The 114,348-nt window shown below is 41.5% G+C and overlaps 7 protein-coding genes and 1 long non-coding RNA gene across 12 annotated transcripts; 4 read left to right on the forward strand and 4 right to left on the reverse strand.

Annotated features, from left to right (window-relative positions):
- Positions 1 to 453: 453 nt before the first annotated feature.
- On the forward strand, positions 454 to 6,511 carry LOC147046948 (profilin-1-like). Its single transcript, XM_085928695.1, has 3 exons — positions 454 to 780; positions 3,224 to 3,416; positions 5,056 to 6,511. Exons 1-3 carry the CDS (start codon positions 652 to 654, stop codon positions 5,151 to 5,153), a joined length of 420 nt encoding a protein of 139 aa, XP_085784821.1. The 5' UTR covers positions 454 to 651; the 3' UTR covers positions 5,154 to 6,511.
- On the reverse strand, positions 5,989 to 24,826 carry rnf13 (ring finger protein 13). Of its 2 annotated transcripts, XM_085928692.1 has the most exons (10): positions 24,573 to 24,826; positions 23,605 to 23,792; positions 23,423 to 23,503; positions 20,945 to 21,067; positions 12,642 to 12,729; positions 11,855 to 11,945; positions 11,668 to 11,773; positions 11,469 to 11,562; positions 7,771 to 7,851; positions 5,989 to 7,562 (listed from the first exon to the last, which is right to left on the reverse strand). In XM_085928692.1, the coding sequence occupies exons 2-10, from the start codon at positions 23,716 to 23,718 to the stop codon at positions 7,207 to 7,209; spliced, it is 1,134 nt and encodes a 377-aa protein (XP_085784818.1). In that variant the 5' UTR covers positions 23,719 to 23,792; positions 24,573 to 24,826; the 3' UTR covers positions 5,989 to 7,206. The 2 variants fall into 2 exon arrangements, with proteins under 2 accessions (XP_085784818.1, XP_085784819.1); XM_085928693.1 differs by lacking the exons at positions 23,423 to 23,503; positions 23,605 to 23,792; positions 24,573 to 24,826 and adding an exon at positions 22,436 to 22,549.
- A 547-nt stretch (positions 24,827 to 25,373) lies between these two features.
- Positions 25,374 to 30,847, forward strand: ppp1r2 (protein phosphatase 1, regulatory (inhibitor) subunit 2). The gene is made up of 6 exons (XM_085928694.1): positions 25,374 to 26,076; positions 27,819 to 27,926; positions 28,105 to 28,188; positions 28,952 to 29,061; positions 29,302 to 29,469; positions 29,711 to 30,847. The coding sequence occupies exons 1-6, from the start codon at positions 25,946 to 25,948 to the stop codon at positions 29,728 to 29,730; spliced, it is 621 nt and encodes a 206-aa protein (XP_085784820.1). The 5' UTR covers positions 25,374 to 25,945; the 3' UTR covers positions 29,731 to 30,847.
- Positions 30,848 to 31,703: 856 nt separating this feature from the next.
- On the forward strand, positions 31,704 to 56,033 carry LOC147046951 (arf-GAP with coiled-coil, ANK repeat and PH domain-containing protein 2-like). Of its 3 annotated transcripts, XM_085928690.1 has the most exons (26): positions 31,704 to 32,127; positions 36,699 to 36,756; positions 37,791 to 37,910; positions 38,134 to 38,187; positions 38,928 to 38,986; positions 39,630 to 39,813; positions 41,130 to 41,174; positions 41,260 to 41,355; positions 43,708 to 43,782; positions 44,517 to 44,528; positions 45,614 to 45,670; positions 46,632 to 46,744; positions 47,025 to 47,076; positions 47,252 to 47,352; positions 47,463 to 47,568; positions 47,655 to 47,866; positions 48,078 to 48,147; positions 48,312 to 48,406; positions 48,566 to 48,768; positions 49,305 to 49,406; positions 50,013 to 50,105; positions 50,402 to 50,643; positions 50,712 to 50,821; positions 50,888 to 50,998; positions 51,220 to 51,281; positions 54,314 to 56,033. In XM_085928690.1, the coding sequence occupies exons 1-26, from the start codon at positions 32,075 to 32,077 to the stop codon at positions 54,415 to 54,417; spliced, it is 2,589 nt and encodes an 862-aa protein (XP_085784816.1). In that variant the 5' UTR covers positions 31,704 to 32,074; the 3' UTR covers positions 54,418 to 56,033. The 3 variants fall into 3 exon arrangements, with proteins under 3 accessions (XP_085784816.1, XP_085784815.1, XP_085784814.1); XM_085928689.1 differs by lacking the exons at positions 44,517 to 44,528; positions 45,614 to 45,670 and having other exon boundaries at positions 31,706 to 32,127; positions 54,314 to 56,032; XM_085928688.1 differs by lacking the exons at positions 44,517 to 44,528; positions 45,614 to 45,670; positions 49,305 to 49,406 and having other exon boundaries at positions 31,707 to 32,127; positions 54,314 to 56,030.
- A 5,567-nt stretch (positions 56,034 to 61,600) lies between these two features.
- Positions 61,601 to 79,316, reverse strand: psmd1 (proteasome 26S subunit, non-ATPase 1). The gene is made up of 25 exons (XM_085927727.1): positions 79,125 to 79,316; positions 78,680 to 78,723; positions 78,519 to 78,592; positions 78,252 to 78,421; positions 77,919 to 78,127; positions 77,685 to 77,828; positions 77,347 to 77,570; positions 77,157 to 77,217; positions 76,939 to 77,067; positions 76,777 to 76,865; positions 76,620 to 76,698; positions 76,327 to 76,500; positions 76,118 to 76,229; positions 75,796 to 75,992; positions 75,605 to 75,700; positions 75,160 to 75,224; positions 68,449 to 68,563; positions 67,329 to 67,445; positions 66,727 to 66,829; positions 63,888 to 64,057; positions 63,362 to 63,454; positions 63,189 to 63,275; positions 62,577 to 62,768; positions 61,850 to 62,001; positions 61,601 to 61,750 (listed from the first exon to the last, which is right to left on the reverse strand). The coding sequence occupies exons 1-24, from the start codon at positions 79,138 to 79,140 to the stop codon at positions 61,855 to 61,857; spliced, it is 2,907 nt and encodes a 968-aa protein (XP_085783853.1). The 5' UTR covers positions 79,141 to 79,316; the 3' UTR covers positions 61,601 to 61,750; positions 61,850 to 61,854.
- htr2b (5-hydroxytryptamine (serotonin) receptor 2B, G protein-coupled) lies at positions 68,381 to 74,434 on the forward strand. 2 transcript variants are annotated; one of them, XM_085927729.1, is made up of 6 exons: positions 68,381 to 68,576; positions 70,126 to 70,261; positions 70,377 to 70,436; positions 70,733 to 71,287; positions 72,309 to 72,509; positions 72,968 to 74,434. In XM_085927729.1, exons 4-6 carry the CDS (start codon positions 71,029 to 71,031, stop codon positions 73,897 to 73,899), a joined length of 1,392 nt encoding a protein of 463 aa, XP_085783855.1. In that variant the 5' UTR covers positions 68,381 to 68,576; positions 70,126 to 70,261; positions 70,377 to 70,436; positions 70,733 to 71,028; the 3' UTR covers positions 73,900 to 74,434. The 2 variants fall into 2 exon arrangements, with proteins under 2 accessions (XP_085783855.1, XP_085783854.1); XM_085927728.1 differs by lacking the exon at positions 68,381 to 68,576 and adding an exon at positions 68,605 to 69,506 and having other exon boundaries at positions 70,126 to 70,436.
- Positions 79,317 to 80,073: 757 nt separating the features above from the next.
- On the reverse strand, positions 80,074 to 82,686 carry LOC147046954 (uncharacterized protein C2orf72 homolog). Its single transcript, XM_085929124.1, has 3 exons — positions 81,622 to 82,686; positions 81,084 to 81,188; positions 80,074 to 80,657 (listed from the first exon to the last, which is right to left on the reverse strand). The coding sequence occupies exons 1-3, from the start codon at positions 82,253 to 82,255 to the stop codon at positions 80,566 to 80,568; spliced, it is 831 nt and encodes a 276-aa protein (XP_085785250.1). The 5' UTR covers positions 82,256 to 82,686; the 3' UTR covers positions 80,074 to 80,565.
- Positions 82,687 to 84,017: 1,331 nt separating this feature from the next.
- On the reverse strand, positions 84,018 to 96,903 carry LOC147046955 (uncharacterized). Its single transcript, XR_015067846.1, has 3 exons — positions 96,778 to 96,903; positions 94,584 to 94,651; positions 84,018 to 84,092 (listed from the first exon to the last, which is right to left on the reverse strand). It is a non-coding gene; the product is annotated as an uncharacterized LOC147046955 (long non-coding RNA).
- Positions 96,904 to 114,348: the final 17,445 nt, after the last annotated feature.

A 114,348-nucleotide genomic window follows, 5' to 3' on the forward strand; every position in this document is an offset into this window, starting at 1 on the left:
TGCACATTGGTGACAACCTAACCACACTGCTTTGCCACGTAAATTATCTTCCACGCGACGTACATCGATAGAATTTCTACGCTATTTCGTGTTTATGAAGATATGACGTTCAAAAAGTTGAAGATATGTCGTTCAAAAAGTCGACTGTAGTGTTGTTCACTTGCACTTTTCACCGTGGACTAGGGGGTAGCTGTCGCCTGTTTCTGACTTGTGAATTCTGGAAAATTTGACATTTGCATACTCTTAAACCAGTCACATATAGTGGTTTGGAAGTTCAAAGTGTTTTGAATTCGAACGTAGACTTGATTGATTTTTATTCCAGAAAACTCGCAGGACGTTATTAAGTATGCGCCGTATGAGAGAGCTACACGGTAAAAGTAGGTCGTGTATCCATCCGCCGCATGCTATATTACGCAATGACGCAGCGGGCCAATCACCACCCTCGCGGAGTGATTTAATGAGGACTACGCCCAAGCCCTTGTCTCGCCACTAAGGCTTCTCTTAGGTGGTGACTGGTGAGAGCGGAAGAAAGCTGGGGGACCGGAACGTGCAACTGCAGCTCAACTCTCCCTTCCTTTGTCGCTCCAGAGGCGTCTGTGCAAAGTTTCTTGACCCAGCTTCTCTTTTATCTTCCACCAATTATCAGAAACCATGTCCTGGGACGGCTACGTGACAACCTTAATGGATTCTCAAAAGCTCCTGGATGTGGCCATTGTTGGATTCGATAAAAACAAATACGTCTGGGCATCAGTACCGGGCGGTAACTTTTCCAAGATTACGGTTAGTTTGTTCAATCGCACCTTTTCGCAGTTACGGTTTGGGTTCATGTGAATGGGAAAACATGCACAGTCGCACATGTGCTTCCCTTCTGAGCAGGCCTTGTCGGTCGGGGTAGTAACACATGGTGTCCAGTGCTTGGTGTTACCGTTTAAAAACCTGGCTTTGATATAATCTCTGACGAAAATTACTCATGAACCAGGTTAACTGTAACAAGTGGTAACGTGACTAACGCGATTCTCGAGGCGATTGCGGCGAGGCTAGCGAGCTAGCGGAGGCGTCAGCTATTTAGCGTTCGGTACCGCGCACACAAGCCGGAAGCCCACAGGCGTGACTGGATTCCAGAATGTATCGAATTGTGATGACTTTCAACCTGATTTTTGTTGGTCAACAATGTTTGGATAGTTTGGTATCGGAACTCGAAGTGAAAGCACAGATAGGGTAAACGTTTACGCATAGTTGTCGAATGAGCGTCTGCTTGCCTTCCTTCCTTCAGTCTTGTCGAACCGCTTCGGACGGCGCTTCTCCCGTTTATTCATTTGGAGTGGTGGGGGAACTGAAATAGTTTTTACCTATGACAGTTTTTGTGTGTGTGTGTGGCAAAGTTTAAGTGACTAGCCTTCAATTTATCAATTGTTAGACGGATCAATGATGGTCAAAAAAATCTACGTAATGTGGATTAGTTTTGCATTCCTATTTAACGCAAGTAATATTTCTCCCGTTTTTATCATGCGTGTAGTCAATATTGGGATCAGGGCATGCATTCGTGCCTTTTTTTCAATGGCGTATAAAATCGAAATGGCAGATTTGCACTGGCAGCTGTGAAGCACCCTGGTGTTAGTCGAAGCAACAGGGCCCCCACCTCGAAGCTTGTTGCGAGGTTTGAACGTTGCGTTTCCGCTTCCTCAATGCACAAAGCATGTGCTGATCGGTGCTGCTCGATGACTCTGCACTTCTGCAGATAAACTCGACCCGTATCATGCTTTTCTCACAAGGGTCGCGATGCTAAATAACCAGAAATGGGACCAAGTCACACATGTGCAAATCTCATGTAAGTCTTAACTTTAAAGTCTCAAGTAAGTCCCAAGTCATTTTTTCCCCCTTGGTCAAGTCACAGATTATGTCAAGTCCTTAAATAGGTCAAGTCGCCTTATTATTGCAATTTTACCCGCAGAATCTGATTTTTAGTAACGTGAAAAGACAAGATATCAGTAATTTAAAGTAACCATCATTGTCCAATGTGTCTAACCTGTTTAAAAAATGACAATAATTTGGATTTGCACTGTAATTACTGATATTCAGTAAAATACAGCATGGAATCAAACAAAAAACGAATTACCTCATACAATGATTTATTGACGGCTCAATTTAAACAAATTAACGTCTGCCGACAGTGTCTGACACATTTGAGTTGCAAATATGAAAAAAGAATTTGAAAAACATTTGAAAGAAGAAACCCATTAAAGAGCATTAGAAACATTTATGATTCATGTGTAACATCTGGAGACACCAGTGCTCTATAAACTTCAAACGGACAAAGTTTGAAGTTGTCGTCTGGCTGTCTCAAATGTTTATTGCATATCTTGCACTGTGCTGTCCGTCTTTTGCCGTCATAAAGGTAATTACGATAGCCGAAGGTGATGACTCGCGGTACTTCTCCCGCTGACATGTTTGTGCATGTCTGATATAAAGAGACGTGATTCTCCAATAAACACGTTATGTACGTAGAGAGGGCACGACTGATCGATCGACAGGGTAGTGGATCCAATCGTGACAACGCCATTCTCAACCTGTTATCGATATTATTTTTTTAAAATGTATTATTAATTTTATATTCAAACTGAAAACATCAACTAAATAACACCGAAGTCATTCAAGTCATCGTGTCTCAAGTCAAGTCCAGAGTCTTTAACTTTCAAGTCGAGTCTTAAGTTTTTTCTTTTTTTTTTTTGTCAAGTCACAAGTCATCAAAACGCCGACTCGAGTCCCCCATCTCTGACAATAACTATAGGTCATATACTTATTGGGCAGTAATGAGGTAAACTAATGACATCACAGCCATTGGTATCAACAAAAATGGACTGATAAAGAAATATGCACTAACATTGGTCTGGTTCCTGTCACTTTAAGAGCATCTTGAGCCAAGCCTCTGATGCATGGTGTAGCACATCAACATGGCTCACCCTTCACCAGGGTGGACTTTTTAAACTTCAAAACTGCAATTTGTTTTGAAGACTCAATTATTGTGATTACAGTTGTGTTGGGATAAATGTGTTCTCAAAATGTGGGTGTCTAGATTGAGAAATTGATTCCTGTGCTGTTTGTAAACCAAAAATCTTGGTACGATCCTAAAATGAGAGCATCTCTAGTTCCCAATTTTGAACCCACTAATCTGCATCCTAGCCCCCCAGTTTTACAGAGTTGTAATTTTGGATTTCTTTTGCAGCCTGCCGAAATTGATGTACTCACATCGGGGGCGGACCGTAAATCCTTCTTCATCAATGGTCTGACCTTAGGAAATGAAAAATGCTCTGTGATCAGAGACAACTTCGAGTTAGAGGGCGAATGGGGAATGGACATCCGGACAAAGTGCCCTGGAGGCACCACTTTCAACATTGCTGTACACGGAGCTAAGACAGGTACGTACTTTGACTGTGTACTGCCCACGGTTTAGGTAACAAGCAATCGCAGCCCACTTCTTTTCTGAAACTAGGCAGCAATTGACCGTTGCCTCAGCCCTGAGCAACTGTGATGTCATTTTCAGTCGACAGCATGTGGCAAAATGCCCGCCCCTGAGATGGTTCGAAATAGAAGGACTTTTGCTGCCAAACATAGATTTTGCAAATGAAATATCAATCAGAACACAATGGTTGGAGACTTTCATGAACTTTACTGTACTTAAAGCATTCTATTGAACACCCATTGCACTAGCATTTGTCTCTGGAAAATATGACCGACAAAAGTCGCCTGTCTAATCCGAGCTCTCTGAAAATGACATTTTGTTTATAATCTAATCTTAATATTTGCTGTCAGTTTGCATTTGTCTTGACTCAGTAATTCTTGCCAAAATGGTGCATTTGGCTTAGTGCATCGAATGTAAAATCCCGCTTTGTGTTGTACTTTTTGAGGTGTCCTTCCGAAAGATGCAAGACAAAGTAGCAAGAAAGGCTTCATTGGCTGTAATCTCTGCAAGCTTGTGGGCACATGGCTAAAAGAACACAATGGGGTCTGCCGTGTTGGTTGGATTTTGGGGTTCCCCCCACAAGGTCAAGGACCGGTGTGGCCATAAAAGCAAGGATTCATTTGAAGCTGTTGTCATGTCTGCAGTAACAGCAACACGCTCAGTGCCCCTTGGTTTTGTTCGATGATTGGAACTTATTAGTCAGGGTGGTAGATGAAATTGTAATTGTAACTTTAATTGCTTTGTCACTATTTAATTAAAATGGACATTTACAGAGCTAGTCTAAAACAGCAAACACAGCCGTGTTCATTCTTTTGGCTTTTAATCACAGAAAGACAATTAAAAAATAGATTGATTTATTTTTTATTGAATTCAACTGGCTCTCGCCATATAGTACTTTATTTGCATATATAGCATATTCACGTCTTTCATCATAATATAATTCATTTTCATATAGAACCTGGTGTAACACTTTTGTAACATGATTCTTGGCAGGGGTGTGCCTCAACATTTTTATTTATTTATTTATTTATTTCAATGAAAAGACGTGCCATAGATGAAAAAAGGTTGGGAAACACTGGTGTAGTTAGTATGAAGTAGTAGTGTCACTTGCATCTCTGATTTTAATTTTAGCATCACCTTAGTCCTAGGTGTGTGCATATTTGAATGAGGAAGTGTCTGTGTCACTGATTATCTTGCAAACACACTTGTGGGAAGGGACGGCGGAGACGCGCTGGCAACCGATCATGAGCGCCGGCTCACGGGCGTGTTCCCGTCGGGACGAGTTTCATTTCTGTGGCTCGCTCTGGGGCGCTCGGGTCCCCGCGACAGTGCCAACGGGCCACTTATTATTGATGTTTATGACTCAATGCTTTGGGCCGGTTTAAATTTCCACGTGGGCCAATATCGGCCCGCGGGCTGGACTTTGGACATGGGCTAGGTTAGACTATGCCAAGTGACTTTTGAACTAGCTGATGTGATGAATACCCAACTTGAAAGAAATCCCAAGAGTTGAGTCATAATAGAGTAAAAGCTCAACCTGTTGAATTGCTCTCTGTGTTTCTGATTTCATGTCTTTGTCCTTTTGTGTGTTCCAGTATTCATTATAGTCAAGGGCAAGGAAGGCATCCACGGAGGAGTCCTCAACGCTTTGATATTTAAAACGGTGCAGCACCTGGCAGAAACAGGATACTAAAGCATCCTGTAGCAGGCCACCCACCCACCCAACCAGCTACCTGTCCATCTACCACCCTGTTGCATTTCACACTTCCTGTCCTTGTTGCTCCTTACTTTCTTCTGCTCCTCCTCCTCCCCAAACCGTCTCAGCCCTTACAGTTGATCCATAGCCAAGATGAGCGTGTGACTAAGGATGTCACTTGATTAAGACCAGCAGAATGAAAGCCAATCACTTGATGCGTCTTTGGTGCCCATTGACACGACAAGTTCCACAACATAAGCGCTCCCCGAGAGTGGCCCTTACCTTCTTCTTCTTCTTTTTTTTTTTTTTTTTTTTTTATTGATTGATTGGAACACTGAAAGCAGTAGCTCGTCCTGGTCTTCCTCCTCCCCTAACAATTTCTTTGAGGATAGACGGTGTGATCATCATATGTCCCTCCCTTCCTGACAATGAAATGCTTGACACACACACACACACACACACACACACACACACACACACGCGCATCCTTGTCAAGGTGTCGTCGTTTGGCTCTGTTAATTGTCATCAAGCAGAGTGTTACTGTTCCTGTACACACACACACACACACACACACACCAAAAAAATCAACGGACATTCCACAGTTACTAGCTCAGGCACTTGTTACTGTCTTTCTTTTGCCAGTACCTGTAATTTGTTTTATGAAAGGCTGTCATTTTGGACAGTAGATATCTCTCGCTTTCTCACCATCTGGAGATTCCTTTTTTTTTTTTTTTTTTTTTTTTGCCCCCCCAGATAGGACCAAGTGTAGTGAAAGCTCAGGTGTTGCAACAAAACACCAAACAGGTTAAGTGACCGGGGAGGTGAGCATGGATTTAGTCTTTTTTTTTTTTTTTTTTTTGTCACCCCTATCAGAAGCTACACTGAATTTGAAAAAGAAAAAAAAAAAACTCCTCATTATGCTGTGTTGACAAGTTAAACTGTGGAATTAATTGCCTTTTGCCATCCATTGAGCACAGACCCTACAACTGTAATGTCTGTACACTCTTTGGGAGATGGGTTAGATGAAACCAACGTGTACCGTTCATCACAACCCGTGTGTCCTGTGCCATAATGTCGAGAGGTCTGTTGCTCACTCTTCCAAGATAAATTTTTCCTACCCATAACTTGTCCTTCATTTTCTTTTCTGTAGCTTCATTGCCACTGTTAAGCCCTTGTATAATCATCAAAATCAGTTTCCAAGATCTCCTTGCTGATTTGTTCTCACTTTAGTTTTCTTGTATCTGGGATAGTCTGTCAATGCATTGAACTCCATATGCATGCAACCAAGAATGCCATATATTGATTTATCACCTTGTTTACAGACAGATCAAAATAAATTTATTCCAACCAGAGAAGCGTTTCCTGTTCGAGTTTATTTCACAAACTCGTCACGTGGTGCTCGAGGTGAAGCCGCTAGCCGTAACAGGTGCCGTGTGTTTGCCGGTTTTAACCGATAAACAATTGACAACACCCTGGACGTTTTAACTCAATATTACTTCTCTCCGATTGGCAAATTGTTATTTTGATATGATGGCATTTACAAATTGAATTTTTTTTGTATTGCACGCTTGTCTGCATTAAGGTTGTGGATGCATACCCCGGACTGGTTGCCAGAAACATTTATTGGAACCAGGTACTACAAAATGACAACTTTCCTTTATGATTTAAAACTTTATTCTCAATAATGATTTCCCAACATAACATTCTCTTTACAATGAGAGGCTAAACTGCTGTGTATGCTTTTTTTAAATATACGCCCCTTCCAAAAAGGCTGCATAGCAGTTGAAGGTGCATCAGTGTGTATATACAATAAAAAAAAAAAAACGACTGACTGTGAACCAGTTTAAGTACGGTGATGGGTGTATTCACGCGGTCATCTGGATATCGTCTCATTCCTTAGGGAGTGCGTCTTGTTTTTGTGACTCTTACAGTCCACAGGTGCACAGCAGACTTCCTTCAACGCTTCATTTGCCAGCTTGCAATCAATGTACGTATGAATCTGTAAAGGGCGATGATATCAAGGTAAGCGGTAAAATCCTTGAAGACAAAATCAAGCTTCAAGCATGTTATCGTTTCCTTCCGGGTTTGACTGCGGCATCTGGACAAACACTACGCTCTCCACGGTGACCTCCTCCTCAGTGTCACTGCTTTCATACAGCGAGTCAGAGCCCGAGGACGACTCCTGATCCCGATTGGCCTGAGACGCAGCAGATATGGTGCCAAAGGAGTGGGCGCTGGTGGAGGCTAGTGAACGCAGCAGCGGGGTGCTTTCGGACGCCTCGTCGTCGTCACCGCCGCCCTCCTCAGAGTCGGAGTCGTCCTGCGAGGGGACCACTTTCTGCTTGCACACGGGACATGTCTTCTTGGTTTTGGTCAGCCATGGGTCCACGCACTTGCTGTGGTAGGCTGTGGGGACAACAGTGTGGTTCTTAACTAGAGTATGGCACCGTGGAACCTTGATTTTCCTATCTGTTTTTTTGTTGGCACCCCAAGGATCTCCGTTTTTCTATGTGAATTTTTTCTATTTTTGGGCCAGATCAGTCCGGGGGTCCACTAGTTGGTGCTAAAAGTGTTGAACCCGTTTCACTTGCGTGTCCATGCAAACCGGACTCACCATGAGAACATGGCAGGACCCGCAGTTTGTCTCCTTCTTCGTACTCATCCAGGCAAATGGCACACACGTCATAGATGTCTCCTGAGAAACAAATTTGTTTTTGATTGACTTCTTGGCTTCAATTAACACTTTTATTTCTCAACATCAAATTTGCCAGGAAGAGTTTTCTTTTGGTCTTTCATAGCAATCTTTCTTAACGCAGCTTCCGGACTAACAAAATTATTTGAAAACCGGTGCTCCAGAAAATTGAGGAAATAGAAATGAATGAAACATTTTTAAATGTATTTACGTGTTTTGACATTACTGACAAAAAAAAAAATCTAAAATTCTGCCACTGACTCCATACCCTTCATCCATGTTTAACGTTCTCCTCACAATCTTGGCATGACTTTTTCAAACAAGTCCTGCCAAAGAGGTCACTTGAGGAATTTACCAACGCACTCCTTTTTCAAATTCCACAGTTCCCCCCCCCCCCTTCCTTCCAAGCGTGTGTTTGAGGGAGGGTGGACACTTGTGAGCTGCTGTGTTTACGTAAGCTCAGAGTGAGCATGTTTTCTTCTGATGTCTACGCCAGAGCTGCATATGACCTTATAAGGACGCTCAGTCACATCTACCACTGCCCTTCTCATCCGCCTCCTGCCTTCCTCCTTCTCTCACTGTCAGCAACTGAAACTTAAAGGCAAACTTTTCACTTCATCTTTTATCAAATATTCAAGACCAAGTTTGGGTAACGTTAAGAGATGCTTCAATACAATTACAGACAGAATCTGGATCGTGGCTGGAAGTTAATGGATTTGTTTGTTTGCCACGTTTCAGTTTCATTTCCTCATGTCAAACAAAAACGAGCGCAACTACATTGACACGTTCACTTCCTTTGTGGACCAACGGATTATGAACACAACCTGAATTCCTCATGTGATCAGTTATTTCCTAAAGTTATACGCATACTTGTACTTTATTAACTATCACGACACATTTGCCCATCACAAATGGGTTCAAATTTACCCGAGAGATGGTTTAAGTGCTTCCGTAGGGGCTGCTGTTTTGCTTAGCAACAATTTCCCCCTGAACTCAAGTCCTTAATGTTTTCATACGAACAATATAATCCATAAACACAAATTCTCAAAATGGATGCCAGGTCTCATTTAATCTCTTGTTACGTCATACGCTCGAAATAGGCACATTTATCCCTAAAGGACATAAACAGGTGGTAACTGTTATCTCATTCACAAGTACTTTTGTTCGTACACATCCATTGAAGAGTTAGCTGAGGAGCCCATTTGAAGCATGTTGCTAACCAGAAGAGAAGCACTTAAACAAGTCTATCAGATCAAATACAGAGAGGTAGTCTGATTTGAATTAATGCTATAATTTGTATTTTACTTTACAAAAGTAATCATGGTGATTTATTGAACGATAGGCTAATTGCCTATATTCTATACTTGTACTATATTAACTATACTAATACTTTAATCCAAGTGGTGAAAAAAATGAATGGTAATTTTTTTGTGTATAAAATTGTGGATTTAATTGCCAATACATGTCTTGTGCAAGTATTGCTTTTTGCCATCTGTAAACAAAATCACCCAAAGACAAATACAGCAAGTGGACAGTCATGAAACCTGCCTAGGCTTTCTTAAGACTTGACAAACTGGTCCAGTGCCTTTTTTTTTTTTTTTTTAGATAGGTAAGGAATTATAAGATGTGTGTAAGGACACCCGTGCACGCCTCACAATCCTTGCATTCTACAATTTTCGCTCCTTGATAGCAAGGTTGGGTGAATTAGAAAATATTTGCTCTCAAGTGGGAAAAAGTTTATGTAGTATTCTATTGGATGATCAATTTTTCCCATGTGTTTTAATGACAAAAAAGTTGTTCTTCACTTTCTGTACACTCTCAAAAAGCATCTTAAATTCCTGTCATCCTTGAAAACAGACAAGTAAAAACCCAACACGTTCCCTCCCATTTTCTTTCATGAATAAGCTAGCCTTGCGAGCAGGACGGCTCGCTTCTCGGAGGAGCCACGTTGTCCCGCTGAACTTGATGAGCAACGTGAAGTGTGAGCAAGAAGACTCAATGGAAATAGTGTGTGGTGAGTCGCTAAATTACAACGCTTCTCTGTGCCCAGTCCCCGAAACACTGCAGCTGTTCTGTTCCCTGTGTGTCAGCATCAAGTTAGATATCCGCCAAATATGTGCCACAAGCTCGATGATGATTGTGTCCGCCAAGCGGGCCGACGCTAAAGGTGAACCAGGATGATGCAAGACTCTGCAATCACACTGGAAGCGAAGATATTAAAATGGCAGCACGACGCTGACAGGCGCTGCAGCTGTCGTTACATAATCCTGTGTATTGACACAGATCCCATATCTCACGCCTCTATTGTGTACCAATTACATGGGCACTGTAGATTTCACTGTCCACCAGCTTTGGAAATGTGACATGTCCATTTTGCCGACTTCATGCAAGCACAGCATGCAAATCATATTCTTTTGTCGCGTTATACACTGGAAGGTCCGAATTCTTACTAATGTGGGGTCTTCGCCGGGCATAAAAAGACGAACTGAGTTTGCACTTTCTTGTGGCATTTTTTTACGACACTTGTTTTACACACGGTGGTTAAGATAATTACCTCACAGTTCCGAGGTTCCGGGTTTCAATCGTAACTTCTTCTTACAACAAATGAGCACAGTTCTGGCACTTTCACTAGGGGCTAACAGTATGTTTATTTTTGGTGCTTTTTTGTTTGCATGTCAGCTAGCTCATTAAAATGTCATATCAATAATCAATTGACTGACTTAATTACATTGCCTAATCCCAAACAGTCAAGGACCCTCCACTGAATATTTATGGCTGTTTTATACTACCTGGCTCCTTTAGCAGTCTTCTTCAAATCAGCAGTAACACTTGTGCTCGCCCTACATACTCTTAAGTCATCATTTGGTTTTCTTCCGAGCTATAAATGTGATTAGACACACATTTGGTGCCTCCCTGTCACCCAATAGTATAACTCAGCTGGCAGGACTACAAAGAAAGAAAGAAAAAAAAAAATTCCCATCACCCGGCAGTCTTGTTGGACCAGTGCAGGATAGTCCCTGAGGACAAGTGATGTGCCATAACATCAAGCTAATACATTTGGTTTGCACGGGAAGGAGCCATGGCAATTTGCAGATTCCTTAAAATGAGTCTCGCTTTTTAAAGATCCCCCTGCAGGGATTATTGTGTTTTGTATTGCAAAACAATATCTTGATCACGGGAGTTTCTCAAACCTGTTGGGTGGAGTTCAGTCACCTTGTTTGCACTTAGCGCTCCAGGTCGCTACACATTTTCTGGCTCGTGTCTGATTTTTAAAAAAAAAATCAAAAACAAAACAAATGCAAGACTTTTAAAGACCACTAAGGCCACAGCTTGGCTTAACTATCATCAAACAACTTGACTGTTCATCCATCTGCTCAACAGCAAGAAACCTCTTTCCTCCTTGACAACAAATTCTTAACCATCACGTGTCCACTCTCCACTCAGAATACCTCTGATCATCCAGGGAGAGGTTGAAAAGAAAAAAACAACAACATTTGCGACGATAATAATCCGATTAGCGCCAACGTGGAAGAATGATATGTCAGACGCTCATCTGGATCAAATCGGGAGAAAACCAATGCTGGATAGCGACCGACTTGACAATACACGAAGATACTGACCTTTTTTGTACTTGTGGATCGGAAGTTTCTTTAACTGATCTTTACGGAGGCGGCTTCTCCGAGCCCTGTGGCGATCTTGGACAAACTTTGTGATCTAGGAACAATCAAAGTTTTCATGACTTCATCATTGTAACAGTACTCCAGTCATGATCTATTCACTGAGCTTTATTCCAACTCGGACTCTGGATAAGACACCTACCATAAAGACAACAATGAGGATGAGGCAGATTCCAACTATGATGAGGAAGGGGATCAAGTAGTACTCTAGCGGAAGGCTGAAGTCTGGCATGAGGAGCACACGACCCCTGAAACATCAGTTATAAATTCAAGGAGTGTGATCCACAATCATTTTTCTGTACATTCTAATTAACTTCAACTTTACTTACCCTTTGTCAAACAAGTAGTCTTCTTTCAGAGATTTGGCCGTTTTTTCACTCACAAACACGGAAGGAATGTCAATCTGCTTCATTATGTCCACTAGAAAGCAAAAGAATGGAAATCCGAAGGGAAAATAATCAAGACTTATCGATTTCTCTTCATGATTGCTAAGTTTGGGCTATGCGAGTGGAGCTGAGGATAGCCGAGTTGAGTTATGCGGTGCCAAAGTGGCTAAAATTTAATATTATTAAATACAATTCATGTTTGATTCAAATGTTAGTATTACATTATACATATTATTATTAATGTTAGGTTAGTGTCATAGCTGTCCTAAATGCATGTTTAATTGTTAAATATTACAAAGGTTGAACATAACTGAAATGAAAGTCAAGCAGACTGCAAGAGTGCTTTCAAGAAAAGTCAACGTGTTAGCCAAGGGGATGAGCTGTGAGCAGCTGTAATTGAGCTTCCATTCTTAGCTGACCAGCTATCAAGTGTAATTTTACAGCTATTACAGGAGCTTCACCATGGAAACATATCAGGAGCTGAGCTTGTCAGGCAGGTGTGAAAAGGAGAGATGGTTAAATGGGGCACGTCTCAACAAGAAGAAACACCGCCCGGCAGGTCTGCGACAGAGCGTGCGAGGAATTTGCACCTCGTGGATGATTTATCATGCTGCTCATGGTGACTAAAGTCGCCGTAGGGCATCGCAACATTCCGGGAAACATCTTGGGACTTGATAGGGATTCCTCAACTCGACTGCTCTCGGGCTTTGTAACTGTTGAGGAAACTTACGATCGTTGGAGCCCATGCTGATCAAGTCATCGGAGTCCACATTGTGAACAATGGCTGCCTTGTATCCAGCTTTCTGTGCATTGAGGACCTGGGAGAAGACAACATTTGGATCCTGGTTAGCATACATTCATCTGGAGTGCATCTAAAAAGCCATTCCCTCATTTTTGTTACGTTCCAGCTGGAACCATCCAAAATGTTATTATCACATGTTGCAGAGAATGAAGTAGACTGGCGACATGGTGGTGCAAGTAACCCATTCCCCAAGAGTCTTTACAAGAAACAACATGCTTGCTTTACACACCCAAGGCCCACAGCATTCCCTCTGATATGATAAACACACAACTTGCCCATGCAGGTTCATCTAAAACCCCAAGGAGACTTTCATTCAAAAACGACCACGGGTATTTCATACTGCAAGAAAAACAGGGACTTCAATATGTGTTGGTGGGTGGAGCTTGAAATACTAACATTATCTATGATCTCCTTACATATAAATTATATTTGAAGTCATTTTATGATTATTTCCTTTTATGACTATGTTCTGTCATAAAGTGAGGCTTTGGACTGTGTTCTGTCATAAAATAACGGTATTTTAATTCAATTTTGGAACTCCTCCAACGCCATCCGGTCAAACTGGCCGAGGTGAAGAGTAAAGGACACGGAGTCAGGACTTTGTCATCTCATCTAAGAGTCCACCACGGAAATGATAGTGGACTTCAGAAATCCAAGACCTTATCTGGAGACACATGTACCTTAGTGTATCCTATTGAATTACTACAGTGGTATGCGGTTAAAAAAAAAATGCATTTCATAAAGGATGTGTGTGCATCTTTGCTGCCCATGTTTGCCCCATCATGGATGTGCAGGAAACGTAATGAATGAATGGGCTCCCATTCAGGACAGAAGCTGTGGTATCCTGTTTATAGCTATTGTTATAATGGACCTGCTGACAGCAGATGTTGAGAAGGAAATAGGATGTGACAAAATAATCTTGTAATAATACATTTGTGTTCTCGCCTTGATAGACTTATGTACAGTGAAACAACTGATGATTCACTTGTATTTATTTTTCCACACCTCCTCCATTGACTGTAATGAAGATGAACAAAATGAAGCAAGGGCTATCGCTTTGTCGGAATGAACTCAATGTTGACAACTTTTGTTTATTATTATGACAGATGAAAGTAGAGACACATGTATCTTCTCTTGACTTACATGGTGTGGATATATATTTCATAGAATGACCAAGTGTATCATTTCGAATCTTCAGATTCTGATTCTAGGAAAGAAAAAAAAAAAAAAAACGCAATGCTTTAACACTATAGCTGTCCACTGTAGCTCAAACCAGCATCTCATCGTAAAATAACTCTTGCCACGATGCTGAGACAATCCATTTTGATCTGTGACGAGCCAACTGTGCATGTGTGACGCTTCGGGCAGAACAGTCTTGTCTTTTGTCTGTCGTGTCATTGTGATTCTATGAGCGTGCCTGCATATGTGCATGGCAGCCATGTGTTTGGCTAGGAAGGTGTATTGTTTGGCTGTATCAATAGCCACTGTGTGGAGGAGGGACAAATCTTGGATTTTTCTGATAAGGAGAGCTGACTCCAGCACCTTAAGCATTGTATCAATCATAAAGATTAGATTAGCGATGAAACAGTGACAATGTTCATTTGCGTACCATTATTGTCTTTTCCTCTTTCGTTCGATTACAAAAACACAGTTTGTGCGCTCTGTCTGTGCAAGAGGAATTCAGCCATTGCAGAAATATAGACATTTGATACATTCCTGAGACTAAAAAGGGGGAGGGCTTAAAAAGGAGAGCAGAAGTGAGAGAATAAGAAAAAGAGAAGTGGAAGTTCACAAAGGATGGGGAAAAATAATGCATGTGAGACTAGAAACTGTCACGCATTTCTGCATTGCTCTTCCACTCATATAGTCGCTACATATCTTTAGCGTAAAGTTAGTAAACAATGTTTCTGGGAACCCGCAGCTATGAAGACGTGGAATCATTTCCATGTCTAAACTCTGTCAAACCAGGACATACCTTGCTTGACAGACTAACCGGTTTTCCTAGCTTGGTTATTCATTGCCACATTTGGGCTTGTGCTTCTACTTTCATCTACATTGGAGACAAGCTAACACAAATGTTGCACTTTTCACCATTAATGAATGAATTACACTGCTTTTAATGTAAAACACTTTGATGACATTTTGTCATAACATGCACTTTTACTTCAAAGAATTTTTTGTGGACTACTTATATAAGCTTTTATGAAAGTTATTTACATTAAGAAAAAAAAATCTTCTGCTGAACTCTATAGGACATTTATAAAACAGTTTGGAGAGGCAGAACCACAAAAAAAACCAAATCACACAAAAAAAAAATTAGACTGGAATACAACCTGCTGAACAGAACACAATACATATAGAAAAAAATAGCACGTTTTCTCTCCCAATATCAACAATTACGTGCCCTACCAGAGAAGTACTGACAGGCCACTGCCTCGTCGTAGACTTTTATTATTATGAAATTAATTTCACTTTTATCACATTCTTTGAACTACAAAAAAAAAAATCTCAAGTCACTCAAGTATTTAAGTGCGCATGCTTGGGTACATTTAAGTTCTTCAGGTTCTTCAAGTTTACAATATGCAAAGTGGCAATTATCCTCATTAACTGCTGGGAGAAACAATCATTCATTATTCTACAAATTATGAGTGAGAGATTACTCATACTCAAGGCCCAACTCTTCCATTTGTGTTTGAGTTCTGAAAGTGATCGGGATAGACTTTTTATCAAAGTGCTCGCACGAGTGAAACAAGCATGCAATACAAGTTGCGCAATAAATGGGCCCTACGTGATACGAACAATTCTTCGGTCCCCTCCCACAGGTCGATATAAAAGCTCTTTTCAAACGACACCGTTTCCCACAAAAAACTAAGTAGTGCTTGCAGATGTGATTAGACTTGACCCAGATCTGATCCGCTGCATATTTTGCATTTGATGCACATTTTTCCAGTCAGTCGTAATTTGCTGACATCACTGAAAACCTTACAGCTGCAGGGCTGAAGCTCAAATAAAATCTGTATTGATAAGATTTTAACACGCTGATGAATGACCAACTAAACGAGACAATTTTGGGAATCGGAGGAAAACTACACCATCTGCAGAGTAACTGCCGTTCCAATGTTTTATAGCAACACCTGTGTGGAAATAGATGGCCTCATCGATCATTGCTACATCAGCACTTTGTGTGTGTGTGTCAATAACCGCAGATTCCTCCACTCAACAAGATCTCTTTCTTCCCTGATGCATCACTGCAGCTAAAGCAGTTTGCCACATGTCCCGTTTTGTGAAGCTATACTATCAAATCCCTCCCCTTATTCTCATTCCACTCACATTCTCTCAATTCACCTTCGCTTTGTATTTCTTACCGTGATTGCACCGTTTTGCTTGCATCAAAAAATAATTTGTCGATAGGTTTGTAAAGTTGGTACGTTTTTTTTTTTTTTTCCCAAGAAGAAAAAAATATAAGGCATTTCTCTCTGACTAGTTTCAAGAATGCAAACAGAAGGGGAGTGACTGAAAGAGGATATAATAATAAATATCCACTCATCCTTTCTTACTACATCCTTACATCTGCCCAGCCACAACATCACACTCAAGCCTTTCTTCCTTGCCTCCCATCTAACCCCCCGCTTTTTTTTTTTTGCCATGTCCTCACTTGTCTTCCTCGGAAAACACCCAACCCCCATTCCCCACCCTCTCCTTGGGTTTCAGAGGAATCTCACAAAAGGCTCCTAGCACCAAGGTCCGGACGGCTGATTAGATAAAGCGTTCAATAAACTTGCACACTGCAGGGGAGGAGTCCAGCTCAATGATAATTCTGCTGCTGAACAGCTGCAAAGTTATTTTATTGTTTGCGAAATGATCATTTTGTTTGCTGTGTAACCACAGAGAGCTGTAACAGATTTGAATGAACCTGGCAAGTTATCTTTCTTTCAAACTTGTCTTAAGGGAGAGAAACTATTGTGTTCATTATCATATCGAGTGCCCAAATAGATCATTGGCTTATCAGATTTGGCACGACACGTTAAACTCAATACATAAGACAAAAGCTAACTCATTTTAAGTCCAAGGACCGTATGTCTTATGAGAAGAAAATAAATAAATAAATTGATATTTAGAGAAACGCTGTACCCGTGACAGTGTGTGTTCTCATATGTGGAGCAGTCTGTACTGTTTATTGCCACAACACATTGCAAGACAAATGGACAACTTGGAGAATCAGCACCCACAAACATTCAGCAGTCATACATTCAGTCAGCCGTAGTCATGAGACTGTGTACGGAAAGCAAGCTCATCAAGTTAATAAAGCTAGCTCTGTACGTGGAGTGTTTGTTATTTTGCATAGCTCCAGGGCTGTGAGGTCAGTGCGGCACAAACAAAATTTGCCTTCCAACCAGCAAGTTTTTTTTTTCAAGATAAGAAATAGTTAACTTAGATTGTTAATAGCAGAGTCAAATGGTGATAAAACTGGTGCTGAAAAATTACCTCTGAAAGCCACACCTAAGTCAGCCACTATTTCAAAAATGTTTTATCTGCTGGTTAAAAAAAAAACAGAGGAAGTAACACCGCCACGCCCAAAGCACAGCTATGCCTAAGTACTCTTTTTTTTTTTTTTGGCCTGCAAACAACATCTCGATAGGCTAGATGGTCATGTCGAAACGTGCTGTGATGATTTCATTTGATAAAAACTGCTCTGATATTCAGAATAAAGAACTTTACAGCGAGCAGTGTGATTGATTCGTTTATTACTTCACTGGGTGGGGCCCCTTTAGGGGTAAGCGAGAATGAGAGAGGAAGACAGCGAGCGCCACCTTGAGAGTTATTTAAAAGAATCTTTCACTGCATTAACTATTTATGTTCCCATAATTAATCACATTTTGTTAACCACAGTAAGCTGAAAAAAAAGGCATTCCCAGGCAAGCCATGGTTAAATCCTCTAATAATTGGCTCATCAAAAAAATGTAACCCCAGCAAGAGAAGTGCAAGTCTCCAAAGTGTCAGGTGATTCAGTTGCAAGATTGCAGCCACTGGAAATGCAGAACTTGTTCAGAAATGTCAGCAGGCAGTTGCGAGTGCATCTGCGCCCACCCAAAGTGACGACACCACTTCAAGGGTGGGCCTGCTGTCAAGAAGAGTAACAAAGATACTATTTCTCACAGCGACAAACTGCTATTCAGGTTAAGGGACTGGACGAAGTCACTTTTGGAAAAATAAGTTTGTCCGGAGAAGACAAGGGATGTTATTTGGTCATCAATCAAGGCTTGGCCTTTGGAACCAATCTTTTTTAGTGTGTGGTGTGATTAAGACAACAGCAAGGTTAGAGTACCAAAAGTGATTTGTGACAGGCAAATATCAGGACTACTGAGGAATACAAAGGAAACAGTGAGAGAAGAACAGAAGTTAGTTAAAAAAAATTCGAGTTACTTCCTCCTAATTGACTAAAGTTTCATTTTACATGACAATTGCTGCGTCTGCAAGTATTTACCACACACAATCAGAAATCCAATCAGGTTTAATATTCACAATTGCAGGCTGTGACCATTTTCTGAATAGATCATGTCGGGAAAAAAAAAAAAAAAAACTAAACACAGCCCATACCACAAGAGAAAAATCGTTCAGGATAGACTCTGAGACATCTGACGACTCGAGCTAGATTGTCAGTCCAGTGCGTGTCAAAACTTTTGGACTCGGATCTATATGTTGCGTAACTAGAACATTATGTCTCAATGTGTATAGATTTGAAAATGCATGCAGGGGCAACAAACAGAGTGTCAGTCTGCAAAGACTCTGACAATGAACGAAGGGAGAAAGGACGCTATGGGAAGGGAGGCGGTGGGGTATCCAGTTTCCTGCCCCCCCCCCAGCTGCATAGAGGTCAATGATGCCATGAGCTGCCCCGCCTCTTGCAAATACATCCAAAAATCTCAGCAGACAGGAAGTGTGAGCCCTCTTTCTCTGGAGATTTGTTTTCTAAAAAAGAATCAGGAGGAATGCCATCGGCTTTTTTCGCTCTCTCTCTCTCACTCGCACACACACACACGAACACAAAGGGTAAAAAGTGTCACCCCCTCACTTGATCCAATTCTACCCTCCCCAACTCAAATGCTTTCTCTTGACATTCGACCTCTTCTCTCTGATAGCGCCACGCACACACACACGGACGCTTATGTGTGAGTGCTCACACTTCATAGAAGGTTAAATCTCTTTTATTGTCCATTAAAGCAACAAATATATGATGGATGCTAACAGCTTATGTATTAGGGGGAGGTTCTCTGGAAATAACATGGGTGTGGCATGTTGAATGCTGACACATGCACAATAGGTGTGACAAAATATAGATATTGCATGCTGTGTCTTTTGCCACATAGCAAGCAGCAAAAAAATGTACGCTCGCTTCCAAGTTTACTGTCAAACTAAACACAAAGGAAAATACACACGTATTAACACAAATATAAACGCAGCTGCAAACTTAAAGCTCACACACAAGATGCACCAAGGAGGCTAAGAAATAGCATGGCGGTAGCAGAGCAAACTTTTAAACTATTATTTTACAACAAACGATGCAGCAACATAGAAAAAAAAAAGATGAAAAATATGTACATTGTATATAGAGGCGTACTATAAATAGAAGCAAAAGCATTGATCTTAGTAAAGAGCTGAGGAGTTTAAATGACAACGATCAAGGCGTGTGTGCGTGTGTGATGTTTCTGTGCACATGAGATGTGTGTGGTGGAATCTTGTTATATTACAACCAGTGTGAGTTTGAGTTTCAGGTAGTTCTTGGTCTTGGAAAGATTTCTAGGAATGTGAGGCCATTTTGTGTGTGTGCAGGAGTAGTCTAGTGGGGATGGGGGGTGGGGGCCTGGAGTAAATGGTTTGGAACAATAAATGTCCTCACAGGCAAAAGACACGTAAAAAAGCGTGGCTGTGTACTGTGGTAGGGCCTTATAAGGCTGGATGGTGGGTTCTGTCACAAAAGACAAAAAAAAGAGTGAAATGGCCAAACAGACTGAGTGTTATAAAAAAAAAAAAAAAAAAAAAAAAAAAAAAAAAAAAAAAAAAAAAGAAATAACAGAACAATGTGGTTAAGAGGTTGGATGAAGGTCATCCAAGTGAGAAGGTGCAATTGAAGAGTGGACGCAACCCAGATGCGACAGCGATGGATGGAGAGATGCTGCCAAAAAGCATCCTGGTCTGTTCGGCTCTCAACAATTATTCACACCTCCTCTTCCAGGCAGTTTTTCACCCGCACCCTTTCTCCCACTCCTTTAAAATCACATCTCCTGCCTTTCTGTCCCTCTTATATCACTTTTGACAGAGCATGATAAAGACAAAGCAAGTAAAAGTGGAACAAAGGGAACAGTCGATTATGGAAAATTAACTTTTTAATTGCTTGTATGGAAGTATTCATCTAAACTTAACTAATTTTAGCATCGGTGGGGGTCTATGATGAACTTGGTGACCTTTTGGGGTATATAACATTTTTACTAGTGTTTAAAAATGCCTTGTGTTTAAAATGTTCAGAATATATTTATTTGATCAAAATAATTCAAATTAGTATCCTTTTGATTTCCTGAATTAATACCAAAAAAGAAAGAATTTAAAGTTATTCAGCAGTCTCTTATCTTATACGTTAGTCACGAACAAAAAAAAAAAAATGTATGGCATATGTCATTTTGACAGAGAAGCCCACTTCCTGTTTTTGTGCTATCGTCTTAGACAAGCCATACGTCAAACGCCGTGCCAAGTGGAACATCACGGCTGTTGAAATAACGTTGTTTTTTTTTCTTTAAACACGTAGGCATTTGCTTTTCAGTAACAACACGTTAAAGCTTTGAAATTTGTGCGCAGTTGCTTTAAGGATCTACTGAGTGATAAAAATAAAAACTCATAATTCAGTCAAAGTAGCAGTAAATATATTGTGCAGTGGTATATTGACTAAGAAGTTTCATTCGTTCCATAACAAAACTCATACCTTATTTTCCTCATATTAAATCAGTTTTTCCCACTAATTGAATAAGGGACTATAATATATACAATTACAATAAAATATATATTCAATATAATGTTTTTTGAAGCACAAAAATTGTATGTTGTACAACTGTGTTACTCAATATTGGGCGATAATAGAAAATCATCTTTTGCCATATCGGCCAGCATCTACTCATAAGTCAAGACACAGCTGCATTTCACGTAGGCACATTCTGTCCAAGCAGCGACAAAAAGCAAACCTTAATATCGAAGTTGCAGTCAAAGCGCTTGATAAGGACAACGAAGGCGCCCGTCGAGTTGTCCCTGGGCGGGGGCTCGATGGGCTGGCATGCATTTGCTGGCTGTGCGCCAATCAGGAAACCCTGTGGAAATGACATTATTAATATCTGTGACATTATCACATCAGTAATGCTGGCTTCAAGATGATCACAAAATATAGCAGCGGACAGTGGTTCATTTCAAATGCTTGTAATTTGGATGTAGGTCAAGATCAGGTGAATTTAGTGGTTACCATTTGTGTCACACACTTATGAGATACACAATCTTTCTGTTCATGTTCTTTATCTATCCATCCACCATTTGGTTATCAAATCTCTCATCATTTCCTCCTCTCTAGCTGTCTAACTCCATGTCTCAGTGTTGTTTTCAACAGATTGTGAAGTTTCATGAGTGATAGCAAGAGACAGAGAGAACGAGCGAAAGAGAAACAAAAACACAGAGGAAGACAGAAACGGACAGTGATGAGGTGAAAATGGAACCAGACCAGACAAACAAATATGGGGGTGAAGATGATCCCAAAGAAAGAGAGTGAAAAATAAGGACTAGACTGGATTTTGAAAAGGTCAAATAATGAAGAAAGGATCTATCTGCTTATAAGGCTGCATAATAAGTGTAGATACTGTTTCAACAGGAAGTGTGCAGGAAGTGTGGTGAAGTCAAGTACCCTTCAAGATAACGGCTAAAAAAAAAAAACACCATCTCAATCAGCACTTCCCTTCTCTCACATCACACACGTGCACACACACAGAACATTTCATCTAGCCACATTAAGTTAGTTTTTCATGCATAAATTCACTAAACTGCACATCAAGCACAGGATGTGAGTAATTACCAAACACTCTGCCCCCCTCACCACTATTGCCTGAACTGCTGGGGCTCCATGACGTCACTGTGGTACTGCCTTATTGCCCTACTGACTGTGGAATCTATGGCAAGCACCCCATCTGTAGGCCAAATAAGGATCTACAGTTGGTAGAGACGATATGCCAAAAGGGCTCTTGGTTGGCCAAATAAGGACATACAGGATGTGGTAAGGAAATGACGAGGCTGTAGGAAAGTGTTGCATTATAGAGAAAAAACCACTGCGTGGAAAAAAACAAAAACAAAAAAAACCACACAACCATTTTCCTGGTTTGGTAAAAACTAAATATGCCACATTTGGGTGGATAACTCAGAATAGAAGTGTGAATGTACTAAACATTCATCTGACAAGTGATCTGAAAATGTGACTTTAAATGACAAAGTCAAGATGACTAAAATACATTTCATCTAAAATCCTTGGGTCTTTGCTTTTAGTGACGTCAGAATGCGCCACATTAACATTGTAGCGTATGAAGTGCTGCTTTTACAAATGAAAATAATTCGATTGTCTTTATGGCAGCCCTTTTTTTTGTACATCGAAATAAAAATAAAAGAAAAACTCCTACAAGGACAAGTACTTTGACACTCACTTCTCCCGCCATTGTTGCATTGAAAGCAATGTCCCAACTTGATGTGTATTTGATTCTTCACATTAAACACCATATAAAATTACATGCGGTCGCGGCCAATACTGTTCCTTTGCAAACTTGTGTGTGACACATGTAGTTCCTCTTAACTATGGACCTTCTGCCGCAACTCTGATGCGTCTCTGATGTGAGGTCTCTGTATGAAAGAGGCTGGGAGCATGATACAAAGAGTTCATGTAGCTGCACTGGACAATCATGTTAAGGCACTTTGTTTTCACAGAGGACGGAACGGGGATGGCAGCCCAGTCCAAACGTTAGTGCTGGTTGCTAAGCAACTGAGCAGGAGCTAGATTGATGCCTTTTTTAGCTGATTAGGATGCGGAAATAAGCTAGAGGTCGGCAATATGTATTTGTCACTGTTACTAGGGAAAGCCCAGGCAGCTTGGGGGGAAAAAAATCGATTCGATGCGGTGAGATGTCACCAGAGTCATCAGTTTTCAATGCATACAGCATTAAACTGCAAAAATAACCAAATACCACAAAGGTTGGGAATTGCGTTCTGTGGGTTGACACTCGTGGTGTTGTTTTGGAAATGTGTAGCAAGCATACACAGCAACAGCAGCATTTGTGTAAGTGAAAACAGGGATAGCTTTGTTAGACCCGCCTTTTGCCCTGAGGGGAATCCTCAGTCTTGTGTTGTCTTGTGATGCATGATGCAGTGCTGCGGGTATATTTCTAATTTCCCAAAAAGTAAAAATATTGCAAAACTGGCTTTTCTTTGAAGGGAGTTAGGACCACTTGTCGCTTTGGGATTTCACAGCCAATGAAGCAGTTTCCTGCAAATTTAATCAAGATTTCTGGATGACACCAGTTTGACTGACCATTGAACAGATTTTTTTTTTTTTGTGCTTTCATTATTTTGTATTGGATTTTTTTTTTTCCCAGATTGGGTGTTTAATGTGTATATACCTCAGATCCTTTCAAACTCACCTTCAATCCATCGCTAGGAAGTCGGTATCCAAACCTCGACGGGAGGTCATCAAAAGTCTTTGAATTGTTGTCAAATGAGTACTGAAAGAAAGTTATTTTGTATTTACCAAGACATATTATAAAAAGGCTAGAAATCACCAACTGTAGTCCTACGTAAGACATTCGCATTGCGAGTTACTCACAGCTGCGATATCAGCTTCCACAGGCAGCAGGTTGAGGAAAGCAAAGAGCTGGACAGTGAAGATGGTGTAGATCTGCGTGGCCGACAGCATCAGCATTCCCAGGGACAGCAGCATCTTGGCATCACGTTGCAACTTTCAAATGCTGCACCTCACGTTCATAAACACACTAATGCAGCGTGTTGTTGCAACTACAAAAAAAAAAAAACATACCTTTTTTTTTTTTTTGAAAAGTAAATACACAAGGGCAAGATAATTGCCAATTTGTCATTTTATTGCTTCGGTGGTGATGAATTGGTTAATCAATTCCATATTAAAGAAATTTAAGCAAGTGTAAATGCATTAATTGAATATAATTTAGTTTGTGGTGATATGCCAGAGGAAATTATCTTTATTATCTATGCCAGTGTCATAATGACAGGACAAACACACACACACACGCACACACAATACCTTAAGCTACGCACCTTAAGTTATTGCAGACGAGTAATGCAGAAATCAACGTGCAGACATCATCCTTCAAAATGAATTAATTTTGTGCCACAACGTGCAAATACGGAAAAAAAATAAGGGAAGCGAAAGCAACACTTCACATGACAGCTGAGAGCAGATGACTAAAAATCAAGTGACTTTCAATTCTAAAATACAGTAGATGTAACTGATTTCTTGAAGATGGCAAAACGTGCAAACAGTCCAAAATCAGAATCGGATGCATATTATGGGTGCGAATACGGTAAACAAATCTCAGTCGCCCATTACCAACACAATTGCACGTGTAAATACGGAATGACAAGCAGTGTAAACCAGATATGACGAAACCTGATTGCATATTCTCTGATTGTGCACACAAAAAAACGACTTGATGCGTTCATAAATATGAATTATTATTATAAAAAAGGCTTCCCGAGCTCGGAACGCGCTAACGCTGGTTAGCTGTAGCGGAGAATGGGGGAGGGAGGGAGGGGTGTTACCTCGATTTCGCCACGATGCTTTTTTTCTTGTCCTAAGGAGGTTCCGAACAGGGACATAACTATACGACTCTACAAGTCATGTGAAAAACTGAGTGCAACGACATCGATCGTGAATGCACGTCATCCCTTTGGAACGCTGGGGCCGATCCGCTAATCCACTCCAGTTTGCTATCCTCTTGCTTCAAGTGGTCGTACAAGTTTCCACCATACGAGCGCTCCACTGTCCAAGCTCTGATTGGACAAAATTACTGTCAATCAGGTTTCTTTCCGGAAATGATTCCAGATGTAAACACTTCACACGTGACACCCCCAAAACAACACTGAGCTGCGTGCACCTCCAAACTGATTCAACAGCATACAGTATATTCATTCGTTTATTTTGTTTATTGTCCGGTAAGGTGTGAAAAAAATATTTTACCTTAGGACAGAATTAATTTTTTTGTCCAGATTTTTCTCTCCGGCATTCCAATGAAGTCCGTACGCTTTATCCCGGGGCGAAACACCACAGAAGCATCAACTGACATGAGCAGCTTAAATTGTGTAAGTGTCAAAATGCGTACTTCACCAAAGTAAGACATGAAACAAAAATACTGGATTTTTTTCGTGTTTTATTTAATTGAACAATGCAGTAATGTGGCCACCTATATGTGCAGGTTTGTTTTCTAAAATTAGATACATCATCCAGTGCGTTCAAAAGATGTAATGTCCCAATAAGATGTCCTGAGTGGATTGACCCGGAAGACATTCTTCTTTTGCTGTACTTCTTTTACCGCTGCTGCAACGGCATCTTGCTGCTTCCAATAGTTTATTTCAAAGCCTGTGTTGGAACCAATTCTTCGGGACATAGAAATATGGCTTTAGCTACAGAAGCTAAGTCAATTTGAAATTTGTGAAAAAGCCTAAACTAGCATTCCTAAATCAGCCTAAATCATTTTATTTGATCGTATTTTATTTTATTTAACAATGGACTACTGTGACCACGTATACGTGCAGGTTTGTGTTCTAAAAAAGATAAACAACACGATCGGATGACTCGGATGAATTTCAAAAGATGAAATGTAACAATGTTGTCCGAGGGTTACAAACGTTACACGGCAGACGCGTTTTCAAACTATCGCGATAAGTTGTCTCAAGTACACCAGCTCTCAGCACAGTTACCACGCCAGTCGTGAGCCAACTGAGCAGAAATGTGCTCTCCCTCTGTCGATCATACCCAGGATTTACCTGAACGCATTGAAGACCGTTGAATAATCAAAGCGAGCATGTTTGATCCACTCTTTGACTACTGAAAGGAAGAAATCGACTAAGGAAAAGCGATCGGCGATCAACACCTGCGCGAGCAGCCCGTTTTGACAGCTAGTGTGTGGGAAGGAATGGCAGCTCCGCGGCCGATAAAAGGCATCCTGAAAAACAAGAATAACGCCGCCAGCATTAAACCTGCGCCTGGCGAGTATGTGGTGGACAAACCTGAACAACCCCCTGGACTTTCCGATGAAGATGCGCAGTGAGTGTCCCTTGTAGCCGTCTGTTGGGTGTGTGTATATGAACGGGTTTACGACAGCTAGCTTAACAAGCACGCTTGTTGACGCAAACTAGCGCAACTTTTACAACCGCGGAAGTCGCAACACGAAGTTATTCCGTATCAGCATTGTCTTGGATGGAATGCGCTTGTTTACAGATGTTTTGTAAATCATCTGCGTGTGTTATAACTATATTCTTCGTAAGCCTTTCTTACTGCCTGGTTACATTCACGTATTGCAATAATTCTAAAGGCATGTGTCATGCAAGTCATCAAATCACGCATAGCACATGTTGAATGAATGACAAATGCATACAATCAATTCAAAGTTGATATTGTCATCAAAGGTATCACGCGTCACTTTAATGGCCCACTATTTTATTTTATTTGAGCCCACATATTGTCTCATTGACTTTACTTACTGCCAGGGTGTTATCATGTTACACCCTCCTTTCTTGTCTTGGTTAACTGAGTTACTAATGGATACTGAATCTATTATTTAACATTGTTATTTTGAAACCTAAATCGCATTTGCGATTTTATTCAAAATACTAATTTAATTATATTCATATTATGGGCATGTCCATGAAATGTATTAAACATTAAATGTATTTAAGGCAAGGCACCAAATTGGTGAGACAAAATAAAGACTACCAGGAATGGACTTCAACAAAGGGTCTTATTGCGCTATCAATAATTTTGTGATTAGTGAGTATCAGCCATTGTCCCTCTGCTAACCTAGCCAGCAGCTCTAGATATAAGCCAGTAATGTTAGAGCAAGACTCTGTAAAATTAGGCCAGAGATGACAGCTATTAGTGAATTCCATTTGCAGCAAGTGAATCGGGCTTTTTCTGTGTTGATCCAAAAATAGCCTCTGCAAGAGAGTGAAGATGTAAAAGGGGGAACAAAAAACAGAGGGTACCTGCAATGAAGTGGAGCCTTGCATCAAAAAGTGAGACATGGGACAGTTTTTCCATAAAAATGATTTAAAAAAAACTTACACCTGCCTCAACAATGACAATTTCGGATGCTCATTTAGTTTTCCAGCAGCTAAAACACATTTACCCGCTTATGTGTCAGTCATGGAGCAAATCCCTCTTCGGTTTTCATTGTACAAGCAAAGGAAATCCTGGCTAAGCCACCCAGCGTCTCTTCAGCTGTCGACCGTTTAAACAATACCGCTTTGCTGTGTACAGTTTAAACAAGGACGTAAAACTTGTCCTCCCCAAAGAGCGCAATAAATTGATGGCACTGTGCATGATCATTCTTGAGGAGCAGACTTGAAATTGCTCAAATGTTACAAACTAGTGCACACTGCTTTTGTTGCTGGGTCACAGAAGTCGGTAGGGGAGCACCTTTCGACTCTGTCACCCGATAGCGCTGCTCAGCTCTCTCTCTCATGACTCACTTTATTTAATGAGTTATCTCCAAGTGAAATGTTGCCAGTTGTGGAAGACCTCCGGGTAAAGTCATCAGTGTAAGACCCTATATTTATCTGTAGCTTTGCCTGGTTGGGCCAACCCGACCAGATATTTTTCATGCATTTGATCCTGAGTGTTCCCAAAAGAATGCAGTCAAAAATAAGAATTAGGACATGTTCAGCCCTAGTTTAAATGTGATTGCTTTTGGGATTAAGGATAATTGTTTGCGGTGTGTCGTGGTCGCAATGCGCTCGTCTGTTATTTCCTGCTCACTGTTTTTTTATGCTATTTTGTTTTTTTTACAGAAAGAAAAGCCAGAAGTGGGATGAGATGAATATCCTGGCCACATACCATCCAGCAGACAAAGATTACGGCATGATGAAGATAGACGAGCCCAGCACACCTTACAATAGGTCCGCCTTCTAATTTTCCCAGTCGTATATTAATTGAAATAAGTCAACTGAATATTTGCAACTAATCAATTACAGTGTAGAAAGTTTTTGGGAATGTTTATCAAAAATGATTAAGGCTTTAACTTTTCACCAAGTTTTTGTTTTAAGTAATTTATGTATCTTTTTTTTTTTTTTTAAGGATGGTTGGCGATGACGAGGACGAGGGGTCCTTGAGTGATTCAGAAGGGCGGGGTGCAATCCCAGCGGATGACCTGACATCAAAGTAAGCATTTAATGAGCATGCAAATGGGTTGAAATTGTGACAAGGTCAAAGTTGGAGGATTACAAAACAAAAGGTTAGTTATACACACGGGCAAAATTGTCGGTACCCCTCTGTTGGAGTGCTCATAGAAATAAGTTGAATCTGACTAAAGTAATAAATGAAAGGCTATCACGTCAATTAGCCTCCTTTGTCTGTTTTATCTTGAGGCCTGCAATTATCAGTTGCTTTTTTGTTTTCCTCCTTCAATCCCTGATTACCATGTCCACCTGATCATTGAACAAATGTAAAAAAAAAAAATAATTTAAGTTGATGAGCCTAATCTTTAAAAACATTAGTCTATCGTCTTGTCTTCATCCACATCTTGTGTGAAGATCAGATTTTAGCTGGCAGTCTGAATCAGGCCAGTTCTTTTGGAGTAGTAGCACAGTAAATGGACTCTCCCCCCCAGCCATTCACCACCATCCACTCAGCCATGAACCATTCATTTTGTCCTCTGCTGCTTTGTGAGACATAGCAGTGGGAAATCTTTTTTTTTTTTTGCTTCATGCTCGAGTACTCGCATGCGCGCTGCTTCTCTCTCTCCCTCTCAGTGCTTGCTCTGTCCTCCCTCTGCTCTCATCCTCAACTTCCCCCCCCCCCAATCTGCTCTCACTCCAAATACGGCCTGTTTGAAAGATATTTATAACCGAACTACAGCGAAATTGAGGTTCAATGGAATGTCAAAAAGTATTAAACTGACAAATGTTCTACTCTTTTTGTCAAGGCTGATAGCAGCAGAAGGCTCAGAACCTCGATTTATGAAAGACGAAGAAGAGGAGGAGGAAGAGGAAAGTAGTGAGGAAGAAGAAGAGGAGCTGTCCCCCGAGGAACAAGGTGAGCCAGACATCTGCTCGACCGCGACCTCATTATTGAATATACAGAAGCTGTTGTCATTGAGATGGTCATACTTTTTTAGATTCTGCTGCTCAAGCAGAACTCAGCAATTGGGTCACAATTTCATGAATGTTGTGTGCCACGTTTTGTTTCATCATGGCATCTATTGTTTCTTTTTCGATTAAAAAAAAAAAAAAAAAAAAGTCATTTTTACGCTGATGTTTCCGCTTTGCTCCACAGCCAAAAAGAAAAACTTTCAAATGATGAGGAAGAAGCATTATAACGAGGGCCTCAACATCAAGCTGGCTCGGCAGCTCATCGCTAGCGAGCTCGACGAGGACGAAGATGAGGAGATGAGGGATGAAACGGAGGAGGCTGAGGAGATCAGCGTTGACCCGCCACAGGAAGGTAAAAAAATATTTTGGGTTGGTTTCAAGGTTCTTTGACCCGCTTCTCCTCACAATAATCGGTCTCTTTTTATGAATGACTACAAAAATTGGATTTGGACAATTTTAAGTTTCAACAAATGGCTCTAAACAATTACTCGATTATTAAAGTAGTTGCCCATTAATTTGATCATCAATTAGTTGTCAATTAATCAATAGTGTGACAGCTCTCATTTACTTATGCCTCATTTTGTTCCCTCTAGCTGATTCTTTGGACTCGTAGATGAGGCGACACCTCCCACTCGAGTACGTGTGTCAACTCACCTTACTGACAGACGACATCACTGCACCGCGTGTTTTCAATGTCGCGCCAAACACCAGCGCCCCCCCCCCCCGCTTGATCCATTTAACTCCCCTAAACAGACAGTAACCTTCAATTCATCTGTCTGCACTGTTCCAAAAAATGCAATTGAACCTCAAACCTAGTTGCAATGTCCTTCCCTGACACCATGAAGGTCTCCATCTCCCCCTCCTCGCTGAGCTGGTGCGCTCTGAATACAATATGAGTGTAAAAAGATTTGAAGGCCATTGAGGAAAAGAAGGTCAAGCAAGGGGAACCCCCGCCCTCTCATGACTGTGCTTGTACCAGTTGCAGTTCAGGTGGACTTTGAAACTGTGACACACTTTTTGGGTTTGTTTTGACATGATTGACAATTTTAGTTGGATGTCCATAATTGCTAGACATTGTGGATGCTGCAGTATCACACAAGTCAAAAGCGGATTTTTCTTTCAAAAAAGAAAAAAAAATCTATCATTGATTTTCTTTTTTTTTCTTTTTCACTTTATTCCTGGCTTTTTACAAAGCACAAAACCTCACTTATCATTTTAAGAATATCTCTAACCTCCTGAATGACCTTTTTTTGAACACTGAAGATCATGGTTATCGTTTAAAAAAAAAAAAAAAAAAAAGCACTTTTTCATGTACAGTTTGTTTCCCCCCCCTGCGCCTCACAATAACGAGTGTAAAAGGCAAGACTGATTTAGGCTCCACCTCCCTGTTGTTCTTGGGTGGAGGAATGTTATCTAACGTTCAAGGACGAAACAGTATTAAGTCATACAAACAGTGCACTAAGTGCATGTCCATAGGAAGTCCGATTTTGGAGGAAATTCTGTGTGCGTTTTCTTTCATAATGGTCCTTTATCAACTTGAATACAACCAATGTTCACTGCGCTTGCTTAATTTTGACTTTCCATAACATCTTAGCTTTATCATACAGAATTTGACTGTAAATTCTTATGTGGGACATGCATTGAATGGCCTAGTTCATTTTGTGCTTAGCTAATGTTCAAGCAGGAGGAAAAAATGCTACTGATGAATAAAGTAATGAATATTGGCGTTATTATGGGTTCCTAATCCTGTATAACGTTATTTCAAATATTGAGGTGAAGGTTGACGGTGTTGTATTACTTTTTTTGTTGACACATTCAATTCTTGATGTGACTGGTGATGTGCTGAGCATTGTTATGGAAATACAATAGAGAACATCCTGAACAGGTGAAGTATGAACAGATGTTATTTTATTTTTGGTTTCATTTTCTACACTGTTTTGTTTATTTGTACTTATTGTGGGTATGCAGTGAAAAAATGACATATGTAATCTTTCAACCCGACAGTTGATGGCAGTGTTCCACAGCAGATTGGATTTGTCCCCTTGGACTAGCACTTTACAATAGGATAAAAACCACGATCGAGGTCATGCTCGAATTATTTACAATTCTTCCGTGGTCGCGCTTGAATCTGTCATTTAAAAACTCACGTTACACACAATGCATAAACAAGTCTCATCCGTCATCAGATTGCATTGCTTGAAGACAAGCGACCGGTGGAGATATCTATTTCATCTAGTAGTACAGCAAGGAAAGAGCTTGTTTATCCCGGGGACTCATCAACAGTAATTCCAACGGATCAGGAAGCCTGTGACTGGGTGCAAAGATAATAAATACTGAGATAACTCACTCGTAATGCATGTGTGTTTGGAGAGTTCACTACAGTTATTGAAAAATATTCGATTGGTATTACAGGGCTGTTAACGCAACTTCGGTTTCGGGTCATTATTCGGTTATAACCAACCTTTAGTGGAAAAAAAAATATTTGGCCTGATCGTGCAGATTGTTAATTTGTTATTTTGTTATATTGTGAATGGCGGTCCGATCATTACTGTGTAGTAGTTGAGTCGGTCGGTTGCGTCGCATCACGTTTTACGTGTATAGACGATCTACGTAATAGTCCGTAGTAAGTGCGTGGAAGAAAAGCTTCTCCCACTGGCTGCCATGAGCGAGATACTCGGCGACACTTTCTGTTCCCGTGACCGATTGCCGTGTCCGGAATAGTCGAGGATTCGGCGTCATCGCAACCCGCTTGCTCTCGTTTATGGTTACATTTGTGCCCCTTGTGAAACGTAGCTGCTGGCCTTTTGAGGCTAGCTGGCTAGTTGACTGACGGACGCGGCGGCCAGCTGCTCGGACAGCGCGGCGGTACACTAACGTTAGCAAACAAGCTAATTAGGATTACCGTCTTGACGGTCAAATAGCGCTCGGGTGTTTAACGATCACGCTTACGCGGCAACATGAAGATAACTGTGGATTTCGAGGAATGTTTGAAGGACTCCCCTCGGTTCAGGTGAGCGATGACAACTGTGTGAGTGTGCGTGCGTGAATTTCCATTTCTCCTTCAATGTTTATTTGACAAACGTATCATGCTAGTTTTATGGAGAGCAGTATTATACTGCAAGCGGCCGCATTACTATTTTGGTCTCTCAAGAAAGCTGATGCCAGCCGAGGAAAAAAAAAAAACTCACGAAGTAATATCGTCGGAAGTGGGGGTCTCTTTAATGCCGATCAATTATGTCGAGGACCTGCAGTTTTTAATGTGGATTATTATAATACTCTTTCGGGACTTGAATGCCTTGTATTGATATCCTCACAGGATATCATAGTCACAATTGAATAGACGCCACCCTGTGCATTATTACCACTTCTTTTGTATTTCCATTCGACTATCGGATTCCCACAAGTCGCCATTCAAGTCTTTATGGCATTGATTGTGTATGACGTCATCCGATTTGATCAGGGTGTAATCGTTGCATGATGACTGGACACATTTCACAGCCCCAATGAGTTTCGGAGTGTGTGAAAGGCAACCATAAGTCTCTTTCAAATGTTGATCTTCTGCTCTAAACGTCCACATTTACTCTCGTTTTCCATTTTCCCAGACATCTGAGAAAACGCCTCTTGCGTTCCTTTCTCGACCTTATTTTGTGATGCACCAACATCCTCTCTTCTCATACAAATGAGGAACAGATGTTAAAGAGTCATTTGTTGAGCACAAGAGTGTCTTGAGCTGTTGGAATTGTTTGAGTTGCTGGTCAAAACTAGTGTGATCGGTGCAGCATGTCTTAATTCTTCAATTCCCTTTTAAAGCAACTTTTTCAACACTTAAGAACATAAAATGCAGAATGGATCATATCAGTTAGTTTAATCTTGTCATTAGTGACCATTGATTTGATAAGTCAAAGCTACTAGACTTAGGTCCGCTGGGTCATTGTTTATCACAAACTGACAGAGTAATGAACTCAAACCTGTAAACGTACACCACTGAACATCAGATACTTCTCTGTTCTTAATGTGTGAAAGTGTAATTGTAAGTAAAGTTGAATCAAAAGTTGCGTACAATCCATTGCTGGATGCAGGTTCATGGACTTGTTTTTTTTGCGGATTCAAAAATAGAAATTAAAAACAAAAGAAGTTTTGTTTCGATTGAGGCCTTGGTATTTTAACAACACCATCGTCTGAGATGCCTGACATGCTTGTAGGCTGACTCATCGTTTTTCCTAGGTACAGATTATTGATTGAGTGTTGTGGTGTTTGGATTAAAGAAATAATTAAAAAGATTAGAGAAATAATTGAGCTTTTAAGCATCTTTAATGGCTTTAATAAAAATAATGTTTTTTAAATTTGCCATCAACTGTCATTACAGCTCATTAATTGTTGACATAAATGTGCTGTTGTCGACACTCTCCAATCTGTAGCTTCAATGTCATGCTAATGTATTTCCCAGAATGCTGTGCAGTCATTACCACATTCATCCAGGGCTTGTGACCTTTTGGCCATGTAGTAAAGTCATCACTGCAGGTCTATCACGTGTGGATGAATCACAGATTATTTCCAAACCGTTTCCACTCTTTTTCCACCGTCCCCCAACCCCAACGTCTTTTGCCCAGAGAAGAGGATAAAGCAGGAGAGAATGGATGAAAACTTGATCCATACACCCGTATAGTGGAGCAGCGTTTATTCACACAACTGTTTTCCATTTTAGTGTTTGCTTTCAACATTGCGCCAGAGAATATGGACCCCCCCCCCAAAGCGAGAGGCTTTTTTTTCCAAGTGGTAATTTGGCACAAACGTCTTCTTTTTTTTTTGCACATACCCTCATTTTCCATATCCATCATTGGAGCTGTCTATGTGCATAAACCATGTGTCATTTTTCTCAACTTAACTTGACAAATTTATAAGATGCATGAAGTAGGTTACATGCTTTGCTGTCTTGATTACAATGAGTATGGAAATGTATAGTTTGGTTTCAATTTTTACACTCGCGTGATGGTGCATATTACAACGACAGCTGTCGAGTCAGCAGGTGACAAGCACTGAACCTGTACGCGGTGAGCAGTACGCAAATTGCCATAGATGAGCGTCACTTGGGAGGCAAGCAGTGCGCTTGTTAGCATGCTCGCCCTATTGCTTTCTGATTTAATTAAGCTGCGGGCCATTTCCTTTTAATTAGCATTTGTTATGGCCATTAAAAGTGGGGGACTGACAGGTTTCTTGCTGGTGTCATCTTACAACTTTGAGGGAAAACGTGGCGACAATGTCACCAGGCTGCTCTAAATGTTCACCCCTTTTAAGAAAATGTTGTTGATGTTGCGTAAGCCTCCATTGGTGTGTTCTACAACAGCGGGACACCTCGCCAAAGAACCGCTGCTCCACTTTCAAACAATTACAGGATCTCCGTCATAGCATTGCGCTCAACCCATTCTCTGCATTTCTATCGACAATAACCAAGTTATACTGTTGATTGTTTTTTTTTTTTTTTCTATTTATTTTTGCTACAGACTCTGTCACTATAATGTAGTGGACTTCCTGTCACCAATGTACAGCGAACCCCTGCTAATCTCAGGGGTGAAAGAATGAACCCTGCTTCAAATAGTCTAAAAACACAAATATGTTGTTGTTGTTTTTTTCAAATATTTTTTATTTTTGATAGCATCACATACATTACCTAGCAACACCTACCTCCAAATGTTCTCATTTTTGCTCTCCAATTACAACAACATATAGTAGGGCTACCCAATGGTAGTTTATTAAAAAAATACAATGTACTGCTTTAAGAGGCATCAAATTTGTGTTTTACGCAATTAGTCTGGGGCCCTGTGAGTGCACATGGTAGGTAGGCTGCAATTCTGACATGAATTTAATACTAGAAGCAGGGGATGACTCAGTTTTACTCGCTGCCCTACAAACCTTTGCGCGGAAAACTTGGCAGCACAAAAGCAAGTACAGTAATTTTTTTATAGGTAGCTTATTTTTGTTATGGATTTAATACAACTGACTAGTGGGGCTGTTTGTTTTAAATTGCGTAACGATTTTAAGAAGGAAGGCCCATCCTTACTGTGGAGAAATACCTTTTCAGTGAGAACAGGGATCTAAACATTCCTTGAGTGCTGATTTGGCCTTTTCTTTGCTCATGCGGTTTTGCATTTTCCTTTCGATGGGATAGTGACTACAACAAACCACACCTCAGTCTTTATCTAGCCCTAGCGTCAACCTCACTACCCAACTTTTTAACCACAATGTCTTGCTTCTCACTTTTGTTTTGTCTTGGACAAAAATGTTCGAGTAGAAGACAGAAGACATTTCTGAAATGGAAATTTAACCTCACATACATCCCAAAGTTTAATGTTGAGTTTATTGTAATGAAATTAAAACAAAGTGATTGTGTGCCTCGTGGCAACTTCCATGACTTTTTTTCTTAGTTTTTGTTTTGCCAGAACCAGACGTCAGATGATTTGCCAAAAGTGCTTTTCACTTGAAGCAAAATACCTGCATCTCTCGCCTTTCTTCACAGCAGCATGTGGGCTCTCCGCGGATGGCTGCTTATTGATGCCACTTTGAAAAGATGTGATAAGCTTGTGTGTGCACAACTATTTTGAGAATATATATATATAAAAACATCTTTAATGTTGACATATATTTGAAGACACAATCCACTTATGTTTTCTTGTCAAAGGTTAAAAAAATGTTAATTACATCTGTTCTATCAGCAACGCAATCTGAGCGCCCCAACTTCCATCCCAGTGTCGTTTGCAGTTTACTTTGGTACAATATTAATATCACCGAGTCCATTATAGGCTACTATACACCACTTGACCACTAGTCAATTTGACTCGAGTCTCCGATAGGAATGGGCCTATCTGATCATCTAGAATCATGATTATGAGGCGGTTCGGATTATGAATGAATACGTATATTAATATTTCCAAGTAGCAACTAAACGTAGTTGGCCAAATTAATTGATTTGCAAGTTTCTACTAGTTCGATGGGTATTGTTTGGAATGTCTACTGACAGACTACAGCTTTACTTGCTGCATGTTTTTCACATTAAATACACATAATAGCTGTTTTGCCTACATTCCTGGGCAGCAGTACATTCACAAGCTTTGAGGTAATTGTCATGTTGTCCTTGGTTGAACAATGGCCGCAGTATGTTTGTGGTCTCAAACTGTTCACATTTAACATGCAGAAAAATTCTCGTAGACGGTAGTATTTTTACGGTTTCTGCAGTAAAAGCAGAGCGCTACCCGAGATGTCCTCTCGTACTTTGTTTGACGTGATGCCAGATGATGTTGTTGGCGGCTATTGATGTGACTCAAGGGACAAACAACAAACATCTGTCCCATTGCTGTTAGAGTAGGGTGTTGCTTTTAATCCTTCTGCCCAATTTCACGGAAACACCCTTTGCGTTTCTGTCAAGCACCGTCGCTGACATCATGCATTTATTTCTTCAACAATCCCATGCCTTGAGGAGGACAAATGATACATAAAAGATAGAAAATTCAACAAATCAAATGTATCACAACTGAGCAATAAGTAAATCAATGATTTATTTATTTATTTTTTATATTTCTTCTGCAGAGCCACCATAGAGGAGGTGGAGGGGGATGTGTGCGAGTTGGAATCGAAGCTCGACAAAGTGAGTACCATGTTTATCGATCATATTTTGTTTATTATTGTTCATTTAAGCATTGTACTCACCAATATTTTTGAAACCGAGCACTACTTCTTGGGTACTGATGAATGCAAAGGGCAATGAGTTTCACATGCACTCCTGAGGTTAAAGGTCATACATGTCAATGACAGGCTGTTTGCTGACTGCAAATCATTTTTAATAGTGTTTGTCTAATACAATAAATGCTGTTGTCATAACTAAACAATAGCACTTTTTTCCTCCCCTCATCATTTTATTTATTTTTTCTTTTTCACTGTAATACTTCTGTAATATTTTTGTCTCCTCCCCATATATAAGAGAATTATATTTACCAAGAGATCTTGGGCCCAAACTATTCATGGTCATTGTTGCTGGATTTATGAGAGTGTTCCCACTCCCACCCCTGGTCTTCTCAAAATCCCACCTCTGTGACAGCCCAGACAGCCCAGCCTTTACTTCCTTTCTTGCTATAAAGAGGAAGGATCTACTGGAGAGTGGGAGTGTCTCTTACAAGTTGTGTGTGTTTGGGTGTGTGAGTGTGTTGATGGGTGGAGTTTTTAAAAAGCCACACATCCATGTAGCAACACACTTAAAACAAGACAATACAAAAGGATTACATTCCCATAATTGTTTGTGAATTCTCCCGAGTCACTTTAATTTTCTCCCTGGTCACTACTCTGTTCATTCTTTATCCCTGTGAGTGTCTTGATGCAGTACGTTGCAAACCATTTATTTGTACAAAAAATGGATGGATGAATGTTGAGTTGTTGTTTTTTAATTTGGGCTCAGACATCTCCGTGGGAGGGAACAGTGTATAGCCAGGCCCGGTTTATGTTTACATAACCTAAAACTAGCTGTGTTTTAGGTTATGTAAACCTAGAAGGTTTAAAAGGAAAGTGACTCAGAAGGTCAACAAGTTCCTTTTTTTATTTGAAGAGGCTAACGGTGCCTTCGATTCCTACTTGACACCACGTTACCTCGTCTTCATAGCATGCTTTTTTGATGTTATCTTTCTTTAGCTGGTGAAGTTGTGCATTGGGATGATAGATGCTGGGAAAGCTTACAATGCTGCCAACAAACAGTTTGTCAACGGGATCCGGGAGCTCGCTTTGCAATCTACCAAAGATGAAGTCATCGAGGTAAATACATAGTCTGACTCACACCTCTTTTGTGTGCTTTCAAAATAAAGCTCTATTCCAAGGTGGAGTTGCTTGACTTGATTCAGCAACAAACATTCAAACCCATGTTAAGTTCACAAAAATCCCAAATTAATGTGGAGTTAAAAAAAAAAAAAGGTTAAGATGTTAGGCCATGATTGTATGTCATCTTAACAGATTTTTTTTTAACCTTTTGTCTCCACAGTCCAGTCTTTCAAAGTTTGCAGAAAGCCTTCAAGAAATGATCAACTATCACACGGTAGGTTCCTCCATGTGAAACGGGATGTGCTCTCAGTGTTTGAATCCCCTTGTTGACAGCTGGCTGATGACAAAACCCATCTGGTATGGCAGTCTGTGGCTTCGACGCTGGCCACGTCAGCTGATTCTCAAACGTGGTTGTTACCACTTAGCGATCTTTTCGCACATGATCTGAAACAGTACTTTGTTTGATAGTGCTAGGCTATCCTAACCACACTGCTCAGATTGTCCTCTCTGCTTTCCAAATGACATAGAATTCATAATAAGGGTGAAGTGCCTGTGAGAAATCGCTGCCTATTAGCATTTGACTAAATACAAAGCGTCACAATGGCCAAAAATCTTGTTTGGCAAGTCACAAAGTAGCTTTCCAATAGGAGTGTTCTAATCAGTGTTTTATGCTAATTGCTCAATACAGATTACGACGACATGGAAAAACTACATTTAAAAAAATAATTTTAGAGCTGCACATAATGATTATTTGAATAAATCATTATTTTTAATTGATTGATGGATGAGCTTGAAAAAATCCTGTTATTATTAATAATCGCCACACTGCATTCGCTATTTTGAAGCTTTTGCATATCTCTCCAAGCTGTAAGTGATCTTTTTTTTGGGTGATTGGCAATATAAGGCATTGATTGACTTATGCCATCAACTTGTGACTTTCTTCAAGAACTGTTTATCTTGTTTCATACATACAACCATTGTTCATCTAATTGGCAATGATCTTTTACCGCACAGATACTGTTCGATCAGGCCCAGAGATCAATCAAGACCCAGCTTCAAACATTTGTTAAAGAGTGAGTATTAAAACAATAATGATTTATGTAAGAAATGGAGATGAGTTACTTTGCATTCTGAAGCCAAATCACATACATTATATGAGAGGGAAGAGAGAAAGTATACAATAAGAGTGGATGGAGGATGCCAAATTATTTACCATAAACATATATATTTTTGAAACAGAGACTTACTTCCAAATATAGCATTCAGGTGGGCTTGTTTTTTGAAGAAGCAGTGAGGCATTAACCCTAGTTAATTAGATTTTGTGGGAATTAGCCTGTTTTTGCCCCCGGCTCACCAAGGCTTAACACCCACATCAGTAGTCACAGTGCTTCTGAGATCGAGCAAGAAAATACGTTTCTCCACAATTACCCACTGCCTTACAGTATTCGAATATGACTTCATCTCTCTAAGCCAAGAGACGAGAGAACAGAGGTGATACACAAGAATTTTTCGTGGGTGCACCGCAGACACTCTGAACCACACGGCCTCGTTTGCATAATGAAAGATGCAAAATATTTCATTTTGTGTAATCAATCCTTGCTGTGGATCAAAATGAATGACAACTTGGCTTCTTTTGAAGATTCACTTACATCCACCAAGACACTTTGGCAAAACTACTTCACACTCTGTCTGTTTGTGCACCTTATCAATTGCCAGTGACCTGCGCAAGTTTAAAGAAGCCAAGAAGCAATTTGACAAAGTGAGTGAAGAAAAGGATGCAGCGCTGATCAAAAATGCTCAGGCTCCCCGCAACAAGCAACACGAAGTGGAAGAGGCGACCAACATCCTCACTGCCACGCGCAAATGCTTCCGACACATTGTGCTCGACTATGTTTTACAGGTAGGTCAAATGTATTCATCAATATATTTGTTTGAAGCTTTCATTTGAGGAAATTAGATTTTTTTTTTTTTTTTTTTAACGGACAAAAGTGGAGGCAAACATGTTTCTTTCACGACGAATTGTAAAATGCTGCACCAGCGGTCATAAATTTGAACTGAAAGCCTAATTTGCTGAGTCAGGGTTTAACATGCTGATGTGGTACAAGGAAGAATGAACCGCAGATGTGTTTGAACCCACTAAATACAAAGTAATACACGCTAGCTACCACGTGATAAGGATTCAGCTAAAGTTGTAGCAGTACTATTATTAGAGATGAATCGTGCGACAGATGTAGTGTGGAGATGTATACATGGAGTTATTGATCAATTTCAATAAAATAGGCGAACAACATGTAAAAGAGGAAGTGAAGAATAGAACGTGCATGAATCGCCTCACAGCTAAGAAGCCCCTGAGGCAAGAATCAGAAGCAAAAAAAAAAAAAAAGCCAATAGGTTTGGTAGTATGCTCCTTTGGATCTCTGCATGCTTGCTCTTTGAAGACAAAGCTTAGCTCTGACAGTTTTTCTTGCCTTTTTGTCTGCGTATTGGAAATCTATGTGGCAAGTTGCTGGCACAGCAGAAAGAAATGTTCCGTTTATGGGTCTTGTAGGAAACATTAAAGACTTGGAATTTAGCTTTCCTGCTGTTTTTGTGACATTTAATGTCATTATACATTGCACAGTCTTCAGTGACATCCAACAGAGAGAGAGAAGTTGTAAGCCTGGCACGTTTAGGAATGACATTTGTCTTTTGTGCAGTATAAATTTCTCTCCATGAAGCGACCCCATTTAATTATTGACAACTGTTAAATTAATCATGGTACTGTTAGGAACAAATATAACCTCATAAAACATGTTTACTGGGTTAGTGTACCAATCTCTATTCTAAACTTCATCACCCTGAAATGAAGACTAAGTTGCATTTATTTAATCTATTACAATAAATTCATCAAGAATGTTTAAATCTGGTGAAGTTGCAGTCCATTTGCAGCTGTTAATTGGAGATCAAGATGAGTTTGGAAAAGACTTGCAACGCTATGAAAAAATAATTGTACAATAAAAATTCTAAAATAAAAATAAAAAAGCCAGGTTGGGGCACATGAGGATAGGAGCTATACAGTGAAACCAAGACAAGGCTTAGAAGAATTAGAAGCTACTGGTGACAACTGCCATCATACAGAGCTCCCCCTTGTGTCAGTCCAAGGAACCTTTGGTCGTGTTCATGTTTAGTACTTTGTGGCCTCCTTCACAACTTTTATTTATCGAATTCGTTTTGCAGATTAATGTGCTGCAGTCCAAGCGAAGATCGGAAATCCTAAAATCTGTAAGTACGGTCTCCTACACTGTTTGATGATTCAGAGTGACTCAGCTGGTTTTGCTCAATGTATCATGACTGTCCTCGCCCATAGATGCTGTCCTTCATGTATGCCCACCTGACCTTTTTTCACCAAGGCTATGACCTCTTCAGTGAGTTACAGCCACTAATGAAACAGCTCGGAGGACAGGTACCGCATATGTGCATACACTACATACCAGATTATGAAACCTTTACGTTGCTCTTACAATGATTATAAAATTAGGTACAGGTAATATTTCCTGCAGAGATAGCGGAATCCCCCTCTCAACCTTTCCTGTACAGTTTATTAAATAGTTGGCATAGCAATGGATGAAAACTGCAACATGAAAAAAAAACAATATTCTTGTCAGTTAAATGTAATACTTCAAGTGTGTACCACGTATCACATGCAAACCTTGAGCTATCCGTAGTGAAGCAGCAGACTCACTATAAAAAATGTTTACCTTGTGGTGTATAAACATTCATTATTATGTTTGGAGGGGAATTTGTAGTTTCATTATAAGAGCATTTCAGTTTGCGGACTCATTAACATTTTGTCTTAGGCAGAGACTGCTTTATGGTTCTTAAAAATGTGAGGTCCATTATTTGAAGGAATTATTCTCTATGAAGTGAATCTGTGTGTTCTATTATAAACAACCCCTCCCCCTTAGCCCATGTGTGACTCTGAGATGGTGATCAGAATGAGGAAGAAGGCAGCCAGAAATCCCGAGATGCATTTTTCCCACCGTCAGTCTCACTTGAGTTTCGAGTCAGCTGAGAGAATGCGGTGGAGAAACCCAAGAATCTTCTTGAAGCCTTGTGGTTTGTTAGTGGGTGGTTCTGAGGCTATGTCAGGGATTGAAAAATCCAAATGAGATGTAATTTTTCTGAAAGTGTGGAGGGGGCAATTTACAGAAGAAGAAGAATGTAGTGGAGTGCGTTTGTTAAAAGAAGCACGGAGCAAATAGAGAAGACTTATGAGTGAATTCTGAACGGTGCAAACAACATTCCTTTAAACTGGAGTGGTGAGACAATGTTGTTGTTTTTTTTTTTATCATGTGCTGAAATTGCAACCGTCCTTCTCAAGAGTATCAAGAAAATAGAAACTTTTGTTGACACATCTAGGACAGGATGAGAGGCGGAGTTTAATCTCTCATAGTGATCGACGCAGAAGGAACAGGCACATATGGAAACACGTGGCTTCAACAGTCAAAGGACAGAAGAGGAAAATTAGGAGAGGAAAAAAAAATTCAACCATGAAGCGTAACCCTGCTGAGTGAATCTGGAAGGCTGCATACACACTTAGATCTGTATTAAAGTGACAAGGGATAGAGAATCCACATCCAAACAGCGGGAAGCAAGGACAAGAGGATTAACTCTTTTTCTATCATGAAACTGAAGAAGGTTGAGCGGCTGTGCAGGGAGGTGTGGAGGAGCTGTCAACAGGTTTGTTGTCAATGGATAAACAAGAGCAGGAAAATGATACTACAAACTTGAAATATTACTCCTAATTCTATTTATGGGTTATTGTGGATGGGTGAGGAAACGAGTCAAGTAAATAAATATACCTGTGAATTTTTATGAATTACTTCTTTGTAAGATATCTTTTAAATTCAGCGTGGTTATTATGAGAATGCTTTGTAAACATAAAATGTAAGTCACTTTCTGAAAGGTTTGTGGGGAGCTTTACGTGTTGTTGAATGAAATGTATGGAGATAGACAATCGGGACTGGACTGGACTTGTTGTTATGGTTGTGACAGCCGGAAAATATTTCCCATCTGATGCTATCATACTGCTCCTCTGCCGTCCACCCATTTCCTGCCCAAAACAAAGAAAAAGGCTCAGCTCCCCCAGAAACAAAGCATCTTTTTCAACCAAATATATTTTTTAAACACCAGATAGCTGCATATTCTTCGTATCTTCCTCCACATTAACATTATATGACATTAAAGTACCCTTCTCCCCCTAAAATAAAAATGCTTCTTCCTTCTATTTTTTTTGTGAAGGGGATTCTCTGCCAAAACAAGCAATTTTCATTCTCACATAATATTTCAAAATAATTCACACAAATGTTGATTAAAATAAATTTAAAAGTCTCTTCCCACCTTCTGTTCATTCTGCTCTCTTTGCCCATCGACTTATAGCCGGGGAATATTTTTTTTTCTCTTGTCCTCATTTTTAAGTTTTTTCTTTGCACCAAATTATGAATAGACTCAAACCTCAACGCCTTGAAGCTAACTGGCACATTTGTGGCATCCCTTATGAAAGCAGGCATTTGTTGCTTTCGTCTCCAATCAGAGGATCATTTGTTTTTTTTCCCATGAATATAATGTTGACTTGGAAAGTTGAAGAGAATCATTCATTTTCCACCTGATCTCACACAAGATGACCCCTTCTACAGATGGGTTAGTTTTGTTTGCTGGAATCAAAAGGGAATATCAATTTTCTATTGCAATGCAATGCAATGTTGAATATGGCCAGGTGGTTTAGCATGTCTGACTAATCTGTTGTCCTCGGCAGTTGGACCAGCTGGTTGTGGATGCTGCCAAAGAGAAGCGGGACATGGAGCAAAAACACTCCACCATCCAGCAAAAGGTACAGATTGGTCTAAAAAGATGGCCCTGACGTAATCAAAACAATTCAAAGCCTAGACTTTGTATTGACTTGACACCTAAATTATGTAAAACCATATTATTTTTTTCTGAGTATATACTACATTTACCAATAAGATCTTTTAAATGCAAAATCTAAAGGAAATAAGTTGTCTAAAGCTGAAAGTAGTGATACGAGACAAGATGTCAGCCACTCACCGTACTGTACACCGAGGTCACGGAGGTCGTACTGCACTCTCAGGTGTGTGTAATGTGATACCACTAGATGAGCTCAACCACACACCAATGCATTATTAAATGTTGACAGTAAATAGCATAACATTTAAGTGGGTCACATACTAATGCTCTACTGTGATAGGCCTTCTAGTTATATTCTGTACATATCCTCATTACTCTACAAAAAGTACACACACGTAGCGATCTGTCTGGTTGTGTATGGTTGTTTGTGAGACGAGGTATATATTTTCATGTATTGTCATTTTCATCCTGTGCTTGTCGTCTTGGCTCATTAGTTGTGTTGTTTGCATATCCACTCTTTTTTTTTTTTAATGCAAGGTCGTGTTTGTACCTTAACATCCTCTCTCCTCCTCTTTCAAATACTATCTGCCTGCTTGTCTGTCTGGCTGCCAACTAGCACTTCGTCGTCTCTATCTACTCTACCATCCTAACTAAATGTCTGATCCTCTTTTTCCCAATTTCTTCTTCTACTTACCTCAGGCTGCTTTACAGGTAAGCACTGTTTGCTTACCTTTTTGCTACCTTTGGCTTCCATTCTGTGGACTACGATTTGTTTCTTGGACAAAAAAAATAGAAATTCTTAAAGACAGGGACTTTAGTAGACCACAAGCATCAACAGAAGATTTTTGTATTTCATAATTTTATCATATGATCATCAAAACTGATTTATAAGTGATAACATTTTATTCATAGATTTAATGCCTTTCAATCAATTAACAGTTTAATTTGGCATTATTATTGGAACCCATTTTCAAACAACTTTGATGATACACATTCAGTTAGAGATTACTTGTCTATAACTGTGATTTTTTTCCTTCACGTCTACACATTTCTCTACTCACAGCCATTGTTTTCTGAATCATTCTCACTGTGTGCACTACTCACCTATGACACTACGGCCACAAGGGAAAAGAGCATGACTGCTTTCACAACAGATTTCCACAGCTTGTCGTGAGGAAAGGCTGAGTGTGTAGCTGCTAAGCTCAGTGGCACATAAATGTTTGATGACTTAGCACAGCTCCCTTTAATATCGGATCTCCAACACACACACACACACACACACACACACACACACACACACACACACACACACACACACACACACACACACACACACACACACACACACACACGGAAAAGACAAAAATGGGCACACAGGTGACCTTCTGAGCGTAAGGCCTCGATAGGAAAAGCAGGAGCCGCTGTGACAGATACAAACACACAGCCAAAGGAGGATTTATATTTGTTTAGGAAATGGATATGCTGCTTGGAAATACCTCACTCAAGCTTTAGATTCAGACGCTTTTATGACCCCATAAGGATATTGAAAAATAAGCTTTCGCCCACTTGAGTGGATTGTTGATAATGAAGATTTTCAGTCGTTTCCACTATGTTTGGTATCTGGTGAGTGAGCCTGTTCTGTGCATTTGTGTGCATCTCTGTAGATATTTGATTTTGAGCTGTTGATATATTTGTTTCTGGCTTACATTCAGCTTTATTTTTTTTTCTATTAGCAGCAAATCTTTGTTAGGGCCAAGAAGTCCATGTTTCTTTTCTTTTTGCTGTGTGATGTTTAGGAGGTGACGGCGTTCAACTCAGACCACCGAACCTTTTGTGCTTGGAGGTCATCCTCCGTACGTAGTATCACTGCATTGATTTCTGTTTGGTTTCCGTTTTCTAACCCAACATTTCGCCATCTCGCCTTTGTCATACTAACCAACCAAGACCGCATTGCAATTTGTGTGTGTCTGATTTTGCCCTTTCTTTTTAAAGCGTGCTACACATAATACACACGTGTAGATGTTTTCATTTTGTGGTGTGTTTTGTTGTGATGCCCCATCGTTGATGCCCTTCAACTGTGAAGCCCTGTCATCGTATTGAAGTCAACAACAGTGTGGCATAGTGCACATCATGCATTTTTTTTTTTGGGGTCTCAATAATGCTCGAGTTACAATTGTCATCAAGATGCGAATGGGAGAAGGACTTTAACTCTTGCCTTCTTCTTCGGTATCTTTGTTGTGCGCCCAAAAATAAACCCCAGTTGTTCTTGTGTGTTTCACGTGGACCGACCGTGGTATTCATTCATCCATCCATGTGCATGTTATGAAATGGTGGTTTGACTGGGCTGTCAGAGTTGCAACATATTTTATATCTCTTTCTTGGAGTGAACTTTTCAGATGAGAAACCTACTCCAAGTGTCAATTCTGATGATGTCACAGCCAGCGATACATTTGTCCCTGAAGTGTAGCTTACCTTAGCTGTAATTGCTCGACAGATCACTTGTCCTTGATGTAAAGTGAGTCCGCAAGGATATACGTAACTCACACACACGTCGCAGTCGTCCCAGTGTTCAGTGTAATTTGAAGCGGATAAGCTTGAGGGGTTTTATCACAGTGTAACAATAGATCACTGAGGTAGTTGAAGTTAAGTCCCATGACAACACATCGGATTGTTTGACAGCAAAAGTTGCTTAGCAATAACATTTGAAAATAGTGGATTTTGGATTGTGTCTTATTGTTTAGTTCTCCTCATTTTTTGTCTTATTTAGTTTTCCTAATTTGTGCTATTCATCACTTCCTTTTCCTCCCTCTGTAGGACTTCTCAACGGACGACACCAAGTTGGAATACAATGTGGATGCAGAAAATGGCATCGCCATGGAAGGTTATCTTTTTAAGAGGGCTAGCAATGCCTTCAAGACCTGGAATAGGTATGACAGGACCCGCTTCAGATAACATGAATTTCAGAGTAGGGAGGGGAGACGAGGCTTGATTTGGATCTCCATGAATGAAGAGATATATAAATAATTGATAACTGATATTTTAGTTGGTTTACAGTAGAGTGAACATGATCATGGGACCACAGCATTCATTAAAAAAAAAAAAAAAACCAAATAATATCAAAATCAATTTGCAATTGTCTCTAAAAACAGAGTGAATCCAACAAAGGTATAGATTTTCCCTGCTCACAATCATGTGATCTCTTTTCAGACGGTGGTTTTCCATTCAAAACAATCAGCTGGTTTACCAGAAGAAATTCAAGGTATGCCCAGTGGCTCCCATAGCACCAACCTCAACCAGTAGACTTTCATATCTGTTGCTTATTAGGTTTCTTGTGAAAGAGAATAATTCTGATAATTTTGTAGAAAAAAAAACATGGATACATATTATAAAAATGAATATATTTAAAGTATGGTCTGCTTTGGATGTCGCCCCAGGACAACCCGACGGTGGTGGTGGAAGACCTGAGGCTATGCACAGTCAAACACTGTGAAGACTTAGAGCGACGCTTCTGTTTCGAGGTGGTCTCACCCACCAAGTAAGTACACACACACAAATGCCCTGTACACACATAAATCAGTCTATGGAACAGCCACGCCCACGCACATTATGCAGGCAGCAGTTGTATGACCTTGCGTTTCCCAACAGGAGCTGCATGATGCAAGCAGACTCTGAGAAGCTGCGACAGGCGTGGATCAAAGCGGTCCACAACAGCATCGCCACTGCCTTTCGTGACAAGGGAGATGACAATGAGGTAAAAAAATAAAATAAAATAATCAAGGCTTAAGTTTCAGTAAGGAGCATTGAGTGTTTTTTTTGGGGGGGGGTTTAACATCACAGAAGCCGGACAGCAAGACTTCCACGCCAATGGGGAGCAGCTTAGATTCTGGTGGGGAGCCCAAGGAGAAATCGCTAAAAGGGGAAAGTGCCCTGCAGAAAGTCATCGCCATCCCGGGCAACGCTTGTTGCTGTGACTGCGGCCAGCCAGATCCACGCTGGGCCAGCATCAATCTAGGCATCACTCTTTGTATCCAGTGCTCTGGAATTCACAGGTAAAAACTATTGTGATTTTCACACTTCTAATCATGATGTGATTTGAAGTTTTGTGGTGACAAAATGTTCATCTCAAGGGGTTTCTGAGATCATCTTACACGCTTTGAGTTGATAACACGAAATATGGAAAAATGGATCTTCCTGTCCTTCAAGAACAGTAACAAAGGACCAATTCTAATCAACCTTGTGTCAATATTTCTTCATCTGCAGGAGTCTGGGAGTTCATTTCTCAAAGGTCCGGTCACTAACTTTGGATTCATGGGAGCCGGAACTGCTTAAGGTAAACGTGGTTGATGTTCTTAAACTAATGCACGCTTCCATAACATCAAATACTTTCAATTCATTTGCAATTAAGCTTTCTTTCGTTCTTATTTTATGATGTTTAACAAGTGCTTGCAGGTCAAGCCAAAAATGTTTCTCTCTCTTTTCACCCATCTTTCACAGCTAATGTGCGAACTTGGAAATGGAGTTATTAACCAGATATATGAGGCACGGCGAGAGGAACTGGGATCAAGAAAACCACAGCCAGGAGACCCAAGGTATACTTTTATTTGAGTCTAAGTTTTATATTCTTTTGTTATGAAGAGTCATCCAATATAATTATTTCAATCTATATCTAGCCAATATCGGTAAACAACTTTTGAGAGAGTCAAAACCTCTGAGTTATTTATTTGCTCTCCCCCTTTTCATTTGAGCAGACATGAAGTCGAGGCCTACATCAAGGCCAAGTATGTGGATCGCAGGTTTGTACGCAAGCCATCTGACGAGGAACTTCGCTGCAAGGTGGTGTCCCTCAGCAAACAGGAGAAAAGACTTAGCAGCAGCTCCGAGCACCTGCCCCCGAGACCGCCGCCACCCACCCCCAAACTCCGACCTAGTTCGAACACTTCAGGACAATCAGGTGAGTGAATGAAACCACGCATCCTTGGGTAGGCAAGAATGAAACATTTTGGGCATGTCTTCAACCTTATTTGAGTGTAGCGAGGGTAGCGGGTGACAGAAATGATGACACAAGCACAACATCTTAAGAGTCACTCTTCCTTCCCTCATCGCAGCCTGTCCTATTCCCCCTTTGCGCTCGCTGTGCTTTTTCCGCACTGTTGTGAACAAGCCTTTTGGCATAGTGTATGTTCTCTGTGAACAGCATATGTCTAAGCTCTGTTTGCCTGCCATTGCCTCTTGTAGTCTGTGTCTGAGCTGCTAGTGGAACTATTTCTGCCTTCACGCTTCCTCTCACTCTCCTCTCTTTGCTTCTTTGTTCTTTGTCACATGTTGCCCCCCCCCCCCCCCCCCTCCTCCCCCTGGCTGTTCTTTGCTACCGGACTAATACCTGCTCCACCCGCCAACCTTAAATCGCCCTTCCCACCCATCCTGCCTCTCAATACCCCCGCGCAACCCGATACCCCATTCCCCAAACGCCATCATCCCTTTGCAAAGCTGCTGCCGGTGGCTCGGAGGCCCGGCGGGACTCTCTCTTCTGTCCTGACGAGCTTCATTCACTCTTCTCCTACTTTGACAACTCCTCCAAGCTCAGGAGCAGTAAGTATTCAATGTTAATGTTTGGCCTGCTTCTCCATCCCATTTGGTCCATTTGGCTCTTGCTAATTGGAGGCTGTGATCCTAACAAACCCTTCATCTTCTCACCTTCTCCTCCCTCATCCAGACTCTACTAATAGTGGGTTTCTTTGTGTGTTGTCTTTTTCCCGGGGGCAGGCAATGATGTACTGACACAGTTGTGGTTCCTTGATTAATATACACTGTCTTCATGTTGTTGTGCTGTACAGAGATGATTGGTGGGATTTCTCCTCATGCATCCCATCTAATATATATAAGGAATGATATCAAGAATAATGAATACTGTATACTATTTTATTCAAAAGCACAAAAATAGCACAAAGTGATAGTTTAATCAGTACTACATCAACAAAAAATTGCAAATGAATAATAATAATAATAATATTCAAAAAATCATTTTATTGAGACAATACTCAGTTCAAATCTTAAAAGCAGGGTAACAGGGTAAAATGTATTGGTATTATTAATACTGAAGTTATGAAAGAAACAAATGAGTTCATCAAACAAACAACAAATGTTCAGATTGTTTACATCCATATTCTTCATTGATGGTCTTTTTCTCTTCTGCAGTCAAAAGTGCAGACAGTGGAATCCAGCATAGTGCTGATGGCAGCAGGGAGATGCTGGCCACCACTCCCTCTAGTGGTAGTTTGGCAGATGGAGGTAAAAACAAAACAAAACATGCAGTCAGTCTTTTCATATACTTGTCAATCAATAATAATAATAAAATATTATTATTATAATAATAAACTAAATTAAAGCCATATCCACACTAATTTGGCTTTGAAAAACATGTTTAATATCAGTTTGTGGATGTCTTAAGATGCTTTCACTCATTCAGTTTAAAAGCTGTAAATGCCAATTATTATTTTTTTTGTCATTCACACACATTCACACAAGACCCCTACACCATCAGCGACTCCCCCTGTAAATGCCAATATTTTGTCTTGATTATGAAGATGTTGCTGAGACTCCACCCATGCCCATGGCAGCCACCACCATCACCTTGCCTCCACCATCACCTTGTAAGGAGACAGTGTTCTACGAGCCCAAGGAGTACAGTTCGGGTCTTCAGCTCTACTGGGCTTCGTGCGCCTGCAGTCTACCTGACATGGCCGAGGCGCTGGCCCATGGAGCTCAAGTTAACTGGGTCAACATGGAAGACGACAAGAAAACACCGCTCATCATGGCCGTGCGGGGGGTAGGACATATATATCAATCTATTTTGCCTTTAGATTTGGATCTTATTTCACTCATGTTTCATTCCAGGGCTCATTGGTGACCTGCGAGTTTCTGCTGCAAAACGCGGCGAACGTGAATCAGCAGGATGCTCAAGGTCGAGGACCTCTGCACCACGCCACCATGCTGGGACGCACAGGGTTGGTTATCAACACTCTTTAACCATGAAACTTTAGAACATGGTACATTTAATTTGTCACTTTCAGGCAAGTGTGTTTATTCTTGAAAAGAGGAGCCAATCAGAATGCTGCAGACATTGAGGAGAAAACACCGCTGGCCATGGCTGTGGAAGCAGCCAATGCAGACATTGTTACATTGTGAGTATCATTTTTCATGTCTCTGTGAATGCACAAGGATCCACCACAAGGTGGCACTATATGATCACATTCATCTCATTTGTTATCTGTTGCTCGGATTATTGCAGAGACACAATATTTCATCTCTCATCCGTAAAGCCACCGAAAGTAGATTATTGATAGATTGATCTGATAAGAATATTTCTCCTGTCATTTGGTTTTCTTCTCTCCCTGCTCCGTAGGCTGCGGCTGGCCAAGATGAACGAGGAGATGCGCGAGGCGGAGGGACCCTACAGCCAGTCAGGTCAATATAACGCCAACAGCCCAACTGAGATGCAGTATAGGAAGTGTATGCAGGAGTTTATCAGTCTGCAGCTGGCTGACAGCTAAATGCGTAGTACGAGGGGGGTCACAAAAACAGGCTCAGCCTGGGGGGGGGGAAATACAGAGGCCTGCTTGTACAGTATTTTTTTTTAGGAGGCGCATTTTTAACAGTTTTATGGTCATCATAAATCACTGGAGTTTTTTTTCATTTGCGTCTTACAAATTGGAATTCTTGTCAGGACGTGGAAAATGATCTCTGTCAATGACGAGCGGCGTATTCTGTTTCAACATAGGAAACTCAACATTGTGCTCCAATATTTACGAATGAAAAGCTGCTCTAGGATAGTAGATCGAGTGCATCCTCCCTTTAAATTCCAGGAGACCACACTTTCTGATTTTAGTCACATGCGAAAGTACTACAATACATTTTCTGCTAAGTCTCTACCACAATATTGAATATATTCACTTCAATCTTTGGGCAAATGATGCCCATTTAGTTTATAAAGTAGTGTATTATACTCTATACTAGGGTGTTATTTTTTTAAGTGTGGATTCACCTGAATTCCTTTTAGTATCTTTGCAACTAGTGAATTGTCTCTTAAACTTCCAATGCCACTTTGTTGTTGAATGTCCCCCCAAAACATGAAGCATCTTTCTGTTACCATGTTAATATGCAACAATCTTGATGTCTTAGTATTTTGTTTTTGGGCAATTCTGTAGTGTATGCACTTCAAACGCGTATCGAAAAATCTTTTGTGCTCGAGATTGAACAAGCAGGTTTGACCGATGTTGTTGGACCAAAGTTTTGCAAGTAATGAACTTGATATTATGGTCGGTGTCCAAAGCCTGGAGCATTTGTGTATGCTCGTTCAATGTTATGGCAGGAAATCCAGAATTGTACAAAATGACTTATGGTGGTGATTATTGTTTGGTTTTTCATGCAAATTAGCACAGATATTTAGCTTTTGAAGGTGATGGTGAGAAGATGGTGGCATTAGAGGGAGGGGGCTGTGGAATTGTGTACATAAGAGTGAGTTGTAGAAATGTACCACATTTTCATCTGGTGTTGCTGCTCTACACAGCCCCAAATATTTGGACAGAGCACAAGCACTTTGATTAAAGGAGCAGTGTGTAGGATGATGGAGTGGCCCCCCAACTCACACACACATGGGCCTACTTTTCTCTAAATCCTTTTTCTCAAACAACAGAAATAGATGAACACTCAGTCAAGTCTCACACTTTTTTCATCTTGAGGTTACAAATGGTGCCAAACTTTCATCCCAATATTTGACTAGAATTGGACATTTATGATTGTTAGTGATTGCCAACGGTACATTCAAACTAGTTTTGTTGCTTTCATAAAATGGAGGACCCCCAGGGTCAAATATACTCCAATAAGCTTTAAATATGCTTTGTGAATCAGTTGTTGTAGTTTTTGACTACTTCCCCCACCATCACTACTCTACACACTGGCCCTTTAAATGATCATGACCCAGCAGCGCCCTCTGGTGCTTTTTAGGGAACTGCTGGACTGTTGAATGCCTTTGCACGTTGCTTTTGATTTATATTTGAAAGAAGAAATCATTTGTCACTTTTTGGAATGTTTATGGACCTACGATGAGAGAAAATAGTAAGTATTTACTTGGTGTGAGCTGTTAACAAAAACAACTTTGCTTGCAATCAGTAAAGCTGTATGATTACAACTTCACAAACTGTCACTTTTGGAAGAAAAAAAATGTATTTTTATGAGTGGCAAATGAAGAGCTTTTGGTTTGTTTCAGTCAGTGTAAATTCCCACTCCAGAGTTTGTGCCTTTTTTTTTGTGTTTGCTTCTTTCTTGTCCCACCAACTGTATTTGTTGTCAATACAAGACTGCACTTTAAATACAAATACAGTTGCTAATAATAAGCTAACTTCTTGTGTATACGTGAGTGTCTGCTTGCTTCTCGCTTCTTCTGCTCCATCTTTTTTGTCTCTCTGGACCTCGTTTCTCTTTTGTATGTCCAGCCACGCCGGCGCTCTGACAGGTATGGCTGACGTTTCTTCTTTTCCCTTCTGCTTCTTCTAAATGTGACGCATTACGATATGATATTGCCAAAAAGTGCACATAGTGACCCAAGTAAGGAGATGATCTCAGAGTGGAAGGAACAATCTCATGTGTGCTTTAGATGACATTGGCAAAACTTTCCACTCAAAATGGCTCCTACTCAGCTAAATGTCTGACTTACTGTTCAATTTCCCGCATCGGTCCATGTGACTTTTTCATCCTTGGGACCCATAAAAAACGTTTTCATTGAGGTGTACATGCATGCAAATGTTTTTTTTTTTCTTTAAGCCAGGTTGTTTGTTCTTCACAAGATTAATCACAAACAGCGATTCCACAAAGGCCTACAGTAAATCAGTCGTCATCAATCTGTCATTTGTTTTCAAATTCATTTCAAGTTGCGTGTCATTTAGTTTCACACATTTGATCATGTGTATACTGAATTTCTAATGTTTGTATCCTCATTCATTTATCTTCAAATTTATTGAGATGCTTTTACTGTATCCAACTGATGACCATCTTGCTCATGGGTGTCAAACTCTGGCCAGTGGGCCAAATTTGGACCAAAGTCTCATTATATTTGGCCCTCAAAGACAAATTGTGCATTGACTTTGTGTCAATACTAAAATTGCAAATTGTCTTCACTTTTAAAAGATCGAGACGTTACTAGCAATTTTTATTACCATTAATCTTTTCAAAAATTTGAACAGTTCTTACTAGTCTCTGATTTCAAAACTAGTTATTGATCAGTTTGTTGTGCAGCCTATACTGTGTATATAATATGAGATACATACATTTATTTGAATTGACAGTCATAATAAAAATGAGTTTGACACCCCTGATCTAGTTGTTGATGCATAGTTCCATCCTTACTTTCTCTTATACAAATATCCTAAATATGCAAACATAGGATTTGATGTTTTTTCAATTTTTATCCTATTTATTTGGTTTTCTTTTGCATGTTGCAGGAGATGAAACCTACCAGGACATTTTCCAGGACTTCACCCACATGGCCTCCAACGACCCAGAAAAGCTGAACCGCTACCAGCACTATGACCCACAGAGACCTTGATGATGATGACCCCTATGCCCCGAGCCTAATTTCTGATATCCAATTGGACTTGGCGATGCCTGCTTATAAAAAAAAAGGCTGCGCGTTAAAGTGAAGGACCAATGTTGGGCGACAACTTTAAAGTCAAGCAAGTAAAAGGGTACCACATGTCAGTCAGCTCCCTCGCGTCACCTGTTTTCTTATTCGAGGCCTTAGTTGGACCTTTTTTATCAATCTTTTACTTTAATTTGCACAAACCTATGTCTTACATGACCACCAGTATTGACCTCAAGGTAAGACGTGTGTGTGTGTGTGTGTGTGTGTGTGTGTGTGTGTGTGTGTGTGTGTGTGTGTGTGTGTGTGTGTGTGTGTGTGTGTGTGTGTGTGTGTGTGTGTGTGTGTACAGTCTTATATGTGTGTGTCAACATGTTCTAGATGAATTTATTGACATATTTTTGTGTAGTGGTGAATGCCAGTGAGGCAGTCTACCCAATGTTTGCTGATGAAAATAGCATCCAGCTTGACATGATTGTTCATTTTTAAACACTTGTAAAGAACCTTAATTACAGTTTATGCACATCCTCTTTGTTTTTAGTCAGTTATTTTATGATTGTCAGAATTTCAACGCAATTTTCTGTACTTTATCATTGTGGTGAGTTGTCCACTCGTCTGATTGGTTTTGAACACTTTTAACTGAAAGTTTTGCAATGCAATGTGAAGTCTGAGTAGAAAAAAAAGCTCCCTGTTCGATGTTCTTTCACTTCATGTAAAATGCAAAGATAAATTGGGATGAAAACAAAAATATGTATACTGTACATAAACATTGAAATTGTTGACTGGTACTTGAATGAAATTTTGGTATATTCTCTCTACCATTTACTCTTGTAGTCCTTTTTATATTGTCCATGTGTGGCACTGTATTATTAGTATTATTATCGCTGAAATTCAATACATATAAACTGATAAGTCAATTGTGTTGCTTTGTGTGTGAAGAACAACTTTAGTTCCCAAGTGAAATATGACTTGCTATTATGTCAGGTGCAAAACACACATTTAAAAAGATAGTGGAAAAAACAGTGGAAATGTACACGTTGTCGCACAAATGATGCATGTTGAATGGAAGGAACAAATTACCTCGACAGAATTTTTAATAGGAGATTCATGCAAGCATGTGCTCTTGGTTGGCATGTGTGTTGGCCCACACACACACTCACTCACGCACACACACACACACGCTCGCACTATGGGCTTGGTTCTGGTTGTTTTCCAGGAAGTTTGCGGTGTGCTCGCCTGTGGTGAAATGAAGGGCCACCACAGGAGATGTTCCCCTCCATAAAAATATGTTGGAGTCCAGAGCTGACTGACCTCAAAACTTCCACTTCATGTTTGTAATGGTTGGATGAAATTATTATAATTTTTTTATTAGATTCAAGTTTTATAATTTTGGTTGATGTATTTATATACACAGCTAACATAAGTATGACAATGTTACTGAAACCTATTTTTATATAAAAGAATCCCAAAACATGATGTACATTTTTACAACATCAAGGTAATGTTCACAAGTTAAAGGTTTTTAAAGAGAATCTGATTACATTTTTTTCAAATTTTTGTGATAGATGTCCTTTAAACCCCAAAAAATGGTAGGAGAAATGTGTCAATTGTTCAACTTTCAGTGTTCTGGAGGTGCTTTGAGCCGAGAATCCAAACAATCAAATCTGTGCTATGAATAAATACATTTAGTGTTCTTGTACTTTGTGGCACATCATTATTATTATTATTATTACTATGTGATCCGTCTGGATCATTTCAACCTGCAGCCATTTGCAATCCACCTTTTTCCAACAGGCATTTTGCCATTGTTCCAGATGTGCCGTGAAGCTGTATACAACACTGTGGAAACTTTTTTGCTCTGCTTCTCCTGTGATGACAGAAAGGAGATTTAAACACACACAAATTAAGACTCACATTCATTGGATGGAAGTAAGTCAAGTAAATGCTTTCAGGTGTTGTGGGTCCATGTCTTTATTGGTCATTGGATATTGTCCCCCGACGCCACTTTAACCTGGGAACTGGGAACTCTACTCAGCCAGTCGAGCCATACTGCAATAACCTGGTTCATTAGCACCATCTAGTGGACAATAGTATGAAAAACATGCAGCAACAGAAAAGCAAGAACAGGTAAAAAGTACCTTGTGATTTGACCAAAATGTCACTGCTGCTTTGATGAAACATGTTCAAGCAAAAATATTCATATATTTTTATTACCAGCTCCATGAAGCTATTTTGTTACTTACCGTTGGCCATTCATTTACTAAAAAGTGCCTATATGGCAATTTTTCAAAATAAAAGTCTGAAAAAGTTGTGCTGTACATGGTCTCTTTCCTGCTAATAAAGAACAACAACTTCTATCCATGGTCTTTTTATATGTGGCATGCTGTGAGGTTCATGACTGGGGAGGCACTGACATCACCCCCCCGGTAAAATTTGTCCGACACTAGTGATGTGCATTCTAGTTCTTTTAAATGAACTGAATCTTTGAAATCAGTTCACTCAAAAGATTCGTTCAAACGAATCGTTCAATGAATGGTGTGGGTACCATTCAATGATCCTTTTATTATTTTTATTTTTTTTAATGAATCAAATCATCAAAAATCATGGTCAAAGCTTCACGGAAAGTGAAAAGTGCCACACCCGCCCTCACCCCCACTTTCTGATTGGCTGGTTTATCTGTGACGTCACACGGACACTCCATTAGGTACACCGCCATTTTCAGGTGTACCTAATCACAGGCCACTTCATTAGGGAAAAATCATGGTCAAAATTTAAATGAAAGTGAAAAGTGCCACACCCAAACAACCCCCCACTTTCTGATTGGCTGGTTGATCTGTGACGTCACAAGGACACTCCATTAGGTACACCGCCATTTTCAGGTGTACCTAATCACAGGCCACTTCATTAGGGAAAAATCATGGTCAAAATTTAAATGAAAGTGAAAAGTGCCACACCCAAACAACCCCCCACTTTCTGATTGGCTGGTTTATCTGTGACGTCACACGGACACTCCATTAGGTACACCGCCATTTTCAGGTGTACCTAATCACAGGCCACTTCATTAGGGAAAAATCATGGTCAAAATTTAAATGAAAGTGAAAAGTGCCACACCCAAACAACCCCCCACTTTCTGATTGGCTGGTTGATCTGTGACGTCACAAGGACACTCCATTAGGTACACCGCCATTTTGAGGTGTACCTAATCACAGGCCACTTCATTAGGGAAAAATCATGGTCAAAATTTAAATGAAAGTGAAAAGTGCCACACCCAAACAACCCCCCACTTTCTGATTGGCTGGTTGATCTGTGACGTCACACGGACACTCCATTAGGTACACCGCCATTTTGAGGTGTACCTAATCACAGGCCACTTCATTAGGGAAAAATCATGGTCAAAATTTAAATGAAAGTGAAAAGTGCCACACCCAAACAACCCCCCACTTTCTGATTGGCTGGTTGATCTGTGACGTCACACGGACACTCCATTAGGTACACCGCCATTTTCAGGTGTACCTAATCACAGGCCACTTCATTAGGGAAAAATCATGGTCAAAATTTAAATGAAAGTGAAAAGTGCCACACCCAAACAACCCCCCACTTTCTGATTGGCTGGTTGATCTGTGACGTCACACGGACACTCCATTAGGTACACCGCCATTTTCAGGTGTACCTAATCACAGGCCACTTCATTAGGGAAAAATCATGGTCAAAATTTAAATGAAAGTGAAAAGTGCCACACCCAAACAACCCCCCACTTTCTGATTGGCTGGTTGATCTGTGACGTCACACGGACACTCCATTAGGTACACCGCCATTTTCAGGTGTACCTAATCACAGGCCACTTCATTAGGGAAAAATCATGGTCAAAATTTAAATGAAAGTGAAAAGTGCCACACCCAAACAACCCCCCACTTTCTGATTGGCTGGTTGATCTGTGACGTCACACGGACACTCCATTAGGTACACCGCCATTTTCAGGTGTACCTAATCACAGGCCACTTCATTAGGGAAAAATCATGGTCAAAATTTAAATGAAAGTGAAAAGTGCCACACCCAAACAACCCCCCACTTTCTGATTGGCTGGTTGATCTGTGACGTCACACGGACACTCCATTAGGTACACCGCCATTTTCAGGTGTACCTAATCACAGGCCACTTCATTAGGGAAAAATCATGGTCAAAATTTAAATGAAAGTGAAAAGTGCCACACCCAAACAACCCCCCACTTTCTGATTGGCTGGTTGATCTGTGACGTCACAAGGACACTCCATTAGGTACACCGCCATTTTCAGGTGTACCTAATCACAGGCCACTTCATTAGGGAAAAATCATGGTCAAAATTTAATTGAAAGTGAAAAGTGCCACACCCAAACAACCCCCCACTTTCTGATTGGCTGGTTGATCTGTGACGTCATAAGGACACTCCATTAGGTACACCGCCATTTTCAGGTGTACCTAATCACAGGCCACTTCATTAGGGAAAAATCATGGTCAAAATTTAAATGAAAGTGAAAAGTGCCACACCCAAACAACCCCCCACTTTCTGATTGGCTGGTTGATCTGTGACGTCACACGGACACTCCTTAGGTACACCGCCATTTTCAGGTGTACCTAATCACAGGCCCTTCATTAGGGAAAAATCATGGTCAAAATTTAAATGAAAGTGAAAAGTGCCACACCCAAACAACCCCCCACTTTCTGATTGGCTGGTTGATCTGTGACGTCACACGGACACTCCATTAGGTACACCGCCATTTTCAGGTGTACCTAATCACAGGCCACTTCATTAGGGAAAAATCATGGTCAAAATTTAAATGAAAGTGAAAAGTGCCACACCCAAACAACCCCCCACTTTCTGATTGGCTGGTTGATCTGTGACGTCACAAGGACACTCCATTAGGTACACCGCCATTTTCAGGTGTACCTAATCACAGGCCACTTCATTAGGGAAAAATCATGGTCAAAATTTAATTGAAAGTGAAAAGTGCCACACCCAAACAACCCCCCACTTTCTGATTGGCTGGTTGATCTGTGACGTCACAAGGACACTCCATTAGGTACACCGCCATTTTCAGGTGTACCTAATCACAGGCCACTTCATTAGGGAAAAATCATGGTCAAAATTTAAATGAAAGTGAAAAGTGCCACACCCAAACAACCCCCCACTTTCTGATTGGCTGGTTGATCTGTGACGTCACACGGACACTCCATTAGGTACACCGCCATTTTCAGGTGTACCTAATCACAGGCCACTTCATTAGGGAAAAATCATGGTCAAAATTTAAATGAAAGTGAAAAGTGCCACACCCAAACAACCCCCCACTTTCTGATTGGCTGGTTGATCTGTGACGTCACACGGACACAGGTGTACCTAATCACTTCATTAGGGAAAAAGTTTAAGTGAAAGTGAAAAGTGCCACACCCGCCCTCACCCCCACTTTCTGATTGGCTGGTCGATCCGTGACGTCACTCGGACACTCCATTAGGTACACCGCAATTTTTAGGTTCGTTCACAAAGATTCACGAGTGAGTGACAGACGGCGTTGCTGCTATGCCAGCCGACACACGTTATGCTGACATTGATGTTTTAATATTGTATTCCTTGGATTCACTTTAAGAAGTGATTCGTTCACTCTCGTTTACTGAAAAGGATCGTTCTTTTGAACGAATCGTTCACTCAAGAGCCAACACTATCCTAACTATCCTAACCGTGTCACAAATAAGGTTGGGGAACGCTGCTCTAGTGTGGCTTATTCATGATTTAATTTGAACTATTTTAATTAAAATCTCACATCAGCAGTCTTCACACATAAAAACACTCAATAAAGCACATGGAATCAAAAACTTGAAGCATCCCAGGTCCTTGTGCTTTTGGTTGTGAAGCACATCGAGTTGACTTATGTATGAAATGTGCTCTGAACATAATACTGTAGAACTAATAACTACATTAGCTGATGAATATACAGTATGGCCTATCTTCAGAGAGAAGCCATCCATCATGTTCGTGAGATGGTGAGTGGAAGGACATGACTAGGAAAAGAAGAATGAGAGAACAGAAAGTCACTTGGCCGCAGGATTGGACCACCTACTGCTTCCAGAAGCCTTGAGAATTTTAGAGTTGCAGTCCTCAGTGGCTAGCACACTTCTGGGAAGAAAAGACCTTCCTGGTTGAAGTTGCATGGCTGATGGGAAGCTCCTCCACACTTCATACCTTTACACAGGCAACTGTTCCTCATCTTGAAGCAGCTCAACAAAGAAATTCCATGTACACACGCAAAACCTAACAATGACTAAAATTGGAGAAAAAAACAAAAAACCTTTGAGATCAAATCTAACGGAACCCAACTTTAAGATGTCTTTAATTTTCATCTTTGTTAATTCATTTCATACATGAGCTTCATACATTTCATACAAATATTTGAGAATTCTAGTCACATCCAAAATAAATTGAATCGTTTGTTACATTACTTTTTTTTTAAATCTCAAACGAACAAATACTCCATGCATTAAAAACTAAAACTAATACCAAAATTAAAAACCAAACTAAGATGAAGCATAAAGCTAATAAAAGCTGTCAAACCTGATGTAAAATGAAATAAAAACTATACAAAAAATAAATAAAAAAATCCTGAAACGTATGGGTGGGATGAGTTACAAATCACATCTTGACAAATGTTGGCCCTTTTCCCAACATGGTCTAACGTGAACAATGTACTGCGTCACGCAGGAAACATCTTCTGCCTCGTGTTCCCCCACATTGAAAATGAGACCGCATTCATCCAGCGAACATGAACTGGAAACTTGGCATGTTGAAAGCAAATAGAGATGAAAATAGAATCAATTTCTGCATAGTTTTTGGTCTGTTGACATGTCGTCGCCTGTGGGATTGACTAAAAAGGAAGAGCTAGAGTGCTGGAAGGGAAAAATGAACTTTTTCATAGACAGTCAAATGAAGAGAAATTGAATGATCTTAAAAGAGGCTCAAAGCTCACTGAAAATTATTTTGTACATTTATTTTTGTCTTAATTTAAGTCTTAAATTCATAGTTCATCCATCACCTATTACGACAACTAACTGCTGACCTGTCCAAGGTGTACCCAAAGTCAGCTGGGAGAAAAAAAGACGGACAACTGTAAAATATGAAAAAAAATCTGTTGTAAATAGGCCTTTTTATTGTATGGACACAGGAAAATACAAGGTGAACATGTAAAATGGCTTTTGCCTGAACATTGCGAGCCACAGGAGGAAAAAAGTGAGAACAAAAAAGTGGGAGTGAACCGAAGGTCATCTCTTCTGAGGCCTACAGACACAAAAAAAAAAACACACATACATCTAGATCAACAGAGATCCAAAGTAACCATCTTTTATATTTTCTTCGTATCATAATTTGTTTTTGTACCTGAACTACTCGTCAATGTACTCAAAGGGCTCGGGTGGTTCCGGCTCTTGCTCCTCCTCCTCGATTTTGGGGCCGTGAGCCGAGACGGGCTCCACTAGCTCCTCCTCTTCCTCGCTGGTGTCCTTCATGATGATGATGCCACCTGTGTGTAGCTAAACAAACAAACACATGGATATGTATGAGCCGAGAGACGTTCCAGTGCACTGCAAAGCAAAATGGTGAATGAAAGCCGATGCGTGTGTTTAATGTTGAAGTGCAGCTAAGATGTCCAGCAGCCAGGTCTATAAAAGTGTGCACTTCCTACGAATGACAAAACAAAGCCTTACAAGGAGAGCGGACCAATCAAGAGTATTTCCTCTTTGTTGGCTGGCGCTGCGTTCTAGTGTTTAATGCAGGAACCATTGAGTGAAAGGCTTTTTTATTGGCCTCACGTCCTGCTGCTGCACCTCATCTTTGTATCCCAACACACGTAGACAAAAACAAGCTCCTTGGAAATGGCCGCGAGAGGAAAAGTCAAGACAAATGAAAGAATACGAGTGGTAATAAAGTTCAAAGATTTTTTTTGCCCAGGCCTATTTTACGAGTTTGATTTTAAGAATAAAACCAATGTGCAATCTTCAATGATTCATTTTATTTCTATATTTAACTTCATATTTTGTCAGATTCAAGTTCTTTCAGTGACCGTTGTGGGTTTTTCTCTCGTCCACCCGGGCAAGAGGAGTGTTACCTGTTTGAAGGGCTGGTAGCGGCACGTGTCAGGCATGTTGAGCACTTTGAGCTGGGCTGGCATCACCCTGGCTGGGTTCTCCAGCAGCTGGAAGTTGGGCTCCACCTCCTTCTTCTTCTCTTTCTCCTTCTCCTTCTCCTCATCCTTCTTCTCTTTCTCCTTCTCCTTCTCCTTCTCTCCCTCCTGTACTTCCTGTCATGACAGATAGAGGAGCACAGCCTGAGCTTTCTTGTCTTTCTTTGTCGGCCAGTAACAGGCAAGAGAAGATAATTGTTGTCTTTCAACAAAACAAGGAAAGGAAGAGTGATTGATTCATTCATTTAGCTTGCCAGTTTTCCTCCATTCTTCTCATTTGACATGTGGCTGTTGTTCTACTTGACCAAAATGGAAATATTAAAAATAATAGTCCAGACAGATGATCTCATTGTACAGTTGGCTGTCGAAAAGGGTCCATACATTCTCCATAAAGCCAAACATTAATCAAAAGGATTGTACCAGAATATATCTCATTTGACACTGAGCACCCAAGCTGAAATAACAGAGCATCACATGGCACGGAGAACCAAACAAGAAATTTAAGAATATCTTAAACAATAGAAATGGCACACACACCACTTCCATTTTCTCCTCCTCCTTCTCTTTCTTTTCCTTCTCCTTCTTCTTTGCTTTGGCTGTTATGGAGAGAACAGCAGCAGAGACCTGTCAAGCACACAAACACCGTATATTATTCGAAGACACATGTCAGAGGAGAGCCGAGACGAGCGTATGTGTGGTTCTTTGCTCACCTTCTCCTTCTCTTTCTCCTTGGGAACCTCCAGAGCTGGCGGGTAGGCGAAGGTTGAAGGTTTACAGTTGGAGCGATACTGCACCTTGGGCATCTGAACAATAGCAAATGGGGGGCATTGTTATTTGACATACTATATTTTGAGATTTACTCACCCAAAAAAAAAAGTAGCTTTCCTTTCCGGGGAAAACAAATATGCTAGTCAGAATATGATGACATCTTTAATGATGACATTGTTGTCTAAGTGTTAAGGTCAAGTATGCGTTTAGACTTAAAGCAGACCTGCTGCATTGATTCGTGCGGCAGAGAAACATCTCTTGCACAGCACAACTCAGCGTGATGACCGGTGCCTTCTTGCGTTATTGACCTCGACAAGAAGACTGCTGGACCCTACTCGCATTGCTCGCTACAACTAACGTTTGGAGTTTCATCTAGTCTTGAATGTAGTTGACAGCCAGGAACAAAAACATAGAAGCTATTTTAAAGACGCTTACAATATTCAGTGGTGCTCTGACATTTGTCAGTACCTTAAGATCTTTATTAAGGCCGATGATGGCGGTGGGTGTGAAGGCCAAGGACAGGAAGTGGGAGAGGGGGAACCAGAACCAGAACTGCGTGAAGACGAGCAGGCCCACGACTGACGGCATGTGTGTGTGACCAGTCCTGGATTGAAGCGATATGCTCACATTTCGTCCACCTATAACACAGACAGAAGTGTTACTCCGAGTTAAAGGAGACAAGTGTAAAATTGAACAGCCTTCCTTTATAACGTCCAAACGTCACAAATCACAACGCAACAAGCTGCTAGATTTGGCAACATGGGCCAGTTGCTCGCTTTGTTGCATATGTTAATTCTTTCCCGGTTGTCATAAGAACCAAAGCTGCATTATGAATTAGTAGGAGACACAATCACAAAAGGATAATAAATTGTCTACAACTGTTTATTTGGACATCAGGGAAGTCTTTTGGTAACGATTGCTTCCACATTGTAACAGTGGCACAATGTTCAAAATTAAAATCTGAGTGCTGGTGATGACTATTTAACACAAGGATGGCACACTTACACACCAAGTGTGACAAGAAAACAATTTGCAAGTAAACAGTTGGTTGGTGTCCTCTCACATTATCAGAATCATTGCTAGCATAATATGTGGTGATTCGTGACTGTGGACTAAACCCTTGCAGAGTTGGCACGACGTATGAGATGTGAGAGGTTAATGTCGACACCCATTGATCGATCACCTTGCAGACAACACGGACATATTGTATCATGGAAAGCCATAAAACAAAAGAATGAATTGTCTATAACATCCTGTATTAAATTGCACATGGCTCATGTATGTTTGTGTTGGCGTCTGCTTGCTGGTCCAGAAATAATCACCGGATCAGAAAAATGCTGAATATGTTATTCGAAAAAATAGAAGAAAACAAACAAAAAAAAAGCTCATTTTAGGAGCATTCCTGTGCTCTTCGCAAAATATGTTGATGGTTGGAGAAGGAACATTTCTAAAATCCTCAACTGGGCTTTTAATGGTGACTTTTATCTCGTCAGTGTGAAAACGTTTCAGCGCAAACGCCCTCCCGTCTATCAGAGGGAAACAATGGGGTGGATTTGATAAAGGTCAGAAGCAAAGACAGTGACAGGAAGGACGGATAGGAGGGAACCAGGATGAATTTGTCATGTCCAATCATGATGAACAGAAAAGATGGTCCGAGGAAGTTGGTCTAACCATTCCAAATGAAAGCAGCCAAGACAATAAAAGCTAAGCAACTCTGACCTGGGGTCAATCAAGTATATTTATCCTGGCAGAGTGACTTGACCTGTTGTTGAAACCCTTCCAATCCACTGAATGAAGGCTGACCCAAATCAGTCACCCTTAAGAGTCTCTTCAAAATGTAGCAGCAGGTTAAGAACACTTGACCGGTGAGTTCCCCAGACAGAAGTTGCTTCCAAGTACAGTGGGACCTCTAATAATCTAATTACATAGGTCAACTTATTTTTACGTTTTCCTGTGGGAAAATATTATCTACATTCAAAGTAGTCTCGGAATCTCGGAACGGACCTTAGAGGTTCCAGCTTCAATCAACAAGTCTCAAAATGCTTCGAAGAGTGAAAGTGCAAATGCAAATGATTTCTTTCGATTGGAGAAGGACGTTAGTGCAAAGATGTACAAGTGAGATGTACGGGGTATGAAGGAACAAGAAACATTTCCTTGGTAATGAGGCTTTGTGATAATGAAGCTGAGCGCTAATCACCTCCGCCTGTCAAATTAAATACAAGACCAACCAGGGCACCTTACGAGTTCCACAAAGATTTCGACAACAAAATACACACTGAATAAAGAGGGGAGCGCTTGCTGCCCCAATGCACAACACCAAGTGTCCCAAATGCACATGTAATCTCTGCAAAGTGGAAAGAAAGGTTGAGGATGTCTACAGTGTGAAAAATGATCCCAGCCGTAAGGGATTGTCTGGACGCTCTCACGCGAGCTCATGGTGGCGTGCCGATGACTGCACTTACTGTGCTGCGTTTGATCTATGACTTGGCTGCTGTCCATCAACAACAACTAAAAGCGACCAGCAACTTTCTACTTTGGCACAAAGAAATTTTATCCCGGCTGCAGGATAATGCGTCTAAGGCCTCGGGCATCCATGAAAAATTGCTGTCTTCTGTGCCGGTGCCAGAGCGCAGCTAGGATCTCACACATGTGAAGCCATTTTTGTACGCTTGAGTCCGCAAACGGCAGAGACAATCGCACAAAAGCAATTAGCAGCGGGACACCGGCCGACCATATGGCAGAGAACGGAGCGAAGCCGTGCTAAACGCCGGCCGCTAATGAACCTTAATGTGATCTGTTCCAGAGTCGCAGTGCACGGGTGGTCAGGCATGGAGCGGAGGTTTACTCAGCTTGGGCGAAGGAACTCAAATTAGGTGTAGCGCGGACAAAACCGCCGTCTGACTGACGTTAACAGTGCTTGTTTTACATTGAGAGTACAGTCTTTACAGTCACCGAGGGATAAAAAAAAAAAAAAAGGGGTATCGTCTTGTCAGTTTGATCCTCCAAACTGCACATTGTGGCTACAAAGTGGCAGAGTCAGTATTCACTGTACGTGCCAATTATTGGGGCTGATATGCTGCATTTTGGCACAGTTCAGCATCAGACTTTTTTTTTTTTTTTTTTTTTTTTTTAAATCCAATGGCTAATAGGCAAACAATCAAAAAGGGGTATTAAGAAACGTTTTTTTATTTTATTTTTGTCAACGTAATTTTTGGCAACTTAAAATAAAGATGAGTAAAAGTAAAAAAAAAAAAATGGAATTACTATATATTGAAATTCTGTAAGGCTTGATTTGAGAGACACTCACCTGCATCAAGAATTCCCTGGGCCAGGATGGCCCCGAATTTGGCCATGACATCATCATGCTTGTCATTGATTACCTTTGCATAAAGCTGTCTGAATTGATTCACCTGTAGACAAATGGAGAAAGTGCATTCATATCAAAGTCATTAGGCTTGAACACTGACATCAACAGTGTTTCATTTCGTTGCAGAGGTTTGGGATGAAACGTGCAAAACATGTGAAGACTACATAAGCATTTCTGGCAAAAAAGAATGGCTGTATTACATTTCACTGTTTGGAAAAAAAAAACAGCTTTGGCACAATTCTGCGGATGACCTTAGCTTCACAAAAAAAAAAAGAAAAAAAAAAGTTTTGCGGTCCAGTCTGAAAAGGTGTCTGGCATTTCTTAACTGTCTGTGACAATATATTAGGTGCTCTCAGGGCGAGTGTGTGAAGTTATGCTAGGACGAGTTATTTTCCAGTAGCGCTGACACACATTTCTTTCCTTCCATCTTCCTAAAATACTACCTACAGTTTATTTATTTTTTTTTTAAACAATTTTCTCTCTTTTCTGTGCTTTCATACAAAAACACTAAGGCTGTGACAATTGTTTCAGTGGAGCCAAACCTTGGGGCAGGTGACTTCCGTTTGCTGGATCATGATGAGTGCAGAGGCAATGAGGGCGCCCTGTCTTACGTAGTTCACTGGGTCATTGGTCATGGGCTCCAACAGATTGATGGCCTCCTACACAGACAACCAACATGATAAATAGATGTGCTCAAATCAAGAGCTTTTACTACGGCAACTTCAAATCACGAGGGCTAGTAATCGACACATTTGATATTTGCCGTTTGTAGTAACTGCAACATCGGTGCAACAGGGGGAACATATGTGCAGGACAAACATTATTAACAGAGGAAACAAGACCATACTAATTAATGAGATTAGAGGCATCCATATCTGGTTCCCCAGGACAACAGTATTCCAGTAAAAACAAGGACCGCCTTCCACGATTTGCTCCTATTAAGACAGATGATTTTTTTTCAAGTTTTCACTTTGCAGCTCATTGTGCATTAAGAACTGCAACATTTATGGACAAGTTTGGGGGAGGCGACTGATCCGTCCATCTAGCTTCACAACATGTGACAACCACTTAGGAGCGGACAACATCAGTTGACCCCATAATGTGAGTAAAGTCATGGCTTCGCTTGAGCCGAAGGGTGTCTACGAAATGTAAATTCATATGGAATCATTCTTTTTGTTATAAAATAGTATACATACAAATATTACAAACCATCTCCTGATCAACAACCCTCCTTTTTTATGCACAAAAGCTACAATGTTGCAGCAACAATTTTCCCAAGAACAAGGTGTATAAATGACAACCAAGTAATTGATTCCTTTAAATAGGTGACCTACTTCTCTAGCCACAACACCATCACTCTCCCACTAAAGGGCCTAATAAGCTGGGGCAACGGTGTATACACACTTAGCCAGTTCTTTTCGAGCTGATGCTTTTAAAAGCTGACATCAAAACTAGTACTAAAAGAATCATTCACTTAGGCGTATTCTAAGGACATTGTAAACCGAAGACTCTTTGTACCTGGACATTGTGAGACATAGCCTTGAGGATTTGTCCTTTTCTTTGATAACAACTGTGGGTCAACTCATTCAACATTGAGAGTGGGCTGAGACTGTCATTTCTCATTTGTTCAGTATCCTGTAGTTGTTCAACAAGTTAGCTCACCTTGTTGCCCGTTCCAGCACAGCAGATACCCAAAGCCATGGCAGCACCACAGCGAACGTGGGGGTTGTAGCTCTCTGACAAAAGGGACACGACACTGGGACACTGCTCAGGAGTTCTGGAAAGACAAGGTTAGTTTTTTTTTTTTTAGAGAGTGAGAGTCGAACAGAATCGTGAACAATATAGTTGTTATTGGAATAGCAAGGTTGACTTTTATCAAAATGTATGTGTAAAGCTTTGTAGTATGGAAAGTCTGTCGAGATGATTTGTTCCAAAGAATGCATTTCAAGAATTGAACAAATGAGTCACAAGAACTGAAACCAGCACAGCCAGATCTACTGTAGCTGTGTTAGGGTCTGTCCAGGCCATCTTTCAAAAAGAAGGAATTTGATTCTGTACACAACCGTGACAAGAAAAAAAGAAGGAATACTGTGTTTGGCGTTAAGAAAAACACAATGTGATGTGCTTTGCAAGTCCTGCTACACTTCTCTATAAGAACTAAAATGGTAAATCTCCAATGGATCATTCTCATTGTTTCAAAATAATGGACGCACATTTAACGGGACTCCTAGACCATATAGATAATAAAAAATGTTACGGTTAGAGGTGTCAAAATTAATTGATTAACAACACGATGATCAAATTTGCTGTAGCTGTTTTGTTGATCCCGAGTTTATATTTAATTGTTATTGGGTTGCTGTATGTCAAATCCCGCAGACATGTTTTTGGCACATGCTCGAAACTGGTTCTGGACTCAAAAGATGAGTGTGAACACACACAATTATCAAACTTGATTTGCATGGCACTCAATGACAGCTCGAGATGGCCTTTTGATTTAATTGAATTTCTAGAGATAAAGTTTTCTATTCTGGTAGTCAGATGACGTCCTCCAATAGTGCCTGTGATGTCCTCTGAATGTATCATTGGACTGTTTAATTAGGTACTAAATCATGGTGTGCATGCCTCATATGCATCAAGAGGAGTGGCAGCAGTTGATACAGCTATGATTTCATCGCCCCTTCGGTCTACATATCCCAGGCCTTTGGAAGGAACGTCATGCGGTAAATGAAAGTGGCACCAAAACAGATTATCGCTGTATTTGTGGCAATACTTCAGAGATAAGATCTTTTAACATGCTTCCTGACTGTGACACATTATCATTCAAATACAAAACGAAAACACCTGGACAGTGTTGTAATAAGCAAGACATGATATAGTATGACTTTTATAGGCAAGCTCTGCATGTATAAGAAAAATATTTTGGCTAAAGCGGGGCGAGCCGACACTACTCTTTTAAGGACATATAGGGAAACACAAATTTACTGTTAACATTTTTCACATTACCCTTTGTGGAAAATACTCATTCACCATCTGTAAAGTCTTTTACAATATTTCAATACCTCACATCTGCTTTTAACATTGACTGAGACGACAAAGACTTTGTTGGCTTCATTCAAAAGACCTCGACAGGGAAAACGGAATTTTCAAAAAGGTGTACAAATATAAGTGAAAATGTAGAAATGCTTGACCATTTCATCCCATACACTGTTTGTGCTTGTGTAACTTCTAATGGAAGGCAGAAGAGAAAATGACAGACCTAAACAGTGGGGCGACAGGGTTGAGAAAAATGACCCACTGGAACTTGGCCACCATAAAGACATTCATATGTTATGCACATAGTGTGACTCACCAAGACTGAGAGGAGGGGAGAGAGGAGGAGCGATTACAAGCCCTTTCGAGGCTGGAGAGCGAGAAGGAAAGAGGAAGGCAGAAGAAGCCACAACATCTGAAAGTTCTAATGCTGTGATCGTGGGAGGTGATGCATAGCCAGACATTTTGGATGGAAAACCAATCGCGCATCATGGACATGGAGAAAATTGTCTCATGTTCGCACATGGGAGGGCTACAAATATAATGTTGCTGTGCTCCAGGTCTTTTTGGAAGGGCAACCTCAAGAGCTGAAACATCTATGAGCAACTCGCTCAGGAGAGGTAAGAAACCTTTGCAAAGTTATCTAGTTCAATTGCAGTGCGTTAAATAACTTGTTTCTGAATGTAGTGTGAAATACATTGCTAATTGATTGTGAACTTTGATTAACTTGCGTCGAATCATTTGAAAGATTCACATAAATTCTACAAAATGTTTTTACATTTTACCAGCTTATACTGACTCAGTCATTCTCAGAGACACTCCTTTAACATTTGGAATTTGTTTTTAAGAATAAATCTATTTTGACAATTGTTTTGGTATTATTGAGAAACAATTGCTGTTCTGTTTGCCCTTACAGGTAATCTGCCAATGGAAAAGGAACATGAGGACTCCAGCTGGTGTATCTCTGTGGAAATACTTCACGTCTATGGCTTAACAATACAGCAGATTTTTCCCCCACAATTATACAGAGGTTCTCTTTTTTAATCGTACATTTCCTGAGGGTATGGGGCATCTGGTGCACGGCCCCTGAGCTTTTTGGGCTGCTTTCCTGCCCCTCTCAGCGGCTACCAGTGACAATGCTGACCGAGCCTGCAAAACCACAGAAATCAGAGCCCAGACCACAACGAGGCCCGCTGGAATCTTCGCAGCACTATGTCCCAGTCAGAAGTGGCTCCACTGGAGGCTGACGGCTCGCTATTCGAAAGCTCTGGGGTTCAGTTAAAGTGGGCCGCCCTGCTCATTATTCTGGTTATCATTCCCACCATTGGTGGGAACATCTTGGTAATCCTCGCAGTGTCACTTGAGAGGAAACTGCAGAATGCCATCAACTACTTCCTGATGTCACTTGCTGTGGCTGATTTACTTGTGGGACTTTTGGTGATGCCAATTGCCCTGGTCACTGTCCTCTACAGTAAGTTCAATATGTGGACTCATAACTAAGAAATATGGTTGTAAACAAATGTGGGTGAAACAAGAAATCGTAAACAACACTAGACAAGAAAGCAAAAAAACAGGAAACTAATTGCATACATTTTAATTGTGCGTGTCAAAGTGCCATGCAAACATTTACCGGCTTAAATTTGGATAGTTTTATCTTTTAACACAAATAAAACAATGACTTTGCTTGCAACTCACCCTTCCTGCTTTAGTCATCAAACTGGAAATTTGAGTTTTGATCTTGAGAAAGTCAAATGTTGTCGTAACATTGAGAGGATTATAACATTTTGCTAAAAATATAAAATATTGGCAGTGATGTTACATTTTTGCATGGAATGCCAATTTTATTGCTTAGAGTAGTAGTATATTTATATAGAATACAAATAGCCCAAGGTTCGAAAAATCTATTCACTCAGATAGTATAATTTTGTCAATGTCACTTCCTCACTAGGAATGTCAAAATAAAAAATATAAACTGTATGAACAAATAACTTTGAACAGATACTTGGATTAGTTTTGTGTTGGACTTTTCTTCAAAATTCATTACATGTGGTTATTCGTCTTTACTCGTATGGTAGAATGTCATACAATATCTGCAAATATTAAGGTTGATATCAGAAACCAAGATCAAAAGCGCCATTAAAAATAATCCAAAAATACCCTCTCAAAAGTAAAAAAAAAAAAATGTCTGGAATAGAACTTTAAGTGCCAAATGAATGCCTGGAACAGAAAATAAACATTACTGCAACTCTCCGGGACATCTGGATGAAGAGCTTTTAGTGCCATCAACAGCCTTTGACCACTTAACTTTCCAGCACAGTCACACCTCACATACATTAACAAACACAGATGTTCTTCTCGAGTGCCACTTCTAATCCATTGGTGGCCTGGCCTGACCAGACCAGACCACCGCACGAAACCCAAAATATGCCAGAACTAATGTACGGGGAAAATAACAGTCAGCTGTGAAATGCTATTGTCTATTATTTTTATAGATTCTGGTTGGCCCCTTCCAGACTTCATCTGTCCTATTTGGCTCTTCCTGGATGTGCTGTTTTCGACTGCATCCATCATGCACCTGTGTGCCATCTCACTGGATCGCTATATTGCCATCAAGAAGCCCATTCAGCACAGCCAGTACAAATCCAGATCCAAGGCCATGGTCAAGATAGCACTGGTGTGGCTTATATCCATTTGTAAGCATATCACTTCACATCTTCTTTGATTACATTTTGCACAAATGGCAGATTTCAAACACTGGCAAGGTTTTGAAATACATTTCTTGACAAAAGATCCCTAGCAGACCTGGTTTATAGGCTCATAAACACAATCCAGAAGGAATAAAAGAAGATGCAATGTAAACAGTTCAATTTTCTGCAGGATTAGGAGGGACACGGTGTGGGTTAGGTGTACCGGAACAGCAAAACCAAAGTATATTTGATAAAGTCAAACATTTAAGATGTTACCAACGATGCCAGTCTAATGCTGTAGCACTGGTGTAGCGCATCCACTTTCTGGAGAAAAGACTAATTTCACATACCACAATTTTATATACAAAATAGTATTTTTTTTTCTCTTTACCTGAAGCACTGAACTAAGCTGCCAAGTGCCCTCCACACACCAAAACTCATGTATTTTTGTTATTCTTCACCAGGTATAGCAATCCCGATACCAATCAAGGGACTCCACAACTACCAACCCGGAAACAACATCACCTTCAACAGTAACCACACATGCCAGCTTAAAACGGACACCTTCCGGGAATTCATCATGTTTGGCTCCATGGCAGCATTCTTTGTTCCACTGATCATAATGATGGTCATCTACCTTCTGACAGTCCACGTGCTGCGCAAAAAGGTTTATTTACTCAGGTCTAAAGTGATTCAGCGCTTTAGCCACCCGGCAGTGTTCACAGTATTCCAAAGGGACCATCCTAGGACTGCGAATCAAGTCGACCGGTTTCATGTGCTGGACAGGATTTCCAAGATGGAAGAAACCCCTCCTAATGTTGGTGAAATCCCATTCCGCAGAATGTCCACCATGGGGAAGAAATCAATGCAGACTCTGAGCAACGAACAGCGTGCCTCAAAGGTGCTGGGTATAGTTTTCCTCCTGTTTGTGGTCATGTGGTGTCCCTTCTTCATCACCAATGTCACCTCGGTGCTATGCACCAGCTGTGATGTGAACATCATCTCCCGGCTGATGGAGATCTTTGTGTGGGTGGGCTACGTCTCATCGGGCATCAACCCACTGGTTTACACGCTCTTCAACAAGACCTTTAGGGAAGCATTCGCACGCTACATTACCTGCAATTATAAGACCTACATGGGGCAGCAGCTGGACAGAAATCCAAAAGTCTCAAACGTTTCTCGGACTCTTACGAGGATTTCGTTCAGATCTTCCATGGCTGAAAACTCCAAACTATTTATGAAGAAGGGCATGAGGAACAGCATTGGGACAGTGAACCACCAAAGTTCGCTAAGATGCCAGCCACCTGCCCAATCATCTAGCGGTGTTGTGTTAAACACAATTCATTTTGCTGACAATTATGATGCCAATCAGGAAGAACATATGAGCTGCCTGTGAATCCAATCAAAATAAAACATTAAGAAGCGGCTTGGATCGTGCTGAAAACCTTTCATTACAAGACTGCAAAATATGGAATTTTGCCATCTTATACCATCGTCAAAATTTGTTGACACCACTTGTGATATAGCGAAACAAAAGAGACTGTTACCTTTCAGAAAAGAAAACTTCTAACCATCTAGTATATCTTATGCTATCAAACAGATCATTCACTATTATGAGAGACCAAATAACATTTGAAACTTAGAGGTTAGGAAACAAATTAGATAACCAGATAAGGCATGAAATTATTTGAATGGGTTTAAAAAGTGAATGTGATGTAATGTATTACGCCCTGTCAACTGTACAGGCAAAAAAATGCACTTAATTTGGGCAATGAATTGTGCAGTACAACCATCTCAGATCAAATGTAGCTACATCTCTAGAGATGATGCATTTTGTACTGCCAATATTGTACTGATATGATCAAATGTTTTTGTAGAAAATCGCTCAAAATATGAAAGGACTACATTACTAAGAACACGGACATGCTGAATAAAATGTATTGCTCAACTGGATTGTGTCTTCCTTCAGAAACATTCATTTCCTTTGACTGCTGATGTTTACACTTTATACGAACTGTTAAATAAACTCTTCACATACCAAAGCGTGAAACGACTTCTAGGATAGGGGGCTCAATGCGCATCAACTTCTGCATTGCTGGAAATATGGCTCTGTCTTTTCTGATTTTGAAAAATGGCTAGCGACATGCCATGTTTACAGGACTTGCCCAAAACAACCAACTCTGACGTAAAAATTTCTCAACCCCCCCAAAATAAAAAGATAGCTCTCCCTCCCAAAGGAGTGAGGAGTGAAATATTTCTTTTCATCCAATATTTTTGGGAGTAATTTTTTCCCCCCTTTGCACCCATTTTTCATGGAAAAGCGGTTATCAGTGTTTTTTGAAAATTGGGGCGAGGGTGAAAAATATTCTATCATTATATTTTTGAGTCAGTTATACTATCTAAACTTACAATATCATAGACTCTAATAGGGTCAAATAGACTTTAAAAATGCAGACTACAGACAATTATCGAAAGAGGAGGGACCATTTGCAACCAAAACATGAACATCATAGCAAAAGAATCCCCATATAAACCAATGAGATAAATGTGGGATAAATAAAGATATAATCCATGAAATGCAAGCAAAGGAACCACTGGTAAGTACGACAGAATTATAAAGGCATTACCATTTTAATTCAATCCATCTGGTCCTTACCTGAACAAGATGAAACCAATGGACTCGACAGCTGCCCTCCTGACATCATCGTTTACGTCACTCACCTTAAGATAAAGAAAGCAGTCATTTCACTAATGCAAATATTGCCCCGTTTCAAACTCTGCAAATAATCTTCATCCAGACACTTTCCTCAAGTTTCAATATGGGAGGCCTCCTTCTATTGACACTAACGTTCTGATGGTGCCATCTAGAGGGCAGATTTTAAAACTGCTCTGAATATTTGCACACCACCTCTGATGGGAGAACCTGAAAGGTGCAACTAATCCTTCAACTGTTGATACGTACAATAAAATGTTAAAAAGTATAAACAAATTCATAATCAAACATCTATATTCTAGTATCAGATACTTCTAAATCTCTGAAATTTGCATCACAACTGTATATAGTAATGCAGTGTGAAGTGGACCAAGCAATAAACACTTACAGCGACATGTAGCAGGCGTCGGATGGCCTTGTTGTTCCCAGAGCCGCAGTAGGCCATGCCTACGGTGTACATACCAGACCTCCGCAGAATGGGGTCCTAAAAAAATCAGAAAGAGAAAGCGGTGCTTTGAGAACAGGTGTCTGAATGTGCAGCTACAATTTTATGCACATCAAACTCTTTGTAAAACGTACCTTGTCTCTGCAAAGACTCTCAATGAGGGCATCAGCCTCCTCCATGCGTCCGTACATGACCAAAGCAATTCCCACTGCCAGACCACGCAAGATCTTTTCGTGTTGGGTCTCCTGTGCGTAGCCCACCATGTCCTCAATGGCCTGAGCGGCCTTGGAGCCCAGCATGACAAGACCCAGGGCTAGGCCCGCAGCCTCACCTGGCAAGACACATGTGATTTGTAACTTTTGATGTTGTGCAGTATTTTTGGATCGGACTAAATATCGGGCAGATGCCTCTTACAATTATTTTTAAGAACACGACATTTGTTTTGGTTCAACATACCAGTGACAGCATCATCCTGATACAGATTGGACTTGAGGAGGTCATACACATCCTGTCTCGCGGTTCCCAAGGCAGCCAGACCAAGACCAAGAGCACCCCCGTGACGAACAATCTGTTCAAACAAAAGAAAAAGATGAAGCACATAGTCAGGTAGGAAGCTCAATAACTTGTCACGATTTGTATGTTCAAGCATTTACAGGGCAACTTACATCATTGCTGGCATTTTTGAGCTGACTGAGCAGGTAATCAATGATGTCTCCACCGTGATTGGCATGGATGAGGCCCAGAGCGTACAGACCTCCTCCCTCCTGGTAGGCGGAGCCAGGGGAAGTGTCCTTTGGCAAGTACGTGGCCATTAACTGAAGGGCCTCTTTTTCATGGCCCTAAGGAAGAAATGACAAGAAATTAAACAACAAGCAGTACTAGAGACGTCAATGTTTGATTACAGATGTTAAATAGGGGGTTTCTTTGTTTTTGATTGATTACTCTCATTTTGACTGACCTTGTGAATGACACCGAGGCTTGCTGTTGCTGTGAATTTTGCCCAGTTGGTGGCTCTGGCAAGCCATTCAAGGTTTTCTCTGTATTAAAAAAAAAAAAAAAAAAGTCACTATTTGTGGATATATTTCTCTAGGTAACATTTTGAATAAAATGCTTACCTGAGGAATTGGTCACTTGTGGTCCCAGTGTGCATGAAAGAATTTGCTATGACTGTGGCCGTGTGGCACACTGAATTTCGGACCGCATCCTGAAATGAGATGGGAGGATTGCATTACACAAAGTGCATGATTTCTTCCAGGTGCTCCGGACTCGCATCTTACCTTAGTGTTTTTGAGGATCATTAGATCAGTGTTGTTGTTGCGAATTAGGAACTGCAAGTGCAACTCGATGGCCATCTCCCCACTAAGGATTTTGATCATCTTGGCGTTCTGGTCTTTGGGCTCGTCCTTCTATGAATGTAATAACGAGCAAAATGATGAGTTCATGGTCAATTGTGGGTTTTTCAGAGACCGACAACAGATGTGGCAGGATCCTTTACCGTCTCTGCTGACTTTCCTGCAGGGGAGCTGCCAATTTTGTCATCTGTCTCCATTGCATCGCTGGGAAAAAGAAAATTGCTCATTTGCACAGGTAACTAAACAACTTTAAGTTTATTTTTATTATAATGCAAATGATAGGAGAGTCATTCATATTTATTCAAACTCTGTGTCATTTAACGTCATGCTCACCCGTCTTCTGTAGTGGACACAGTGCCTGTATTAGTGGAACCAGGAACTGCTGGGATTGGTGTTCCAACCGTTCGAAGATTTTGGATGACAGAGGAGAGAAACTGCTGGCTGGCACTCTCGTACAAGTCAAAGCAGATCTGGTAGGCCATCAGGAGATTGTCTTCCTTCACCAACTTTTCCAAGATGTCGCTGACAGCTTGAGGATCATCCAGGAATATCAGGCACTATAGTAGTAGGAGGAGGAAAAAGTAGATTGGAGCTGACCCAGGTGTGGCAGAAAATTGTAGGCTTGAGTGAATTTAGGAAAAAGGAGTTTTGAAGAGAACGTCTATAATTACCTGACAGACGTTGATAAAATCAGGCTTCTCCAGGTTCATATAGAGCTTAACCAGAACCCGCAGTACCTCATTACGGAACTTTTTGTTTTGCATGAGGGACATGCACACCTTCAGACTGTAAGCAAGCAGCCCACTGACATCATTCTGCATAAGAGGAAACAGGAAAAAAACCCAGATATTTAATTTATCATCCATTAACATAAATGAGCTGTGAAGTGTAAGCGCAAGCATTACTGATTCTAAGATGGTCTTCTCAAACATGTCAAGGCGCCGAGTTTCCAAGGCAATTCCGATGGCCTGCTTGTACTTGTGGTCATTGAGGCATCGCAGGAACATCTTGTTGACAATGCCCTCAAGGCGAGGGTCAATACTTTTCCTCTCTTCATCCTCTGGCAGTTCAGCGTTCTCCACACGTAATTTGGTGTAATGATCGATGCATTTGGCTAGCAGGAGAAAACAAAAATCATGACAGGTGTCATAATTGTTCCTCCGCTATAAACAGCCAACCAACATCCCTTAAAACTTTAATAATAAGAGATACTGTTGTGATAATCTTTCACTACTCACCAATGATGGTTTCCACATATTCAGTGTCATCAGTGACATTGAAGAGATCCCCAGCACCAAGCGCGTAGTTCAGAGATTCTTCAAACGCGCCAAGATGATAAAAGACCTTTGAGGCCACCAGAGCAGCAAATTCTCTGTTGTGGAATGTCTCATCTTCATATAAGACCTCACTGCACAACCGTTGGAACAGAACCTCATCATAAACTGATAACGCCTTGTATGTTATTGTCGCATTGCTTGATTAAATACCAAAAGTGTGCCACTTACATTTTGTCAACAGATCCTGAAATTTCAGCCCAGAAGTCATTGACAAGGTAGTCAAGCTTCTGCAGTGCAAACACCTACAAATAGAATTCCAATAAATGTCTAAGACAGGACTGTTTATTTTAAGGTAGCAGCTCAATGGTGTGCCTTGTGAAGTGTCCTACCTTAAGCTGTGGTTCCTCCTCATCAAGGAGGGAAATTATTCCAGCTGAGGGGGAAATTAAATACATATTTAATTCCAGACTTTTTATCATGACAAACAGTATGTTTAAACGCATGTATCTTTACTCCTCTGTTGCTTGATTTTGACATCATTTGTGTTAATTGCCACTATGATTGAAAGCTAACAGAGTCCGCATTAGTAGGGGTAAAGAGAAATTCCTTTATACTATATTTTCAACACGTTGCGTTACATTTAACGTGATGTAAATATTCTTCCTTCATTGGAATATACGTGTGCAAAGTATCGATAAATAATCTAAGATTTTCTTTGGGGGGTTTGTTAGTTAGGCTACATGCTAACTGACAGATCTGTGTGACTCAGCTAATATCAATGGCAGCTAGCTAAACTTGAGGCTAGTAAAAATATTTTCCTTCACCACAACTTACCAGCAGATGTTATCATGGTTAGCCTGTAGTCGCCTCTCCGTTCCGGGTTAAGTGTTCAACAATGTATATACGTGTAGATTATTTAACAAATTACCTATGAGTTATCAGGAGATACAAAACGGTGCTACTCTACGTAGCTGCGGCTATTGACTGACTTCTTTTTGACAAAGCCGAAGGTCCCCGGCGATAGACCTGCGCTTTAGCTGCCCTCGTTATCGCCTGACGAAAAGAAACTATAAAAGAAACGTGTGTAATCTGTTCTGCTTTTGAAAACAATACACTCCCATAAAATACGTTAAAATATGTCATATGTTAAACATGAGAGGCTGAAACTAAGAGAAATAAGGATGGATAAAAATGAAATTAATTGTAAGATAGGCTTTTCCACAAACGCGCTGCCATGCACCAATTGCACGAGTAGTACTTGTGTCAAAACACTAGTAAATATATTAAATACATACCAAGACAAATAGATACTACAAATTTGTATGCATTGATTAAATAATTGATCCAACTCACCATCTCATCCATCAGTGCCTTTGGACTTAATAAAATATGAAATTCAATAATTTGTGTCAATTGTTTTTGACCAATTTAATAAATTCGATTCGGTAAAAAAAAAAAATCACCAAATAATGATGATCATTTCTATGAAACAAAAAAGCAATTGAACAATTTATAATGTCATGAATTGTATGAAGTTAAGAAATAAGATCAATAGCTTTAATTGTATTATAATTCATCATTTAATCCTGCAATTATTTAACATTTAAGTAGGTTGATTTTGTAGTTTGGGCTCAAACTACACAAGTCGCCACGACATTCTACTTCATAAAATACTTGATCTCTTAGCAACAAATACCCTTGTTACAAAGTACTCAGACATGTTAAGTCCCAGCATCAGTTCTTAGAATGGGGAAAAAAAGGAATGTATTTGAAGACACAGCCAAAATGGTGGACATTTTTTATTCAAATAGTAATGCAGAATCCATAAGTCTAATAAATAGTTACAAAATTAGAACAAATGTGTTAACTTCTACAGTTGTCAAAAGCACAACTCTAAGGCACAGTATGTTTCAAAAAACAATTTCGGTGAAACAAAAAACAGTCATTCTATTCTGAGAGGCTTTTTAACAAAAACATAACAACTGCAGATAACATATTTTGGAGACTATCAGTAGCTCAAATAACTTTAACACAAATTTCATAACAGCAGTTTTGTTCAACTAGTAATAAAATTGTGCATGATAACAGATTGTACTTTCTTGAAAGCGTGAGTGCACATATGCAAGGTGGCATTTAAATGTCATCATAAGGCATGTCAGTATTACACTGTAGCCGTTTGGCTCAGGACTGAGAAACTTGAGCACCAGACAAACTGATGTTTGTCTCTTGACAGCAGTTTGTTCCAACATTATTGTTCACAGTATTGGGCTCTTGGTCAAGCCTCTGTTGTGACTGATTCTTCATTAGGTCCAGCAGACTTGTAATGACTTTTCAAGGGAATGCTCACATCTACACTTCCAGAGTCACCTAGAAAATAGCAACAGAAAAAAAGGTATTGTGATATGGTACCCAATGTGAATCAGCATATTGACTAGTGGGGGTACACAAAACATTATTATTAGAAAGATTGATTGATCTTTGATTTCCCCCTTGAATGTTTACCTATTGAAGCTATATGTGATTTTGGACCTGTAAGTGAATGAGAATCAAAACATCTGAGAACTGTTGTGAAAATATGCACACATCTCTTTGAACAAAGGAAACTCACAGGATGAACAGCATGTTGTCTAAATGGGTGTGGGTGCAGCCTGCTTTTCTCTCATGGCGTTTAAGATGGAATAAATTTAGAAGTGAAAGTAGCGCAGTGATTGAATGAATCAAGGCTGCAAAACAGATGGTGTTGCTGTGGGAGTGTTCATGTTGGTCAAGTCCTGTCATTGACATATTGCTAACCTCTTCGCTTGTTGGTTGGGGGACTGTTGGCTGCTCCTCCTCTATTAGGCCTGAGCAAACACTGGAAAGGCCACAAAAGCGGGTTCCTTTGATCCTGGGTAATATCTGGAATGAAATAATGAGCATTGAACAAATTTGCAAATTATCTTGAAAGCTTTAGTATCCCATCAAAGCTCCTTTTGTTCTTGAACTTTTTTTTTAGAAGGAAGTAGTGGTCTTGTGAATGTCATGCTATGACCTACTTTCATTTGTCTGCCTGGTGTTGGCACTCATTAGTGAATTTATGGCTGACGGATCTTAAGTTTACTCAAAATAATTACCGACAACACATGTTGAGAAAGCAGCCGTCACGGTTACGGCCGTTACTTGTGAAAAATACTCATAATAAGAAAATGCACGCGTAATTGTGATGAGGTGATACTTTCATTTTCATTCTACATGTCCCGCGAAGTTTCACTTTCTGTTTATAAAAGGCTGGAAAAAAAACGTGTTTATGCTCGCTATTATGACAAAAACCTACTAATGGGTGCATGCATACCTGCGGTTTGGGAATAGGCTATAGCTCGACAGACGTTCTTCTTGATGTCGAGTACGTTGTCCAGCGTACCAGGGATGAAATAGCCCACCCAGACCGCGTCCGACGGATGCTGCGGGAACACCTTGCGGATGAGCGTCTCCAGGCGCACGACGCACCGGCGGCTCTCGTCGCTCTCCCCCGCGTTGAGGCGCACTAATCCAATCAAGGCCGGCAGAGCTCTGCTGGCTCCTTTGATACGCGCCCGGACGTCTTTGAGGACCTCCTTTAAGCCCACATCGCTGATGAAATTCTGTCTGAAGAGGAACACGATAGCGGGACAATCGATGGTTCTGCGCCGGCTGGAGCTGCTCGTCTGTCTGATAACTGTCCTCTGAGTGCCATTCGGGCGGGCTCCCGAGTTTATATCGTCGGGAGGCTTGTCCCCGTGGCCCTTGTGACAGACGTGGCTGTGCTCGCCCACACAGAGGTTTGGATGGGGCCTTGGGTCGCCGAACAAATCGTCGATGAACTCCCGCAGGACGTCGGCGTCGCTCCCTCTCGCATCATTCCTTTCTGCTGCATCGCTCACCAAATAGATCCTCTCTTTACCTCCAATTGAAGCGAGCGTCTTCTCAAACTCGCTCTCCTCCGACATGGCTGCTTTTGCTTGCGTGGTGTGGACCGTGACTGGTCAAACCAGACTCGGGGAACAAGCTGTGAGTGACACCTCAGTGCCATGCGTACAGCACCGACACGTTCGCACTGTTGTCGGAGGGCAATTACAGTGGGCGCGTTTAAGGAGCGGAACTCGGAGCTCAACGTCTATTTCTATTGGCTACTTCACTTAGTGGGCGTGACCAACTCGTGGATTCCGAAAATTAACCATATACACATCTACGTAATATACTTGACAATTATAGCCCAATCCCGCAAATAAAATTTCTGATTATTGTTGTGATAATTATTATTGTAGCTACCAAGGTGGTTTCCCTTTTTCCATATGGTGCCACCCTTTAAAAAACGGAAAGGTTATCACGTGATCCGCCACATCCAATATGGCGGATGCACTGACTACAAAGGATTCTATGTATACAGGTACGGAAGCACCCATGCCACACAATCAGATCTCAAAGTGAAATAAAGGTTTTATAAGAAAAATAAAATAATTTCCATAACTGAAAACACATTATGTGAATGTGTGCAAACTACAATCAAAATCACATGTTGTGGTGTAGTAATAATAGGTTTAAAAAAAAAGTTTCGATGATGAAATGTCATGGTACAGAGGTCACTCTTTTGACCTTTTGAGTATCCGCATGGAGAAAAGTCCCCCCTTTATTCTATGTTGTAGAGGCCGGCCTTTGCGGTGAAAAGAAGGGACAGAATTACGAAGCAACTCTTTAACTCAATAGCCCTACGTCTATGCAGGACGGCGACTGGGAAAGCTAAAGCGACCCTTGACTTTCTATGATGATGAAAAGAAAAAAAAAGTCCTTCTGCTGAGTTCCCAAGAGTCTAATCCGTTAATCCACAAATGCCTTTTCCTTCATTAAAAAGGTGCTGTCAGTTTGAAACACCATTGCACACATCACAAATAGTCTCACTAGTAATGAGTTAATAGGTCTGCAGGTCTGACGAAAAAACAAACACCTAAACAAATACAAACCTTTGTACCGGCGTCGATTAGTTGAGTGAGCTGTGTTTGTTTCCAAAGTCTCTGTTGTGTTAGTAAGTGCGGTTCATATACTCACCTCCTTGTTTAAGTGCAGTAGCATCTGTGGGTCAAGAATGCCTCTTGGACTAGTCAGTGACATTTAGTACCAGACGAACTGGTAGAGAGAAAAAAAAAAAAAACCCCAACTAGCTATGAATAGCAGAATGATAATATGTATATATTTTTTTTCTATACACCAAAATCGTGTCTTCACATAAAACAATTTTTGACCTTATAGGCACTCTTTTGATCAACACTTTTACACTGTTATACAAGTTTTAGAAAGGTCAATTTTTTACATATAGGTCAACACCAATGTTAAATGCAGCTCACTTGATTCATTGTTGATTTAGCCAAATAGGATTGTACTGAGCAGCCTGAAGAGAGAAGCAATGCTAGCATTGCATAGTCAATTGCAAAGCTGCCTCGTTTTTCATTAGCGCTTGTTTATCATTTTTTCAAATAATTCAAATAATAACTCTGACACCAGAACTCTGAGAGTGGAGAGATGAGCAGAAGGTGAAGCCACGTTTTCCCTTCCTCTTCTGCGGATGCTTTCTTCCATCACATTCATGTACTATGAAAACTGCTTAGGCAAAGACTATGGAGCAGAAAATATTCCAATACAGAAATCATAATTCTTACTGTGTATTTTCAGCCAATGACACACAAACACATGCACACCCAATAAAATAATAACCACCTGTCATCAAAGAATGCTGTAAGTGCGGTTGGCCCTTCAATGGCGAGCAGGAAGTTTTTGTGACATCCCCGAAACCTGAGAAGATGTATTTGGTGAAACATTTGGTAGACATACTACAAAGCAAAAAGCAAAACAAAAACATGGAAAACCAGAAAGCCTCGCTCAACGAATAAATGCTAATTCTGTCTCTTTATTGCAAACGTTCGTTGAAAAACAACGTGAGAACTAAAACACACATGGTGAGAGCTACAATGGCTTGTCAGTAGCTTGGTACCCTAATTTTAGATTTAAAAAAAAAAAGGAGGGAAAAAAAGCACACCACTGCTAAAATATCACATCACTATTTGTTTTAGCTTCATATTTTCTATTTCATCTCACTTGCTACACACAAGCTGGACAAATTTTGGCCTCGGGGCCACGTGGAGCATTCATCATCAAGAGTCTTCTAATAGTTGACACACAATTCTTTTTTTTTTTTTTTTTTTTTTTAACGTACTTTACTGAGAACCTGTCCTGTCTGCCTGTTTTAAATTTTAATTGTGCCACATGAGCACCAAAGTTCGCCCACTCCTGGAAGAAATATGTGCCAAAAAGCAATTGAACTACTAAGAGTCAACTAGTTGCATAATCACAACAATAATCATTTTGTCATAGTTGCATCACTCTCTGACGTACCAACACAATCATTCCAAAGTAAACAAGCAAATAAAGCAACACTCCATGTTGGAAAAGCGCCCAAACAATCTTGCCTGTTTGTCATCGCAAGAAAACAGAGTTGCAGTCGTGGAGCGGATTGAAAAGTGTAAAATGTGAATGTCTGCCCGGTTTTTGAAAATCCCAAGTGGCACAAATGGGAATAATAGGTTTGAAATTACAGCTGCACAAAGTTTTGGCCAGAAGGAATGGCTGACTATTGGCAGGAAAAAAACTAAACATTTATAGATAATCCCAGACATCATTTGCACAAAACTTTCAACCTTTCTGATCAATATTTACAACGTTATGGGAAACCACAGTAAAACTAGACACATCGTGCATTTCCGCTCAGTAATTTCCTCTAGATGACGCTAGTGCGCCACAATTTGAGGGGAAAACACTTCCATGTGCTTGACGTATAGTTTGTACCCGCTAGATGGCAGCACATCCCCAATAATAGTGGCGTGAAAGCAGTCATCCAGCCATCTAGTCACCTATTGATCTATTTGATTGTTTTTAAACAAACAAAATCCTGGTTTGTTAGTCAAAAATAAATTATCTTAGAAAATAAATTAAAGTGTTCAGTGTACTTTTATTGACAATTTCAGTTAGTTTTCTTCTTTTACAGGTGGGAACTTATGATTTCAACGATAATAAAAAAACAAAACAATGCTGAATATGATGATGTATATAAGACCTGCTGATATTAACTCATTTCGGAATGCAGAGTAAAGAAAAATAAATTGTAAATAAAGATTGACCTGTGCATGGAAGTTGAACATTTGATGTTTTGGGTCTAACAAAGAAGTAAAGGTCGGAAACATCTATTTTTGTAAGGCCAATGTGTGAAAAATGAACTCCCAGACAAAAAAATGGAAAAAAAAAAAAAAAAGAAAACAAAGGCTGAGGGTGTTTTATCAGCCGTGTGCGGTCAGCCCCGAGACGTAGACCAAAAGCCAACAAACAAGCAAGAGTAAAGCAACCTTTCCAGGACAGTGAGTGTAGACACAGAGCACTTGTTCACTAAAAATACATCAGGGCTCATTGAGGGTAAGTACGCTGATGTGGGGGGTGGGTGGATTGTCACAGATGGCAAAATCTTGAATAAGTCACATGAAGCCTGCATTCCGAGCCTGCTCAGAGGTCACCAAGCTGAGGATGAGATGTTGTCATTCAAGTCAGTATGTTTTCAAGCCCTGGTGTTGTTACTGGCACCAGGGTTGACTCTTGTATGCTAAATTGGAAAAGAGTTGCAAAATTCTTCACAATGGCTTGTATGTTTTCTTATTGTTCAAATACAGCCATTAATTTTTTTTTCATTTCCTGTTGTGTGTCGTGATAGACATCTGACAGTACAATGCATAGAATATAATACAAAAAAAATAAGCACACCCTGCTTGTATTCATAGCATTGAACAAACTGTGAAGCCTCAGAAGGGTGCATCTTGTTTCAAGCGGGAAGACATTTTTTCATCTGGCCGTCAGGGTCAAATATTGAGGCGGCTTTCTATGATGCAAATTAGGCTACATCTGAAATGCGGACCTTGGTTGCATTAATTGAATCGTAGGTTCCGATGTGCAGGTGCACACATGCATTAATCAGAATAACAACCTTCAGTTTAGAGGCCCATTAGTCAGATGTAGCCAAAAGTTTTGCTCAGAAATAAAATATAACAGATGCATGCAGTGAGAAAACGATTTGGAGATCAACAAAACAACTGCTGGTGTAGAGATGTCATTTTAAAGAGAATCGAAAAGAATAAATCTGCTTTTAATTGGTTATCACTATTGAAAGTAGCGACAAAAAGTGAAGAAAACTAAAGAACCAGAACCATAACAGGAAAGAGTCCGAATTCTTGAACTCAATTTTGGGTCAGCTGTCAAAAATCATGACTGCTTGGAGAATAATTGACTTTGAAAGCCTGACTGATTTAGAAACACAGCTGTCTAATGTGGCTCAGTGGGTCAAACGCTGACTTTGGAAGTTTTGAACAAAATTTTCGAACCACTTATATGACTGATAAAAATCTAGAAATGTGTTCAACTTCACCATATATTCGTGCTTGGCCATTGTGTGAATAAAGCTTTTGTAGTCTCAGCATTAATTTTCCAATCACCCTAATTTGGAACTCCCGAGCAGATGACAAATTAGCTTCCAGAGTACTGCTGACAAAACATCATCCATCCTGATATCTAATCAAGTTATCATATCAACAAATTGTTGCATCAACGGTGACACGCCTAATAAGACACCCGAAGGAGACGACACATATCTAGCAGCGGGACGCTCGGAAGGTCGTGGAGGGAGGCTTAAAAGGAAGTGGCCCCCCGTGGGGGATCCCTCGACTAGCCCCAGGCGCTGGACATGGCCAGTAGGTTAGCAGGGGGGAATGTACATGAGTTACCGCTGCCCCCCCCACCCCTCCCAACAGTCACAATGGGCCTTCCCAACACAATGAGCATTTTGCAGAGGGGACAGCGTTGACTGAGAGCCCACTGTAGTGGTGTGAGGGGACGCGGGTCAAGGTTTAAGAGGCTCATGTACTGTTAATGTGAGGTCACACTCGTACATCACCGCTGACAGCAGCCATCTCCGGTGGCTCTCCTCCGTGCTAAACACCGCACAGTTGCTATAGTGACATTAGCCGCCTTTGTGCTCTCAGGAATCTTCATAATGAAGAAGACAGGATCGCTCCAAAAAATTTAGCAATGATGTAACCTGTGTCCACGATGTAATACGCTCCCTAAGCATGTCTGGATAATGGAGACGAACATGTAAACACAACCAGCAAAAGAAGGAAAGATACCTACTTTTGATACATATTCTAAGTATGAATTATTTGTTTAGTGATTGCAAATCAAAATCAACCTTATCTATACTGTAGATGGAAGAAACCAATGAGGGACTCTTAAAACCTCTGAATGGGTTCTTGTGTCATACTCGTGTTTTTATGCTGATGGAGGCATGAGAGCCAGCCAGCATTCCCTCCATGCACAAGGGTGTCCAGATAAGCAGATAGGGGTGAGCTCTGGCTCAGCATAGATGTAAATGTTTGACAAGTTCTTTCACCATCCGAGTTATCTTGTGCATGGTCACCTGTACACACACACGCAAACACACACTTGTGATTCATAAGCCCATATCAACAACGATGGGATGCCATCAAAGCTCTTTTGGTGTTTTCGTTAGATTTTAATCCTGCTCAAGTGCTGACATCTGGTAAAGTGCGCACGGGAGCTTGTGATCTCCTTTGCTCGTTAGTCCCTCAGTTAATTGTATTAGCCGTTAGTGAAAACGTGCATTGAATTAGCCCCTCTGATACCTCTCAATGTTAAGAGTCTTAATTATGCATCTGTGTTTCTGCGTGGACGAAAAGGAAGAAGACAGGCATGGCAGGTACGGAGCAACCCGTGAGTAAGTGGGGGTTCAACTTTGACCTTTTTTGCAGAGAGTGACGTGCCGCAGCACAATACTTCCAGCACGCAGCCTTCTCTGGCTGCCTGCTGCGACCCACAATGAAGTCCTTTGGCGTGGTCTCTGCGTGCAGAAAGACCCCCTGGAGTGTTGACTGCTATCCAGGGGTCTTTCAGTGCTTTCGCTTCTCTCTAGCTCAGCAAGCCAGGCAGGAAAAACTCAATGAGAGAGAAGCTACAAGGGGAACAATGCCCCATAGAGGGCATCTTAACCCGCAACAAACAGTGTCAACATGTGTGCGGAGCGAATGGAAAGACCGACACAGAATCCGCCAAGGACAGAAAGGACTATTTCCATGTGGGCCGGCACACTGAAAGGGCTACAGTGTTGTTTTGTTGCATACGAGAGGGATTTGGGCTCTTTTCAGGAGCGGCCGGCTAGTATTTTGGGGGCACCAGATAAAGTGAAGCGTCGAGAGCGGGGCCTTTCTTCGCCCGGCTCGCTCTATTGGAGGGGTGAAGAAGATTATTGTTGTACACGAAATAAAGCCTGCATCAAAGTCGGCGAGGAGTGTGGCCCGGATTGAGAGCCAAGGCTAGATGTTAGGATGAGGGGTGAACACGGGCACATGTGGCGCAGGTCACCGTGTGTGGCCCAGACACGTGCGAATGTATTACATCCTTCATTCTGCCCAGCGTGTGCGATCCTCTCATGTGTCCATAAAGGATCTGTTCATCTCGGGTTTTCAGTTCCAGTATGCATGCAGTCCTGAAAAGACTTCATTCACCACTTCCCTGCAGTAATGCTAGCCACCGCTCCAATTGACCAGTTTAACACCAATTGAGGCTAAGTGGCAGCGTGTGGGAGTCCAGGTGCTTATCATTGTGGTTTCTGTGGAGGATTCAGGGAGGGGATGTGCCACGCTCCTGCACGCCCGTGTCGACAACATGCACATACATGCAGTCGCAGGTTTTGACATCCAGTACTACATTAGCTGCCGGAAAAATCGACACTACTATCTGTCATCATTATTTGGAGGCCTACGCTCCACTGACTGCTCTAGTTTGTTTTTACAGATTATAAAAATATTGTGTTATCATTAAAATATTTGAAGTAGCTCCACAGCATTTGGCAACATGAAAGGGAAGAAAAGGCTAATGACAAACAAAAGACAGTCTGTGGCCGAGTTTATCATCACAGATGAAATTCCTCCAGAAAAACCCACATCCTGAATATTTACCGCCTCGACAGACGACCCGCCGAACGTTGGCGCTTCCCGTTGGACGTTTTTGGAGGAGACGCAAATAGACGCGTTCACTACTGGGATCAAAGAAGACATTCGGTGGGTGTCAGAGCAGCTGGAGTTTGCCTTTTCTACACTCAGCATCTTTACGGTTGCGTCGGACCACTTTGTACATCCTCCATATCCATCCACAATTTCTTGCAACGTGAAACTATGCAAATATACCTTGACAGTTTAAAACAATAACATTACATACATGTGACTAAAGATGTTATCGGGGCAGTGAGGGCTGAGTGTGTTTGTGTCTGCGTATACAAGTAATTGATATTTGGCAGGCCCGGTGTTGCCTTCATGAAGGAAAATAGAATCAATGCTGCCTTGTAGGGCCTCATTCACTTGTATGACAGTTAAACGTGATCATCTCGCAGTTGCAAAATTTTGCATTACGCCTTCGGCATTGAAGTTAAGACTGTTTCATTGTAGTAGAATATTTACAATTTACTAGTAGGTGCGATTAACTTCTGTTTTACACTACGACAGTTAAGGATGCCGAACATTGCACGTACAGCTAATAAAGTTTTATGATGGCAACAGTTTGACCCCTGGAGCGGATTGAGTTATTATTTTGTGCTTTAGAATCAAATTGAAATGTTTATGTTTGTTATAGTTTAGTTTTAATGTAGTGTTTTTTGTTGTTGTTGTAATTATCGTGCTTTGGTTGTTATGTATTGCACTGCAAACGACCGATACCTGATGCTTGTTGGATTTTGATCATTGTCTGGAAAAGAACTGATTCTGATCAGAAATATCTGATGATGTGTATTTACACTGCGGGGACACATCTTGTATCATACTTAATACTATTTGAGAAAAAAAACACACCTAAAAAAAAGCTTACTGGGTACCTGCGCCGAACAGTATGAATTAAGGCAGGGTAAGCCATTTTAGTTCTTTATATCCTATTTAATTCTTGTGACTTAATGTTTATACAAATTACAATAGTATTTAATACTTACTCACAAACATTTTACATTTTTGTTTGTTTTTTGTGGGAGGCTGGAACGGATAAATGGCATTTCTATTGATTTCAAAGGAGAAAAATGCTTTGCATGTGTTTTGAGTTGTCAAGAAACAAGTCGAACTCGCATGCAGGCACCACTGTATATATCGTATTTAAAAACAAAAAAATAAAAATGTGTACACAGTCAGTCATATCACAGGTTTTCATCTATGGCGTGTTGGTCTGGAACATATCCGGCGAGATAAATGGGGGCTCACTGTATTGCGTTTGATAAACCCCTGAGGACATGACACACACACACACACACACACACACACACACGCACAGCCAGAGGAAGTCTGAATCAGTTGGCTCTCCACACACACACACACTTAACCATTCAGGAAAACGTCAGACCGCATGCATGAGCTCAACACCACATCAAAGATCATTTGGATGGCGTGCTAATACAACAGACCTGAGACTGGGACAAGATGTTGCAATAAATGCTTGCTTAAACAACAACACAAATTAGGTGGTTGTGATGGTGGTCACCACCAGACTCGTATAAAAAGCCAATAAACGGGTGTACAGTTTTGGGGCGTATTTTAAATGCTAGCCAGCCGCCCTCTCACTCAACTTGTTTTCCAGGCAGCCTTGTGGTTTGGCATGGCTACGCACACAAACGTAAGCACACCCGCACATGCAGCCAGCGCTTCAACAGCACACGGGCCAACCTTGTGGCTCAGGCGGACAGGCACCTGGAGCAGCTGCTGGCAGCTGCTGGCCCGTAAAGCACAAACACCGTCAGGGACCATCAAACCCCCTTCTCATGAGCAACCATCTTTCTTCCCTCCCTGCAAAAAGAGTGAACAGCACCCTTCCATTTATTGGCCCTTTTTACCTCTAAAGTCACGGCACACTTTTGCACATGGAAACCCAGCATTAGAATGTTCTCACACACACTACAAACCACAAACACACACATGCCCACAGGTGAGTCAAACACACGCCTCTTATTTTCTTCTATTTGCTTTCCCAGAAGCAGACAGCAGACCTTGTGTGTTTTTGTGGGGATGGGCATATTTGTGTGTATGCTGAGGTGGTTTATCAAGCATATACTATAAAATCTTCTAAATAGAAGATCTAACAAAGTTGACAAATCAGTGCAATCAACAAAGATGTGTCTATGTTTAATGCTGTGCAGGCAACATACAATTTAAGTATAAACTAAGTAAAAAAGTGCCCTGACCTGACCATTAACAGTTGAAGGAGCTCTCAGTGGCAAAAGAATGTGCATTGGAACTTAGTTAAATTCTAATGTAAGTAAATTGGGGATGAGCAGAGGTATTCAGTAGTAACTCAAAGATAGAACACTGTCTGTTCTGTAGGCTTACATATATAGCCCTCGTAGAATAAGAGCCTATTAATAAAAACAGCCACAAGGAAAATAAGGCAGATTGTAAATAAATACTAAATAAATCAACATGGATTAATACTGGTCCAGATTTACAGTAATCACTGTAGAAATATGGTACATACCTGCCGACCTTTATAAGTCAATAGTAAAATAAAATAAAATAACATTTGGATGCTCTTCTCTTTTATTGCTGTGGTTTTTGATAGGGTTTAATGTGTTTAAGGACCTTGCTTGCAGTAGGAGATTGACTTTGCAAACTCATCCCAGATAGGATATATTTGTTTAAAATATCTGGATAAGATTATGAATCAAGACACAGGGGGGGACAGAAAACTTGCTTGATGATGATTAACTAGTTAATGTGTGTCTCTATCAGCTTGTTACCACACTGTGACATGTTCAGCAGCTCAGCTTGGATGTTGGCCATCCACAAGTGAATGTTAGGGCAAGTGAAGATTGACTTCCTCCCAGTCAGGGTCCATGTAATGTGGGAGTGAGAGGCAGACTGAGAAAGTATGTGTTGGATTGCGAGTGTGCGTGTCAGTGACAGGGCATCTGTTTGCACACTACTACGGACTACTGGCATCTATGCTTCAAAAACTCCAGCAGACGACTGCATTCCATCATGTGTGAGATTGACAATGTTCCAATTGTCATGGAAGTTGTCAAGGCGCTTTGGGCTGGAGCAGATGTAATGGCTATACAAGAAACTGATGAATAATTCGTTTTGAAATCAAAGACTAGTAAAACGGTAATAAAACTTGCTAGCAATGTCTATTTTTTTTTTAAAGTGAAGACAATTTGTAATTTTAGTAATGACACAAAGCCAATGCAAAATTTGTCTTGGAGGGCCACATAAATTAATGTGGCGGGCCGTATCTGGCCCCCGTGCCTTGTGTTTGACATCAGGAAAGTCTTCCCCAAAGTATGAAAGATGTTAAGGCTACAAATGCTATCAGCATATTTTCTTCCACTTTTCAGTTCCACATAATGTAGTACGTATGTGAACCTCCTGAAAAGAAGATTATCTGGACATTTCTCTAAAGAACAATTCCCGAATGTGATTTACGACACAGCTGCTGAGTGTCAATACGGATAGGTTCTTGTAGGATGAGAGATGGGTCTGAAGCACAGCTGCTGGAGGTATATCCTCAGATTCGACCGTCGCCAGCGTGGCCCTCTCGGCACCATCATCATTTGTAACTCAAGACAGGTCCACAGAGAAGATGTGGAGATCTAAGAGATACTTAAGTACAAGCCCTGATCTTATTGCTCCTATTATTTTCATGTCAAAAAGTTAATAAATGATTGAGCAGACATCCTCTTCAGTTTAGTTAAGCTTGCGGTCACATGACTGGCCAAAGGAGAGCACAGATCTAAGAACCTCCGGCTGTCAACTCCTTCAAAAGAGGCTCTTTGTGGTGAGAGCGAAGAAGAAAGAGACACAATCCTCTTACACATAAAAAAAAATGCAGAATACGGAGGAGGGCTTCTCGAGCAATTTCCCAGCAAAGCGTATTTGAACTTCAGTGCAAGAGTTGATGAGGTGATTCTGTTTTTTTGAAGGCTCTCGTTTGTGTGACATCTAAAAGAAAAGTGCTGATGAAAAGGATGGAGAAACGTCTGCTAAGTGACGGGACGGAGTTGGCGTCCGTCGACGGCCAACGTGTCAACGCAAATAAGGCGATCTGACTGGCCAGCCAACGACAACAACACGTCTCTTTGTTTCTCAGATGGTCAGATGGAGGTGTTTTTGCCCGCATATCTCCTCAGCCTTTTAATTACAATAAGTTGACGCCATAATAGGATTGTCGAGCAGTAAGGAGTGACAGCTTAAAAGGAAGGCTTTCCAGTTGAAATGTGCCTTTGAGGGCCAATTTTCCAGAGCTTTCTTGCTTCACTTTAAAGCTCCATCCAATTGAGCAGGCCTTTCAGTGTAGCCGGGATACAAATCCATTGCCGGTGCGGCGATCACAGGCCCAGAATGAGCTGCATTACATCTTTTGCTCGCCGGACCCTTCAATAGCGCGAGGCGGCCCACTTTGGTGTGCCAAATGACTGTGTTACCGGGATTGGTCATAGGGAAGTCAAAGAATTGCTGGGAAGACAATGCAAACGGCTCTCCATCTTACAGTATCTTAGAAGGGCAATTGTCATGCTGCCGCCTGCCAAGCTGCTTCCTCAAGGCCAGCCACCAATCAGACATTTGCAGAGGCTTATTTTTCTCCATTGTGCCGTCAAGGTACTCCACTACTTTCATTTTTTGTTTGCGGCTGACAGATTCCATGAATGGCGGCGTGTCACTCGCCGTGTCTGTGAGCGAGAGGATTCATGGAAGTGATAACCGGGAAGCAAAGCGTCACCGTCTCTCCAAATGATAAGTAATGCCGGGTGGATATTTCATTGGGACACCTCAGTCTTACTCATAAAAGCCAAAGAAAAAAAAAATGCAGAGATAATTCTTTGATGCTGGCTGAAGTTAACTCTGTAACTTTTTTTTTTAGTTCAATAATGCAGTCAAGATGACGGACGGTGTATGCGGCAGCTGGCAGCCAGAGTGTGTGTGAGAATGCGTGCGCACGACAAAATGATTGACACGCTATCTGGTTACACCTTCTGCTTTTTTTGGTGCTTTAAGTTCTAAAATAAAAAATAAAATGAAAGCATAGGAATCAGATGGGACCAGAGAGAAACAATTTTTGAGTGAGTGAGTGAGTGAGTGAGTGAGTGAGTGAGTGAGTGAGTGAGTGAGTGAGCGGCGCTGAAAAGCAGCCAAAGCCTGCGGCCCTCACCTCAACCACATCTTCATAAGCTGCAGCGTCTCCCTCCCTCTTCTCTCTTGCCAGAGCAGCCTCTGGGCCTGCAATAAATACATTTTCAATTACAAGCACCGGGGAGCACTGGAGGAAGAAGGAAGGAAGGATGGAAGGCCCTCCAGGAGTCTGACACATTCCCTTGACTTGACACCTCTGACCATATCGTGATGTTTATCGGTGCGTATTGACGCATGCGTGTGATCTTAGTGTCTTGTTTTTCACCATGTATATAAGAAGATAAGACTTAGTATTGAGTAAGTAAGGTTTCAAGAATAAACTGGAAAAAATAGATCTGGAAAAATAAACAACTATTCAATTGATGAAACGGTGTCAAACAACTCGATCTGGGATTGGAAATACGAAACGGATTTAAGATTTATGATGGTCGTCCCACGCTGTTTTACGAGCGTGGATAGAAAAATAAAATCACTTTGAACGCGTCTCGCACCACAGGATAATCGCTCAAGATAATCTTTGAGATATTCGATCAACGGGGCTTTGCTGGGTTTGATCGGAAGGGGGTGCAATTTTTCAAATCTGGTCTGATTCTGGGGTATGTGCAAACTCCGCTTTAGTCAAAGTAAGAATATTTTCATTTTGTGGGAATGTTGGCTATTCCCGATATAACACATAACTCAAGTCGGCAGGCAAAAACCACCAAAGACCAAAGGTGGTGTGTTTTTCCAGCACAAAGCCGTCTGCTGCCTCAGCTCCTGTCACTATTGCGCCGCCCTGGGTGACGCTCTCTTTTCTGAGCACCGTGACCACTGTGGTAATTACCTGAAGAAAAAAAAAAAAAAAAAAGGGGAGAGGGAGGCCCAGCATTCCGGGAGTGTCACAGAGGCTGTGTTTGTGTGGGCTGCCCAATTCCCTGATTCCAAGGGTGGATGTGAAGGGATTTAGTGCTGCGAAAATTCCCCCCCACGCCTCATGCTCGCCTGTCGCTCTTCTACGAATCACCCCACCCACTCCTTGATCTGCCCTTGCCTCCCAACAGGGGAGGAGAAAGCGGGTGGGAGGGGAGCGACGTGCTGGAGGTCAACGCAAGTATGTGGCCAGGCCTCCCTGGCTGGGAAAGGTCAGTAGGTCGGGCGGACCGACGGGCGGACGGATGTTGTCATGACTGCTGATGCTGTAAACGAGAGCAAAGTGGTACAGTTTGAGGTCACGTTTAAAATTGAATCATGTGTGTGTGAAGGTTTCATTGTCTGGCAGTGGCGGCGCGGTACGCTCCCCGGAGACGGCCCGGTTCGCTGGCGTCATCGGCGCTAACGAGCAGCACGCTGTTGCTGTTTCCACTGGGCTTGCCAACAGCTCCCACACAGGGCCCCATTTCACGGCTGCGTACTCAAGGTGTGGGACCCAGCGTGGGCCCCACAGCAGCTGAGAAAAATGATGTTTGGATTGTGTGTGTGTGTGGGTAGGTGCGTGTGGACAAGAGGCGCCCGCCACAGTGAAACTCCACGCCGTTCTTCCATCCAATCAGACTGCCTGGGGGAGGGGGGGGGGCACCAGCCTCGCCAGGCAGGGGGTTATGGGAAATGTGGTGTGACTACGGGAGTCGATATGATTGAGGTCTCACTTGAAGCGAACACACAGCTATTTTGACAGACGCCGGCCTGCCGCTCAGGCTGAGGTCTGCAATTACGCAGGACATAAACACAGTGAGCGGAGGCCAGGCTGGAGCTCCCAAAGAACCCGGGGGAGCAGAAAATGGCACACGGTGACATTGCCGAGCCAACTTAGGCTTTGGCAGGCGCCCGCAGACGGCTGTTGCGTGACTAAAACATGCTGACCGAGAGCGTAACACTGAATGAGGGCAAGTGTCCGAGGAACACACCCACCATTAGATCCAACAGGATTGTCTTGTGAAGGAGTCTGAGATCATCCCTTTGGGTTAATGGTATTTTCCAACCCAATTTACCTTTCTCTACTCATCTTACCCAGCTGCAATGGCACCGTTTAAAACGTGCTGAACCACAGAGACAATGTCGTTTCGTGTAATGAAGTCAGGGCCTATTGTGAGTAAAGTGCTCTTTGGAAACTTGAAATTTAGCGTCGTTGAATGAAACGTTCGCTGAATGCACGTCGGGCTACATAAAGCTTTTTTGACCGGCAGCCACAGTGTCGCACTGAAAGAGAGGAAAAAAAAGAGATCATATTTACTCACCATTCAGACTGCTTTACGTGCGCCCATCAGCCACATCCTATTCGGATAAATCAAGGACACGGGGAGCGGCCGGCAGACTGGAGTATATTTTCCACAGTCAATTCACAGCGGGACCCGACACAAGCCTGGGAAAGCAAATAATGCGGATTAGACTTCTTCAAAGGGTCACCCATGAGAAAGATGGAAGCAGGAGGAGCAGACAAAGGTGGGGGTTAGCGATACATACATATCTTATCTGTTATGACACTAAGATACACAAAGAAAGCTTGGATGGTGTATGGAATAACCACACAAGCTAGGTGTGTGCCTCAGGTGGATCAGGAAGGAGAAAGATAACATGTTGAGGCAACCACAGCAGCAGAACGCGTCCCCTCACTTTGCGTGAGTGTGTGTGTGCATGGAAACCGCTTATCTGCAGTTTGAGTGCAGAAAAAGTTCAAGTGAGGATGTCTGTGTCACATTAAAACCATCAGTGTACCTCTGCAGCAGACAAGCATGGATCACTGAGAAGACCGCTTCCCCTGTAATGTGAAGGAATCTGCATTGCAACACACAAAGACATCACAGCACACGCCGCACGTGACCACTAACCGCAACCATAATAACAGGGAATTGCACTAATTTCTAGGACATTAGGCAGTTGTCATAAATTATGCGCACACAGGCACACACACACACACATTAGGGTTTCAAGGTTAGGGCTCGGGTTAGGGTTACAAAGTGTAGTTTTAAAACTAGAGTTAGGGTTTCATAGTAGGGTTTTAAACTAGGGTTAGGGTTACAAAGTGTAGTTTTAAAACTAGGGTTAGGGTTTCATAGTAGGGTTTAAAACTAGGGTTAGGGTTTCAAAGTCGGATTTAAACTAGGGTTTAGGGTTTCAAAGAAGGATTTAAAACTAGGGTTAGGGTTTCAAAGTCACGTTTAAAACTAGGGTTAGGGTTTCAAAGTAGGATTTAAATTAGGGTTTAGGGTTTCAAAGAAGGATTAAAAACTAGGGTTAGGGTTTCAAAGTAGGGTTTAAAACTAGGGTTAGGGGTTCAAAGTACGATTTAACCTAGGGTTAGGGTTTCAAAGTAGGGTTTAAAACTGGGGTTAGGGTTTCAAAGTAGGGTTTAAAACTAGGATTAGGGGTTCAAAGTACGACTTAACCTAGGGTTAGGGTTTCAAAGTAGGGTTTAAAACTGGGGTTAGGGTTTCAAAGTAGGGTTTAAAACTAGGGTTAGGGGTTCAAAGTCAGACTTAACCTAGGGTTAGGGTTTCAAAGTAGGGTTTAAAACTAGGGTTAAGATTTTAAAGTACGGTTTCAAGCTAGGGTTAAGGTTTCAAAGTAGGGTTAGGGTTAAGGGTTAGGGTAGTGTGTGTGTGTGCGTAGACACAAAGACACGCATCAGCCTTAGTGTAAATGCTTGTCTCTAAGCATTCATAAAAATGACTTCCTCTTCTTTTCATCTTTCACAGCATTTCCCCTCCCCGCTCAGCGTCATTTCCCAAAAGTAGCCCCCCACCCCTCCCAAATGTGAGCACACACAAGGCATAAACACACACACGCGCAAAAACACTTACACATGCAGGCACAGCGTACTTTCCCTAAGGTGGTTTTGGCTGTAAGATGATACCTCATCTCAGAGCATTTCACACATGCCTTCCTGGACAGTTCCCACACTCCCGGCTGCCTCAGCCTGTCTGACCTTTGCCAAGCCTGCCGCCCCACCACCCCCGGCCCACTCCCGTGCTGCCTCCCCCGCCTCCCCTCTCCGCTTCTCCCGGGGTCTGCGGTTTGGACAGCTGTGGCCAAGCTGGCTGATCAGTGTGTGGAAAACATCCGCCACACATGGCGGGCTACACTGGGATCTTTTCAGTCTGGGATCATTGGCTGCCTCTCAGCCTTTTGAACATTTCATTATTTATGCATTAATTTTTTTTGGGGGGGACCATCTGACGCGCACCTCCACATGAGTTGAAAGGAATCCGAACCAAATGTTGTCTATTTATTAGAACAAACAACTAAAAAAGAAATAACACTTTTTGTCTGCTTTACTTCATCCCTGCCACCATAAAAAAGAAAAACACCACCATCATCAAACTAAAATTGTGATATTTTATGAAGCTGCAGCATACATCATGTCTGTATTAATGTTAGTGAATGCAATGCAATGCACCACTCATGTTAATAATGCACAATGTGAATAAATTCCAAAGAAAATGAAGACCCTTTCATCTATGGTTGCGTAATTCTTTTTGTCTGATTGCATCGGTTAAAAACTATTTACGTACCTAAAAATGACCCTCACAAATCATCAAAGCTATACTTTCACAAAGTAAAGGTGCACAGAAGACGCCTACTTAGCATTTACCAAATTATTTTGGTTCACATAAAGTCTTCCTCACACCTTGTCAGAAGTAATTAGGGAGGGTGACGCTGCTCTCTCACGAGCGTGTGGAAGGTTTGCATTAAGACCACCAAACTTGGAATTTTGGCCTGGAGCCAGTTCACTGCGGTAGGTGAGCGATTAATTATGTTTCGCCTGAGAGGATATCTCAGATGTTTTTGCTCTATACTCAAGATTATACTTGAGGCTATTTGTGCTACAAGTGAGATATCTACGGGAAAGATCTCTATTTAAATGTTTAAGTAACTTAATAGCCTCAATCTGAATCAAAAAAGAAAAAAAATGTATGTATGGATTTGAAGTGTTTTCTACTGGTATTATGGCTTCCTACTGCATTCCAAAAACATGCTTGTTAGGTACATAGAAAAGTCAAAGTTGACCATAGATGTGTTTAAACTAACCAACTAACAAACAATTAGATGTTCACATCATGTCAACATTCACAGCATAGGTTGGAAAAATTACATAAAGACCAAAACGAATGTTAACTTGCATGAGGCTGTATTGAAGTCAAACAGATCTTTCCCCTCAAATATTTTTTTCTCTTCGGTGTGGCTCTCACTTACCTGTATATAAGGAACAGTAAAAACATTATTGATGTCCCTTCAGTTTTTTCTATTTCTTTTTATTTTGTTTCATTTTATACTGGTTGTTACACACAACCAGACATCACACATATGGCCTTCTGCTCCCAAAGCCCGAGCAAGTCCTTACAGATAAGCTACTGCTCCCCAGATTTCTGATTCCAGAGTCCTGAAAACTCGTGCACCGACAATAAAATAAGTTTGGTTCCAGAACAAAGGGAAGGATATTTTTTTTTTGCAGCATACTCCTAATCCCCTGCAGCATGGCTCCAATTTAAGGTACCACATAAACAGGCCCAGTCACACCCAAGCAAGCAAACACACACACACACACACACACACACACACACACACACACACACACACACACACACACACACACACACACACACACACACACACACAGTGTCCGGACCCTCTATCAGCATCAGTACCGCCAACGCACACAGCTTTCACGTGAGATTGATTTGATTTTGGATTTTTTCCAAGACTAATACAAACACACAGATAGAATGTGTGCATGACCGAAGGCAGTGGACGGCATGAGAGTTCGGAAACCGACAAGATGACTCACACGGTGTAGACTGAATGTGTCTGTGTGTGTGTCTATAGGTGTTGATGTCTCCAGCAGCGGGAACACAAAAGCAGACACGATGTGTTCTGATCCAACTCCTCCTCCCAGTCTCAACTCTGATTGTGTGTTCTCGTTCCTATATAAACACTGTGAGTCTTTCCTCCAGTTTCCTCACCTTGGCTTCTTTGCACCGGAATGAAAAATGAAGTGTGATGAATAGACAGAACACTAAAATGGAGGATTACACCCTTAGATATAATTTGTAAAAGCTGTACCGTTAAAAAAAAAAGAAAAGAAAACGCACACAGGTAATCTTGATGGTGTTGCTGACACCTTGCGTCACATTTCCATCCCGTATGAGACGGGATTACGTTAGGAAAATCGTTAAGAAAGTCTCGGCAAGGTGCTCATAGCCTGACCTGGGAATTGGGGGATTGTGTCTGTGTGTTTGAATTCGGCATTGTCTCAAGCACACAGTGGGCACAGAAACCCACTCAAGCTCAAGCATGCAAACCTTTGGCAAATTCCAACAAAGCTGTAGCTTTTGTTACTTCCATTCAAGTCTTCTATTGCACAGCAGCTCAGTGTAGAAGGAATTGACTTGGGTAACAAATGAATAGTGGTTTCGATTTTTTTTTGTCTTTCTGATGATGGACAGATATGTATTCTGTTGTACTGTGATGACCCACCTATAAGTTTGACTGCCATGCATGCCACCAACCTTTCTCATTCTCTCTCGCTGTATACTGGAATTTCCCCGTGTTGGACTGATAAAGAAATGTCAAATCAAAACCAAATCAAGGACCAACTCCAGACTAAACTTGGTGAGGTCGATCGGCTGGGACAAAGTAAAAGACACATTCAGCCCTGTTTACTTGGCCTTTAGACATTTTTCAACCCAGACGCACACTGAAAACATAAAATAAATAAAAAACATCAATTTCCCTTGACTTTTTTTCTTTTTTTTACCAACAGAGACAGTAATTCCTAAAATAAGAATTAAATGTTGACAAGTTGTGATTGTAAATCAATCACCCATTTTGCTGCGTTTGTTTAAAATAGAGGTCACCAAACTTTGAAAGCCTGAGAGATGCATCTTGGGGACAGATTAATGATTAGTTTGCATGTAAAAATTGCTCACCCACGTTCAAATTGCATCCCCACAATCCACACATACACACACCCACACCAAAAACTCAATAGCCTCCTTTTGGCCTCCTCATGCTGCTGCCCCTCCTCCTCCTCACTACTCTCATCCACTGGTCTCCCACGAGGAACTCTTGCTCCAAGCCTCTGGTACAACCGCTCACCCAAAAAAAAAAAAGAGAAAATAAAGCAGCAATCGCTCAACTCAATGATGGAAAAAGGACACACACACACACACACACACACACACACACACACACACACACACACACACACACACACACACACACACACACACACACACACACACACACACACACACACACGCTGTGCCAAAGAAGGAACGCGCAGGAAAAAAAGCATTAAGTTTAAGAGTGAGCGTTTTCTCTCTTGCTCTGAGCTTTTGGTCCAGGCCCACGGTGTCCCTGGATGCCAGAGTCTTTCATCACTTGGCAGCCTGGCTCTGGTGTTCACATCTAGCTGGGCTTGAGGCAAGCGAAGCACCGCTTGCTCTCCGCACAGAAAACATGAAAAACAAAAGAGAAAGGAAGGCTGAGACAAAGAATGTGAGGTAGGCTTTCATACAAAAAAAAACACCTCTGGACTTGTCCGTGGTTTCTTCACTGTGTGCCATCCTCCTCCTCTTCTTCCTCTTCCTCCTCATGTTCAGATGTGCTTTAGCTCCACAAGTAAACCACTTGTTACATAATCTTCAGCTATGGATCGCTTCCAGTAGTGAAGACCTCCTTAAGCGAAACAAGGAAGAAGATGATCCAGAGAGACATTAAAGAGTCACCTCTGATATTCTCCTCTGAATGTTGGAAAGCCTCTCTGGCATCATCAACAAAAAACAAAACGGTTTGATGCCTTTTGGACAACAAGGCAGAGTTCACATACTGATGAGCTCAAGGTTCCTTAAAAGTCTCAAGCTGAGGTTTTGTGATTTACTCACATATAATATGGTATTTCATTTTTATCTTCAGTTTATTCGGTATGATCTTTGCATTCTGGTTGTTAGATGATTCAGCTATTTACATCTAAGGACAATTTAGAGTCTTCAATTAACCGGAGAAGCATGATTTTGGATTGTGGGAGGAATCTGAAAACACCTGACCTTATTTCATGTAGATTGACATTTTTAGGTGTTCAATAGCAATAATGGAGTAAAGTGGGGAGAAGGCAAATGTGATCCCAACCTCCTGCGAGGCGAACAAACCGCACCAACTGTGCTCAACAATCTTTAATACTCTCACTGCTGAGCTTGAACACAGACTCACACAAGGCTTTATAAAGCACCCCCGCCATATGCATTCTATGGCCCTAGATATGCCACCATGACCAAGACACTTGGGCATGTCATGCAGGGCCCTGAGAAGAAGACTGATGCGTCTCGTCATTAAAGGCTGGTGGGCTTCCCCCGCGGCGAGATGTATGTTCCCGCTGTGAGGGCCCAGCGGGAATCCTCTGGCACCCCGCTACGATTTCTGGGAGCGGAAGCATCTGGTGGATGACGTTTTTCTTCTCATACTTGGGCCAAGTTGGAAGACACACAGATGCCTGTGTGGGCATTGCGTCAAATTGTATATGTGCAATCCCCGACGTGCAGACAGAGACAAAAAAAAAAGTCTGGAGCAAAATGTCTGCCACGTGGTCCCATGGGAGCCTGCCCGCTGTCCACAGCTCCTGCTGAGACTGCCCAGTGGGAGCTCCGCTGCTAGCGGCTAGCTGCTCAGCGGGGTGTCAGGGTGATACGGTCCAGGAGACTATAAGCCTAAGTGTGGTTTGGTGACCATGAAGGCCTTGTGCCTCAAACAGGCCAGAAAAAGCGAGCATTTGTCAGTCCCAAGGCATATGATCTTAGACATGGACGATTGTGTTTGTTCTTTTACAAACGTCGTTCCCATGGCCTCCACCCAAAGGGTCCTGAGAAATGATTTCAGACAACATGATCATCATTGGGATGGCTAAAAGCCCATGACTAAAATTGGTGATGAATAGATCTCATACATGTGAGAGTACGTAATTGCAAAAGTAAATGTGTTATCAAGAGTCTTACTCTTAATGCGCTTGAACCACAGAGACAGCTGAATCTCATTGATGGAGTTCCCAAACAACTGAAAACAACGAGCAAACATACAAGCCCTGATCTAACAATGATCAAATTTCCACAAGGAAAGCGCTATAAAACGATTGGAAACATGATTGGATTTCTTTTAGGAATTATTCTTTGTTATATCTGTTGGTTTTAAGACACTTTAATGGACTTGAATTTTTCAGTTTTCTACACTTTATCTGTATGAAATGGGATTTTGTGCAAATGTATACTATGGATGTGGAAGAATGACATTATCAAATTCAGAGTTTGAAGATGAACAATCACATTTTACCTTTCCAAATCCAAACTCACTAAAGTAGAAGAAGCTCAAAAGTTTAAGTTTTAACTTATTGTTTGAAAAAAAAAACTTTTTTTTCATTGTGTCAACACTCAATGTCTTTGGACAACAAAGCTTGTTTGGTAAATTAAGATCAAGCCTGTCATTATTATTATTATTATTAAAAATTACCGTGGTTGTGGAGAACAAAAGTCCGAGCTGAGTACGACTTTACACATATGTCATTGTGGGACATGTTAACGGGACATATTATATTCAAGATGCAAGACAGGTGATATATTGTCCAGTGTGAGAATAAAAGATATATTTGTCAAGGCACACGTTCAATTACCTCCAAAGAAAACCATTTTACACACACATCTATAAAACTGACCAGAAGTGAGATAATGAATTTAGACAAAATGTCTTGGGTGCTGAGGCCTTATGGTATAAAACGCCTCAATGCCAACACTGGAATTGAGGCCTGAGCAAAGATTGATGACCCCTCTCATGGCGGCTGCAGTTACCTGCCACAGTTCAGAGAGGACAAAACCTCTGGGCCGGGCCAGAACTAACTAAATTCGTGTCGTCCGCCCCTTTGCAAGGTATGGGAAAAATGGCCTCGACAGAAGAGCTTGAGAGATGAGAGAAGTGGAATGTGAATGGAGCCCAATAGAGAAAAGAGCTGAAAGGAAGAGGAACTCGGTCAATGGGAAGGGGGCAGGAGAAGTTGAATGCACCACTGCGTTGTCTACAGTGTTGATATTTGCCTCAATGGTTTCTTCTAAAGTGAGCGCTTTAAGCCAGCTCGACACACCAAATTTAGCCTTTGTGCACGGGGAGGCCCCTAGCTATCGTGATACAAGGTGAGGAGGCACTGGGGGCAGATGGAACCTGCTTGTCACCTCAATGGTCTCCTTTTTATCCCCCCCCGCGTGGCCTCCGTGGCCCGATCCGCCCATCGCAACCATTCACGCAGTTCTCTAGTGGGAACGTTTCGGGGACCCCGCGCTTTGGGACGGCCCAATATAATGAGCCCTTCTGCATGGCTTGAATGTGACATCATTGTTCGTTGCGGAGCCATTAAACCACCTCCTGGGCAAACAAGAGCGTCCCTTTTCCTTTATGGGACCAAAGAAGGCAACAAAGAGAAGAGTCATTGAGACACAGAGGAGCCGCCCTTTGTTTGGTATCCTTTCTGCTACTTCTCAATGCCTGGGCTGGAAAGGGGAGGACACTGTTGGTCTTTAGCGCTGCTCATATCGCTACAATCCCTTGTTTGGCCAAAGTGGAGATGTGAACTTAATTGACTTGAGTGGCCCCTGTGCACCGTATAGCCAAAAACCTGGATGACACAGAGAAGGTATTGTCCGTCCTCAAGTGTTTGTGGCCGTCCGGGGTCCAGGATGCTGAGAACCCGTGAGGAAAAAAAAAAGGTCGACGCCTGATAATGAAACCCTGGAGAATTTGAGATCGCGTGTTGTTGAAATAGCGTCATTATGTGACAGGGAACACCATTGTAGAAAGATAGGGATCACACCATGATGATTGAACTCTGAATGGGAAGTGGTACCTTGACTTTTTATTATTATGTGCCATACTCATATGAAATGAGGTAAAAAGTGCATAGCATGTGGTCAAGCTGAGCCAAAATCGCTAATGCACTCTCAGACGATTCTTGAACGGGACAGACAAACACACAAAAAACAAAATGCCGACACTCGCAAGGAGCTGCGCTAGGCCACACAACCCAAACACAGACACTCAAAGGCAGACTAAAACTCGATTTGACATATGAGGAAATTGAGTTACAAGCTTGGTCATGGAAGGAATTAAACTAACAAGTACGCTGAAATCGGCTAAAAAAAAAATTTCAATGAAAACCTTGTGGTTTACGTCAATTTCAAGAGAATTAAAAACGCATCGGGGTAAAGTTGTTCGGGTGACTCGGGGCTCCAGAGAAACGACTCTCATCCTTGGTATCCGAGCAGGCATTCGGAAAAAGCCAGGCAGAGTGATTGAGAGGTTAAAGAGAAAGTCATCACCTTTCCGGGTGCTGCCAATAGCCGCCGCGCCATCCATCTTGTCGTCTAATCAAGTTATCATATCAACAAATCTCCCCGCTGGGGCCCCAGCGGCTGACACTGCTGAGAAAGAAACTCCGAGGGGGATAACAAATTTCGAGCAGCAGGACACTGAGAGAAAGGCACTGGCCTGCCAGGCGCCAATGAAAGGTACCTGCGGCCTTCGGTCAAGCTCCCCCCCTGGGAATGACACTCACGCTGGGCACCACGCTGAGGACGTTATTCAATTAAGCTTCCAGTTATGTGGGCAACCTATTCTGCTACCCGGTGGGCCCTACAAGCCACCCACTGACAAAAAGCGCGGGAGTGAAAAGGTGGAAGCCATTTAAAAAGTGGAAAAGTGTCACAATATGGTTTATACAGTACAGCGGAACGTCAGTCATTCATAAATACCGTGTTGAAAGACCGACAGGCAGCCCTGAGACAAAATATTCAAATCGTAATCACATGTGCACGGTTATGCTTTGAAAGTTGAATTGTTGGATAGCGGGGGAACTCCTACTCTCAGGTTCGTGCCCAGTGTGCTGACAGCGACACTCAGCAGGAGTCAGCGGAAGAAAAGAGCTTGTTGGCTTGGTCCAACAGTTGACCTGCCACTCCAACGCTACCTGCTGCTCGGCCACAAAGGAGCCCCTCGGCGAGGCGCGTCGGGAAGAAAAGCTAGCCGGAGAATGACGGAGCTTCGGCTCAACAGAGCAGAGGGCCCTCGTCTATCCTCCATGACCACTCTGTCAATCCATGAATACCATTTACACCGCGGGAAGCCACTTTCCTTTTTTCCTCCTAATAGCCCCCCTGTTCTTCCATCTTTGCCTCGCACCCCTCGCTTACATTCACAGGAACCCTTTTTCGCTCTTCCCTCTTCTTTATAGGCCAAATGATGAGTGAGGCTCCCCAAGCATTGCAAATTGATTATAGCCCTAAATATTTATTACATGACAGCAGGAGGTCTGCACGGCAGCGATGTGAAAGAGAGGGAAGCGTGCTGGGTAGAGGAATGTGGGCTCATCCTCATCATTATGATCACACACTTTGTCAGTGTCACAGAGATACACACACACACAGCGAGGACATGCTATGAAGATAACTCACTAGGATATTAGGAACGGAGATCTACTTGCATCACAGTGGCATTAACAACCAATTTGGTCATTTTCATGCTCACACTTCAATGAGGATTATACATAATTACATTACATGTGGCACACAAATGCACCGTAGTTAAGACATTTTAAAGGCTATTGGAAAGTGTGACTAACTGCTGTCATGTACAATCCACAAACATTTGATTCAAATATCTTTGTCACAGTTTCTCTTCAAGACGACGCAATTTTAATTTCACTGCAAAAGGTTTGTACTTTTGGCTCACAGATTGTAGATTTTGTCAGTGGGAAGTAAACGTGGAACAAATCCAAGGATTTAAGAGCCTAGAAAATGTGTTATTCTAGATTTAGGTCAATAAATTCTCATTCGGGGTCATTTTCCCTTGCTGGACATACTGTACTGGAGCTTCACTGGTGAAATGGAACAGCCAAAGTAAACCAACAGGGAAAATCTACTCCATAATGCTTTTGACTTCCCAGTTTTACAAACTTGATGTAAGGGCTCAGAATGTTCCCATTATAAAACCTAGAATAACACTTTAGGTACTGTTCTTCGTACCATTTGAAAATCCTTACCTGAGAACCTAAGCACCGTATGACACAACAAAAATAATATTCAGATAAGAATAACACAACAAGGTTGCTCTGTGGTTGCTCCTCTGTTCTTCCTCCATCTGTTCCCTACTTCATCTTAACAATTGGCTGAGGAAAGCAGATTCCTCACAGTTCCCCCGAGGAAGGTAATGTTAAGTTAAGACGGTGGTAGGGACATTCACCTAAAAGCTCCATCAAATTTGGCATGGGCCAGACCTGGCCCAAGACGCTCTTGTTGCTCTACTAATAGCCCGCATCAGCAGAAAAACAAAGGCAACTTGTCAATTATTAGACTGCAGGACCGACTGCAGTGAATGGAGACGTCTAGAAGGAGTCATTGTACGCTGATTGAGAAGTTAGCTGTTAGTTGAGGTTCAGATGCAGTCCAATGTCCAGCTATGGAATAATTAACCAGAAACAACCATTTATCTTGACCAATGACAGTGCTAAAGACAAAAAGGCCTGACCAATCATTGACGGTAACACAGCTTCACAGCTGTGAGACTGCGCCCAACACAGGGAAGGAGGGACGTGGCAGTTTAACCACAATGCATCAACTTTACTGGCTACACTGATGGACGAGTAAAATGACCCAATGCCTGATCGAGTAACACATCACAAAAATGGGAAACTCTCCATTTTGCTGACTATGCACATCTATCTGTATCTATCAATATCTTGAAGCTGCGTAATGTTTGTTTCTAAATTAACTGACCCACAAAGACACATTTAGCATTCACAAGCAGGACTGAATATTTACAAATTATAAATCATGCAAAATGAACAAATATTAAAAAACCAAATCAATCAATGTATGACATCACACAATATTGCACAATTGCAAGAGATGAGGGCTTACCCTGAGTGGAATTAAAGAAAGTAACTCTGCAAGTGGGTATTTTTTTTTCTTTGGCTTTTTGTGAACCCAAAAGGCAATGCAGAAGGGGAGGCAGTTACAAGCGGATACAGCAGGGGGGGTAAGAGGTTAGGTGAAGGGGGGGAAGGGGGGCACTGTTACGGTATGTGGCCAACCCCTGGCACGCACATCGCCTCCACTTTTCACGCTGCTCACTCCCAAGGCTGGGCTCCCCCGACGTCCCTGGCCTCCTCCTTGTGCCGCTTTGTGTGCCCGCATAATCTCCCGGTAAAGGAGGCGACGCAGGTGGTCCCATCACCCCAACCCGTCTCCCCAGAATCCATCATCTAGCTTTCTTTCTCTGCCTGCATCCTCTCCCTCCTCTACACAAAAAGACACCTCACTGGCAGAGATAAACCTATTTTAGGGAAGCTGGAGAGGGGACCCTTAAACCCACCAACCCTTTACCTCTCACCTCATCTTTCCTCGTCTCCACCACCCCCTTTTGGGGAGAAAAGCATTGTATGTGTGTGTGTGTGTGCCTGCGTGGTCACGGGATCTACCTCTTTAGTCTCGCAGTGAAGCCCATCCACTCAATCCTCAGGGGACACAGGAGGTCAAGGGTGGCATTAAGGGACGGTTTAAATGGTGGTAATGTTGTTAACCCTAGAAAATGGCGCAAGTTGGTTCCAAGCAGGTGAAACCAGGTAAGAAAAAAAATAAAATAATATATAGATATACATAAATACATAAATATATAAATATATAAATATATAAATATATAAATATGTATTTATTTATTTATTTATTTATTTATGGTCTCTATATTGGAAGTGGGTCCAGATTTGTGTATTATTTTATTTTATTACTCAATGGGAACAAACTAAAATAATATCATATGTTTATCCCGACCACCATCCCTTCAAAGAAATCTATGGCGGAAATTGTTGACTATTCCCCCCAAGTGCTTGGCATCAAAGATGTGACGCAAGGCTAGGACAAAATGGAAGTCATTATGACTAATTAGCCGCTGCTCTTTAAAGCAGCAGGACCTGCCTTCTGCCGGAGGTCTTTGTGTGGGTCAGGGAAACATCACTGACAGCTTTATTGCAATAGCAAGGAGATGGGAGGTGGAGGTGAATTTGAGAATGAACTGGAAATTGTTTGTCCACTTTCTCCTCAAGAATGTTTCCTGCAAATAATGAAGGAAATGAGCCGAGGGACGAATGATGGGGGTTCTCGGAAGATGCGAGCGATGGGGGCTGCACATGATGAAATGGGCTCCTTCTTTCGCTGCCAACTGGGCATTCCTCAGGCTCTTCTAAGTATAACCCTAACAAACATGCACACATACACATAAACAGTTTAATAACCGTCATTCAGACGTGCGACCCACATCAGCAGCATCAAACACCTGAATACCTTCTTACCGCATGATTTCTAAGCCTCAACTCCCCCCTCGCTCGTCGGTTTTGTGTACTTAGAGTTCGTTACAACATGCACACCCCCCACACACGCATACAAATGCAGATGAAGACAATTTAACATCATGTGAGCCCAGCACACTAGTCTGCTTGGATTTGTGCAGGTATTCACTTTCTCTTTACAGCCTAGCATTGTTCATTGTCTCACGGTTGTTTCTCTCTGCAGCCTGTAGTGACGCACTGAAGCAACAATTCCAGTAAACTTCATTAACAAAGTTGGCGTGTGTCCCCGTGATTACGCAGGAAGAACTAAACCAGTTTTCAAAACACATGGGTCAAAAAAAGAAACCATCAAAGGATGTCGTGATAAAATTTGCACGTACAACAGATTAAAAAAGACCCACGTTCTGTACTAGCACACCTATTGTACAAAAAAGGGCCTAAAGGCATGTTCAGACGAGTTGATGGAGAAGAACCAACCGGAGAGCCCTGACCTCAACACCTTTGGGTTGAGAGACAGTGAAATAAAAAAAGCTTTTGAATGCAACAAACCTGTGGTCTTTATCAATGAAATCTAAAACCCTTCGTCTGATTTCCCGTCTGGGAGAGGAAGTGAGGCAATGCGGGAATCGTAGCAATGACCACCTCTTCTAATTCTCTCCTTCTTCTCAGTTTTACTCTTTCTGCTCCATATACTGCATGAGCCTTTTTCTTTCACAGTGCTAGTTATGCATTTGTTTTCATGTGAAGAACATAAAAGAGTTATTGTTAAAAGTCAGAGGTCTTACAGTCGCAAGGACGTGCTGCTGCAGCTGAATAAAATCGTTTTTCTGGAAACAAAAGCAAAGATTCACAAGGCGATCTGCATTTAAATGATCTGGCCGACGGAAGCAAGTCGTGAAAAAGTTTGGCTTTTAACAAGAGACAGTGAAAGAGACTCCTTCAACATACAGATCCCACCAACTGGCTATAAAAAGTTTTCTCGGTTAGGGGGTAACATGGTAACACGTTTTACTACGCTGCGGCGCTGAGGCAACGAGGACGCGTCTTTTGTTGGCGGCACGGAGGCAGCAGACAATGATGGAGGCGTGAGGGGAACAGGAATGCCTTTACAGTAGAAGCTCTCGGAAGTCGAGGTTTGGTGTGCGTCTGTCTGACGCTTTGTCCGTGTGTCAGTGTGTGTCCCTTTTTCGCTGACAGATACGACTGTGGGAAAAGCGGCCTTATTGTCTCGCCTCCATTTATTTGCAGTGTGGCTCATTCGGCCGATAAATGACGGAGAGGAGCGTAAATGAAACAAATTCAATTCTCCGCAGCATTGTGACTCGCCGACATGAATCACTTCTGATTATCTTCAAGCGGGCACGGTCCAGACATCAATAAAGCCACGTCTCGCGACAGAGGCGTCCGTGCACCTCTGCCGGGCTGTCACCGTCATCACGATTCATCATGATTTCTAACCATCATTAATACGGGTAGAATCTGCCGGCATCCGAGGGCCCTCCATAAAATATGTTAATCAAATCAGACCGCTCAAAGGGAGCTTTAACACAAATTGAATATCACTGATGGCTTCAGAGGAGGGGTCACTCTCAAAGAGGGAGGCCCTAACCCTGTTAGTCACACAGGTCGCCGCTCAATGATGCCGCATATTTCCAGTCACTGTCAATTACTCTGACATCGTGTGTGGAGGGGTTAGGCACAGGCATCGTTTCGGTGGGCTCAGCAACTGCTCGCGTGGAAGAAAAGATGCTAAACGCTCATCACAATCACTCTGTTCATGTTCAAGTACACACTGCAATAGCTTCAAAAAGGTTATTTTCCCCAAAAACGTGACCATCGCCGTGTCATCATAAAGCAATCCAAAATAATTGCTGCATTGTGTACTAATCTTAATTTGCGATGGAAGGAACGATTGATATTTATGGCAGAAAAAGTGAATAGAATTGACCACACAAGCTCTCTTTCTTTCTCAACCCACACCTAATGGCTTTTTTTTTTTAACAAAAACCTTGGAGCTAATTTTATTGGACCTAGATCCCGAAAAACAAAAGACTAGCCGATAGGCTTGCAGCACAAATCGCACAAACACACGTTTCTGACGCAAAGTGTAAAAACGGGCTTTTGTGGGCGTGTTTGTGAAGACAGACCGCATAGGTGAGGCAACAGAGAGTCATGAGGTGGGAGGCATGAAATAGAAACAGGATAGTAGAAAGCCACACTTGAGCTTTTCTTTTTTTTAACGCTAAACGACATGGACGGACAATATTGTATAGCTTCGCACAATCTGAGCACCCAGCATCTTGCTTTTTTTGCACACACTGCTTGTATCTCGACCACCAGCTCCACTGTGGCGCTAACACCTAAAAGAGGATTAAGCGTAGGTCCACGCCACATTTTAGGCCGCGTTTGCCTGGATAGACCCGAGGGAGGTGGGATAATTCTATTTTGAGTCTCTGAAAACTGGAGTGATGCAATAAATGTCTGCTGTGAACCATACAGTATCCAAAGTAAAGCCAAAAAGTCAAACAAAAAGATGCACACGGGCAGGGAATTAGCATTTTTGCTTCTGTGGAAATATTTATGTATTGTCATGCTCTTTCTGAAATGTCTATCGCTAACCGATGATATGACAGTGTCAAAATTACAGTAACTATTTGTACGAAAAATGCTTCCATATGATGGAAATAAAAGAATCAAATGGAAAACAGTAAGCGCACTGGTGCCTTGCCTTCCTCTACCATGTGACGGCGTATTCCATAAACTACATTGTGTGCTGTTCGTAACCTCAAAGCCTTGTACTATGTCGAGATCTATAATTGACGCCCTGTACTAATATGAATCTATTAACTCAACATGTCTATGAAAATGCTTTCCTCATATCCTGCACGTGTCTGACAGTGTGTGTGTGTGTGCGTGTGTGTGTGGTCGACGTTACACCTTAAACGCCACCATTATGATTTTACAAGGCAGTTTCTGATTTACTGACACCACTGGCCACCTTCCAGTTAATTTCCAAAAGAAGAATGCTGAACATCAAATCCTTCCAGCCCCCCCCCCCCCCCCTCCGACCCTCCAAAAATCTGCTTTCCCTTCCCCTTCATCTCAAAGGGGCCCCAAGTGTAAAATAAAAAGAGGCACGCGAGAGCAGACTTCATAGATCATACAGCCAAACCCAGTAAGTTGAGTGTGTTGCTCCCCTAGGCCACGATAAATGATCTCAGCCCTGCGTGTATATTCAAACAAACACCAAACACACTTAAAACATTACTGTCAAGCCAGCCAGGAGAGCACACGTGACCTCCGCAGACCTTACATACTCGTGCATGGGTCCACATGCAGAACATTCATGCATGGGAAATAGAACGGAACCTCAAAATGGACTAATATGTTAGATGGCGGAGAGGATGCAAAATTGAGTGTTGGCTAGCAACAGGTTGACTGGCCAATGGTACCAATGACATGCCCGGGTCACCGGATGATTTCGATGCCCTTGAAAACATCTTTGTCGACAAGGGTTAGGTTTTTTTCAATTTTTTTAAGTTGATGTCAAATTGGAGAAAAAGGACGCCTTAAAAAAATGAAAGAGAGCCTGTTTGTGTCATTCAAACCAGCCTGACAGTCTAGATCTTGGTATGGTGAGAACTTATTTGGCTGATTTGTTTATTTGTTGTGAAAGTCTAGAAGGGGAAGTATAAAGGGAACCCTCCCACTCAATTGGCCCCGGGTTTGAGAATAGCTGGAGGACAGTTCATACAAAGGCACAGTGTGATGGGGTCATCACCGTCACAGCTCAGAGTTGGGGGTTGTGCCAACTTGGTAAATGACAACTTGGTATGGTTGCCATGTCCTGATCTGCTCAAGTTGCCATGTCCTCATCAACATGTTTACGTACCGCTAACCTGGGGGTGGGGGGGGATGATGCTATACAGACCACTTGTAAAGGCTGCTGACTATAAAGACACAATCAGTGGCTGTCACGTGACCACGTGTGCATGAGGGGCTGTGCTGGTGAGAAAAAACACTGGATTTACATAGCTGTGTGCGACTTCAAACGAGGTGGTTGACATTTGAATGGGCTGCTAGCGGTGGGAGCCTCTGCTGGGCTTTTTGTCGCCTTGCAGGGTGAGCCAAGGAAAATGGGCAAGCCGACTTGCGGGATCCGAGTATAGACGGCTTGCCCTGTTTACTGGCTCGACAGGTTACCATAGGAGCGTCGCACAAACAGTGTGTGTGTGTGTGTGTGTCCATGCGTGCTTGCGTGAGACAAAGGAAGAGTGTGTGTGAGACGAAGAGAAGTGGGAAAAAAAAAGACACATATGGGCAATGAGTCATTCGGACCGCTTCTATTGTTAGCATCATGAATTAAGTTTTTAGGGGGTTGTGCAAGCATTTATTTGAAAGCCACTTTATACATGTAAGGGGAAACGTCGTGATCGGTAAA

This window comes from Syngnathus leptorhynchus, chromosome 13, assembly GCF_054491065.1.
Source record: "Syngnathus leptorhynchus isolate UIUO chromosome 13, UIUO_Slep, whole genome shotgun sequence".
In the NCBI taxonomy this organism is placed as follows: Eukaryota; Metazoa; Chordata; class Actinopteri; order Syngnathiformes; family Syngnathidae; genus Syngnathus; species Syngnathus leptorhynchus.

Bases quoted from the DNA above. Each gene is read 5' to 3' on its own strand.
- htr2b (XM_085927729.1), top strand. From the start codon at position 71,029: ATGTCCCAGTCAGAAGTGGCTCCACTGGAGGCTGACGGCTCGCTATTC. The intron at 71,288-72,308 runs GTAAGTTCAATA...TTATTTTTATAG, and splicing joins CCTGGTCACTGTCCTCTACA to ATTCTGGTTGGCCCCTTCCA. The intron at 72,510-72,967 runs GTAAGCATATCA...ATTCTTCACCAG, and splicing joins GGTGTGGCTTATATCCATTT to GTATAGCAATCCCGATACCA.
- rnf13 (XM_085928692.1), bottom strand. From the start codon at position 23,718: ATGCTGCTGTCCCTGGGAATGCTGATGCTGTCGGCCACGCAGATCTAC. The intron at 23,504-23,604 runs GTGAGTAACTCG...ACTTTCTTTCAG, and splicing joins TGGAAGCTGATATCGCAGCT to TACTCATTTGACAACAATTC. The intron at 21,068-23,422 runs GTGAGTTTGAAA...TCATTTCCACAG, and splicing joins TTCCTAGCGATGGATTGAAG to GGTTTCCTGATTGGCGCACA.
- psmd1 (XM_085927727.1), bottom strand. The intron at 77,571-77,684 runs GTAATTATAGAC...CTACTACTATAG, and splicing joins ATTTTATCAACGTCTGTCAG to TGCCTGATATTCCTGGATGA. The intron at 66,830-67,328 runs GTTTGGCTCCAC...ATTTGTCTACAG, and splicing joins CGGAAGTCACCTGCCCCAAG to GTGAATCAATTCAGACAGCT.
- ppp1r2 (XM_085928694.1), top strand. From the start codon at position 25,946: ATGGCAGCTCCGCGGCCGATAAAAGGCATCCTGAAAAACAAGAATAAC. The intron at 27,927-28,104 runs GTCCGCCTTCTA...TTTTTTTTTAAG, and splicing joins CCCAGCACACCTTACAATAG to GATGGTTGGCGATGACGAGG. The intron at 28,189-28,951 runs GTAAGCATTTAA...CTTTTTGTCAAG, and splicing joins GCGGATGACCTGACATCAAA to GCTGATAGCAGCAGAAGGCT.
- LOC147046948 (XM_085928695.1), top strand. From the start codon at position 652: ATGTCCTGGGACGGCTACGTGACAACCTTAATGGATTCTCAAAAGCTC. The intron at 781-3,223 runs GTTAGTTTGTTC...TTTCTTTTGCAG, and splicing joins GTAACTTTTCCAAGATTACG to CCTGCCGAAATTGATGTACT. The intron at 3,417-5,055 runs GTACGTACTTTG...TGTGTGTTCCAG, and splicing joins TGTACACGGAGCTAAGACAG to TATTCATTATAGTCAAGGGC.
- LOC147046951 (XM_085928690.1), top strand. From the start codon at position 32,075: ATGAAGATAACTGTGGATTTCGAGGAATGTTTGAAGGACTCCCCTCGG. The intron at 45,671-46,631 runs GTACGTAGTATC...CTCCCTCTGTAG, and splicing joins GTGCTTGGAGGTCATCCTCC to GACTTCTCAACGGACGACAC. The intron at 50,644-50,711 runs GTAGGACATATA...GTTTCATTCCAG, and splicing joins TCATCATGGCCGTGCGGGGG to GGCTCATTGGTGACCTGCGA.
- LOC147046954 (XM_085929124.1), bottom strand. From the start codon at position 82,255: ATGTCGGAGGAGAGCGAGTTTGAGAAGACGCTCGCTTCAATTGGAGGT. The intron at 81,189-81,621 runs GTATGCATGCAC...ATTTCATTCCAG, and splicing joins AGCCTATTCCCAAACCGCAG to ATATTACCCAGGATCAAAGG. The intron at 80,658-81,083 runs GTTAGCAATATG...GCTATTTTCTAG, and splicing joins CCCAACCAACAAGCGAAGAG to GTGACTCTGGAAGTGTAGAT.